The 126,880-nt window shown below is 40.2% G+C and overlaps 2 protein-coding genes across 5 annotated transcripts; both read left to right on the forward strand.

Annotated features, from left to right (window-relative positions):
* Window positions 1–2,811: 2,811 nt before the first annotated feature.
* Window positions 2,812–46,727, forward strand: HGFAC (HGF activator). Its single transcript, XM_009471148.2, has 14 exons — window positions 2,812–2,945; window positions 4,494–4,548; window positions 6,391–6,487; window positions 12,216–12,289; window positions 17,281–17,394; window positions 18,464–18,595; window positions 19,964–20,074; window positions 32,641–32,815; window positions 35,098–35,183; window positions 36,136–36,376; window positions 38,969–39,108; window positions 41,237–41,377; window positions 42,436–42,584; window positions 45,049–46,727. Exons 1-14 carry the CDS (start codon window positions 2,880–2,882, stop codon window positions 45,217–45,219), a joined length of 1,752 nt encoding a protein of 583 aa, XP_009469423.1. The 5' UTR covers window positions 2,812–2,879; the 3' UTR covers window positions 45,220–46,727.
* Window positions 46,728–48,762: 2,035 nt separating this feature from the next.
* Window positions 48,763–120,128, forward strand: DOK7 (docking protein 7). Of its 4 annotated transcripts, none has more exons than XM_087737750.1 (12): window positions 48,763–49,160; window positions 49,286–49,331; window positions 51,803–52,048; window positions 55,802–56,002; window positions 69,001–69,120; window positions 76,865–76,972; window positions 79,657–80,531; window positions 102,136–102,178; window positions 112,340–112,405; window positions 113,479–113,550; window positions 116,649–116,801; window positions 118,387–120,128. In XM_087737750.1, exons 1-12 carry the CDS (start codon window positions 49,107–49,109, stop codon window positions 118,521–118,523), a joined length of 2,121 nt encoding a protein of 706 aa, XP_087593876.1. In that variant the 5' UTR covers window positions 48,763–49,106; the 3' UTR covers window positions 118,524–120,128. The 4 variants fall into 4 exon arrangements, with proteins under 4 accessions (XP_087593876.1, XP_087593878.1, XP_087593879.1 ...); XM_087737752.1 differs by having other exon boundaries at window positions 51,818–52,048; XM_087737753.1 differs by lacking the exon at window positions 55,802–56,002.
* Window positions 120,129–126,880: the final 6,752 nt, after the last annotated feature.

Raw genomic sequence — 126,880 nt, forward strand, 5'->3', positions numbered from 1 at the left:
AAATAAAAAAGGTTATGCTTGCTGAAACTCCCTAAGCTCTGTGCTGCTTATTTTTCCCCCATTTTTATCATCTTCACATTGGAAGCTCTGTGAATCTGGATTCTTGATGGAGACGCTGTGGAGTCAGACGTGAACACGTGTTAGGGGAAGGGATGGCCTCCCTGCTTGCTGCCTCTCTGCCTTTGGGGTCATTCCCAGCTCACCCAGGACGGTGCTGCTGGACGGCTCTGTCTGGAATGGCATAAAACTGGACCGGTGTAAGGGATTCATGTGTCTCAGCTCTCTTTCCCCAGGTTTGCTCCCCAACTGTCCCTCCATAGACACTTCTTGTGCTGCTCATGGCTAAAAGCTTCACATGATGACACACAAATATCTGCGGCCAAGACCTTATTCTTCACCCTTATGAACTCCCAAGTGCCCAAAGCCCTGTGAGGTTTATAAGAATTCAGTATCAAAACCGAATCTTCAGTTTTCTGAGTAGTTTCTTGCCAATGAGATACACTGCTTCTCCAAAAAATATGTGGCATACTTATTTTTTACTGATTCTAAGAAAAGCCTGATGAAGACAGGCAGACTTTCTTCTGGTTATAAACAGCTGAAAGAGTCACAGATCATCTAACATAATTCACAAAAAAACACACGTTAAATTCTGCCTTTTCTCTATGGCCATAATACCTGTTCAGACACTTCTCGCCTGAATGAATGCAGGCAGCATACATGTAGTAGTTAGGGTTTTTTAATGATTCATATCTGTCTGAACTCTGAAATCACTGTTCAGTCGTTATTCAGACCTTACTCAGGGGTAATTCCCACTATATGGTGGTGCTTCTCTGGCAGCTGTTGCAGCTCCTGGCTTTGATGTCTTTTCCTTTTGTCTTGTGCCAGCGCTGTCCTGTCAGTTGAAGTGGCTCCTGGTGTTGGTGCTTCTTCCTTTTTCTTATGTTGAGGAATCAGTTTGAGCTGAGAGTTGTGACTCCCCAGACAGATACTCTGCAACTCTTGTAGTTCAATGCCTACGAACTACAGCAATGAGCAGCGGACACAAGGACTCAGAATGCATTCTTGCTTTTCTTCTTTCTTACTTTTAGGCATGGGAAAATGCTTTCCTACAACCTGCCTTGGTCACCACAGAAATATAATGTTTCTGGTGCTGGAAGTGGATGGTGTTTATTCTGGAAATGAATGGAAGAGGGTATTTCCGCAGCTTTAAAGAAGTATCTTCCTCCTCCCCTTGCTGTCCAGTCCTTGCTCCCTCACTCCTCTCTTTCCACAGAGCTTTTGGGAACTCTGGATGGAATAACAACTAATGGATTTTTTTTTTGCTTTCTTTGCACAATTTCAGTAGCCTGGATGGTAAGCAGATGTTTACAAGCCACTGTATAAGCATTATTAGTTTCAAGCCTGGTGGCCAAAGTCAAGAATGAGGGTAGGAAGTGGAAATCTGTGTTCCAGCTTTGCCAGGTGTCCCCAGGCAGATCAGACTGTCTGTACATCCTATTTCCATGTTTGAAATGAGTGAAAACAAGACAGATCTATTCCACAGGTCTATTCTGAAGCTTTACTTACTCCAAATCTTCAGGCAACAAACAACACATAGAGACAAAGAATTTTTTTCTGCTTGTTTGCTCTTTGCTGGACTTTGGGAAGAAAATTCCAAATTTGCCTGGCTCCTTCTGTTCCAAGCTTTGCTGACAGTAGGAAAGTTTTGTCCATAAACCTATATATGTGCAATTGTACTAACAAGAGCTATTACTGCGATGACAGAAACAGCAGCGCGATAGCACAGCCAGGGGAAATCCTATCCAACATTATAAACCATCATGGCAAAATGGTGCTGGGGTGGCTCCACTGCACCACTGGGCCCTAATGCCATGGTCTTGTTGGGTTAAAAATAAAAAATCACACCTCTTCCATAGCTGTGCTGGTGAAACTTCAAAGGGTAGAGCACTACTTAACCAAGGACTATGGTATTCTTTCTGTTGTTGTGGCTGTGGGGATTTTGGGTGTGAAGAGGCGTGGTCCCTGATTGACAGGACATGGCTGGCAAAAGCCTCAAGCATAGACACACTTGTACCAGCCAAACCTGTGGATTTTGATTGTGGGGCAAGGTGGGGCTGAAACAGACTCCACTGGTGAAATCTCAGTTTTAGCAATACCCTCTGCATCCCTATTAGAAATGCTTCTGCAGTGCAGCTATCTCAGCCAAGCACTTACAAGACAGAGATGGCTTTGCTCAGGTGGCTGCAGAAGGGAGCTTTTTGGTACACAAAATGTTTTGTCAGAGTAATGTCTATTTATTTTCTTCCTTTTTAATTTTCCCAGTCTGTTGCTGAAAGGCTGCTGTTGTAAGTCACGGCTGGGCAGGTAACCATCTGTTAATGAGTAATTCTTGTGTCTGATATCGGCATTGATCTGCTCTGTATTTTGCAATGTAATGTCATCTCCTGAGTGGGCTTGCTTGGAGCAGCTTGTTATTGCTATACCATGCTTTTAATTAGCTCCTGAAGGGAAAGAGATGAGAAACATCTGGATGGTAAATCGTCTCTGATTATGAGAAACATTGGATCAGCTCCTCCGGAGGTGCTCTTAAACACTTGCTGAGTATACCGGTGATCACCTCCGAGGGTCAGGCACTTTGTAAACTCTTCACTCCCTGTGGTTTAGGAAGAGTATCTCACTACATGGCATTCCCATCTACCCACAAAGGCATTAATGATTAACAACGATAACAGCTCTGCTTACTTAGAAAACTAAAATACCCTAAAGTCAAGTAAATCACAGTCACTTGTGAAAGCTCATTGCTGATTCACCCTCCTGCTTCAGCCCAGCCCTGGAAGTTTCCCTCTGCCAGGCAAAACCTTCGTGAGAGGAGAGCAAAGATGAAAGTCTGTGCTCCTTTCACTGTTGTCTTGGCTCTGACTCTGAGCAGTGACTGTGCAAGGATGGTAAGTCTGATTTTTCTGTTTTGGAGTGGTGGATCACCTATGTGCTGGCTGGCAGGGCAATGTTGCTTTGGGGTTAGATGAGTGAAGCTGCTGACCAAACCAAAAGGAAGAGTGCTTCAAATGAAAAACAGAAGGGATTTGCTAGATGAAGGGTCACAGCAATGCTGACTAAGTGGGGGGCCTGTAGGATAGCTGGTCCCATACATATCTGCATTTAAGGAAATTGCTTACATCCATACCCTGCTAGGGAGGTAGAATGGGAGGGGAGGAAGGACCACAAAAATTGAAATACTTTGAAAACGCATCTCAGAAATGTATTGGCACAAGCAGGTCCCTGCAGTAGCAGGGGAGGAGAGTGCTACCCCACCAGACTTTACTGCTACCTGGTAACTGAGCATGCCAGCTTAGGTAGCCATCTCCTTCTTTTCAAACCTTTCCCTGTTTTCATGCCATGCCCTTCAGTGTTTTCATCATGTGCTTTGTGTCTTTTTTTGGGGTATGTCTGCAAGGCAGCTGCAGCACTGCTAAGCATGGCCGTGACGGTTTGACTTTGCTAGTTTTCTTAAACCCCACCACGGCCTGGCATCCACCATGGACTAGCAGCGCAGCCAATAGGCTGGACCCCCAGCTGTGTGGCTTTATGATTAGCCTTATTTCACTAGCTAGTTTAAAACTAGCTCAGATATACTTAAATGATGCTATAATCCTAACTATCCCAGTGAAATACAGAAGTATCTCCTTAGACATTGCAAGCAGAGAGGAATATTCATGGTGCCTAGGAAAAGATCAGCCCTGGCTGAAGCCATTGGAGACTGCTCAGTGTTGGCAGTGTCAGTGTAGAGTGCAAAAGCTATTTCTTCCTCAGAACTGTTCAGGCCCTCCCTATATATCTTAGCAACAGCTTTGTCTTATCCCTTACTTACTTGTTATGCCCCCTATCCAGTTCTGCGTTCATGATGTGCTGCTTCCTTGACTGCTTTTGTGATATTTTTATCTTGCTATAGTTCAGCTGTCAGCACCTTTGGTGGCAGCAGCACTTTATGTGTATTACCATTTTTTATTATTTCCTGTGGCTTAAAATCAGCTCAGCCTAGTGCTTTTTGCTTGCTGATCAGCGAACCCAAATAAAGTAGAGGTTGCTTTTTTAACTAATGCCCTGGGGGATAAAGCTAAATGGCAGGAAAAGTCAAGTGCTGGGATATTATTTGTAACTATGAACTGGCCCCAGAATGCATACATGCTTCTTGCCGAGAGAAATAGGAGATGTGTCCCTTGGCAATAGAAAGATATACTGGAGCAGAGCTTTGGCCTTTTTTGTGCTGTGCTGGGTTTTCCTGGTTTAACAGAGACCTTTCACGAGCCAGTGTTTATTTACCCTCTTCCACCAGACTGTGCCCCAGCAAAAATCACATGCAAATAATGAGATCTTTGCAGAAGCACTGGGAGAAACACAATTTCAGGACACCCTGGAAAGCACGTTTGTCTCTGTAGGATGGTTCCCAGAGTGAATTTGTGTCTCCAATCCACATTCTTTTTTTCTCTTTGTAGCACTACAAATCTGGGGCAGGAAGAGGCTCAAAACATGAGTACACTCGCCCACAAGGTACAAAGTCAAATCCAATAGCTTTCATGATAGTAAGAACGATCTGCCTGTCTGTATCCATGCTGTGCAAGTCAGTAGTAAGCCTGTCTTTGTTTCAACATGAATAAGGATTATGGAACGGTTCTGCCAATATTAATTTCTGTGTGGAGGGGAATTTGGGATTAGCTCAGGAATCTCAGGTAATTTTCCTTTAGGTGCGGATTAATGGGAAGTTGCTGATGGGGTTTTAGTTTGTCTGAACTGGTGTGGCTTATATTCACTCATAATATAGTGTGGCCATAGATGTGCAACTCCCTTTATTTTAATCAGAGCTGCGTCTGCCCTGTGACTTCAAAGTACATAAGTTCTTTGTAAGTATAGGTCCAACTTCTGCCACAGCCCTTGATCTCTCTGTGGAAGAAGGGTTTGAGCCCCATGCAATTTGCCAGGTTGCATTTGCTTTGATGACACCTAAACAATCAGACGTCCTGCTCTGTGTGGGCATTGCAGACCTCCATTTTTAAAGCTTTTGTTGTCCTGTGCTTTTGCTGTTATGGATTACATCAATTGGGTCATTAGTGGTGCCTTTATAGCTTAGAACAGTTTTTTATGTCCTTTGGGGTGCAATATGTCTTCTGAATGGGGAGGTATTTTCACAGCTCTCCTAACTGCTTATAACGGGAGGTATCAGACAGAGAAGGTAAATATCTGGACATTTGCTTAATTAGTTCAAACAATGAAAGCCAGGCTTGAAAAAGGGATAGCAGAGGGGCAGGCAGTAGCTATTTCGCATTGACAGATAAGAAGACAGGGCAGGTTGACTGACCATAATTCCAACTGGTTAGGAAGGGTTTGGACCACAGGGAGGGGTTATTTTTTCCATAATGCTAATAACTGGCCTCAGGAGCTCTTTGAGATGATGAGTCTGGGCTTGTGAGGGTTAACAGATATCGCAAAGATGTGCAGGAGCCCCAGCCATGACTGAAGGGGTAAGCTCAGGACAAGGAGCCGTTGTACATCATCACCGAGAAATGGAAATGCGCTGTGCTGCCAGCTCGGTTGTATGCCCCATTTCTCTCCTACAGCAATGGTTGGCTTCCCATTCATGTTCTCGGTTCTCAAAACTGATTGCTTTTAGTTTAATGGTTAAATAAGCTCTGACAGTTTTTCATTGTCTTTTTTATCTTCAGTCTCTCTCATTCTCAAGACTCATCTTGAAGGTTTTTTTCTGCTAGACTCCCACTAGCCTTCCTTAGACTCCCACTGCCCTTCCTTAGACTGCCATCACTGATGTAGTGAACATAAAACTTGCCCTTCCGAGACATTGATCCCATCAATTTCTCCCCACTTGTAAGGAATCTGCTTATCCCAAAGGGAAGGTGGTATGATCAAAATTATCTGTCTTCCCCCAACATTGAAAACCTTCTTTCTCCTGACTGTTTCTATTTCAGTTTGTACTGCCTGCTGCCTTAATTGTTTTAAACAGATGTTACAATGTGATATGGAGCCTGAAAGGATACTACTTCAGAAATCAATTTAATATGCTATTACAATACTACATAATTAGAAATGATAATTGCAATTAATGAATATAATTGGCATTTGCTGTACCAGAAATTGCAATATATTTTCAGCTGAAACGATCCGAGATCTTTATTCTACCACAGAGCCCGTTAATCTTTATTGATTTGGTCATTACGTAAGATTTTAAGCCTCTTCTTACACACTAGAAGTTGCAGAGACACAGAGTCCAAAGTACAGCTGAAAAACTTGAAGATATCTATCTTCATAATTTCATATAATAACATATAACATATACCTCTGGGTTGGATGCATGATAAGGTTTTTATTCTTGTATTTCAGTGTTTACAGAGGATGGAAATTTATGCAAATTTCCTTTCCGGTATGGTGGAAGGTTTTATCACTCGTGTTTATCAAATCTATTTTCCCAAAAGAAATGGTAAGTTAACATTGCTCATAAATGTAGATAGTATTCAAATGAAAATGCCATCCTTTTAGTGCTTTAATCTTGGTTTTAGAATAATTAACTTGAGCTTGATGTCATGCCCAAGGAGAGTCATGCAGTTCTCCTGCTTATAGTCAGGGCCCTCAGGTTAAGACTCGTGCTCAGAGGGGAGGGAGCCCAGGCACGGGGTCTCCAGGGCCACAGAAATCTCAAGAACTGCAGAAATTTTTTTTTTCCTTGGCCTTCCTATTGGAATTGCAAACTTATATGAGTGGCAAGAGCTTGTACAGAAAGGGCAGGACCGATGAAACGACCTGCTGAGGGAGAAAGGAGAAACGCAGACACTTGTAAGAGATGACACTCAATTAAGGAATTGTTTGATTTGTGTGGGCCATACTTGTGCTGCAGCAGAGACCATTTGAGTTTTTGAGGAAATTTGTCCCCCCCTGTCTCTAACTTCTATCCAGATTGGCACCAGGCCACTTTTGGACAGTGCAGTACTAAGAGGTGAGGTATTACTCCTGCTTGTTGGGTAATGATTTATTCTACTAATGTGTTTAAGGCCAAGTCTCCTTATTTTGAGCAAAGGTTATTCTTTTACATATGCAGAAGTTGTTAAAAGTACTCATTAGTACTCATTAGGGGCAGTCAGGTGGGAACCCTACTGCAGCAATCACTGAATAAACAAGACCAGTTTTGCAGACAACCCTATCTAATGGGCATATATTAACAGAAATCAAAGGCAACAAAGCAGGGAATATATGGGTACCAGTAATGTGAAAATATATGCACAGATGAGCTATGTGAAAGGCACATACTTGCATGTTTTCAGGGTGGAGATAATATTTTATAGAGTTTATTTTACTCGCCCATGCAGGGCAGAACTCTCATTTTTTATACTGGACTGTCTAATTTTTTCATGATCTGTGTCATCCTTCTGATGGCACATCTGTTTTAAGTGTAAGTGCTGGTGTAATGTAAACAAGACAAAAATAGACATAGAGCTTCAAGCTAGGAGACCACTTCTGAATTTCCCCAACATCCATAGATACAATCCAGATAAGAAAAGCCTCAAGGAAACAAGAATTTGAGAATATCTTAAGTAAAGTAAGGGAACTGGAATAATTTTGCAGTTTGAACCCTGTCTTTGATGAACTGTAGCCGCAAAGAGTTTGACCTTTGGACCCACTTCATTTCATGCAATGCTTAAGATGGATCTTGTTAATACATGACACTCTGTGTATTTGTTTTTAGCCAGTTAGGCCACAGAAATGGAAAAAAAATGGAAAAACCCATGAATGCATGGGATCCAAGGTTAGAGCACGCTTTAGAGCTGACCTTGGACAACTTGCTCTTATGATTCTGATTTTTAAAAAGCCATTTACAAGCGGGGAGACAAGGAGGAGGACAGCTGGAGCTGTTTGGTTTTGACAGGCCATTTCACCCCATGGCTGACCTTCTGGCCAGTGTTTACTCTTCTTTCATAAGCTAAAAGCAACCTAACGTGTGACTTCAGGCACAGAGATGCCGGGAAAAGAGCCCTGGATAGCAGTTGGGAAACCTGCTCTGTGCACTTTTGTGTGACCTGGCACTAGCCCATGCTGGGCTGATGCTCAATAACTGATCCCAGGGGACGTGGCAGGCAGCAGGAGAGGGCAAGGCTTGTGCCCTTCCTGATCCTGCCTGCCTGCGAGCTGCTAGTAAGGATGGAGATGATGGGAGGCTGGATGCAACCTGCCTCTTTGGGGGCAAACGCGAGAAGACCAGACTGGGAGATTGCTGGATTATGCACTTAATGAGTCCCTGCCCTTAGTCCTCAAGTCATAGTTTAAGGCAGGATTACAGGCAGGACTCTACAGTGTGAGCCAATGCCTGCTGCAGTTGGCTTTAATTTTATTATATGTTTTCTCATACTACATATGACACAGGTATTGTGTGGTAGCCCATCATATTACGTTCAATGAAAAGATAAGCATTTAAGAGCAGTGTCTGTCTTAATACAAAGCTGGATATCTCATTTATGAAAGCTACTGTGTTGATTCAAAGGGCTAAATGTGGAAGGCAATCAGACATGACCTTGTCCATTTGTAACATTAAATGTTTCAACATAAATTAAGAGACCTGACCACAGAAACCTCTCCCTACTTACTCTGAGAGCAACAAGCAATCTTTATATCTTTATAAATATTTATTGAAAACACAGGAAAGGAGACAAAATAATTGCAATATTTGAATAACAGACTTCCTTTAACAGCATCCTCTATTGCATTTCCCTTTAATTTCAATCTGTTTTCACAGATAGATTCCTATTTAGTGGCCTCTTACCAGGTACTAAAGATGTCATGCAAATTTGCCTTCTGTGTTGAAGAGAAAAAACTAGCTGGAACTGTTGCTAAAGTTCATTGGTACCTCCAGAAAGACAAATCAGTGTAGGGACAGACAAAATTGGGGTGCAATGAACACCCGTGAGAGCAAATGGGAAGGGTGGTCTGAACTGCCACCAAGCTGTGGCTGCAGGGATGCTGCCAGCACCCTGCCCCTGTGTCCCGTGGTGGGATGGGTCCCCTCGAGATCCTTCTCAAGGGGAATGGCAGGGGCAGATTTTGGCTTAGATTTTGGCTGTGACTTGGAAGGTGTTGACTCATACCCTGGAGAAGCCTTATCCTTTGCTCGAGTGCTGGATGTGTCGGTCCCCGTTGTGCCAGGTTGCAAGGGTGGGCTTAGGTCTGTGTAGGAAGTGCATGAGCTTACCATCTTCTCTGGAAACAGGAAGATTTGATACTTTGGCCACAGACTGAAAACAGTGCAAAGGAGGGCTTTTTGGTCAGCTGGATTACAAGTTGGAGAGTTTACACCAGTCCTGGAAAGGAGAAGGACACGCAGGGTGAGCCAGGAAACACCAAGCATCAGGCTCTGGGTTTTGCTGGTGCTGGTGGTGGTTGCTCTGGCGTTGTCAGGCAAAGTATGGCCATCTCTTGTGGTCAGGACAACACCTAAAAAGGTCTGAGGGAACCTCCAGGCCTTGAACACAGTGACAGCACCAGGCGTGATGGCAGAGCTCTTTCCTTCCACCGGTCTGGCTCTGGCCCAAGGCTTTGCTTGCTCTCCAAAACATCCTATTATTAAGGCTCCCAATGCTCCTCCATTTATCCTGCCTACCAGTTAGGCCTCATCTGTGATACACCATTTTGTCTGTCCATTCCCATGTTGTTTACCACGCATGGGTTTAAAATGTTGTTTAAATCAATCCATAGTAGTGGACTTTTCTGGTGTAATTAATTCAGTACTCGTGTCTTTAAGTTTTCACTTTTTTTTATTAACAATTTTATGTGACAGGCTGATGTAAAGACATTTGTTATCTCATTAATTTAGAGAGTGGGCCTATTTACAGGCAGCACAAAGAAACAATAAGCCCGTTTGGTTAGTGTGGCTGCTGGAGGTAACGCCCCATGAGACCAAAATGTCATCACATTTTTGGTAAGCCTCCCAGCAAAGAAGAGATTTTAAAAAGAAAAGGAGAGACACTAGTGAACTAGCTTTGAAGATGCTCTGAGCTCCAAACAGTGAGAGATACGTGGCAGAAAATATAAAAGGATTATGTGAATGTGCAAGAAGCCTGCACTGAGGAGGCAGCCTGGCATCACAGGGGAGGACCAACCTCTTCGGAGTCACTGCGAAGCAATAGGGAAGGAGGGGACTCGTTGTGAAGAGCATTGGGTGGGAGGACCAGTGGGTTGTGGAAAGCTGGTGGAAGAAGCCACTGTCAGGGTCTCTGATGACAAAAAACATTTAAGTGGGGAAAAATTGAATTCTCCATTTGCTTGGAACTTGGCTGCTACTGGACAGACTCTAGAGAGTACTAATTTGCATATAAATTGTTCTTTCCTCCCTAATGATCAGAGTTTGAATTCTTTAGATGTATACGAGGCCTTTTCCATTTGCCTCTCCCATGCTGCTCAGTGTAACATTGCTCTGCTAAATCAATAAAGTCAGAAGAGTTTGGATTCTCCTTCCCCGTCATGGCTGGCACAGACTAAGTGTTCAGTCAGAGAGGGTTTTGCCAACGACACAAGCAGTGCACCGCCGAGAACCATTTTTAACTTACTCCTCACCTTAATCCTCGTGTGTAATAGACCACCCCTTAAAAAAGCACGATCCACTTCCCCCTGAAGGAGCACAGAGAAATTTCCATTAACTCCCAGCAGAGTCTCCCAGCCTGTGAGAAAACAGCCTCTTTAAGAACGTGTCAAGTTAATCTGCACTAGGCTACCAAGCACCTTTCTTTTTGTGCACCTTATATAATTGAGGTCACCAAACTTAGTATGTATAGCCTATTCAGATGCTCCATAGGAATTAAAGCATTTTAAATACCACATAGCATCTAATTAAGAAGCAAAGTAGGGCAGTTAAAATGGTAGACATGCTCTACAATAAAATTTCAATCACCTAGCTTGTGACAACCTAGGGTGAAAAAATATTTGATAACACAACTGTTCAATCTATGATAAAAACACACATACTAAAAATAGATTATCAGGCATGTTAAATAAAGCAAATTCCTATTTCTTCCAATGCCATGTAGCTACTTGCTTTCCTGTGTAGTGGCAGCTGATATTCATTATGCTGCATCAGAACTGGTTAGGGAGGATGTTTTGGTGGACGGTGCATTGGGACACAATGTGGACCTCCAAGGTTCAGCCTTGGTTCAGTCGCACACTCCCTGTGTGGCCTCGGGGAAGCCTATAAGTCTAGCTCTGCAAATGAAGAATAGCAGCTTAATGCTCCTCGGAGTGCTATGAGCGTTGGAGATAACAGACTGATGAGGCCAAGGAAAGTGCGTGGATAAACCGTTGTCAAAGTTTGCCTCGGTAGGATTCCCATGGGCAGTGTGGCGTACAGGATTCAGCCCGCTGCTCTGCAAAAAGAAGAGGTTTTATCCATGCATTTGGAAATCACCCTCATGTCGGTTATTTCCTCATTTTGTCTGGCAAGTTAAAAAATAGAAACACTTTAAAGGAACCGAGGGCAAAATACGTTTACCGCTGTAAGCCAGGAAAAAGTCCCTCTGTGGACAATCTCGTGCCTCTACAGATTATTAAAGTAACTGACAGGCATAAAAAATAGGTTGGGTCCTGTTTTGCTTGTTTTGTAATGAATAAAAGAGACATAAATTATTTGCTTTTGTTTTGGTTTTTATTTCTGTCTTTCGTTTTCTAATCTTAGAAATAGAAAGAAGGTTGGGGTTTTCTGGGGGATTCATTAGAAATCTCAGGTCCTGCTTCCACATCTCATTCTTACTCTGTATTTTGTTTGACAGAAATGGGACAGAGAACCTTTAACAAAAAAAAAAAAAAAAAAAAAAGCATATTTTTTCTCTGGTGTTAAGAGATTTTGAATGAAACAGATGCTAACAGGGTGGTGAGGCACTGGAACAGGTTGCCCACAGAAGCTGTGGATGCCCCCTCCCTGGAAGTGTTCAGGGCCAGGCTGATGGGGCTTTGAGCAACCTGGTGTAGTGGAAGGTGTCCCTGCCCATGGCAGGGGGTTGGAACTAGATGATCTTTAAGGTCCCTTCCAACCCAAACCATTCTATGATTCTATGATTCTAATTAGGAAAAAAGTATGAATTTCCAGGTTGCCAAAGAATGAAGGCCATATAGTTGCAGTGCAAACGTCCAGGCTGCTTAAAGCTGCACTAAACTGCACCTTTAATCCTTTTCAGGTGTTCAACAACACATAACTACGACCGGGACAGGAGATGGGGACACTGCGCTCCATTGCCCAAAGACCACTCGGGTAAGACGAGCCATTGCTGAGTTACTCCAGACACCTGGCTCCTACTTTGCCACCTGCAGGAAGGAGGGAAGGTGCCTTCAGTGCTACTTTTATTTGGTGTACACAGAACAAGCCTTCACATTAGCTATTTCCAGGATCTCTCTGACTCTGCATAACCATAGCATTGGGCTGTGAATATCGTAGAGTCTTTCATTCACTCTTTGTTGACTAACTTGAAGTCATGGAGAGAAATTATGGTAACGCCAACATGGAAATCCACACTCCTGCTAGAGCCGAGCAGAGAGGTGATCGTCTTCTCCTCCCTCACAGCTTGGATATGCCTTTTAGCTTTCCTCTCATTTAATCAGCTACATTTTCTGTCTCTTTGACCAGTTAATTTTTTAGAAGGTACAGAAACATTTCACACCCTGTACAACACACAGCCATGTCTTCCAGCTGTCCTTCCTTGAGATCTCAGGGTAAGGAGCAGACCTTCAAAACCAGACTTCCTTGGGCTTTGGGCCATGTCAGAGAAGACAACAGGACAGATGCATTCATTGCAGGAGTACTGAGGGACAACGAAAGGGTTACTTAGATGAGCAGTGCTACAGCTTCATGGGGTCACCACACTCCAGTGCTACAATTAGCTCATTGCGAAAGTCTGTCTAAAACGGGAAGCCAAGGTCTGCGGCGAACTCTCCTTTCTATACAAGTCCTTTTGATTGACACACTGAGTGAAAGCATCACGTCCCAAGCAGTTCGGTGGGGAACATGCATCCCTGACCTCAGCAGTACCTCGATGGCTGGCCCTTGCTTGTCTCTGTCTCCCCAACTTGATGTTTCATGAGGTGGATGCTGGGGAATCTCATTTTATGAGGAACATATATACCTAATTCTCAGTTTATACAGTGACAGACCCGCACTGAAAAATCAGGTGTTGCACTGATCAGACTTGATGCCCCTGAGGTTTTTGGTTTTTTTTTTTTTGATCTGTGTCTAAATGCTGATCATGTTTCTCTTTTCTCCTTCATACTACTTTCAAATGTGATCTGTCTTGTTTAGTCTGCAAGATATGACCAGACACCCTTAGATGTTTGCTTACAGCTTTCCAAGGAAGGGCATTTTCCACCATCCCCTTGTAGGGAGTTCTCCATCATGTCAGGAAACTCATTGCCAAGCTGATTACAATCTACGAGAGCGCTTGAAAAGCCAACGTTAGCTGAATCATGCTGAGAGTCTAAAATTAAGCAGTGCATAGCATCATCATTTTAAACTTAACAACTTCAAATTATTTTCCAGCCTGGCTTTAAAACAGATTAACAGTAGATCAGAGACAAATGACCTAACACCAAAAGAAGCAGCAATGCATGTGCCTTTGTAATGCAAGTATGTCAGACAAGAACGTAGACTTTGTAGACAGTTCATGCTTACAATAGTCAGGTTATGAGGGATGCACTTACTTATTCATGAGTGCCCTCCCAGAGCTTAAAACGTTGGAAGCGGTAACTCGTGACTGCTTTAATCCTCCATTGAAACACTGTCACGGTGGTAGCTGGGTGACTCAAGGAGGCTTTTCCAGTAGCTGAAGAAGGAGCTCTCCAAGCCTAGCATTGCATTTTTGGGGGGGCCTTGTGCCACCGTGTCCCTCCCTTAGCCCATTGCCATGGCCCTGCCAGCTCCACATGCAGCCACCTCCGCAGCGAGCTGTCTGCCCGCAGGCCTTTTTGGGCTTTCTGGCTCATTTTTGCCTGTTACCCACCGCAGCATTGGATAGGGTGGTTTGCAACAAGAAAGCCACCCTGTCTGCTTGCCCCTCGCTGAGGGGTATTGCTGTCAACATACACTAGCACCAGTGAGGGCTTGCCCCGGCTGCTGGCTTTTTCTCCAGAAAAAAAGGAATTATATGTGTGGAGAGGAAAGGAAACAGAAAAAAAGATGGGGTAGCTGGAAGAGATCACTGCTGGCTGTTGCAAAGAAGAGACTTTATTTCTGAAAGCATTTAAATTTTGTAAAATTAAATAAAAATGTCTTTAGCTGGTCATTTATTTACAAACATAAGTCTACTTATTTTTTCAAGCAGCAAGTACTGTGTTTGGACTTGGCAAAAGTTTAACAGATCACCAGCCATAGGTTAAAGAGAAAACGTTTATGGTGAGGTTGAAAGAAGGAACGGCATCATGGCTGAAGGGAATTTCAAGCAAACGGGAGGAAAGTGCACCTGCTGGGGAAGATAGCTAGGAAGAAAGAAGCAGTCAAACAGAATAATGCTGATCTTTAAAATGTGGCAAATATATGATTTTGTTGTGAAAAAAATCCACTAAAATATAATAAAAAAAATCCACTAAAATAAAATCAAATCCCCCACTTTGGGGGAATCTCAAGCACTTTATAGACACTTGAAAAACAAGAAAAAATGAAATTCTGGGGGGAGAGAGTATCCTTTGGCCATGAGAGATTGGTGAGGAGTGTGTGAACTGGGATGGAGAAGGAGCTGCTTGAAAGCAAAGGCTGAAGCATAAACTCTGTCCACGCCAAGAATATCATGCGTACATGGGGAGTCGACTTGAAACCATTGGAGCTGCTTACAAATTAGTGTTGTGCAAGTGTTGGAGGCATTGATCCAGAAAAATACATCTGCCAACTTCAAGAGAAAGTTTGACCAAGAAGTGTTTAGCTTCAGGATGAAGTGAAGCTCAGGTATGAAGGCTCTGCTGGAGGGAGATGTTAGTACCGCACTGTGCAGAGCCAGAGCTCACCATAACAACACCCAAGGCACTTGTTCAAACCCCCCCTGAAATCAGTGGGATTTTTATCACTGCCTTCAAGTTTCCAGAGGGTCCTCCACTCTTGCCTAGGAGATCTCTGTGGAGATCATGTGTAGTATCTGCCAGATGTGATCCCTTCATACACATGGGCCAACTGGGCTGTGAATGTGTAGTTTGTATATATGTACATATATAACGCATGAAAGTGCAATGCCTGTATCTGTGGGACTTCCAGATCTTGGGCAGTCTGTTAGGGTTACTGCTCTGAACGTCTGGAAATCTTGGGCAAATGGCCAAAACCCCAGGGAGGCCCAGACTTGGGAGAGAAGTGCCAGACAGTGAGTTTTTTTAAGAGACTTTTGGACTGATATGGAAAGAAGAAGTAGAGCGGTGTGGGCTGTGCAGGCAGGAGAAAGAGGCATCATCGCAGGAGGGGCTCTGGGGAAGGGCAGTCCCAGTTCTGGGAAAGGTGGGTGGCAGAAACAGAAAGTTTTTGTGGGAAGATATGGTTAGAAAGGCGAGACAAGGCTCCTGCTCGTTCAGCAGAACCTCAGAGAGGTGAAGCTGAAGTCAAGGTCATTGCTAGCAAGCACGGAGTGTTTTTCCCATGAGGGTGGGGAGATACTGCTGGGCGGCTTTAGACATCGGCTGAGCTTGCAGGGACTTGGCACTCCTCAGTTAATGGCTAGTTAATGGTGGGCACGGTTCCCTGCAGGGAACTGTGAGGTGTCCATGTGCTTATGAGTCAGAGTTGGTCCTGGACTCCATGGAAGGTGGGGAGAGATGCAGAATATCCCAGGGAAGTCAGGCTGGAGTGGTGGGTGGGATGCAGTGAGGGAGTCCGACCGGGAACAAAATGGAGGACTGGAAGTGCTCTTTGCAGATTTAACGAGGGTACAAAAAATGACTTCAGCAGCATTGTACCAGAAGATGGCCTGGAGATCAAGTCATGGTTTGGATGTGATGGGAATAGGAAATACAGGATTTTGCTTTGAGGAAACATGACCCCACTAAAAGTTTCATAACTGTCAAATGGCAGGAACAGCAGGAATGTCGCTGCCTTTACTTGCTTTACCCTGATGTTATCCTGGAGTGAAACTACCAGTGAATACACCCAGGCCTGCTATCTGATATCAATTACACCACTCTATTCTGAAGTAAATATTTTGATCTGTGCAGGGGAACCTTCATATTTACACCGCTGTAGCAAAGCTCAAGGTATGCCTTTTGTGCTTCGCTTCAGCCCTGTATGTGTGTGCCTGTGTTACTATATGTTGCACCCCATGCTTAGGACCACATTAGCTGAAGGAGCACCTGGACTGAGTAACTCTACAGTTGCCCTCGCAGAGTATGACTAGCATTAAAAAAGAGGATTTGAATGCAGACAAGCTGTTGGCCCAGCTCTGCAGCAGGTGTCAAACGTGATGTTGGTTGACTTCAGGGGAGATATACCCGTCAACACTGCCTGAAATCAGGAACGTCGGCTGGCTAGCAAGACTCCTACAACTTCTGCCTTGCACATTGCCAAATAAAGCTTCCATCACAGGAGTCAGACAGTTGTCCTGGCACACTCTCTCCTCTCCCACCCTATTTTCCCATGATTTAGAAAATTCCTTAAAAAACAGATACATGAGACTGGTCCAGTTTAATCTTGTTTGGCCTGATTTACTTGGATGTACCCTTGTTTTGCTTCAAAATTTTTTCCTTTGTTCCAGCTGTCCATTAGTTTTAGACATAATCCAAAAATCCGTAGCAAATTCTTCGGTCGAGGGTTGTCCTTTGTGTAATTTGAAAAAGAGATGCATAATCCTGGTCATTGATGTTGAAATGCGAAGCATGCAGGGCAGTAATCCAGGCAGAGGCAGAGCTGCAGCCTTCCCTCCCCAGTGTAAAGGCACAGCTCCATCTTGTGGGCATTTGTCCCATCGTCTTCCTCACCAGAGTGGCAGCTCTGGCAACTTCGTGAGTGTCTGGACCCACCACCTTCGGCCAAGTTACTCTGGGAGAGAAGGTTCAGCTCAGTGATTTACTATACGTTTTTTAAAACCTGGATAAATATAGCTGCTATACAGCTGGAAACAAAACCAATGTAAATTGGTTGGATAAACATTTTTTAGATTAATAGGTGTTATTGAAACCACCGTGCATTGAACCAAAATGGTTCATGTAACTAAGCTGACGCCTAACACAACAAAGCACGGCTTATCTGGCACCTATTAACAACAACTTCTTATGTGGCCTGTCTAGATCACTGTGCAAGCAACCCTTGCCAAAACGGAGGGACCTGTTCTCTCGCTCATGGCCATAGGATGTACCACTGTACCTGTCCTGAGGAATTCATGGGCGAGGACTGTCAGATGAGTAAGTATCTTCTTCCATGAGTGTTACAACATGAAATACGAGCAGTAAGTAGAGCTCGTTAACGTTTTCTTAATGAAAAGGTAGTGATGTTGTGATGGGAGAGACCACTGCAGCATGAATGTTTCTGTAGGTGGATTTCCAAATGGTTATGACAGAAATTCATTACTGACAGGACAGCAGAAAATAGCTCGATTATACTGTTATTAATTCGAGCATGCTCTGAGCCAGTGCGATATTAAGCTATGGGAAACACGAAGAGCTGCGTCCCCTCCCTTTGCTGTTTTTAAGATGTAAATATCCCTTACATGGTTGGAAATGAGTAATAATATCATTCAGTAGGTAGGGCAGGGAGACATGAAAAACCAACAAAATTTCAGGTGACGCCTTATCCCTTATGTATATGCACACATGGGTCTAGTATGACTTTTCCTGTGACGTCAGCTTTACACCTGGACAGCTACCCCACCTACAGGGTAGTCACTTCCAAAGGAGGAGAGTCAGGCCAAAAGGCTTTGCTTGGGTTATTTTTCCAGTTTTATGTTGTTGTCACTCCCAGTTTGCTGCACATCAAGCGAGAGATTAGGCTTTTACACTGAGGATTTTCAGTTGCATTTGCTGTTGTTTAATGAAGGCTTTTGCCTGCAGCTCTAGGCTTCTCTCTCGATGCAAGCAAAGAAGACTTTTTCAGTCCCAGTGCTCCACTGTCTCTAGCACAGCCCATCATCTGTGGATGATGCAGTAAAGTGGGACAGACACAAGTGTATAACACTGATTTGATTTTTTGTATTTGCTGAATGAACTTTTGGAAGAGCTTAAGTAATGGTGATGCTGTCATACTCACAGGGCTTTAGGAGAGAGCCACGTCTGCCTCGAGGTCCTTGGAACTGCTGCTATAGTGGCTTAGTGCCTCCACACTATGGAGGCTGGCTTGCTTGAGAAGGACCATCAACAAACATGTATCTGCTCAACAGGAAAAAAGGGCTGCACAGGGAATGATGGAGATTGTGGTGCCATTCCTTGCAAGAAATAACCACAGAAAGCTTGTGTTGTTTTTTAAACTGTGTTTCAGAGAAATGTTTTGACAACAGTCTCTATGAGTTCTTTGATGTGGGCATGAGCTGGTCAAGAGTCCAACAAGGAGCTGTGGAGCAGTGTGTCTGTGTGAACGGCCAGATTGAGTGTGAGAGTGTCGAACACAAAAGTAAGGCACTATTTTGTATTACAGCTGTTGGTCTGCAGGGAGTGGGGATAAAGGACAGTAAGGATATCAAAGCCTGAGCAGTGTTGTACACAGTAATACTGCTTTCGCAGCTCAAGTACCCTTCCCAAAAGAGAACATTTTCGTTGACCTTTCCATGTGTGAGCAGTAATGCTGACCCAGAAAATCACTTCAATGTGTCTATCCTTATGTGAGGAAGCAATTATATGTGTTGAGCTGAATTTTAGGGACGCCACTCAGTGCTTTCTTTACCAGGGATGCAATCCTGAACTGCAGCATGTAAAATATGCAACAGGTTATATAGTAGAAGTGGTAAAATTTCTGACCTCCTGAGCCCTCTTCCAAAGCTGTAACATGCCTGAGAGGCACACCCTCCTCTACTCTTCCCCTGCACACCTACGATTGCTTCATATTGCTGTTTCACCTCTGAGATTTTTTCCCAAGCCTATCCCACTCTTGAGTTGCCAGCATGTAAACTCTACCCACCTCCAGGATCCCATTTGCCCTGCATCAGCCCCAGGGTCCCATGATTTTTGGCCTGACATACCCATTCCTGGCTGGGGTGATGCTTATGTTTTGAAGCCTCCTCCTTGTTTTGAGGCGTCCAGGTGCCCAACACGGCTGGCCAGCCAGCTGTAGGGCATGTGCTTCGGGTTGTCACTGATCTGGTGAAGCAGCACAGCACCTCCCTTTTGGAAGGAGAGATGGTGGGAAACGAACTGGTATGCCTCACCAATGTATGTGCTCCGGTACGGTTATTCTGTTATTCAGTCTGGCTGACTTTTACCCTGCCCTTTGAAATAGGTAGGTGCTTTTATTCCCACCTAACACAACTGGAAACTAAAGCATGGAGCGAGTTGGTGGCTTTCTAGGACATTGGGAGTCCATGGGAGAGTTGGGAAATTTGATAGGACTTAAAACTTCCCAGTCACAGATCCTAAATAAATGAGCTCCCTGCTAGATACGCTATTATAAATTCTAATGCAGCTCAGGGGCAAACTTGGAATTGGCAGAACCCTCTGTACAGAAAGAAATGCTAATGCCACCACCATCACCACTGGTAATAATAATCACCACCCCCATTTTAGCTATTGTTCATTGGTAATATTTTTCAATAGCTCTGCTGACATTATCCAATAAAAGTAAAAACAATGAGACAGACCTCAGTAGGCAGAAATCAGCAGTTTCCTTTTCTTCAATTTATATCAAGTGTAGGTCTGAGAAGAGTAAAAAAGGAAAAACTTCCCCAAAATGTATATGCGCGGAGAAGGTTTACTAAAGTAAGTTAAAACGGACTGATTCTCTTGAATAGTTTGTGCCTTTGGTTTGATCTTTGGTTTCTGCTTGTAGGTTGTGTTCATGATCCTTGCATGAACGGCGGCGAATGTAAAATGGTTACCTTCAGTGAGAAAATAGTGTGTGATTGCAAAGGAAATTATGCAGGAAAGTATTGCAATATTGGTAAGTATAACAACCTACCGGTGGGCAGGGAATTTGGAGTTTTCATCTGGGTGTGAAGCTGGTGGGTTTTGCCTCTCTGTTGTATTCTGCCTTTGCAGACATTCCTTGTGCTAACTGAAGAGTCACACAGAACTTCACAAACAAGTGTTTAATGGATTCCGACAGTGTAAAACATAACACACTCTTCTTCACCGAGACCCTGATTCTAAAAATATTTGTTCATGCACTTAACTCTATGGAAAATTAAACACAGAAATTTTAATCCAATTACTCATGCCCGTAAAACTAAGCACATGCTTCCATTTTGCAGGATCAGTCGCAGAGCTGTACTCTAGTGCAAACTCTTCCCCACAGATCCATGCATATTACCCTGTCCCCTCATAAAGCAGGGATTTATGTTCTGACAAAATCTAGCAGCTGGCTGTATTTGGTAGCAGTAGATTGTTGTGGGAAGTAGATAAAAATAACATGCACACCCTTTGTTTAGGTTACTTTGTACATTAAATTACCAGCATGTTTAACCCAGTACAGCTTACCTAGAAATCCTTAGTTTCACCAGTGGGTCAGGGCAGAGAATCTGCCTTTTGATGCCTATGTGTTAGTTCTGTGTTGCTTCTTATTAGGTGCTACATAGTTTTTGATATAATTTTCCTCCAGAATATCTAACATTTCTCATTGCATGTGTTAAATCTGCTTGTAAAGCTTACCTGTATGCTAAATCCTCAAGTTGTATCGGTGGCTAGTCTTCAAATACAGCAGGTTTTAGGTATAAATTGTAATAGACCTTCAGTCATACCGGCCTGTGATCCCATCAACTCACTGGCTACATCTTTCTGAGTACATGGATCCCACGGCTCATCAAAATTGAAGACGACTCCTGGCAGCTACGGTGGGCAACTAGTTGTTCTGAATGGGTGGTGGGGTTAAAAACCATGGTAATGAACACTGGAACTGGTATCTGGTATTCTTTTTTGTTATTCTGATGGTTAACAAATCGTGTAGCCAGCTATTCAAGCTGGAACAAATAATCCATTTGTGAGACCAGCAGTACAGCTGAAATAACAAATAGCAGGAGTGAACTGGCAAATTGAATGGTGTATGAACTGCTTCTGAACCTTCACTCATGAGGCATGAATCGTGCAAAATGGGCTTGTGACTCTTTAGTCCCTCCTAAGGAGTGATAATGTAGCTCTGTTTTTTTTGTTCTTTAGCTGCCCTAGTGCGATTTGTCCCAGGCTTTGCGAATGCTGATGCAATGATTTGGGCGAGGGGCTGCATGTGCACAGCCCATGTGTGACCTGGCGTCCCAGGGAGGACTGCGCGCTGCTTGTCTTCAAATAAAACTGCTTTTCAAATTCCTATTTTGTTATCAGCTTCCCCTGCCCAAAGAGGCAACACTGTGCATAAACATCCACCCAGCATGGCCTGGATTATAAATAGCAGGATGACAGTGTTATAGCTGTAATACTGGTTTCTGTCTGACTAGCTTAAAACAAGAAATAAGCAGGTGCTCTTTGATTACTTGAAAATAATAAAGCAAACATTTGGTTTGCTAAACAAATGGCTTTAGATGCTTACAATCCATCTGCGTTCAGCTACCTAACACCCCCACGCAAAACGGGAACTGAAGGATTGTGTTTATGTGTCAGGGCCTTGCAAACAAGTTTAAAAATGAGAAAACCTCTTTGCCACGATTTAGTCATTCTGAATTAATACAAATAAATGAGTGCTGGTGTCTATAGACCTGGTAGTATCATCACATGAGGGCAATGGCATTCTGGGGAAAGAACTGGGAGCTCGTGTTCTCAGAGCACATAGGACTGTTGTTTAAATATATGTTGGATTAATTTTTTCTTCAACTCTTCAATTTGATGCTGTGCGCACAGCTGGCTTTTTTTCTTTGTTTTTCTTTTTACTGTCTTGTATAGTTTCCTTTGTCCAACAGGACTGAATTGTGAGGTTACCCTTTAGTCTGAATAGCTTATGGTTATAATGCTTGATTCAGAGAAAGTTACAGTGTTGCCAAAATGTACTTTATTCTAAATTATTTATTTGTAGATGCAACCTTAAACCCAAGGTGTTATGCAAAAATGTAATCTTTTTTTTTTAAAAAAAGAAAACAATCAATTTAATAAACAGTAAGTGCCCCAAAATGTTATTGGGCTGTGATGTGTTTGAGGTCTCTCTGATGTCCTCTGCCTTTGACTTCTACAAAGAATAACCAGTCTTCATGCAGTTCTAATGGAAAACCAGCTAATTTATCTTGACGTCAAACTCACAAATATTAATAAAAAAATTGCCATCCTGGGTCAGCTCACAAGTCTAAGTACTATTGTGAGTCAAGCACTGGCAAAGTAGAGGATGACTGAGGAGTAATGTAAGTAGCAGGAAATTACTAAGAAATACTTCTCCTGCTTGAGGATTCTCTTAACAGATGGCTGGACCATTGTATTTGATAGACCTTTACCTGTTTTCCATGAATTTGTCTAAACTCTTTAGAACTCCTTTATGCTTTTGCCTTTCACAGCATACTGTGTTGAGAAGTTCAAGAATTTAAATAGATGTGATGAGAAACAGTATTTTCTATTGTTAGCTTAAAACCTACTGCCTGGTAATTTCATTTCCCCCCTTTGAACAGTGAGTAACAGAGAATAATCGTAACTTTTGTGATTTTACAGATACCTATTTATCTGTCCATTAGATGTTTCTTTTTTTTTCAACTACGGGGTCCCTGTCAGTACTAGAAAAATCATCTTTTCATTGATCTTAAAATTCTCTTGCAAACAATCATTATATATGTATGTATATATATATTGCTCAGCATTATCATAATGGCCATGCAGATACTGGCAAGTTATGACCTGACTTAAAAAAAAAATATGGGAGGTGATAAACGTAACATAGGAGATATCTATAACAAAGGAGATTGATATACAAAAGACAGTTTCTAATATAGATTTCTATTCTTTGTGGTAATACATTATTTTCTAGCCCTTAAAGGAGAAACCTTCAGTACTAAAGAAAGAACTACCGTTTTAAAAAATGTTCTAACACAGTTTATATGCATAAGATTTCATTAAAGTTTAATTTTGAAGAAAACTAGATACGTCACCAACAAATCCCTCCCCAACAGATGCTGTTTAAAATTATTCACTGATCCATTTTTAATTAAGTTTAATTCATAATAATTATACCTAAATATGCACTTATTTTCAGAAATAAGGATTTTGTATTAAGAGAGTATCTGTATTCACTTTGGAGACAGAGTTCTTGCTGAGAGAGCTCTGAATCCAGGCTTTAAGTGAAAATTCAGAATTAATTATCGAACCATGAGAAGCAATAGTTGTCTTACTGTACAGAGAAAGTAAGCCACGCTGGCAGTGATAAATGCGAGGAAGCACTGAAACCTGAGAAGGACGCGAGTGTGTATTTTCTCTCTGGCCCAAGTTGATATAGGGAGTGGAAAGGGAATTTTGGGGGAGATGTTTAACTTACTTCTTAGAAATATTTAACTTCATTGGAGGTGATAACTTATGAAAAACAGATATAAACATATAATTGTAAAATTTGACATTCTGTGTTTCTTTGAACAGATAGGAGCCATGGCAGAGACGTTGGGTGAATATAGAGGGACACACAGCTAAAGAAAGAGGAGGAGCTATTTGGCCAGAGGACAGATAATTCAATATAATATGCATTTGTGCAGATGTTAAAGGGAGTTGGAGGGTGAAGGAAGGAGATGTGGATTTTTTTTAAGGGATTGGTGCCTTTAGGTTTCTGTGATTGAAAACCCACCATTGCATTCACACTATCGATCAGCCTTAGTTGACGTGCAAGTGGGAACCAATACATATTTTGCCCCATTTCCTGAGTAAAAGCATTTCCTTCTCCTTACCATTGCTTCGGTACTGCTTGTGGGTGTGGGTTGTTAGTAAATTTGGGAGTCTCATTTGTATTTTTAGGTTTATTCTTGATTTATTGGAGAGTATATTAGTGGGTTATCTTTATTCTTAGTTAGCTGCCAAGCCTTTGCCTGAAACATTTCGTCTGTATAGGTGGCTTTGTTGTGTTACTGTTGATCAGAGGAATAGCGGGTAGTCATATCTGGATAACAGATGTTGGGTTTAACACCACTTATTTCAATGGTTTTTCAGCTTTTAACTGGATTTTTAGGTTGTAGAATTACCTTAATCATGGGGTGGTACAATGTTCTTGATGGCTAGCTGGGGTTTATTTCTGGCCCGTTCATTGTACTGGGACTCAGCAACAGCTCAGGGTCTGTTCTTGTGGAACTATTTGTAAAAATAAGGTAGCTATGTAATAAAGTAAATAAGTGGGATGGATGAGTTGTGGCAGATTTTGGTGCTTTTCATGATTAAACTAATGAAGAGGCAGAAAGCAGGTAGAAAGCCTGTTTGGATTTCTCTCACTGTGGTTGTGGGTTACAGTAGATGGTAGGTTTAAGAGTATTGTGAGGACTGCACAGGGGATTATATGTTTGGGGGTTTCTTTGGATTAAGGTCTAGGTAGCAATAATATTTTTGCTACCTACCCATTCGGTCATGATGAATTATGAAGTTGTTGAAGGTATTTTTGAAAATTCTTTATGTTTTCTAGTGTTGTTGTTTTTTTTTTTTTTTTCCTAGTTAGGCTATGGGTTATGGAATTAGAGGGGTACCGTAGCTTTAAAGAAAGTATGAGTTGGAATGCTAATTGTGGAAGGTTTATGGTTATATAAGGAGATGTGTTGTTGTATGTCAGAAGTAGGTTGAAGATTTTTAGAAAAGGAAGATGACAGAATAGCTGAATATATAATTACATACAGGAAAAAAACTTCTTGGCCACATCTTTGGGGGTTACACTGGGGGAGTTTGAGGTAATAAAAGAAGTAAAAAAGACAGCAAACCCACCTTTTTAGTGGTTGTTTTACTGAAATAGGGTGTTTGCAGTTTTCTACTAAAAAAGGTACTTTAGTAAAGGAAATTCAGCTCTGGAGGCTGGAGGAAAAGTTTTAAATCTTTTTCTTCTGAAGAAGACAGTGAGAAGAAGATAATGAGTCTTAACTTTTTGGTTTATGTTTACCAATGTTATTCCATAATCCACTAGAATGCTTTTGGATTAGTGTTTAATTTTTTATTTTCTAGGATCCCAGGGGGAAAAAAAAGAAATAGGGTGAAGTATAATAACAAGGTCAGTTGGCTGACTGATAAGTGAGTATTCAACCAGTCAGTCCCCCACTGAGCTTAGATAAGTAGGTCTGCTACTAAGAGTTGAAGAGGATTTGTAAGTGGGGCTGAGATGCTGCTTGTTGTTTGCACGTATGGAGCATTGGAATTAGTAATAAGACTAGGATGGAAAAGAATAAGGTTAGTATTCCTCCATGGTTGTGGTAGAATGGATGGAAGAGCAGATACAAAAGCATCATTATGGTTTGATATGGCTTGGAGAGGTGACTACATGGTTTGCAGGGGTAAAGTTTTATGGGTCCCCTGTGAGCTTGCATGAGGGCAGGGCAAGTGTTAATAAGGCAAGGTTAATGAAAAGAAGGCCTAGGGCACTGTTGCAGAAATAGTAAGGGCAGGTTGGATTTTTATCAGATTTTGAATTATTTCCAAATAATTCAAATAATGCTGGAGTTCCATGGAGAAAAACTAGGTCTAGTAGACTACCACCTGCGATGGTAAATGGCAGGAGGAATTGGAAGATGAAGTGAGTGAGCATGGCATTATCAACTGAGAACCCACCTCTGATTCATTGCACTAAGATAGTGCCAATGTAGGGATGGTGGACAGGAGACTAGCGATAACTATGGCTTCACAGAACGATAACTATAAGGTGTCGTTTATGGAGGTGATAGATGTGAGCAATACTAGAGATGCCACCGTGATCTCCCAGGTTTCTTTATAGAGTTAGGAATTATAATAAAGATTTTGGCTGATATAGAGAAAAATGCAAACGAAGAAGGGAACACCGTATGCATGGAGTTTATGGATTAGTCCTTTACACATAACATCTTGGCAAATGTAGGCTAGAGAGGAGAAAGCTAATGAGCTATACTGTCAGCAGTATAGCATATAGCAAGGATTAGCTCAATAAGGATTGAGTGATAAGGCAAATCCCAAGGAATAGGCAAAAATTTCTCCAGTCAGAGATAGTAGGCTGGAGATCAACAGATGACTTTATTTTTATAAAAAAATGCTTTTTTTGAGGTGTCGGTGGGTACTAAGGTTTCTGTGGTGCATTCTGTGTTCCTACAGTGGTGCCTTTTTAGATGACGTCTTTGTTGTAATCCTAGTATAAACTAATATGATTAATATTAACAGCTGCTAATATGAAGCAGTTGCTTAGTCCTTACTCTTACGATACAGTGCGTGACTTGGCAGCAGTGTTAGTTATTGGGTGGTGGTTAATTCAAGACTATAAAGGTGTTTTTAATCCTATTTTTTATTTATTTGAGACATGACAGTTGTATCAGTTAATTATGTTCTATAGAGGGCACGTCTTGAAATGTGAAAGGACTGACATCTTTTAATCCATGCAATCTGTTTTGCCGTGTAATTGTTAGTTAGGAAGAAGGTTGAAGGGAAGATGCAGTAGACATGGTACAGCAGCTCACAGGCTTTCAGCTCACTCCTTGGATTACTGCAGAAATGTCCATTGCATTGTTTGTTTGTCTCTCCTATTGCCTGCCTTCTCCCACCAGCCCATGCTGGGTGCTTCAGGTGCTCCAGAGACCCCCTCTCATTGCTGGCTATCTACAGAGCAACTGCTCATCCACTGACCATCTGTAGTTGCTATACAGTCTGTTTCCTTTCCTGTCCAGAGCCTTATCTTGGGTCATACTGTTAGCACATAAAGACCTACAGGTATATTCAAAGGAATGAAAGCTTTCACTATGAATTAGGCACTCAGATGCTCTTGAAAATCCTGTAAGGTAGTCCATGAAACAGGTTGTTTCCCTGACAAAGTAATGTAGCACTGAGATTTGCTTGTTGCTGCTGGAATTTCTTTCCCCTACCTATCGACAACCTATTTTCTAAATGCATTGCTCCTTTTAGCTCTATATACTTACCTATTTGATTGCATGTATGACTCTGTAAATTGTAACTATTGAGCTAGAATTGAAGATAATCAATAGAAAAATGAAATGGAAAAAGAGCCAGTCCCTCCTCTTACCTGAGATATTACTTTTCTAAGCTATAAGAAAATCCTGGCAGAGTTTATAGATTTCTGGATTTAAACTTTATGTGAAAGAATTCAACTTACTCAGAAGGTACATTTGTACATTAGCTTTTATAACAAACAAATCTCTTCAATTTTAGCTCCGTTGATCTAAGAATTTGCAAGTATGAAGGTACAAAGATTCTTTGAAGAAGAAATATATTTAAAAATACATCTAGTTTCAGTGAATGGAATGTGCCATCTTTATGTTAGGATGCAACTTAAAGAGATCTTTTGTGCTATATAAATCATTTTTTTCCCGAGACTTAAATCCATCCTTGTTTTACATGGTAAGTTTCTATTAGATTTAATTAATTACAAAACGATGCCAATTTTTCCACATTTCTGCCTAGTTTTTGGCTCAGACAGATTGTTTGTGTGTTCCATAATCAGGCTAAGGTTTCAGTGAGGATTTATTTCAGTGTTAGGTGCTGTCAGTCCAGAGGTTTCATTGCTATTCAACAAACCAAAAAACACCACAACTATTTGAATCAATTATTTGTTATAAATTAGTTACATGCATTATCTGCTGTTGTATTAAATTGTAAACCCAAACAGAAATATTGAAATCTAGCTAAATATTATAAATGCATGATTGACTTATGTAGAAATACAGATATATAGCTTCCCTTATGCTTCAGTTGTGGTTTATGTTCATTAATTTGCAAACTCTGAAAGCTACAGTGGGTGCTGTTATTGTCACTTTCACAGACAGGTATTAGTGCATGAAAATGTGAAGCAATTTGCTTCAATCCAGGAACAGTCCAGTCCTGCGGCTGCTGCCATGCAGTCTCCTGCCCCTATGCATTAGACTTCACATTCTCATCATTAAAGAGTGAAAAGGGTGGCAACTGCTTTCTTCAGTGCAGTCTATGCCCACCTGGCCACCTTCCTAGATATTTACAGAGATTTTCAGGGAGTCACTGAAAGATAAACCAAATCGTCCTTTGGGAGCAGTGCTAGGTTAATGTAGATGTCTTTCAAAGCTCTCTGCGTGGTGTTTGTTTCATTTTGCACAGGAATATTTGCCGTATTGCTTTCAGAATACCTGGGAGGGTTTCAGTGCTTTATCCAACGAAGTGAGATGCCTGTAAGAGCAATCTCTATGAATACTGGAGACTCCTTTCTGTCACACGTTTATTGCCAGCTCAGACTAGTGGTTAGCTGCACTTGCAGCGGGGGAAGCACAGCTCCCTGAAATCAAAGACTTTCACACCTTTCATCTCCGAGGGCATCTCACGGCGACCCAGGAAGGGAGATCAGGGAACTTCTAGGTGAATCAAGAAAAGATGGACCTTTCTGCAGGCATCCAACAAGTCAGAGCTCATGTAGGAAGGAAACTTGACTTATACCCTTGTAAAGGATGCCTGGGAGAGCAATACATCCTGCAACACTGAGGCCATGTAAGCACTAAGCTTATGCAGAGGCATAACATTTTGTTGTTCATTGCTATTCATCTTCATTGCTAATAGATGAAAGAGGATCAGGTGGAAATATACATTGATAGATGTATTAGAAAGGCTTCAAAGAGATATGAATGCCCTGCCTTGCAAACCAACTGCTATCTAGTGAGTGCTGAAGTGCTCGCTCTGACCAGTGTCGGGGACGTAGGGCAGGCACTCAAGCCTGTGGCTCTGGAGCTTTCTGAGGCACTGCAACAGCAGTGGACATGTGGTCCAGGGAAGCTCTGGACGGATGATGTTCTCCTAATTCCACCAAGGTTTTGCTTTAGTTTATGATTTTCTAAAGAGCTCTTCCACCTGGATAACTGATAATCAAGACACTGGAGAAGACCTCTTGTAAAGGCAATTTTAAGCAGAGAGGGGACTTTTGTCCATCTCCTCTTCCCTCCTCTCCCTTCCTGCCATCAGCTGATATAGAAATTCATCTAACATTGTAGATAATAAAAGCATTACAGGTTGGGCAGGGATAAAGCAAAGTATGACTGAATGAAAGGGCTGGTTACTTAAAACTATCCTGTCCCAAGATTAGGACCATCAGGGGAAAAACGTATTTTTATTAACAGAAATGAAACCGGTTGTGCATATCTTGGAGGAAAATACAGTCAAAGCTCAAAAACGTTAGGAATATTGCTGATAAGATGTTGTGGGGAAAAGAAATTCTAAAAGATACATTGTTTTCTACAGAAAGACTTCCAAAAGAAACTCATAAACTGTTCATGTATGCAACTACAGAACCTGAAACAAGATCAGGTGACAAAAAGTCTTGTGAAATGTTTTCAGGCAGTTAGCAATTAGAACTGGTTGGATAACTGCCGTCTCGGGTTGCTTTTAATTTTAAGACCTAAAACCGCTTTTTACTGAAAAATTAAAAGGCAAAGAATTGGTGTGACATGCTGATAAAATATGCCATCTTAACACAGCTAGAATGTTTTATGTGAGCTATGTAAGCCTCTTGGATTTTAAACATAAATCATAACAGGAAATCATTTCTAGTTCTTAATTTTAATGTGTTGGGTTATTTTTTTTTTTTCTGAAAAGAAACGAACAGTGGTGACAGTGGCATAGGTCTGAAGAGTAACTTGAACCTGCATTTGCATCAAAACTTTCATCATCTGAAAGTTTAGGCCATTTCTACTCTTAACACAGTGATTGGCAGTACCTCGGGGAAGTGAATGACCGAGAAAAATACATATATTATGTCCTCCATTACTTTCTTCCACATAAGAAAATAAATATGTTTCAGAATTATGAGAAGTTGCAGAAGCTATAAAGAATTGAGAACGAGCAATTCCCAGTCAGAGCAATCCATTAAGAGCTGCTGAAAGCAGACCACCTACACACCGTTTCTGACAAAGAGGGAAAAAGAGATTTTTTTCAGTGCTGCAACAGTTCAAAAAAGAGTATTAGAAGCAAAAGATCTATACGACTGCAATAGTTTCAGAGACTTTTTAAAAAACTGTTTGTCTTGAATTATAGTGATAAAATGTATTAGGTTTTGCATATACTTCTTAACAACCTTAGGTACATAATGAAGTGCCCTTTAATGAGCTGTGATGTGGGTACTGTGGTGCTACTGCAAGCCAGTCAAATAAAGCTTGCTGGAGTGGAGAACAGACCGATGGAAAGCTACCAGTGAAACAACTGTGTTAACCTAGGTGCTTCTCCACAAGATATGAGATTAAGTCACTTTCCTCCTATGCCCAAAATGCTCCTTATAAAACCATAAAGAAACAAAAAACTGTCCGAGAGATATTACTGTTCCTCTCAACAAGTGCAATATGTAATCCAAACTTCTTAGTTACAGAAGGAGATCATGAGGGATGATTTAGAAAGGGGCCAAATTCTTCCAGTTAGAATCTTCTGGCAGCTTTAGCAATGACTGGCAGACCTGACGAGACAGAGATGCATTGGATTTTAAGCCTGACAAGGATGAGCACAACTTGTAAACACCATCTGCCAGGTGTCCAAACCATTGGTATTGCAGAATATGTCCCTGGTTCTGCACTGAAACAGACTCTCCTGTTTCATCCTCATAAAAGTAGTCTAAATTATTTCTGAATGTAATAAATAGAGTACAAATAAAAACAGCACCTGGCACTTCCCTGGATAAATCAAGGACTTCAGCATGCAGCACGATGGTGGTATTTTCATGACACTGTTTCATGCAAACAAAGCGGTGTAACTTGCAACTTGCCCAGAAAAATAAATGGCAGGGTTGCCAAGAAATGGTTACTATTGCTAGCAACACAAATGATAGACAAATTATTTTCTGTGAGCTCCTAGATTATGGTTGTTACAATATCAGTTTGATTTAATGTTATATTCATAGTTAATGAAATAACGGGAATTTGATTCAGGGGGTGGGTGGGAGAAAATGTTGCCTCACCATTTCGGAAGTGTCTGCCAGGCCAAGTAGAAAAATAATTTTGCTAAGTATTTGTATTCTAAACTCATACTGATGTTCTTGCACCAAACTTCTTGACCTCCAGCTCCCAAATTTATGCCATATGCTTGCTTGTGGTTTTGAGGTCTGCTACTACACTGATGACTTGGAAGGATAACTGACATGAGCAGTTCATTGCTGCGATTCACTATTTCAGTGCTGGTTATATTCCCCGGTTCATGTGTCACCTTATTCTGTCAAAACAAACAGATCTTTGGCAATAGATCTCCACACTGTGTGGTGTGATAGATCATCCTCACAGTGTGTTTTTCAACAGTAAAGGAATAACATGATGTTATATATTTAAGTACGTTTATATGTTTAGAAGAAGATTCCACTTGTCTTGCAGATGTCAAGGGTAAGTCACACTGACATGGCTGGGATAAGAAACCCTCTGAGGCTCGGTCACAATTAATCCTTTTTGTACATTAGATGGTTTTGTGTTTCCTTTGGGGTACTCTGAGCTGTGTTTTGAGGTGTAGACTTTCTGCTCAGTGTAGCTATTTGTATACAAATGCATCCCCATGTGTTTTTCAGCCATAATGCTGGTATGCACTGTTGATCGATCTTGGCAGCTGAGTATACAGGTCACAGAATATGTATGTGTCAGACCTATCTGAAGAAATAACCCATGTGCAGGTGATGAAGAAATAACCCATGTGCAGGTGACAAAGAAATGGGTTTTGAATAAGAAAATTCAACCTACTAGTTAGTTTTGTGCAAAATCGATATATTTGCAATATGTAGCTACATATATATAATGTACATGGGTATACTGTATATATATGGGTATGTATGAGGCCGTAAAAAGAAGTATTTTCCAAAATCAGGCGTTTTAAGCACTTGCTGGCAGGGCAGGATTGTTTTTACTACTTTACAATGCAGATATCTCTATCATCTGAGATGGTTGACTTAAGCTCCCTTTATGGTCAATGGAGATTTAGTCAATGTAGTCAAGAATGCATGGCAAGATTCATCTCATCTTAAAAAAGTCATCTCAAGAAGGCTGGATCAGTTTGGTGCTAGAAGTGCCTGTTTCTCTTAATTGACTAAAAAGGGAGTCTCCAGTGATGAGCTTAGTTGTGTCTAAAAGTAGACAGGAGAAATCCTAGCCATATTGCTGACTTTGCTGAAGATTGCTGACTAAAATCTTCCATACGCAGTACAAATTTTAGGTCTAATTTTCTGCCGTACTGCCTGTTGAATAGTTATTTGTGCATGTGTAAAACGAGGCTAACTAACTACTAATTTTAAACAGAATTTTTAACAGCCTGGCTTCTTTTATTAAAAAAAAAAAGCCTTATTTGATGCATTCAATTCCTGTGAAAGGCAAAAGGCACTATACAGAATTGGGCCCACTGGCTCTCATTTGGGACCTCAGCTGTGAAGTAAGTATTTAACATGTAATTAGCATCAATTCCTGATCAGTGTCTTGTCAGTTCCTAGCCATCGGTGCTATGTTGGCAATGGCACGGAGTACAGAGGTACAGCAAAGACAACCATTTCTGGACACAGATGCTTGCCTTGGGATTCAGACTTGCTTTACCAAGAGCTTCATGTTGACAGTGTGGAGAAAGCAGTACAGCTTGGCTTGGGGCCGTTCTCTTACTGCAGGTGAGAAAAGTTCTCGTTTGCCCTGTATTTGTATATCAGGAGATGGATGTATTGTTGAAGGGAGAAGGGCCAGGAATCTCAAAGCGGGTGTTATCCCTGCCGTGGAAAAGCTGGACTGACGTTAACAGCCCGACACGAGGCATGGAAGTGTGCAGAAGACAAGATCTGGTAGACAGGCTAGATCAATATCTGGGTCTGCCAAGAGAAGCTCAGACACTACATAATGTTGGAAATTCCAGGTCCTTTTTTTTCCTGGGATTTTTTTTTTCAAATGAAACCATAGTGCAAAACTTTCGAAATTGTTCATAAATGACTATCTAAAAGGAGAAAGAAATGCATTGGCTGAGTTCAAATGGTTAACTTTTGATTTCTAATTCTTAAATTCTGAAATATATAACATAAAGGAAAATATTTTCAAAAGTGAAAAGTTATTTGGAAATGAACAATCAAAGCAATATAGTTCAATAATGTTGAAATGGGATGTCAAATTTCTTTCCTGGATTTCTTGCAGAGCACAATTATTGCAAAATAAAATTTCACTCTTTCAATTTTGATTGAACCACACATACAATAAACTGTATTTCTGCTAAAGTTTTCTGTTCAACTATAATGAAAACGCTTGTGATATATAGGTTTGTGCTTTCTCCTCAGTCACTTTATGTTCCCCCTGCCTCTGAGGTCTTCATGAGATCAATGAATAGCCACAAATAAAGGAAATGTTTCCATTTAGAGAGAATCCTGGAGATGAGCAAGTGCTAGAAACAGCAAACTTTAGATGCTTCTCCATAAATTGCTGGTTGATGTCTCAGTTTTGGGTTGGTGGTTTGTTTTTTTTTTTTAATGGATATTAGACCGCTATTTCAGGAAGATCAGAATGTACTGCACTTCCTAATTTGTTTGGTGATAAAAAGCATGCATGCATGCTGGAAGTAGCTCTTTCTCCCTATCTAACACAGACTAATAAACAGTTCCTACCCCCTCCCTTAACCCAGACCGGCTTGCTTTCCACGGCTTGGTCCTGATTCAGGCACTTAAGTATGAGATTTATGGTGTCCCAGCACAACACGGCAATTTATTTGGCACATATTTTGTGCTTTGATAAAATTTGATCCCTTCGATTTGCATCATTTAAGCACAATATTCACTTGCAGATTTGAAATGCAAAGAATAAAATGGTGTAGGAGCTGATGTGTTCATGTTCTGTCGAGCTGAGAAAAAAGCTTTAACTTTTTTGTCAGCTTGTTACAATTTCTGGGGATATCTCTGCTACACTATATAATCCTGCAGATATCTTCTTCTTCAAATAGTCTAATTTAGAAACATTGTTGGCGGAAGATGACTCAACCTGTGTTGCTTCTTCAGTTCTGAGAATTTGAAAGTGCTTTAATCTTTTTCTGAAGAGCAGTCAGATTAAAAAGAAAAAAATATTGAAGAGCCTTACAATAATAGATAGTGCTTCTGATAAATCCAACTGAAATTAGAATTACTGTTTATCTGGAGCCCTGAATTATCTTGTCTGTTTTTCTTGGCCTACTGAAGATCTTTCTGGGTCTTCAAAGTTTCCCTACATTCTTGGAGGAGTAAACTGAGCAAATTTCTGGTTACTTATATGGCATTGATAAAGACAATTAGGCTGTACCATGGAGAAATCCTAATGGAGTCAAACTGAAGCCTGTTTAACACCAAGGTAACAAAGGGATAAACTGTTTCTGATATTCCTGGTTTTTTTTCCCTTTTGAGGAGTACAATATTTTCTCAAGGTAGTCTTTCATTTCCTCAGACTCTCCAGGGAATGTGAACCTGAGCTTCTCAAATTAATTTTTGCTAGCTATTCTTGTTATGGATTTTCTATGAATCTACCTGTGTTGGAATTTCCTTGCTGAAAAAAATCATCTAAAAAAGGAATCTCTCCCATGGGATTTAGTCCTGAAAATAGCTGAGCTGATATCTGTTAAAGCACTTCAGTGTGGGCGGTATTTAAACCATGTGAACATGCTCATGCATCCAAATACTTGTAGGCAAATTTTACAGGTGTTACAGATACAGTCATGTATCTGTATTTCAGATCCTAGAGAACCTTAGACTTGGTTAGCTTTAAGCATGAATAACGCTACTGAAAGGCTGCTTACCCATGTAGTGGCTAGCAGGTGCTTCAGCACTTTGTCAGATGGCTCGAAACCCAAGAGTCCTGTCAGTCCTCTGCACGGTGCAAAGGAAAAAGCAGAAAACATCTGGGAAGCTTTGTTAATGCTTTTAATTCACTCTCCCCCTGAATTAATTAGAAATCCAGATGATGATGAGAAGCCATGGTGTTACATCATGAAGGACAACAATTTGTCTTGGGAGTATTGTGACATTCCATCTTGTGGTATGTAAAGGCTCTCTTAAAATCCATCTTATGAATGAATGAAGAAAGATTTATTGATACTAGAACAAGCTTTCACTGTATAATTTTGAATGTTCTACTGTTCCCAGGAGTGTTGAATATTTTACTGTTTGCAGTAAATCAAATGACAACAAGCAGCTTCTTTTTTGCATTTTTTGGAGTTGTGATACGATCTGTGATTTTTGTCCTGAAACACTGTATAACAGCGGTGTCACACTACTGCTTTCAGTCAAAATCATCTCAATATCACCAATTTTTCTGCTAGAACATGCAAGATGTCAGAAATGATTGATGCTTTGGTACAAATTGTCATCACTCAGGGAATTATGGGCCCAGAGAAGTGAATGGGCCTCTGTGAGCAAATAGAGGATGGGATCCTGAAGGTGTATGAGACATAGTATTTAATTCAAAAAAATAAAGATTCTGATCTTCCCCTAAATTAGTATTAAACTGTTGTTAATGTTGAAGCTGACCTTTACAGAGTTGTAATCTGAAAAGTCAGCTTATAAAGTGGTCCTTTTATTTCCCTTTTATGGTTCTAATGCATTTGATAGATGATATTAACACAAGTGTCCTAGTCCTTGCTATTGCAATGGCAAAGCTCAGTCCAGAATCCAAAAACGAAAATGTGATGTGTCATGCATTCTGTTGTGCCTCCTCCAGTAGTGAAGATTATATTTGTACTGGTAAATGAAACCGTGTCTGGGAACGTTCCCAGATGCATTTAATTTACACTAGTACATGTGTAGCCAGTGCTGGGAATAGGCATAGCTTTCAGTCTTGCAAGTCTCCTGAGGAACTGAATGAGATTCAGTTGTATGTGAATGTTTAATGATAATTTGATGAACCTTTCTTTTAAAGACTCCTGTAAAAGTTCCAGTCCTTAGAAATAACAAGGATTTATACTCTGATGCCGTATCCCTTTATATCTCAGCAAGCAGGGAAAGGAGGCCACCAGTTCCAGACAATGTAGATAGTTTTGCAGTTACCAGAAGACCATGCGGAAGAAGACATAAAAAAAGAAGTTTTGTGAGACCTAGGATTATTGGAGGATCTTCGTCTCTGCCTGGATCTCATCCCTGGATAGCAGCTATCTATATTGGAGAGAGTTTCTGTGGTGGAAGCCTTATTCAGACTTGCTGGGTTGTGTCAGCAGCACACTGCTTTGCTAACAGGTAAACTCACCGTTAGTTTGGCAGTAGGTCCTCTCCTCCTCATAGTCACTGTCTGCTTGTGACTAACAACCAATTTGAACTGAAAGAAGTGAGAAAGAAGATGAGATTTTAAGAGGCCAATGTTTCAAAAGGAGTTTCTGGCAATTTGGGTGCGTTCATGGGGTAAAAATTAGCTTGGAATCCTGTGTCTCACAAGCCCTTATCTTGTTCCTTAAGGAGTCTCAAAGAAGATAAATGCCCCGACTGAAGGAATAAGGTAGCGCTGAGCAGGACATAGAATGGGACCTTGCATGTGCAGGCATCTGCAAGGGGATATAAGTATTCCTCTTCTTCTCAGTTACCTTTTTGAACATTTATGCCTGCTTTGAGGTGTAACAGAGGTGACTACCCTCATTGTTTTGTTCAAAAAAGCTGAGACCGCCAAGCAATGACTTATTAGAGACAATAAATTACTGTTGGTTGACGCAAATAGAGTGGGCTGAGCTTTACAAAAAGCCAAAGGGAAAAACTGAACTGTTAAATTTTTGAGGCTGATTTCCTAAGAGGTGTTTTTGGTTTTTTGGAGATTTTTGTCCTCCAGCTGTGGGACACTGGAGAGAATATTGACTATAGGATGATCTTACTTCATTCTAAATATTTCATTTTCCACAAATGCTGAACACTTTCCCTGATTTCAGTTTGATCACATTGATGGGAAAAATATTACATCATTTCATACCCATTGTTCCTTTGCATAGTAAAGAAGCCAAGAGAAACAGAAAACCTTGTGCCAGAATACATACGCTGATAGCTTGTAGACCTAATAATACCATTGTGAATGCTGTACTGAAGCATTTGGAGCTCGAGCCACAACGCATTTGTTTTTCAAATGTTGTGAAATAGCTACTAACTTTGGCAGCTATTCAGGACATCGCCACCCACTTCCAGCTGGTGGTTTGGTACATACAGAGTTTCCATAATTGCTGCATTGTAATTTGCACTCTTCCGTACTTCAGTACCTCTGAGCTAGCCACAATTTCAACTGTTTTCCGCTAGGCGACAATAGATACCTGTGCAGCTAACTTGTTCTTTTTTTTCTCTCCTTTTCTGTAAGCCCTCCTGTTTTATTTCTTTTCCTGAATGAACCACCTGTAAGTCATAGTAGAACCATTCAGTGCCTTCAAAATCTATTATAAATACTATCCCAGGAAGCAAACTTCCACTCTGTTTTACAGGCCCAAAATCTAATTTTCTAGAGGATTGGTTTACCACTGCAAGAACAATGAGAAAATCCTGCCCTTAAATATTGATCAAACAATATTTTATTGTCTTCTTGTTTTCCAGTCACAAAAAAAAAACCCTTTGCACTTTCCTCTGTTAATTATAAGCATAGTTGTTGTTGCAGGGTAGCTGCCAGATCTGTGCACTGCAATTAGTCAGAACCTCTTTCCTCTAAGTACATTACTGTTGATCATTGCTTCGTGCTCAGTATCGGAGGAGACTCTCCAGTGCTTTCATATCTGATGGGTGCTACTGATGCACAGGAACACAACTAGGGAAACTGCAATGATGTTGACCACTCTGCATCTGTGCATGATGCGTGACAGCAGGTATTTTCTGCTCCTGCACTGGATAACAAAATATATGAGTGCTTTGATGTTGAAGACACCTGCTAACTAAATTCATTGTAGACTTATGCACATGCAGATTGCATTGGTTTTAAAGCAAGAGTGAAATTTGAATTCCATTGCTTTCAAAGCTAGAAATATACTGTCTTTCCAAACACCTCCTGATTATTCCCAAATGTCCCTTGCTTCCCAGCTGTTGTACTGGTTCTTATTAGTTGTCTGTCGTAGAACACTGGATATGAGAGGACTGTGGTCTTTTTAAAGTAAACATACAATGGCTGTAAAAGATGGTGTGAATTACAAAAACTGTGTTCTCTGAGTATGGTTTTTCCCAGTAGATCAGCTCTGTTGGGACCTTCCTCCACCAAGTCGCTTCTGATTCTAGACAACAGATTTAACATAGATCAACCTTATCAAAGAGCAGAAGTGGTGACATCTCATAGGTGGAAGCTGCCCAGATGTTCCTGAGTTATCAGTTTGCCAGCACCCTTAAAATCTTGACCCACACCTGTAATATTTTTAAGAGCCTCATTTCCCAGAGAAATGAGATATCTACCACTGACTCATCTTTTGGTCCCTCATTTCTTCCTCAGTAATTTTTGTGCTCATTGGCAAAGTCTGGTCGAAGTTGACTCAGGTTTCTAGAACAAGAAGTGCTTGCAGCCCCTGAAGATGCTTGTTAGCCAGCCAGCAGCTGGGCAGCAGTGCATGTGTTTGCCTTTTACTTCTGTCAAGGAGCAGCAGCCTTTAATTAGGCTAATCAGGACCCACAGAGCCTGGGACTTGCTGTAACATTAGTCATATTTTTCCTGGCCCACAGTAGGTAGGAAGCCTGGGAAACAGGTCAAGGCATTATGAGAGGGTAAATAATGGACATGGTGGGGAGCTGAGGTTGTTACAGTTCATGGGACGCACAGCTATGGGAAATTAGGTTTCGGTTGACCTGCTAATTACAGAATTGCTTGTTCTCTCTTTTGTGTTACAGTCCACTAAAATCCACTATTAAGGTAGTTCTGGGTCAGCATATATTTAATAGAACAACGGATGTAACACAAACATTTGAAATAGAAAAATACATTTTGCATCCTCAGTATTCTGTGTTCAACCCTACTGAACATGACATTGGTGAGTATTTTTGTTCTTACAGTTTTATTTGCTGTTTGCTCAACTTAGTTTCAAGTTTAGTTGACACATCAAAAACTGCCTTCCTAGTGGAAAAATCATAGGCATTAAGAGAGGCTTTTGAGCGCAGAGGGTTTTTCGTTCTACCAGAGTTATAACAACACCTGAAAGCTAGACAAATTCATATGAGAAATAAATTGCAAATTGTAAATAGTTATGATAATTAGCCTCCAGAGCAATTTACCTAGATGTACGGCAGATTCATCATCTCTTCAAATCTTTGTGGGATTAGGTATTTTTTCAACTGAACCAGAAACTGTGGGCTTGATGCAGGAATTACTTGGTAAAATTCTATTGTCTGTATTGTATAGAGGATCTGACTAGATGAATATAACAGCCCCATCTGCTCCAAAATTTTGTGTTACTAAGAATCATTTTTTACACTGAGATAGATTTAAAAATCAGCTGCCTTATCAGCCAGAAGTTAAATGCCCTTCTGATTGACCTTATAATGAGTCAGAATGACAATGGAACAGCAACAGAAAATAAGTTTCTGATCTGCTCTTGTGGAAGGTGGCACGTCACCCCGGGCTATCAAGCTGTGTGAGCACCTTTTCTACGAGACTATTTAATAGCCTGGCATTGGGGATATTTTAGGTCAGGCATGTACTGGCTTTTTTGCTCCCAGATGGTGAATATTTTCCACTATGTAGCAAAAAGCATTCGGATGCTGTGTTGGTGAGAGCTCTGTTACAGCGTATCAGGAGACAAACTGGAACTGGGGTATTACTCTGCTCTGAAATATCCTGGTGTAAACCACCATTGGCACTTTAAGATCTCCTAACTTTATGAATGACTCTGAAATTTGGCATGCCTCACTGATGCGTAATGTCCAAATCTGGGGTCAGCTGAACATGGAGTTCCTAGGACGTGCCCCACTGCAAACAAACAAACAGGCAGAAAACAGGGGGAAAAGATGTGGGGGCACATTCTGCCCTGTCAGTGATTTCTACTGATGCAGCAGAAGAGTTATTTCCTGCTGAAAATGCTTTTCTAAAGGAAAGAAACTACCACTTGAGTGTTTGCCGGGAAGTTCGGGGGATTCAGAAACAGGCTGAGTTGGTGGGGAAGAGGAGGAGGGTGAGGAAGAGCAAGCTGCTGAGTGTTGGAGCACAGTTTGTGTGGGCTTCTCAACCTGCGAGATACTCTTTACATGTTCCACAAAGGCCAAAAAATGTAGTCAGTAGAGAAACAAGACTATACAGTGCCATCTCTTGCTTTCCACACAGCTGTGCTCAGAAAACCTGGGGTTTCCAAAAGGTGCAATGTGTCCACGTTACGTCAGCTCTGTCCTCTTTGAGCAGTGTGCCCAAACCCAACGTGCTGCCCTCGTCACACCGAGCACAAAGCCCCCTCTGTTTCTCTACAGCCAAACACAGGGGGGTTGCTACAGGGGAACCAACGTTTCTGCTACTTTTGGCATTTTCTTTCAGTATCAAGCTCATGGTGCTGCACAGCTCCATATTTACACTGTTTTCAGCCCCATGACGGGATAGTAAATGTTGTGTAGGTTGTGTAATTCTCTGTAGCTTTCAGAAGCCTGGTTTTGAAATATCCTGATTTTTTTATTCCTTAATTTTCAAGATCTTGCATTTTGCTGAAATCAGTGATAACACAGAGCACAAAATACACTAACTCTTGCAGTAATTAATTTTTTAAAATCAAATTAGAATTAGGCAGGTGGCCAGACTTTCAGAAGCAGTGAGCACTTGCACATCCCACTTATTTCAGCTGAAAGTTGTGGATATGTCACTGTTATTTAACTTTAAGGTGGGAGGAGACATATGCATTTTCTATCTTCCCCCTTCTCTACAAAGGCAGTGAAGCAAAATCTGCTCAGTGAGCGCAGCATAAAATAAATATTCCCACAAGGGGAGTAGCTGAATGTTTCAGCCTTCAATTTGCTGTGAAATCAGGTGCTGTTGAGATGAGTCTGTCTGTCTTTGATTGAAATATCTTAATTAAGAGAGGCTTAGGGGATAATTAAAGTTGTATTTGAGACTCATTGCTGCCAATCCCATTAAAGAAAGGGAACAGTCACTTTATTCCTTCTATATTTTCTGTTCTGCAGCTTTGATTAAGCTGAAGAAGAATGGCCAACGTTGTGCCATCAAGTCCCAGTTTGTTCAGCCTATCTGCTTGCCAGAAAGTAACACCGTTTTCCCTGATCAGTTCAAATGTCAGATTTCTGGATGGGGACACAGGCATGAGAGTGAGTAAAATGAGAGCTGGTGTCTATAGAAAAAAATTTTAATTAAAACATAATGCTCAAGTATATATTATACAACTGATAGTTTGGTAAAATGTTTTCCAAGGGACTTCTGATTGGATTATTTTTACTTACCTTTAGATGTTTACAACATTTACATCTGAAATAGTCATCCTGAACTTCCTTTATAGTCCTTGGAATTTGGAGGGTGGTTCCCTTGACCAAATGTTTGCGTCTATTTTAGGATGAGATGAGCTGTGAGCTAGCTAGATCTCCGTGGACTGGGAGGAGAGCAAGTAGCTTAGTTGTAGGTGCCAACAACTTGACACCTTAGTCGAGTGAATCCTACCCCTGGTTTCTCAAGGTAGATATCAAAGGCTGCAAACCAAACATAATCAGCTTACTAGTCTGTGATGGAGGAGAGCTTTACCTTCACCAGCAAGAGACTTTGGAACCATCTACAGGAGAGGGCCAGATATACTTTGGGCTAAGAGGTGCTTACATCCAGCTTGAGAAAGGTGGAAAAATTCATCCCATCCTTTCAGATGAGGAATTTCAGGATTATGAGGCTAGGCCATGCTGCTTTGATGTGGAGACAGGAGAGACCTATGTAGATAGATGAGAAGGATGGAGGAGCTGGCTGCCTCATTTTGGTAAGAGATTTAGTATGAGCAAATGTTGTCCTGGTCTAAATGTGTAGTCTAAAGGTAAAAAGAGGTAATGGAGCCTTTGATAAATTGATGATTTAATATCACATCTGGAAAGAGGAGAGTGCTGGGGGAGTGTTCTTGAGTCTCTAGGAAATGAGGGAACCTGAGGTGGATTAATGTCTGGACATGGCATACTGTAATTTTAAAGGGCATGGAGTCTGACTGGAGGAGCAGAAAGTGATCTGATCACTAGAAAAGTTATTATCTTTTAGAAAGAGCCACGACACAAATATGACTGAGATGTGTTTGTTAAGTGTGTTTATATGTTGTATTGTGCATTGTGTTTCCATGTTATGCTCTTCACGTTCTATAAAAATGACTTTCTTTTCCTCTCCTGGAATTTTTTTTAAGATATATCTGGTTATTCAAATGTCCTGCAAGAAACACTGATTCCGATTATTCCTGAGGAGAAGTGCAGAAGTCCTGAAATTTATGGAACAGAAATCACTGAAAATATGTTCTGTGCTGGCTACTTCGACAGCAAATCTGATGCTTGTCAGGTAATGTTGTGAGTCATCTCTGGGCAGAGAATATAAATGTATATTATTGCCAGAAACGTTGCAGTGTTACAGTGCTTACTTTTGACATTACAGTGTTCCTAAAGAAAAGAAATGTTCCTAAAGAAAAGAAACTTATGTGACTGCACTGTTTGCTTCCACCTTCATTTTTTAACCTGTTCAATATCAAATAAGTTCTACAGAAAGGCAAAAAACCCTCCAGGGTACTATATTCCTCCTACCTTCACAAAAGGCAGTGGCTATGCACTGGAGGGTGAGTTGCTTGAGCTCCCGGCTGAGCTTGTAGCGTGATGGCAACATTTTGCTGGCCAGCTGGCAGGGATGCGCTGGCAGGCAACCAGCACGTACCTGTGCGGAGCCAAATCCCCGAGCTGCTGCCTCTTGCCTGAATGGAAATAAGGATACCTGGCTAGCAGGTGGGGGAGCAGTGGTGAGGTTTGGAGGAGGAAGGAGCTGAGGTTACTATAGTGGATGGGATTTAATGGTGTAGAATATCAGTCAATCAGAAACCGTGTTTCATGACTTCAGTCCTTCACAGAATGACCTCATGTTCTTACTACTTTGCATGTCTTTTTGAGTTATGTCACACCCTGGCTCTGAATAAGGATGCAGAATTGTTGTGGTGGTAGATGACACTATTTTTTAAATGAGAGATCAGATTATTCCTTGCATAAACCTTCAGATTTTATCTTGAGCTCATTTTGAAGGAGGAGGGTTATGCTCTATTAGCATAAATTTGGGAACAGGCAGCACATAGCTAATAGTTGGCCGTGAGATTAAGTAAAGCAAAGAATATCGTGTACACTGTGTGCTGGAACCCTTATAGTGATCATAAAGTGTCCAAAGAAAGATGTCAAGAGTGAAATGGCAGCAGCCAGCGGTGGCTTGAAGTTTCCAGGCCAAGGCTGAGAACGGATTGCAGTTATTGGCTGCAAGCATTCGTACTAGGCAGAGAACTAGAAACTATCTTGCTTGCTCGGCTTTCCTTGCCTTACCCAGGAAGCGCAAACACAAGACATCATAGCATTACAGCTGATTCTCGCTCCCTGCCCTGGAAAAACAGAGTTGATCAAGAATGAGAGGGAGAACGAAGAAAGCGGAGGGAAGGAGAGAGGAGCTGCACAAAGACAAGTGATCTGGAGAGAGTTGCAAAGTCTGAGAAACAGCAATTTAGAGTCAAAGATGTTGCTGAAGAACAGTGCTCGTGACATGAAATCATTATTAGTGATCAAAAATTCATTATTTTTCCTGTTGGCAGACTTGTAGTGTGCTCTAAGGAGAAATAGTGTAGACCTCAATGTCAGAACAAATGTAGCTGACCTCTGAGTTTTCTTAATATATGCTTAGGAAATTAAACTATACACCATCTGTTCTGTATAAAAATATTCCAAGACCAAGAAATGTCAAGTAGATAATGTGTTCTGCTTGACTATTTTGTAAAGATTTTCTTAGAAACACTTTTTTTTTTTTTTGATCAATGCACTGATACCAAAGGTCTGAGAAATAAATTGATCTCAGGTATAAGACTTCATTTGGTGTCCCTCATTTATCACAGAAATCTCCTAGTATAAAGGCAACACAATCTTCCTACCTACTTTGCTCTCAATGGATTTTCTTTCTAAGTAGGAAAAAATATGTTTCTCCTTAGTATCAAATAACTAGAGGGGTGGCTCCTTTCACCAGTACTGTTTATTAATTTATGTTTTTTTTAATTTCTAGTATTTTCCATTTCTGTAGAAAGTCAATCTAAGAGTAGTAGTAATAATAATAATAATAAACAACCCATTTCCTGAATGCTTGCCAGCTTTTAAGTAAGTGGAAGTGTTCCAAATTAATCCTTGCTGTAGTGTGTCATCAAACATGAGTTTGGTCTTATTTTTGGTTTATGGTTTTAATGACAAGGTAAGTGTGCAGGAACATCAAATTCAACAGATGCAAAAAACCCATATGCCACATAAAATTATAGCATCCCACAGTCACATGGAAAAGCGTGTATGTATGCAACACCTTTTTTGAAAACTTTCATAATCTCTGATATTTGCAATAAAATGCATCGAGAAACTCTCCGAGTATTCATCCATGCAGAGCCCATATTACAACGCAGTATAAGCCTCAAAATCTTGCTTACTCCTGTTGAAAGTGACCCAAATCATCCGTGCTCCTCAGTAGGTGTCTGCATCTAAAATAATTTCAATTCTTTTAAACAAAATGTGATATTTTGATACTCTGTTCAATGTGGAATTAAAAAAAAAAAGACATCATATTAGAGGTGAGTATGATTAAAAAAAGGTTTCTACAATGAAACTTCAGCAGATCACTGCTTCCATGTCATTTTTTTTAGTTTAAATCTCACATGTAAACATTCTTAATTTGGGACTTTCCCAAACGGATCTTTTTCCGACTGCTTTCTATCAAATTAGATAATTTTTCCTTACTTTTAACACAGGGAGATTCTGGTGGACCTCTGGCCTGTGAGAAAAATGAAATCTCTTACCTCTATGGAGTTATCAGCTGGGGAGATGGCTGTGGCAGAGTCAACAAACCTGGAGTGTATACACGAATAACAAACTATGTAAACTGGATTAATGAGAAAATAGCCCCCGCTAAAAGTAGTTGAACAGTTAAGTATGCTAACATTTGAAGCAGAGTGCTGGAGTCTTTCGGTTTCAGTAAAGTGGCATAAATATTTTATTATAAGCTAGTATGAAAACTGTCATGGTAATTCTTAGCAATTCCAAACCAGACTACCAAAAGTAGGCCTACTCCATCTGATGTCGGCATCCTTGATCTGGAATTTTAGGGCTGTGGTTTGCTCAATATATGAGACTGTCTTTATTTGGCTCAATAAAACAAATATGTTGGGACAGTGCACCAAACTCTACAAATGTTTGTCTGGTTGGTGGAAAGTTATTGGAATATGTTTGTGCAGTTTCTGGTGCAGCGGTCATCCCCCAAACCAACCTGTAACGACATTGTCCTCGTGTTCTCAGATGAGATTAAAAAGATAAACAGGAGGAGCACCAAAAAATGAAATTCCCTTCCCCTCAAAGTGATCTCTTGAAGTTCAGGTTGAGAAGCACCAGTAGAGCAAGGTGGGTGAAGCTGCTCCGCAGCTAACTGCAACAAACCAGTTCTGGGGAAAAAAACAGAGGGTTTAGGTTTTGATTCAACCAAACATGTAAGCACATTTGATATTCCCCTGACATAAAATTAGGAACATCCTTCAGAGCTCTGCTGAATCTGATGTGCAATTTTCCAGCAAGGTTAATGCAAAACTTCTTCAAAGCACAGTTTTTTTGCTGAAAAATGTTGGCAGTCAGTGCATCTGACTTCAGGCCGATGCAGTTAGGACCTTTTGCAGACTGTGAGCTGCTCCTCACCCTGAGGATAGCAGTGGAAATACTTCACCTTGATGACAAATGACGAAACGTTTCTTAAATTTGACAGTGTTTTGAAGATGTCTTAGACTTTGTACTAACAAGTTGTTCAACTGTTTAGATAATTCAGAAAGAAGGTTTCTGTTAAAAGATTTTTAAACTGGATGGCTTGGGGAGCAGCTTGACATTTTCCTTGGGAGTTTGGTGATATTGTAAACCACAGGCTTTGCTGTCATGGTCTACGGAATTGTTATGGGAACAATCAAAGAAATTATTACAATATATACATAGCTGTTTAGAGGCTGTGGACTCAGCTGTGTAACCAAAAAAGGCAGAAAATGATTCAACAAAAAAAAATCTAGTCTGATAAATAAGAATGGAAAATGACAACTTTTTTTTTTTTTTAATACAGGGAACCTTTAGCCATGTGTACATTTGGAAGTGTTGATGTGAACTGTATTTCTTCTCTGATAGTGAACATTTTTGAATTCTCTTAAGTGTTTCAAGCAAAGCTATGGTTTAAGACATAGGATTTTAAAGTAGTGCCTGGATACTCAGATATGTGTTTTGTTTTATAGTACTGGCAGCATCTTCCTGGGTTTGTTAGTTGTGGTGAATGACTTCGGCAGTTAAAAGAAACTTTGTAAGGAATAATAACCAAAATGTGAATTGGTGGAAGTACAAATATATAACAATGCTAATCTAGATAAATGATGTAAACTGTTTAATAAAGATGTTTACCGTCCATTTCTTGGACGTAGTCTGTTATGTATGAAGTTACAATTAAATCTTTGAATCCCTCTGTAGGTTCTTCAACAGGTCGAGAGCTGGTAGGAAAATGAAATAACACTTCTCTGTGCTGGAAGGCATCTGAAAAACCTTGCATAAGGATCAGTTTCAGCTGGTAGTGCTCCCAGTTTTATACGTGTTGCACAAAATTTCCAGTAGACAGATACAATTTTCAGCTATGAACACTGTGAATACTAAGACCAAAGTCTTCAGTTCGTTTTTCTGAAGCACTAAACACGAGCTTGAAAAATTGAGATCCACCTCTGGGGTGTCGATTCCAAAACAAGCTGAAGACTCTGGTTGCCTGGGTTTGCCTTCCTGGCCGTTTGCAGTATGAGCCTGGCTTGCTTAACCCCATGAAATGAATGCGACTGTGTAACAAGACTAACTGTACCTGCTGCTGAAAGACAAGTACTAAATCAGCATGAAGGAACTATTTACTCTTCTTTGGAAGGGATTCATTTGGAACCGGTTTCCACACAAAGCTTATGCCATTCTGAACATCCATATCTGTTCTGTGACTTCAGTTTCACTTTGAAATTAATATCCATCCACACTGTGCATGCTTTTAATCATCTGGTGACTTTGTGTAAATATATATATTCTCTCAGTCTTCTCCTGCTGTAAAGAAGGTGGCTGTTTGATAGGAAAGGCATTAGACCGGTGTTTCTGACAATTTGTGTAAAGATTTTTAGCTATGCTGTTTTCAAAATCTGTGCTGCTTATTATCAGTATATAGCAACACCAACACAATCAAGAAAACATTTTTTTTTTAGATATATTGAATGTTCACAAGTGAAACAGTCTATTTTCTGCCCTCAGAGGTCTAAATGACAAATCTTCAGTTGATACTGTCATACTTTGAATGCATTAGAATTAATTTGTGGCTTGCAAAGCAGCCTGTTTGCCCACTGTTACTGCACTGATTTGGTGGAACTAAACTTCACCACTTGAGCATCTGATGTATGGCGACTAGCTCTGTATTAAATCCACAAACCCAGGCGAGGGGTGGCAAGGACATGCCCAGGTTAAGCGAGAGGTCCTTGCCTGACCTCTCACACCCCCGACATTGGTCATGATCCTATGGGGCACTCCAGCACATTCTGCCTCCTGCCCATCTGTTGAGCGTTACGCCGTGGAAACTCATCCTCCGTGTTTTTCTCCTCCTTTCAGTGCTTATCACTTTGGTTAAAATGCAAATCCAACTTAAATTTACTAGTGAAATTTTATCTGATATTTTTCCTTAAAATTTTTGTTGAAATTGAATTAGAATGCAAAGCCACTTGAACAAACACGTCCCTAATTCATTATGAAACGCACTGAAAGATGGCTTTATTAAATTATATGTTATTCCATACAAACTGACCGATTCAAAGGGAAGAAATAAATGCAAACATCTAAACCACCCTTCTATTATGCTATTGAAAGAAAAATGTGCTGTGGTGCTGTTTAAAAAAAGCTGAAGAACTAATTACCATCAAATAAGATGCAGTAGGATTATTTTTAGAACAATGGACTCTAATTAGTCCATTGCTCGTTGAAATAAATCTGAGGACATCATTAACGCATCTTATTCTAGTAATTGTAGCTGCTCCGGGTTTGGTGTAAGTGGGCTGTTACCTCGTGACAGTTGCATTGCAAAGAAGGAAAAAAAACACAAAAAGGGTATTTTTATCTGGGGTGGTTGGCTGTACGTCTTCTGGGAGCCAAGTAATTACAGTTTCTGAAAGAGAAATCTGGGCGTTATGAGGCAGCCGCCGCTGCTGGGGCGCGGGGGTGGTTCGGCCCGCCGGCGCCAGGCCCCGCTCCGCGGAGGCGGGGGGCGAAGGGAGTCCGGTCCGGGGTTTCCCGCCGCCCCGGCCGCAGGGCTGCCCCGGCGGTCAGCTGCAAAGCCCGGAGCCGGAGCGGGGCGGGGGGCGGCGCTCGGCGCCTCCCCGGGGTCGCGCCCGGAGGAGATCCGCTGAGGCGGCCCGCGCGGGGCTGTCGCCCTCCCGGTGCCCCGGCTGGCGCCTCCCGCTACCGAAACTCTGGGGAAAAAATAATAATAATAGTAAAAAAGCCCAACACCACAATAAAATACGTGAATAAAGAACCAGTGGAAAGCTTCCCGGGGCCCCCTCTCCCCTCAGCCGGAGCCGGAGCCGCCCCGGCCCCTGCCTGTCCCCCTGCCCGCTGGGGCGGGGGGCGCCGGGGAGGGCCGGCCGCGCTGGCCGCCGGCCCGCGTCGCTCCCTGTGCCTGTGCGGGGACCTAATAAAGCTATTTTGAAAGTGACCCCTCGGCCGGAGCGCGGGGAGGGAGCAGCGAGCCGGGCGCAGCTGTCCGGAATCATGACTGAAGATGACGGATTCCGTGGTGGTGGAGGGTCACGTCAAGTTGAGAGATGGAAAAAAGGTCCCCGCTCCCAGCGCCCCTTCGGCCCGGGGTCCCCGACCGACGCCCCCTCCCCAGGAGGGGAGAGAGCCCGCTCTTCCCTCCTCCGGCCCTGGCTAACCCTCTCCTTTTGCCTCTCGTTGCAGTGGAAGAGTAGGTGGCTGGTGCTGCGCAAGCCCTCCCCGGTGGCAGGTAAGAGGGGGCCCGTTCTCTGGGGGGGGCGGCAGGCGCCGGGGCGTCCCTCCCTCCTCCGCCCGGCGGTGGGGGACAGGGTTTGGGGCCCCGGGGCAGGGAGCTCACAGGGCTCCCCTCGAGGTTCGCTGCCGCTGGAGATCCCCCTCGGTGGGGCTCTCCCCAAGCCGCCGCTGCTCTTCCCTCTTTGTTTTTTTCTTTTTTTCTTTTCTTTCTTTTTTTTTTTTTTTAAATCAGGGAAGGGGGGAATAAATTATCTGGCAACGGACCGGGCTGCCAAAAATAGGAGGCGGCGATTGCCGGAGTTCCCCCCCGAAGTGTAAAGAGCGCGGAGGCGAGGGGAGAGCGCGGAGAGGAGCTGCCGGGCTTCGCCTCTCCCCACGGCCCCGGGCTGGCGGCCCGTCCCGCCTCGGGACCGCCGCTTCCTCGGGGCAGGCGGCCGCGGCAGGGCCGTGGCAGCCCGGGCTGGACCTCCGAGACCCTCAGGCCGGTGCCCGGGCCTTGTTTCGGAGCGAGGGTTTTAGGTAGCTCAATATCAGGCGCTGACTAAAGCCATGGGGAAAGGTGACTTTTCAAGGCACAGCTATTTGCTTTTGGTTCCCGTTTAAAATGCATTTTTTTTTTTTTTTAAATTATTATTATTTCTTCAGGGTGGTTGGTGGCTGTAAAAAAAGCTGGCATTGTAAGCTCGGTAGTAATTCTTGATCAGTGTTTTGACACAAAATATCACTTCAATTTAAAAATAAAATGACATTTTGAATTAAAAAAAAAAAAAATCATTTCCATGCTTCTGAAGGGGAAATTGAAAGCGTTGTTCAGAGTTGATATTTTACTGCTGGAGAAGGAAAAGTAAGTTTCAGGTTTCCCCATCGTTTCCTAACAGGGAAAACATTTGGGCCCAAAAGCGTATCTTTCCAGGGCTAAATGTTGCCTACACTTAGAAAATGTGAATCTGCATTGCTGCAGAACGGATTATGGCATCTTTTCTAGGTTGTTGCTGGTGGACTGAAGGTTTCTTAGTAATTGAAGCTCTTCGGACCTAACTCTTTGTTACTTGAGTTGTTACAGTTATGCGTTAGTGTCTTAAATGCCTGTATCTTGGCTGTAACGGGCATCTGTTGATCCTAGAGCTAGTATCTAGACATGTGAATGCAGGCCTGGATTTCTAACATGAGTAAGCCAAGTTTGAAGGGGAAAATGAAGGAGCTAGCTTTGAAAACTTACTGACTGATAATGTAGCTTATTCCTCAAAAATAGTATTTTTATTCTAGCAAAATTAGCCAGGTTTACCAGAAAAAGTCCCCAGTGATTTGCTTTTCTTGGTCTGTAAACCATAGTTGTTCTTTCCGCAGTCACACAACTGTATTGCAGAATGCTTAAATATCATAGTTGCAGCTGTTTTTGCTAACAGGTGCACAAAAACAATTGGGAATCCATGCAAAGCACCGGTTTAGTTAGCAGACGGTTCAGTCTTTCAGTCATTTTTCACCTCTTTGGAGATTTGCCAGTCCTTTGCCCAGCTGAGAGCCACAGGGCACCTCGCCAGGGCTCAGCACCACACCCCAACATTCATAAAATGGTGCATAGGGGGCTTTCTCCTTTGTGGTATGTAGGTCAGCTTAAGCTGTGGATGTTGCAGCTTTGATATTGACCATTAATTTCATTTACAACCGAGTGCTATGTGATAGGAAGGGAACCTGGGGGAAGAGGAGTGCTCTTGTTATAAATGGAGAAGGTGGGAGAGGTCTCTCTCCTTGTCTTTTGGGTTTGCTTGTGAAATGTGCTTTTTCCATGGGACCGTGGCACTTGAATTACTCTCTTCCATTGCATAGTTACTGTGTAATAAACACCTCTAGGAAGGGGTTAAAAACAAATGGTGACACAAGCAAATATTTAAGAAAAAAAAAAAAAGGTGTGGCACATAATGATTATTTAGCAATGGCTACTGTGTAACATTTAACTAGGAAACCTGAGCTGACACTAACAATCTGGCAGTGCAGCCTGCTCGCCATTTAGTAGTTGAGTAATCTGTGAACTACTGTAAGAATTTCATTTGTGGTTCAGTATGTTCTAATGGAAATATAGATGACAATAGCCTCTCGGTCTTTAGTGTTTGTAATGTGAACAGCTATCACAGTGTAACTCCTAATGTTCAGAATTAATGAGTCAGTCTCTTCCAGACTTGGGAGAGTATCTGAAAAACCACTGGATTTTTGAAAAGTAAAATAGGGAAGGCTTTTTACTTGCCTCCTTATTTCTGAGCCTGCAGATTACCCTTGAAACATGCCTTCAATGTTTGTTCCCTGAAAACAAGGAATGAAAACTAGCTGGGGGTGGGCTGGGAAAAGGAAACTGAGTTCTTACATTGACTTCATTGGACTGACCCTGCTGTTGTCTCAAGCCCCTTTATATTGAAGCAGAGTACTGAGAAATGTGTTATGTTCTATGTTCTGCCTCATCATCTCTGACAGTTTTGCTTCTTTTAGACTGTTTGCTCATGCTGGTGTACAAGGATAAATCTGAACGAGCAAAAGGGCATAAGGAGAGGAGCAGCATGACCTTAGAAGACATCTGTGGCTTGGATCCTGGGCTCTCCTATGAGGGCTTGAATCACACGCTTGCAATCATCTGTCTCTCTCAAGTTGTGATGCTGGGATTTGAGAACAAGGAAACAATGCATGCGTGGGATGTACGAATCCGCTACAGTTTGGGGGAAGGTAACCTTTGTCTTCTCACACTTTTTTTTTTTTTTTTCCCCAGGGGAAAAAAAGCAAAGCATAGCTAAAAAGCAAATAACAAAGTACAGTTAAGGAAAAGATTGTCACTCATTTGAGAGTGAAGAGACTGGTCTTCCCCTTATGTCTTAAAGCAGGTGTCCCTTATGATAGGTTTTGATTACGATACTGCCCAGTGATGGCTAACTATGAGAGCTCTTAGTTTTTGATTTTGGCACTGAAAGTGTGTAGCTTTGAAGGAAAGTGATCGGACTTCTACTTCTGGTCTTGCAATTTGCTTGGGGATTTTGACAACAGGATTCAGAGGGAGCCTGAATTAAGAGAAGCAGAGTCCTGAGTAGAGCTTGGCTAGTTCAATCCCTGTCTTCTGAGCTGCCTACTAAATGTTGCATTGATAATGCTTACTGCTGCTATTGTCCCCTTTCAGGAAGAGATATCTTGCAATAAGGAGTGTCAACAGACTCAGTCTTTCCAGCTAACTTCACTCTTACACATCCTTTTATTTTATTTTCTTGGTTAGCAGCTCTAAAATGTACAGTGGTGAACAAGGAGTAATAATATTGGTAATCCATAGTATCTGTCTTATGTTTGTTTAGTCATAACTAGGGAAGGAGGGTAGGTGTGTGGGAGGCACACATTAGCCATCTTAATCATTTGTTACATATGCTTTGCCATCTGTTGCATTTGTGGACTCGTTCCTTTGCAGTACATACATAGAAAGATGGCCTGGGAATTTTACAGTAATCAAATGTAGAAGTATCAGAAGAGAGATTTATGGATATACCACTTGGAGCTGTCAAGCTATGAAGCCTTGCATAAGGGGAAAGGTTAGAGGGGGTTTCTGAACAATACAGGCATGAGTAGCTGGAGTAGTTGGTACACTTCTGTGTAGCTGTATCGTGTTCCGGTTCTGTTTCTTTACTAGATTTGGAATCTATGCACAGCATAGGCTTGTCCTAAAACCTGAAGGAGAATTTCAATTTGGCAGGGTAGGTCTGGTTTTCGTGATCTTGCGTTAGTGCAATGCTGGGATGGAGAGAGTATTTAATCTCAGTCTGGGTGTGAGGGTTATGGTTGTGAAAGGAGGAAATCTAGAAGCAGCAAAGAGTTTTTTACAAGAAAGCTGTGAGTGACGTAGGAATAGAGCCTATTGGATGAAGATGTGTGCAGCTGTGGAGTAAAGATGGAGTGAGAGAGAGTGTGTGTGGAGGTGAAGAAATGAAGAAGTAAGAGAACAAGTATAATTGGTTGAACTGGCAATAATTTGTTTAATGTTAATTGCAAAAAAGCTAAGGGGAAGGTGGATAGACCAGAGTATAGAAAACTTGTTCAGGATTTTATCTTTCAGTGCAGGTTCAGTTAGGAGAAAGAAGCCAAATTAAAGTGAATCTAGTTTGACTAGACAGAAATAGAAAAGAGTGGAGACATATGAAGAGAGTATGGAGACTGGTGTGTTTTTCTTAAAGAGTAGTAAGGATGCCTTTGTGTGCCTTGGTAGTAAGGTGGCTGGATGATAAAAATAGACTAAGGACAGATGATCTCAGAGTCTCGGAAGGGGCGTTGTGGAAAAGTGAAAGGAGTTTAAGCTGCTCTTGAATGAGGACCACAGAATGGAGGTGTTTGCACTGGAGTTCCCAGTGATTTCTCTCTGTTTTTAGCAGATGACGTGGATGTGATTCCTGGAATAAAAGAACCAGGATTAGAGAAAACAGTGGAATTAAGTGAGTTGAGGTGTAAGTCTGGTGTGAGAAGAGTGCTTGAGCCCACAGCTCATTCTGAGGAAGTTACCGTACTGCAGGTCAGTGAATGGCTGTCAAGAGGAAAAGATTAGCTAATGGAAATGAGGAACTTAAATAGCACATTTTGTTCATGAGTGTATTCAGCTATGTATCTTTTTTTTTTTTTTTTTAGAGTAGAAGTAGATGGCTTGGGAGGCATTTGGAAAAAAAAAAAATTAACAAGAAAGCAGCATATGGCAAAAGCTTCATGTCCAGATCTGTTTTTTTTCCCTCTACATTGGGTTTGTTCAGATTTGGATATGCTGTGGGTTGTTTTTTGTTTTTTGTTTTTTGGTTTTTTTTAATGGTGGTCTAGAATCTGAGCTGTAGCTCTTTGTTTTCAGCAGCTGTTGTAACTTGCAACTGATTGTGTGAAGAGTGTGCTCTGTTCCTCATTTATGAGGCAGAAAGAACCCTGATGCTTCTGCTCCTATGGTTTAATTGCCAGCAAAGTGAGTTAACTGGGCAGAGGGGTCCCAATGATATTAAAGATTCCATACTGTACATTATTTGTCAAGATGGTTTTGGTATCTCTTTCATAGTTTATGTTTAAGCAGGTTGTGTAACAACTGCGTGCCCAAAAGGGGACATCGAGTGACTATTGATTTGCTCCCTAGCAGTACTACTGGCAAAGCTGTAAGTAGAGCTGTGGTTAGTTAGATCTATCTCTGTCTCCTTGCACATTTCACTCGAATGACTTTGTGGCTAATTCTGCTGGAGCCTTAGGGAACTTACCAAATGCACGTCATAGATGAGGAGTTCACTTACAGCTAAGATGGTAACTAAGAATATAGCAAGTATTTAGATGAGAAGCAAGACTCAGACCTAGCTGAAATTCATGATGCTTTGAGGAAGCATAGGTAAGAAACAGGCAAAACTGGTTGTAAGAAGTGAGACTACCTGGAAGTTACCCTGTAGATTTCATAGGCAGGTAGCTGTTCGTATACTCTTTGATAGATAACCAAAGCTAAATCTATGTGCTTCTTGATAAATGCTCCACTGAAAACCTCAGACTGGAAATGTAACAGTCCTGATGCTTCTCTGTGCTGAGACAGATTTTTTTTTTTTCTTTTTTTGTCTAATCACAAGATGAAAGAAACTAGATGAGTAGTGGAGGTCAAAACAGCTGTTTGAGAATTAGGTGCTTGCTCACTTAAATTGCTCCCTTTGAAACACTGTGAGATCTGAGCCCTTGAAGTGCTCCCAGTCAGTTATTATTCAGAATGCAACAGCTCTGGAGGAGAAGATGGGAGACCAGCCCAGAACAGCTGCTACTTTAAGTAAGGACCCTTGCAATATAGGGGATACTGGAGTTGGGATTTGCACCTGAATTTTGTAAACTTGAATGAGACAGGTGTTTCCTTTTCCCCCCACTCTTTTGAAGTTTAGGCTGTGAAATATGAAGAATTAACTGACATCTAAGAGTGTTTATTACCTATGAATGACTTAATTTTCTAGTCATTTTAAATGTCTGGGCATCTACCATCACCAACTCCCAAAAGATTTGCAAAGGTGGGAAAATGTAATTTTCCCAATTTACTGCTAGGGAAGGAGTGAAGCAGTTTATTAAAGGTTGCAAATGAGTCAGTGACAGGGCTCTGGTTAGAACTTAACTCCTTCTTAACTGAAATGTGGGCTGGATAACCGACTAATTTGAGATAGGGAGTAGCCTGGAAGACTTAGGATAAATTAATGTAGCGTTGCAACTTAATCATTTGTAGCATTAAGCCAAGATACGTTTTTTTTTCAATTCTAAACTGACATAATAGAGTAATGAGCTTATAGCTACTCACATGGGGCTGTCCAGGCTCTACTTAAAACCTTTCTGCTAGAGCCTTGTGGTGTGGGCAGGGGTTGGTCCACATACCACAGCTGAACAGAATGACTTATGTAACATAAGTCATGGTACCTTACTTCTATTTTCTACAGTAATTTTTTTTTCTTCCTTATCTGATAGTTCATAGATTTCAAGTTTTTGTAGCACCTGGCACTAAACTAGAGAGCGGGCCTGCTACCCTGCATTTCTGCAATGACATACTCGTCCTTGCAAAAGACCTTCCTCCTAGTGTCATGGGGCAATGGAAGCTCTCAGATCTGCGTCGGTATGGAGCTGTCCCAAATGGATTCATCTTTGAAGGGGGTACCAGGTGCGGCTTCTGTAAGTACAAATGGAACCTGTCTTCTAAATGTTGTTTGAAACCTTTTGTAGAAATGTAAATGCAAGGCTCATTCAAAGTGGAGTTTGCAGAACCAGCTGTGATGCTTTGTTGTACAGGCAGCCTTGTATCAGAGAGTCTGTTCTACTGAGTAGATTTCTGCAGGCTTCAACCCTGGTGTTCAGTAAAAATGTGAGTATGTGGAGTCCTGACTGAACATTGCCCTGTGGCTCTCCAGAAGATGTTTAGTCAACTGTTGCTATTGGACACAGAGCAAAAATAAGGTAATGAAATTTCATGGCTTGTGTCATGCAACAGATAAGGCAAAATGGTTTAATGTTCAGATTATTAAATTATGATTAAATATTTTGTTGTTTGCAGAGGGAAAATGGTACGGAGCTTTGAGGTTACAGGTGGCATCAAGGCTCTCATTGTGTAAATGCTAATGTCTAACTCCTGTAGAGGACTTCTAGCTCCTAAAAATTAGGAACTTCTGTCTATTCCCTTCCCTGTTAGTAGCTTTGTCGCTTTATGGGACCATGAGATATGTGGGGTCAAAATGAAAGCAAGCAAGCTGAAGCTAGTTTCTGTAGGCTAGTAGCTAAGATACCCCTTTAGATGGGGAGAAATCTCTTGTTCCAATGTCCAGTTTAGGACTTCTCACACTCTCACTTCAGATAAAATGCAAAGCTCCTATGCAAGAGCTGAAAAGGAAAGATAATTAATGCACTGTTATAATATCATATACATCATTAGAAAACATGAGGTTTTAACTTCAAAAGCAGAGTTTGAAGCCATGCTGAATTGATGGTCTGTGAGTTCAAGTGGGTGTGCAGATCGCCAGTTTGGATGTGAAGTTTTTTGACTTGCATGCTGAAATGTGAAAATAATGGATTTCTTCAATTACCAAACTGAAAAAAATAGAAGGTTTCAGAGTTAATCGAAATCCAGAGATATTCTTCCTTGGGACTTTCAGCAAAATTTGGGGAGGAAGGGGAAATAAATTATTTTGACTGTTTTAATCTAGTGATGGGTTTTTATTTTGTCTATTGAAAAGTACAGAGCTGAGTTACAAAGATGGTAAGTATGGACTCAACTGTACTAATTCCTGATTTAAGACACTTGTTTTCAATGTGGAGATTCTGGTTCAAATCTTTCCCTGCCTAATTCAGAGGTTGGGGTTAAAGACGGGTTTCCACCATCTGAAGGAATTGGTTGTAGGTATAGCCTGTGAGGAAACAAATATGGTTTCTTTTAAGGTTATTGTGTTTCAGTTAAAAACTGGTATGGGAACTGCAACATAAGTGTCTTGTTTCCTAGTGGTGTGGTTTAGACTGTGAGATAGATAATAATTGGTTGTGGAGTATACAGGAGGAGTCAGCACAGTCACCTTTTCCCCCTCTTTTGTAGACAGTGCAATTGACCCAGGCTAAACTTGGATCTACAGCTTAATGTAGGTCTGCCAACACCTGCAGTTTTGGTTTGAACGTTTTTTTTTTTTCCACGCAGAATAAGGCAATTTTTCATTCCTGTCTATATGCAAGTACCGCTTTAAATGCAAACTGGACTTCTAATAAATGTGTGCGCTACTATGCTGACATAATTGTGGTCTACTTTTTGAATTATTAACTGAAAATAGAAAACTTAATTTTAAACTAAACAGTTCTGAATGGGAAATTTTCTCCCTGTAAGCAAAGTTGAACCACAATGTGTTTTTTCTCTTTTAAAAAGCTGCTGCTCTTTCTGGAAAGCTCATGTAGAGTACTAGTTTTTGAACTAATGAAATCCAAAATAATTGAACTATGGAAAACTTATATTGAAAAAAAAATAGGGAGCTGAAATAGAAATGCTAAGCAATCTTTAAGATTAGCAGCAATTAGGTAGATAGATTACACAGATTATGTAAATTAGCAATGTAGTTCCTCAAATGTGAGAATATAAGACTTAACTCTTTGGGTAATTGGTAGCCCTGAGGCTCTCTAGGGAAGCAGAGCCTCTATAATTTTCATTGAGTAAGAGGTGCAGCAGCACTGTGATATGTTGGATTTGGTTTTTCCTTTGAATCTTAATGCAGGCGCCTCAAAGGATGAAGACAGTAACTTCTTACTAATAAGGGCTTCAAATAATGGCTTGATTTTTGGAGTATATAGCTGATTGCAAATGGAGTACCTGTGAATTCCAAGCATGTGTTTTATGCAGACTTTCATTAGAATATGGAAGGAGACAAAATAATATTCTGAGGGCTATCCAAATGTGGAAATGACTAGCAGAAAATAATGATGGATGCCAGGACTTATGTTCCCCTTTAAAAAACAAAACAAAAACCCCAATTGTTTTTTTTCTTTCATGCTTTTTCCAGAAGGACTGTTCAGTACTGACTGACGAAGCATTTGCAACACACATTGTCCAAAGAGTCCATTTCTTAGATATACTGCAGTTTTGAGAGGGATATTGTGATAGGGTATGCAGAACAGACAGTTAGGACTCCTTACTAAATGTGATTTTTATGATAATGTTGATGAATGGATATGACTTCAGTTCTGGTTTTCATTCTTGAAAGCATAAAAGTAAGTGGTATTTGCAGATCAAAATGAAATGTACTGACTTATTTATCACCCATTCTGTGTGGAAGGATCTTTCTTTAGTGGCTGCCTGAACCAAAGAATTTAGAAAATGCCTGGTTCACTACTAGAACTGAGTACTTTGCCTGCTTATTTGTGCTGATTGTCTTCATAGAATTGTTAAGGTTGGAAAAGACCCTTAAGATCATTGAGTCCAACTGTTAACCTAACACTACCAAGTCCACCAGTAAAGCATGTCCCTAAGTGCCACATCTGCACATCTTTAAAATACCTCCGGGGATGGGGACTCCACCATTTACCTGGGAAGCCTATTCCAATGCTTGATAACCCTTTCAGTGGAGAATTTTTTCCTAATATCCAATCTAAACCTCCCCTGGCACAACTTGAGGCTGTTTCCTCCTGTCCTGTCACTTGTTACTTGGGAAAAGAGACCGACCCCCACCTTGCTACAGCCTCCTTTCAGGTAGTTGTAGACAACTTGCAACTAGCCAGTAAATTTCTGTTGTGGTGGTTATTGTTACAGTCAAACCACCTCAATGCGTAACGTGGCTGCAAGGAGGTGCACAGGATGAGGCTGGATTTCTAAACAGAGTGCTGTCAGGAATGATGGATGAATGACGAAGTAAGTGTCTCTAGTGTTTAGTACAAGACCTTGCTCCCTGGAAAGATTCCCCAAGGATGTAGGGACCACTGATATTGCTCTAGTAATCTGCATGGCCTTATGAGCTCTGCAGATGAGCAAAGACAAGGGTCTGCAGGAGGTAAGTAGCAAGAAATCTGATGGCTGAGCCAGTCTCCTTCCTGATGGATTCTTGTCCGTTTGAAGGCATCTCCACCACAGCTTCCTCGGAGGCCCTGTAGAGCCTTGCTTTGAGGCATGCAATATATGCTCCTCAGTTGTATGGCTTGCCTAAATCTTGTGTTCATCCATTTAGTATTTGCTGTTAGAGGATTGCCTGTATCCAGAAACCTGAATATAGCATCTCCACAGGCACTGTTTTGAGGTCACCTAACTTCCAAGTATTCAGCAACAAGGCAGTTAAGATATAAGCGTAAAGAATGAAGGTACATTTCAGTAGGATCTAGCTAACATACTCAATCCTGAATTGTTATGTTTAATAAAACCTATCTGTTCTCTTCATTTACTTTTGTAATGAAATGGTTCTATTTTATTGACTATGTACTGTTATGATTGGAATGGAATATATTAGATTACTAGTGTATCACCCTACAGTTCTGTGTATTGCTCATGTTATGTTAAAGATGTGTATTTCCCCAAATAAAATCAGACCAGTAAGTAATATGAAATGTTTTTATGTGACATAAAAAAAATGTTCAGTAGCCCATATGGTGAATATAGATACCTCAGTTTGTGCATTACACTTTCATTACAGTGTTTAGGGAATCACAGTTTCAGTCTTTTCATTCTTAATTGGCTTTTGTAGTAAATGCTAACATATGTTATAGCATTACTAATATGCTAGGAACCTTCATTTACTGTTAATTGATTTGAAAGAAAATTTTATGCTTTAATACATAGAATATCACCAGTTCACACTAATGCTCTAATTTTGAAAGCTAGCAAGTAAATGAACAAAAATATTAATCTGAAATAACTTTCTGGCAATTTTTGCTTAGTTGTTTGGTGGTACAAATGAATGCTGTAATTTACTTTGAAAGATTAGTAGTGCTTTAGTACAGAGAATTTGCCGTAGCAGTTGTGTTATTAAAGTGTTGATGAGAAACTGCTGATCTGGTTATGCAGCAGTGTTACAGAATGCTAATTATTAAGTTTCTACGATATAGTAAGAAGCTTTTTTTTTTTTTTTTTTTTTTTTTTTTTAGAATGAGATCAGAAAGAAACTTGCAGTTTGGATGTCACACATGCCTAAATATCACAGAATACTTGAGGTTGGGAGGGACTTCTGGATGTTACCTTCTCCAACTCCCCTGCTCAAAGCAGGGTCAGCTAGAGCAGTTTGCCCAGGACCATATCCAGTCAGGTTTGAATATCTCCAAGAATGGGCACTGTACAACTTCTGTAAACAATTTCTTCCCATGTTCTGGTGTATCAGCTGGTCCTCCCAGTTTTGTATCTTCTGCAAACTTGCTGAGGGTGCACTCTGTCCCATCATTCAGGTCATTAATGAAGATGTTAAACAGCATTAGCCCCAGTGTTGATGCCTTGCATACACCAGTTGGTGACTGGCCTTCAGCTGGACTTCGCGCTGCTGAGCCTGGCAGTTTAGCCAGTTTTCATTCCACTTCACTGTTTACTCATCCATTCTGTACTTGATCAGTTTGTCAATGAATATGTTATAGGAGATGGTGCTGAAATCCTTGCTGAAGTCAAAGCAAACAATATCTTCTGCCTCATTCACCAAGCTAGTCATTTTATCAAAGACTATCAGACTGGTTAGGCATTATTTCCCTTCTGTAAATCCATACTGACTACTCCCGGTCAGGATCTTGGGAATGGCATCTAAGATTATTTGCACCACCACCTACCTTGGTCTGTGGTTCCCTGAATCCTCCTGCTTGAAGACAGAAGTCACATCTGCTTTTTTTTCCCCCTGCAGACCTCAGGCACACCATTCCACCCCCAAGTCTCCACAACCTTCCAAAGATAATAGAGTGTCCTTGCACTGACACTAACCAACTCCCTCAGCACCTGTGAATGCATCCCATAAGGCCTCATGGGCTTGAATATGTTCAATTTGTTTAAATGTTCCTTAACCTGGTCTTCTTCCACCAAGGGAAAGTTGTAGTTTTTCTAGATTTTCCCACAAGTCTCAAGGCCCTGGGATTCCTGATGAAGGAATTGAATCTTGTCAGTAAAGACCGAGGTGAAGATGACCTTGAGTACCTCAGCCTTTTTCATGTCCTTTGTCAACAGGCCCACCATCCCATTCAGCAGTAGGTTGAAGTTTTCCCTAGTTTTCCTTTTGCTGCTGATATACTTGCAGAAGCCCTTCTTGTTCCCTTTCACATCCCTCCCCAAATTCAATTCCAGGTAGAGCTGGGCTTTCCTAACCCCATTCTTGTGTGCTTGTACAGTGTGTCTGTATTCCTCCTGCATCATCTTGGTCACTCTACTTCTACCCTACCTATGCTTTCTTTTTATGTTTGAGTTTTGTATGGAGTTCCATGTTTACCCATACAGGCTTTCCTGCCACATTTTCTTGATTTGAACTTGCAGGAGGTGATCCTTGAAAATCAGCCAGCTCTCCTGGATCCCACTTCTCACCAAGACTGTATCACATGGGATTCTTCCAAATAAATTCCTGAACAGGCCAAAGTCTGCTCCTGCAGACTAATTCTAGGAAGTGGGAGTGAAGACCCTAGATTCTGTTCACTGCTCCTAAGCTTAAATGCTTAGTTCCCAAACTTAAATCTTAGTTGTATAAGAAAGCCCAGAAATAATGGAGTATATAAATAGCCCTTCATTTATGTTCTTTAGTTAAATTGTGGCATTTCTTCTGTAACTTGGTCTAGATTTGATGTAATTGCTGTGCTCCAAGAATTTAAACTGATTTGGGCTTATTGAGTGTTGCTGTATCTTATCTCCACATTGCAGAAAACCTAAATGGTTCAGTCCATAGGCCAGGGTGCCAGATGCATAAGGAACATGTAGTATGAAATGAGGATGGATGATACAAATGTGAAACTGTAGTGATTGAGCTTGAAGCACCTGAATTACCTATGTTAGGCTTTTTTTTTTTTCTTCCCTTAAGCTTACACTAATTTCTGATGCAAAATGTTAGGGGTGTAAAAATGAACAAATATGATCCCTTATCTTTCAAGGGGAACTTTTCTGGTTCCAGGAATATATTCTGCATTTCTTGATATATCATTAATTAAAATGGTCTTTGAAGTTGTGGTGAGGCACACGCAAAGAATCTGCCTTCTGAATGACTGTCAACTGTGTCTGAAGGTCCAACACTGTTTTGAACACGTGTTGTCATGACTCTCTAATCCTTTAAGAAGAATCAAAGTGTGAATTAGGCTTAAAATGTGGTCTTGAGTTTTGCAGATCCTTTTATATCTACGATCTTTTAAATCCTTTTAAAATTTCCAACCTAAATTTATGTGTTCATTTATCCTAGATTGTTGTTGTACCAACGTTGTCCTTTACTGTAATGTTCTCTTTCTCTCTGTGATGCTTACCTCCCTAAATATCGAGCATTTATTTATGCTCTCTGTCACTTTTGCTATGTTAAACATACTCAGCTGTTTATCTTCCCTGTAAGATACAAGAGCTCATCAGTAGCTCTCCTGTGTACCTGTGTTTTAAGTATGAATTAATCTCTTTTTTTTTTTTTTTTTTTTTTTGGTTACAGGAGACCATAATTACAGAAAAGTACTTTGGAAAGGGTCCCACTACATTGTTGAGCATTGTATTGATGTTTCTTTTTTATTAAGAAATGTCTGTCTTGATAGCTGAGAACCTTCAGTTGCCATGGAAGGGTGTTTTTACCTCTTGCCCTGCACGTGTGCATTCAAAGGGAGGAACAGCATATTCATTTTGGTACAAAATAGCCTGCCATGGTTGAAAACTCTTTACATATTGAGTTCAAGCTTATCTTGTTAAAAGAGCTGATGCCCTTAACTGAGCACTTAGACCCATCTGCAAGCATAACAACAGTTAAATGTGTTTAGTCTAAATATTTGATTTAATACTGCCACTAGAAAAAAATTGTTTTTATAAATAGGACCTGACTAAAAATATGACTGGTTATTCTTAACAGAAAAGTATTGGTAAAGGGAAAGACCATCTTTCTTCGGGCATCTGACTCTTTTATCTCATTCCTCTGAAATTCTTGAGGAATAGGACAAACAAGTAGTGTTCAGGTAAAAAACCTTATATGTTATTACAGAAGTTGTTTTAATTCCCAAACGAAAGCACTCTCCATTACCCTGTCATAGAAACATCATATAATATTATGCAGACTCTCTTATTAATGTTACTTTCTTATAGGTTAAAGTATATCTGTGCTCCCGTTCTTCCTGTGAAGCTCTGAATGCAGAGGATTAGTGAATTTAAGTTTTAAATACCACTGTAATAAATACCTTACTAAAAGGAACTTGTGATTTTGTAGTTAGATTGCCTTTCCTCTCCACAAAAAAACCCATGAAGCCCCAAACAGAAGCAGAGCTTATTTTTGGATATTTCTGTGGTAGAACTGGGGTCTAAAAGGATCTGAATCTGTCTTAGCTTTCTGTTCCTTGCTTCCTCACAAAATTTTTCATAAATATAAAATACTTAATTATGTTTTTGAATTAGTTACTCAGTACAGGTTTTGTTCAACTCCGAAGGCTTTGGTGCTCAATTCAGATAGAGGGAAACCATCTGAAATAATGCTGAGATTTCAAAAATTAAATCTAGGTGCATTTTCAAGACGGATAACATCAGTTTATTCTTAAATAGGAAAAAGAGTATTTACATTCTGAACTTCTCTTGTTCTTAATATCACAATTGTACTGCTAGAGATTAGAAAATCCTTTCGTCTCCTTCTGACATCCACAAATAAGTTAATCTCTATGGCTTCCCCTGCCCCAGACTCTCTGTAGCTGAAACTCAATCACACATACCATTTGTGAAGAGAGGAGAAGGAAAAAAAAAAAAAAAAAAAAAGGCATCTGGGCCTAGGAGTCAATTGAGAGGTTTACTTAGAATCATTTAGGTTGGAATAGACCTTTAAGATCATTGAGTCCAACCACAAACCTAATACTGCCAAGTCCACCACTAAACCATGTCCCCAAGTGCCACATCTACCTGTCTTTTAAATACCTCTGGGGATGGGGACTCCACCACTTCCCTGGGCAGCCTGTGCCAGTGCTTGACAAACATTTTAGTGAAGAAATTTTACCTAATATCCAACCTAAACCTCCCCTGGCACAACTTGAGGCTGTTTCCTCTTGTCCTATCACTTGTTACTTGGGAAAAGAGACCGACCCCCACCTCGCTACAGCCTCCTTTCAGGTAGTTGTAGAGAGCAATAAGGGCTCCCCTGAGTCTTCTTTTCTCCAGACTAAACAACCCCAGTTCCCTCAGCCGCTCCTCACAGGACTTGTGCTCTAGACTCTTCAGCAGCTTCATTGCCCTTCTCTGAGCACGCTCCAGCACCTCAATGTCCTTCTTGTAGCGAGGGGCCCAAAACTGAACACATTAGTGAAACAGGCTGGAAAAAAGGAGCCTCTTACTTTCCTAAGTTGCTAGCTCAATTAGTGTGCACTGATTAAAATGACCAGTTGCCAGGAGAACCTTGACTTGGAGGGTAGGGTATTAAAAGGCCATGTCAGTGCTGTGAGAATTCAGGCTCTCCAATGGTCAAGTACTTCAGGATTAGTTTCCAGAGCCTAGTTTGAAGCTGCCTCATGTTTTCTGACAGCATGTCCTAGAAAAGAGGAATTTGTAGGACCCTTGGTGCCCTTTGAAAGGACAAATGATACTGCTGCTGCTAGTTGCAGGATAAGCAGTATTTCTGTGATCTTTTTGATGTTTTGATGAAATTAGGTGCTCCTTCCCTTCTTACTTTCTAAGACTTCTGCAAGTGGCTCTTAAAAATCATTCTGAAATAGTGGAAGTGGCTACCAGCATATCTGGAAGGGTCAAAGGAGAAGAGGAGGGGGGAATTTATTTGAAAATTAGAAGCAATAGAGGTGGTTGAACTGGGGCAACATCTGGAATTTCTTTAAATATTCTGGGTTGCGTAGATTAAAACTTCTTTTTATGTGCAGATATTGTTCTGTTGCTGTCTCCTACTTAGGCCTACTGCAGACAACAAACATTCTTATCTTCTTTTTAGTAGTCATGCCCGTGCCTTAGTTGGCGATAATAGGAACACCTGTTGTCATTTTCACCAGAGAGAAGAGAAGCCTGAGCCATGCATGCAGCCTGAGATACCTTCTAAAGGGGGTTGCTCAAGGCCAGGATTGAGACATGCTGGTTGGACAACATGATGATTGCCATGAACTGAACTACCATGGTTCATACCTGTCGGGTAGCTAAAAGACTTCTGGCTCTAGCATTGACTGGCACCTGCTAGGAGTAATAATTCATGGGAAGGGACTGACTCTTCCTCCCTGCTTTCACACACAGTACTGAGATTTAAGTAATTTTTGGTTATTGTGCATTTTCAGGGCGCGTTTGCCCATGGGTTTGCTTTTTCAATGTGATGAATTAAAATCAAACATTAGCAAGATTTAATAATACCTGGAAGTTTTATGAAATTGGCAACTTCTCTTGAACGTTTGGGAGACTGTACAATGCTTTACTGATAACTGCCACAGAGCACTGGCTTAGTGTTTCAGCCTTGTGCAAGTGGTTGCAGGCTGCTTTTCACAGTCTCCTACCCCATGGAGAGAGAGAGAGTGAGTGAGTGAGTGAGCTCTTCAGTCTAGTAAACAGCTGCACGGTATTACAGTGATGCATACCACATATTCCTCGGCTTCCAAATGCTTGTGCACCAAGTCTGTTCCAACACATGACTGAGATGTGTAATTTCTAGTAGGGAATTTCTCAGCTTTCTCAAGAAAGCAGGAAAGAAATTAATTGCTGGTTTTTACGTATGCTTTTAAAACATATCTTGGTTAAGCCTTACCTATTCATTCGTCTCACCTGATGTGTTTTGCAAGGACCCCCAGACTTCTTGTCTTTCAATCTAGTTCTACCTAGCAAAACAAGAAAGAAAACGTTTCCTGTGAGAGTCGATCAGTGATTATGGTGATCATGTGAATAATAGAATCTACAAAGAAGTACTTTACACATGTGTATATGTGGATTTGTATCCACATGCACACGTGCGTACGCTGTTTGCACTAGTTATATAAAGGCCACCACGTTTGGTTTTGAGATTTCCAAATGCGTGATAGCTCTTTGCAGAAATCATCCTTTGAGTTAAGCAGCTAACTCACGTGCACACATTTACTTTTTTATTTCCATTAAAGTCAAAGGCTTGTTGAGCCTCTTAGGAGTTTAAGTAAGATTCTTGACAATAGAGATAAAAGAACAAAGTGTCCAGATGTACTCTTTATGTACAGAAATATTTGAGAAATCTTGTTTTCCTCAATGGCAACATGGATGCGTAGGATTCTGCCAAATTATCAAGCCGCGGAGTATATCCCTGTGCTTGAGATATGAAAGTCCTCTGTTATGTTGTCTCTACGTCCTGCTTACTTATTGTGCATGGGATGGGAAGGTCATGTGTTCAGAGTCCAGCAAAGCCTTGTGCTGCCCTGCTCCCTCCAAAAAGGCATGTCTTCTGGCATCAGTGTGGTTCACGGGGGAAGAGTCAAACCATCTAAGATCAGGCAAACTGATTTCCCTAGGCTCCTTCTACTCCGCGGGGGGAGGAGAAGGCAGCTGAAAGGAAGAGGTGAATTTCAAATCATTCCTGAATAAGTACTTCACCCAGCTCTTTAATACAGAGTTCTCTCACTCTTTGGCATCTCTTGGGGAGGGGAAATGGGAGAAGACTGTCAGTGAGTCACCACCAGAAACTTTCATACCTGTCAGACTGCATGATTAGTGTTGTAATCGCCTAGATGGTCTTTGATACTGAAGCCAGGGTGTGTGTGTGCCATGAGGAAACATGGGACAAACTTGTTTTTAAAAACAATAATAAAGAACCGTACCACAGAAGTGCAGAGTTAAGTAGGCTTTACTCTGATTTACATTTCATGAGCTATTGTGTATTCATCTTTTCAGTTGCTTAAACATAGCTTAGTGTTTTAAAATTTGTCTGTCCTCAGTTTCAAGTAATATGTTTGAGACCTCGTCTCTAGAAATGATTGGCAAGCCAGCCCTTAAATATAAATGTAACTTCTACCAGCAAGTGAATTCTAATTCCAGTTGAATTTATAGCAGTTCATCAAATGAAATAAACTCTACCAGGAACAGGATTTCTGTTTCTTTGGCTGGAGAAGTTTTGGTCAGTAAGATCTGAAGAGGAACAAATGTGGTGGAGCGACAAATCAAGTTGCAGAGATGCTGTTAACGATGTTGTCTTTAATAGATTTAAGCAGAGCAGGCAGAGACTCAGACGTGACATAAACTGAGAATGACAAGAGTGTGGACCAGAATATGCTTTTCCTAGAGTGGTCAGTTTACTTCTTGCTGGCTACAGCTAATTTACTAAAATAGTTAATTTGGTTTGTGGTCCACTCTTTATTATCCCCTTTGTTTGAATCCTATAGCCCTTTGTCAAGCAGTCAAAAGTGTATCCATTGCTTAAGTGAAATGTGAATATCCTGTTGGACAGGACATGGCATATGTGTGGAATGTGATGGGGATGCAGGCATTCTGGTCAAGACTAGCTCTGCTGCTTTAAGTAAAATTGGCAAAAATATGTATGCGACTCAGAATTGGCTAGAGACATGCAGAAGTCAAACTTATGTCCAGATTAGGGGCCCAAGTCCCTAGGAAAGTAATATGCAAAACCCTACTGCAGGTCTAGGATTTGGTATTGTGGTTTTCTAGTGTGCATGGCTCTGGTGAACTGGCAGAACTTCTTCAAGGCCTGTGTACTAATTTAATTTCCTTTTGTATCTGGTTATTGTGGGTTTTTTTCCTGAATCACTGGTTACTGGGGTGGTCTTTTGCCTGATGTTTTAAGATCATCAAAAAGGTCAACTAGACTTTTTTTTTTTTTTTTCCTGATGTGAGTAATATTTGGACTGACAATTCTCAAATAAAATGTTCTGTGGAGCACTTCCAGTCTTGTGTGTTGTCCATGTAGCTACATATCATGCAACTCAGAACTTGTTTGTTTACTTAGTGATTCTCATTCTAATTTTGCTTGGGGCTATTCTTAATGAATGGAAAGCAAAATATCAGAATAGAGCAAAGGGTAAAGATCTGATGACAACCTGTGGAGTCATGTTACATTCTGTTAATAGTAGACACACAGGACTTAGTCTAGGAAAATGTATGATATAATCTAGCAATATAACCAAATCCTAACTCATTGGGATATAAAAAGCTGCTCTTGCTTAAAATTGCGTAAAAGTAGAATTAACTTGATTCATTTTGATGAAGACATTTTAAGTATCCCTGACGCTTGCATAGCTAAGATTTGATCTACAAAATTTTAGGGCTAAGTAAGAATAAAAGACCCAGACAGCTGTTGAGCGTATGGCTTGTATGTTGGCATCGCTCTAATTGCCTGAATCTCAGAAAATTAGCATAAGTGATTAGGTAGCTATTGAATTTATGTGTATGTTTGTGATGTAGTGCGTGTGCGCTGACCTGAATTTTTTCTTTTTATTTCTTTTCTCTGAAGAACATGTCTTGTTGATTTCTTTTCATGGCTTGCACTTAATACTCTTTTGATTGCTATATTATAAATAGCTTCAGTTAAATTTATTTCTAATGTATCTAGGTGAAAAACACATATTTATATTGTGCTTTCTTGCAGGGGCTGGAGTTTTTTTCCTTTCTTGTGCTGAAGGAGAGCAGATCAGCTTTCTATTCGACTGTATCGTCCGTGGCATCTCCCCGACGAAAGGCCCTTTTGGTTTGCGTCCAGTCCTACCAGGTTAATATAGGAAGTATAGAGTAACCAAGCAAAGTAGGAACTTGCTATGTCTAGCACTTATTGCTGTGATTGTAAGAACAGCTTGCAAACACTAAGGGTGTAGAAAGTGCAAAGTGTTTTTCATTCTGAAATGTCACAGTACAGATTTATCAGTTGAATGTACCCAGTTTCCCCTGCTGCTCTGGCTCATTCATATTTCTAGTGGTATTGCTAACTTCAGCCTTCTCTTATTTAACAGTACTGAAATATGGCAATTTGAATTGAAACGAACCCTAACCTTTAGTTTTAAACTTACACAGTTCAACCTGGATCCATGTCTGCATTACTATTTTGATAGTTTAATGGAAAACTAACTTCTAGAGCATTTTGAGTTCACTCAAACCACTTAAAACTAAGTCTTGCCAGCCTTAGAAAACTTTGTCAGGCCTCCACATCACTTTTCAGTTTTGCTGCTTGAGTTTTTCTGATGTGCAAGGATTAAATTCCTTTTCCTGTCTTATGGTAAATGCTGCATGTGCTGTAACGTTCAGAGAGGAAATTAGGTGGCATCATACTAAGCCCTGTTGCCTTTTGACTTTAGCAGATGAAGAAATGTAATATTGAGCTGGAATGACTATGTCAAACAGGGCAAGAGTGTGGAAATGAGACTGCAGAAAAATATCTGTGAATTGGCAGTGGGATATAGTGGGAATAGGCTGCAAGAATGGTGAAGGATGAGGTGGGATTTGTGGGAAATACTTAGAGATTCTGTTTAAGTGTTAGGCAGTTAATAGGTGTTTGTTGGTTTTATTGCTGTTTTATGATTAAGATAATTGCAGGAAGGAAATGTGATGGAAAAGTTTGGAACTGGATGTGAAACTTGTGAAAACAAATTATGAAAAGTTAGTTAAAGTAAATGCAGTAGACACAAGGCTCAGTTCATCTCTTCTTTCCCGTAGTTGTAACACTGAAGTAAATAAAATAATCAAGCAGAATAGTGGGCAATAAAACCTCATTCTTCTTGTATGATGATCTGTGTTTGCATTCAACTAAGTGGAGTGTTAAAAAAAGCAAACAACAAAAAAACAACAACAGAAACCTAAAAACCAGTCCTGATACTTAAAGCTTTACTATTGAATTCATATTTTTCTGCATATCTAAAACTGTATTACACATATACAACTCCTAAGTCTTTCATCTAACAAAAATTTATGTCCAGAAAAATTAAGCCGACAAGCAACTATTCTGTTGTCTTTTTTTTAATTATTGTTTTTTTAATTTTAATTTTAGATGGCACATTTTTTGAAAAATCTTTTTTTAGAGGCATGTAGAAGTAAATCTGCCTTTGCATCTTAGTGATCAACTCTAGCATTTGTGGGTTGTTATACATAGTCACATAACACGTTCCCTTCCCTCCTTCAAGAGATCTGACCTCACTGAAGTGCAAAAAGTGGATGTGGAGTATCCTCGGGATGACTTGGAGGTTTTTGTAGGGGAAGACCTCTTTTCTGAGGTCTTTTTCATTTGCCTTCTATGCTTGCTGGACTTGCTGCTAAAATGAGGTGAAGATGTACTCAGCCACTCGATTTCACCTTGTTTTCCTGGACAGGAGCAGTGTTCTGTAGGGAACTGTGCTTATGTTCTTGCAGACTCCTCTGCAGCCCTTTTCCAAGCTACTTTGACCCCTCTACCTTACATTTCCCTGTATCTTTACCCTTGTCTCTTCCAGTTTGTTGTCACCCCCTACGTACACATCCCTTCATAGAAGATTTTTATTTTTTATGTTCTCCGTCATTTATTATCCCATGCAGAAGCTTGCACAGAGCTGTTTAAGGCATATGCACATGTACAATACTAGTGATTCATCCATAAACTAATTTTCCTTGTTAAGTATGCTGTTACACAGAATGTACTGTATTGCTTGAAAAGGTCAAGTCTCTGCCAGCTGCATGCTGTATCTGGCAAGAGCATTGAAATTCACCCAACCTTTTCAAAGGGTTAGATAGGAAATAGATTAATCATCTGCATACCTTAGGTAACTAGATCAAAACTTCGAGATTGGGGATTCTACCAAGAAACATCTAGTCAATATTATTCATATTTACTGCAGTGCAGAATGCTACACGGCCTCAGCTGTGCTTTTATATGTTCAATGTTCTGTTTTTGTGTAATTTAAAAGCTTTTCTAGGAAGCAGCCTTCTCTCCACAGTTTGCTGTTTGAATTTGGCTTCTTGCTGTCACCTGTACTTCTCAAACTTAAACATGAAATATGCTTGAATAGCTCTTAGGTATTTTCAAGAAAGGAAAACACACAAAGGGCAGCTGTACAGAGACAAGAATGTAATGTGGTGAAAAAAATATAACATTGACAGTGTTCTTGGACACCAATGCCCTCGGAACAAACATAATCTATAGACGTGATGCAGTCAACATCTGCTTAGTCTGTCTTTGGAAAAAGGGTAATGAATGAAGCCAGTGGCTTCATGTACAAACAGCTCAACTATATGTTTAAATGGAATGCTAAAATATTTAAATGTTAGCATGAAATTAATAAGAAATGATAGAGACTGGTTTGAAGAGGACTGGAAAATGACCAGTTTTCTTACTTTTACTTCCCATAGTGATTCTTTAAACAAATGTAAACTGCCCGGTATCCAAAAGGAGTTTGTAAACTGCATGTGCAAGGGACATTTGCTCAAGTACAATATTCACATCTTCTTTACAGGACTCTAGTTTTAAAAAATATACCTTACTTTCTTAAAAGCTTGGTGATCTTATAACATAGATATGTGATTACTGTATGTATTTTATTATGTCATCTATAAAATATGTAATGAAAAAGCTGTGCAGTGGAACTCGTAAACTTGACTGACCATTGCAAAGTATCAAAATCTGGTCTAATGTCTCATAGCTGACCTGCTTTGAGCAGCAGGTCAGACTAGAGAACTCTCGAGATCCCTTCCAACCTGAATTATTCTGTGACTTTTTGGAAATGGGTATCGAATGAATGTGAATAATCTCATGATAAAAATAATTCTATTATGTGTACATCCAAAATAAATTGGAAAAGAACATTAGATGTTTTACAGTTTACTACTATGTGGTACTTATTTTGGGAGTCCGTTAATTTTGCAAAATTGAACCAAAATACCCCTATTGGTAGCTCCATTAGCAGACTGGAGGTTTTGATTTGTTAAAGGCTGCATGATCAGGTCTCAAATTTAAAATATATGGCATTGAGTGGGAACACAAAGGTAGTGTAGGTATCTGTCGATGTTTTTAGGCAGTGTAGTGTTTTAAATAAAGGACTCAAATGAGTGACAGAATGTCTTTGGGTGGCTTGTTTTCCCCAGCTACAAGTTGGAAGATAATTGCTGTAATTGGCTACTTGCAACTTGCAACTTTTTTTCTTGAGAAGATATTTAGAAAACAGACCAGAGGATTTTATGTTCTTGTCTTGACAGAAGTCTAGGTATTGACAGAGTAATGAATCACTGATTGCATGGTTTATAATCTATACTGAATTTGCATGCATATTATTTGAGAAATGTTTGTTTATCAGGTGTGACTTGAATTCCTTCTTTTCACTAGCAAATTCATCCTGAATGCCAACCATGAACACAGCAAAGGCCCAACAGCCGATCAGTGATATCTTTGACCAGTGGGCAGATCAGTACTCTCTAAATCTGGCTAAGGCTACTGGACAGTCTAGTCCTGCAGGCTGGAAAGACCCCAAGTGTAATGTTGATAGTCTTGATGCTCTCTCTTAATTTTGGAAGCTTTTTCAGGCTGCTTTGTGACTGACTGGAGAGTGTGCAGTGCTGCTTGCTGAGGATCTATCTGATGCTCTTTCTTTTTGTTGAAGCTTGATACACCTTTGGCCATTGCAAGACAGCTCTGTGACTGCCTTCTGCAGTATCTGTACCAAGTGGATCCTCCTCAAACTTTTAGGACATCTTTTCATTCCTCCAGACATCTTACAAGGTGTGGAGATGTTAGCATGAAGGTGAGGGTCCAGGCCTGATTTGCAAATGTGCCTACAGTTACAAAGGAAGAAAGAAAGGAGAGATGTTCAGCCTAACTTACCTAACTTTGTTTAATGAAGTAATTAACCAATGTTGCATTTTAAAGATGCATACAATCAAGCATATATTAGGTAGCTGCTGACTTAACTTGATACAATACATTTTTTCCTGACAGGTGCTTACTGAACAACCCTGGAGCTTTGAATTACTGTAACACTTCATTCGTATGTTACCAAAGCATTCAAAATCTCCCACGATGAGCAGCTGATGTGGCTTTAAGGAATATCCACCAACGTAATATAAAAATAAAATCTCCATCAGAGGCGTTTTTAGTCCAGCCAAATTTGATGTAATCCTTTCCCTTTGCCCGAAAGCAGTGTTTAAGAAAATTTCAATGATTGCCTCACACAAAGTATTTTTCTTCATAGCAAGGGATCCATTTTTGTTTGGAAAATGGTAAAACACTTCCTTAATTGTAGGACCTGAGTGAATCTAACTGCCTAGATTCCATGGCAGTAAATCACGTTATAGGACACATTTGTTTAGAGTTTGGGAAATGAAGGTACTAATTGCTCTTAGAGTTGTTGGAGCTACTGTAGGATGTTGTATGGGTAGAAGCTGTGTGAACTTCCTTGGACAGCTGTCTCAGTACCGGTCATGCTGCTTCTGTCCTCCTAAGTTAGTAAAATGGCAAATTACTACACAGTTATTTAGAGGCTTTGTATTGTGCATGCACAAGGCATAGGATGATGCCAACAAATCCAACAGTAAAGTTGGAAAAAACCCTTGTTTTTACCATTTTTTAGGCCATATTTCTACACTCATATGACAGGAGGTCATAGGTTATGCCCTCCAGTAAGGACTGGTCTCTAAAAGTTGGCTGCCAGTGACTTCAGTCCTTAGTCTAATCTTGTAGCAAAACCTCCTGATTAGTGCTTGGTAGACTGTAACCAAAAATACTGGTATAAGAATCTACTGCTCCTGGAGAATAGTATTGTGTGTGTTTGCCATAGAAGTCTTGCTTATTAGCAGAGAAGATTAAAGGCAAATCAAAGACTTCAGTAAGACTGATGGACAATTATTGTTTAATAACTGCCTAAGACTTTAAGTCTATATATGTTTGGCAGGTTTTGAAGTTGTTTGTCTAGATATTTCCTAGTACTTACTGAGAAAGGATTCTTCTAATCAATCTTCCACAAAACTGGGCACAGCACATAACTATGAACCCAATTTTATATACACCCCTTTTATATATAGACAATCCTTAAGGGGAAGTTTAACCAAAAAATTATCAGTCTTGTTGGACAGACAGTATGCCTAGAGATTTCATGTTGTTGGGTGAAACCTGTTGTGTTCTGTAGCTGTGTAGCTGATACGGAATTTGGCTTCTAGAAGCAATTGAACATGTGAAATGCAAACTTACTGATTTGCTTCAACTTCCCTCCTACTTCCCCATCTTGTATTATAGGCTATTTTTGCAAGATCAGTTGCTTGACCAGTTTTTTTAATATCTTTTGCTGTCTGTAAGAGGGATATCAGTCACTAAAAAACTAATAGTTGTGTATTTGCCCTAGTAACATTCTGAAAATCTATATTTATCCAGTAATCTTATTCTGAGGAAAGTAGAATGATCTTTCCTACTGGCAGTTCTTTGCTGTGGGAAGGGTTAGTGTCTGTTGCATCTTGGTTTGACTAATCTGTTGATCTGTTATGCCAACTTTATACTCAAAGTGCTCGTGGAACATCTTTGTTGAACCTTTTTGGACATAAGGGCATTTAACTAGATACAGCAGAGTAACTGGAGCAGAGGACATTCAAAAATAGATTCAAGCAGCAGCATGTAACACTGTATGCCATTGCGCAGATCCTTGCATAGACCTGTCTGGGTTGCACCATAGGTGCTGGTGGCCAAAGCTTGTATTTTCCTTTGGCAGAGGTCCATATGGGAGCATTGGGGGTTTCGTTTGAGTAAGCAGTTACACAGGTTTGACTAGTCAATGCTTAATATGTGTTGTATTGCAGGGGAAATTGGAATGGAAACCTAGTGAAATAATCTATATCAAACAGTCCTCTTTTCTGTTCTTAAAGTTAAATTTGGAAGGTGTCAGGCACTGACATCAAGCACTGTTTGAGCTGGGAGACACAGAGGTCACAGACCCTGTTTGTCACAGGCATTGTTGCCTTATTCCTGTTAGAACATCTTTGATTTCCAACATATGCTGTTACAGAAGGACTCTGTGTGTGTCTGGCTTTTCCTGCTAATCTCATCCAGACTGCAGACTGCTAAAGGTGGAAACCCCCTCTACGTGGGAAAGAAAGTTCAGCATTGTCACTTCTGCTCCTGTGACACACTTGGATCTATCTAGGGCAGGTCAGAAAGTGAATGCAGTTAGGGAGGAGAAATATGGCAGCTTATTTCTCAGGTGTAGGGACTCCCATGGAGCTTCAGCTCACCTGGAAATGCTCCTTCCCCTGATTGTGAGCTTGCTTTGACTGTTGTGTTGCCAAAATCAAACCCAAGTCTTTTAAAACGGAAAGACCTGGAATGAAAAAGATATTTTTCTTTCATCATTTCAACCATTTTTTACCTTACTAACTCAACCACAGCAATGTGTAGCCCTTTTCATCCTTTTTTCCCCCTTATTAAATGATTCAGTGATTAAATGTTTTTGTGGTGTGCTACTACTACCCAGTTGATCAGATATACAAAAGCAGCAGTTGTGGCAAAGTTAATCTGTTTTATCTGTCATTAATTCCTTTCCCCATATAATTAGTAAGAACTACTGAAATTTCTGATGATGAACAAGTTAGCAGACCATATCTTTTGCAGCTGCTGAATATGACACACTCCTCAGTGCTGTTTGAAGAAATCTGTACTATTTCTCTTGGGATAATGGTTATGATTATTTCCAGCACCTGGCTGTATTGTTGTGCCTGGTTGGAAACAAAATGGTTCAGAGGAAACTGGTCTATTTTTCTGACGAAAGTTCTTCCACATTCTGTATAACTTTTGGTCTTTCTATTGGAATGGAAGGAGCCTTCTTCAGTGAAGTAATTTCAGCTGGAATGGAAAACTCATAAAATCCCCTATAGTATATTTTAGTAGTGGTTTTTACCATTTTGACTCATCTTGTATTAAACATAGAGAGCCAGCAGGTTGCTTATTTCATCTCTGACTTCTGAACTTAATGACCTTTTGAACATCAAGCTTGAGAGTGATGTCTTTGTAAACAGGTGATCTGGATTGGAAGGTATCAGATAGTTTAATCACTGTGAGTCTATGATGTAGATTTGTAAATTTGTAGGGTGAAAAATTTGGTCTTTCTCGATGATAAAATTCCCAATGAGTTCAGTGAAGTCAGGAGACATTTTAGAGGTCACATATTAGTTTTCAACTCTTCTAGACCTGCTGGATGCTAATTATCTTTGTAGGTATTGCCTTTGGTGCTGTGCTGTTCTGCATTCTGTCCCTGTTGGTAACTCTTACAGATATTGGGTATAATCTCTGAAAGTTTTTGACACTTAAAATTATAACTTATTATGTAGCATTTCTCCAGGATGTGCTTGAAGGTAGATTGTCCCATACATTTTCTGATCAGCTTTTTTCTTCTCCTGTAGTAGAAGCTCAATCATAAGAACAAAGTATCTAACATAAGACTATGTCTTTTTTTTCCCCTTCTTTTTATATATTTTCCATGTTTCTTCTTATTTATTTATTTATTTTCTGTTCCTTTTTAAAGATCCAAGTACAAATCCAGCCTACTCAGAAGAAAGATTGGCTCATGAAGCTTTGCAATTAGAAAAGCGCTTGAGCTTGCTGTCCCATACAAGTCGCCAGGGCAGTGCAGGTAAGAAAAATCTTTAATTAAAAAAAAAAAAAAATGGTATTCCTTCTTTCCCAGGTTTTAGAAATGTACATGTATATAATTATGAGACGCTGAGGTTAAAAGAAAAATAATAGAGAAACGGTCAAGGTATTTGATTTGGCTGCTGTTGCTTGTGAGGCAGTTCTTTAACAGCATTGTCTGAAGTCCATTGATGTGGATTGGAGTTTTTTAGCTGAGCAGAGCGAGTTTTGGATCAAATACTATTAACACAGAAAAATTCTTTAGTATGCTGAATCCTACTGACTTTGTGCATGTGCAATGTCAAAAGAACAGTCTGCGTCAAGTTTGACATCTGCTTAAGTACTTGACTCACTCCAACCTGCAAGGTGAACTGACTTGTGTAGTTCACATATCAGGCTTACAGCAGATTTTTGTAGTAAAACCTAGGACTCCTGTGCTTTGGTTCCAAGTGTTATTATTCTTGCTCTTTGTGATGGTATCTGTGCACGTCCCTTCTGGAGTTGTTTATGTGTCAAAGTAGAATTGGTGTCTAGCACTGGATTTGTAAAAGGGCCTATGCCCTGAACTGCCATTTGAATTGTTTAATAACAGAAGTTAGATCTTCAAAACATCTGCTTTGCTCTTGACTCTAAAGCCTACAAGCCTAAAAATGGCCCTGTGAAGATCCTCAGGAGCTTAATTATGTGCTTCCATACATGTCCATGGCTACTTTAATCTTGACAGTGCTGAGTAATGTGGTTTGTGACAAAATTCCACTGAGACTTCTTGAGGTTTTTCTTAGTTAGCATATAACTACTAGACTTGACTAGGTTGATGGAAAACAAATGAGACTTGATAGAGAAGCATGCCTTTTTTTTTTTTTTTTTTTTAATCAGTCACTCTGGTTAGAAAACATGTAGCCCAACTTTGTATATATTCTCTGCTTGAGATTACTTGAATTTATAACGTGATTCTCCTAAGAATGTTATAATCCTCAGAGAATGAGGAATCCTAGAGTAAGATTTTCGTATTCTGTTATTTGAGTTTTGCATTGGAAAATTAAATATTTGTGTTCATGGGAAATATTACAACAAGACGACTGTTCCTGGAGGTTTAGTGGGAGGACGTTTGCCTGAATCTGGACATCTAGGTTCTGTCACTGCCTGGGAGAACATGTAGCTAGCTCTACATACTTAAAGCATTTTCTTCAAGACTGTGGGAGGGATCCCCTAAAATAATTGCCTAAAATATTTGTCTAAGAGAAGTGGTTTCAAATAAATTCAATGATCTTATTTTTTCAATAAAAATGTATGGTTTTGTAAACAGAATAACTCTTATTTAACAAATGTATTTCTTCTTCTGGACATGTTGCTGAGAACTACACTAATATTTTTGTAGTTCATGCCTTCCATCTAGACAGCTGTATAATTTAATCTCAGGAGTTACACTTACGCAGGGGTCACAGGCCAGCATCATGCAGTGGGCACTGGGGGAAAAGAAAGGATTAGATTTCACGGGATAAACATTGCTATTTTGTGATAGTATATATCAAGAATTATTCCGCAAAGAGCAAGAGAATTGTTCTAAACTTTTCCCTCAACACCTGAGAATAGAAATAGCCTAGTAATACCAGAAGCTCAGGTCACAATTTGCAGTGGACCCTTCCTCTTTCTACCCCATCTGTCAACTTATTGCCCAAGGTTTAAAATTAATAAAGTTAATTAAAATTAATACCTACAAAATGACCCTGCTGTCAGCCTTTGTTTTCACATTGGTTTTATTAAGAAGGAAGGAAATAACATTGTGGACTGTGTGTGCCGCTACAAGAAAGTGGGGTTTCTTTGCTTGTTTGGTTGGTTTTGTGTATGTGTTTGTGTGATGTTTGTGTGTTGTTCTTATGCCCTTTCATGCCAATGCTTAATCTTTTTCTTCCATCTTCTGTCTTGGATAGCAGTAGTTACCTGTAAAAGTGTCCTTCTTCCAAGTATCAGTGAGAAAAAAAATTCTTGCAATATGTGCATAAATGAATCACGTAAGATCTTTTTGTATATAGATATGTAAACATTTTTATAATACTAGTATTCTCATTTTTGTTTGTTACAGTGATGTATGGTTGGATTTTGGTATGGATATTATGAAGAAGTACAGTGTAGGAGAGCTCAGGAGAGAACAGGACGGTCTTAAGTATTATTTTATTTTTGCAGTCTCTTTAACATTCATTTTGATGTCATTCAGATAAGATTTAAATAGAGAAAAAAGTACAAACAAGATAATAATTTGGTTAATTCAGATCACATAGAAACACGGAAATGTCTTGTATGGCTTTGGGTTCCAGTAACAAGGTTTTCTTCAGAGCATCCTCAGGTATTCTGAGCATGGGATTTTATGACTGTTCCTTGTGATATGAGATAGGAATATCTAAAATAAAACCAATTAACTGTACGGAAGTAAAATATGGTTGAAAAGGGGAGAACTTGGTGCATAAACTCTAAAAATTTAGCCCTGAATGCATTAGGTTCCATAATGTGGTAGGGTTATGGCAAGGTAACATACTATTTGCATTTAATTTTTCCTGTGGGGATAGGAATTATTGCAGGAATTCTGGCTTCCTGACAGAGGTTCCCCTTACAAAAAAGATATGGAATGTCAGGGTCCTTTCTGTCAATTGTGTTTTAAACAGGTTGATGTGTTTTCTTCTTTTCTAGGAGACGATAGAAGTCTTTCAAGCTCATCTTCAGATACCAGCCACTCGGATGTTAGTGTTGGGAGCAGGTTGACAATTTGGCCTGAACAATCTTCAGCCAGCACTTCTCAAGAGAGTCATGGACTGGCAGCTGCAAAGGGCATTCATCTTGGGGAAGAAAAGACCCTTCCAGAAGGGGCACGTGGCACCACAAAACCGCCTCCAAAGCCCCTCCGATCCAGACAGCTACAGGAAATAGGTCGTCAGAGCTCTTCTGACAGTGGAATAGCTACTGGTAGTCACTCTTCTTACTCTGGAAGCTTCTCTTCCTATGCTGGGAGCTTGGACATTTGCCACGGTGATGAGTTTGGATCATTGCTAAGCTTGCCATTGAACTTTCCTTCGGATCAGAGTTTATGTACTTGTCCTCACAGTGAGCCCCAGAGAGGTGTGGGATCAGAGTATCAGGTTCCCAGCTCTCTCAGACATATTTATGATATACCCAGGAGTTTGTTACAGGCAGCTTCTAAAGATGTGCAGCCGAAGAGTGCAGATTCCATGCTACCCAAGGACCAGGCCCTGTCACCTCAAGGTGCTAGTGACCCAAAACTGCTACTACCACACCTGGAAGCACGCAGGGTACCTGAGCACAGCCAGGACAGAGGGAGGCCTTCATCCGTACTCACAGAAAGCATCAAGGACTCGAGTGATGGGACATATGTGGATTTTGTTTCAAGGTGGTCAGACACAAAACCACAAGGACAGGTGTCAGACTCCAAAAGTAGTGAGTTGTCACCACCTAGTGGGGCCTCAGCTGACCCCTATGACACATGTAGCCCCCACCTTGGGATGACCAGAGCTCTTTTTTCAGCCTGTCCAATCTGTGGTGGACTAAAGGTAAATACCTAACACTGAGCAGATGCTAACAAGCCTTACTTAATATAGCATGATTAATTTAAAATGACTTAAGTTGCAAGTCATAAATACTATTATTTCCTTTATAATTTGAATTGGTAATAACTTTTGTGTTGCTTATGCTCAAGTTGAGAGGCTTAGCACCCAGTTTCCTCAAAATCTGTGCCTGATCAAGAAAACACTGAAAAATATAAGCTATCAATCATTACTTTTAAATTGGCCAATTTTGGTTTTGGGTGTATGTTAGTGGCTGACAGTGACAGACAGAAGCTTTACAAGCAGGCACATGAGAGGGCTGAATTTGTCATATAGTAATTTACCATGAAGGACATTGATCTGTCTTACTGCTGGTATTTCAAGAGAAGAAAGAAGGGAGGCCAAATAGTATGTGCTGCTCTTTAGGTGACCACAATACATATTTTTTATTTTATTGATGTTTTTCTTTTCTGTATCATTGTAGTTTGAGCCAGTCTTGCACAAGAAGCCAGATTAGTGAAGCTTCTCACGGGGGGAAGAGAAGATAGTCAAGTTAGCATGGCAATCCATAGCAGATCAACTAAGCCAGTATCATATTTATAACTGGCTAGTGACAGATACTTTAGAGGAGGTGTACAAAAACTGATTAGTGGTGTACTACCAGGACAGTGTATTTGCAGGAAAAAATATTTTTGATCACCAGTCACATAAAGACTGAAAACTGGAAGCATGGAGATTCATATGCCTTTCTAAACACATTTGCCAGTATCTGTTACTATGACTGATATTCCTATAAGTTCTTTTCGAGCACTGCTAAATTCTTGGCTTTTTATGGCAGTAGGCTTTATACATTAGTTGTACATTGCATGGAGAAAATATTTCTGGTTTTACCTATTCTGGAGAAGACCTTTTTGGTGAATGTGTTTGCTGAACTAGAAGAAGGTAAAGCTGTTTGTGTTGGTGAGCTGTTGAAAGGCTGGAAAGGTTAGATGGAGTGGTCAAAGGAATGTGTGAAGTAGGGATTCATCAAGAGAGACTTTTGTTTGAGGAATTAAGTATTGTCACTGAAGTGTGTACATTTTCATTGAGCATGTGGGATTACATAAATCACTATGAAAAGGGCTTGAGTGTATAGTAAGTTATGAAAGAAAAATTAAAAAATCATAAACTTGAGGGATTATTTTCTTCTCACGAGCTATTTCATGCATTTGCATCATTGACTGTCTTCACGTGTCTGAAAACTAGAAAATGCTGTCTGCCTAAGGTGCTTGTATAGCCTCTGTAACAGCATCTTGGACGTTACTTTGTCATGTACTTGCAGCATTTGGGAGGCAGGGAGGCACCGGTGTGACAGGCCAAAGTTGTGTCTACACTGATCACTAGGATCAGTGTTCTTCCGAGACCATCCTTGCCAGCCATCAGCACCAAAGGCCCTCACTAGCCCTCTAGCCTAATTCTGAAAGCTTGGTTGGATGCAAGAGCCTGAGGTTCAGCCTCCCACTTCTTTCTTCAGTGCAGGCAGCGAGGTGCACAGCAGTGTATCTGCTGCTGGCTTCCTCTGTCTGCTGCCTGTAGTTAGAGAGAAGTTGGGAAAAATGCACAAGACTGATCCCTAGGAGGGCTCTGGTCTGGGATCAGAAAGCTCCAAGATGGCTTCATTATAAGCAGCAAGGAAAGAATTAGTTAAGGTACAGTTAGCTCACATGGTCTAGTGATCTGAATTGTCAGTTTAGGCATGAATTTATCAAAGTTTACCCTGGACGTCTGTGGCAGACAGGAAGCTGAAAGTGAGTATTCCATTGTATATCTTCAAAGCCATTAAAGGCTAAATTATGCCACTCCTTCTTTAACTGCCTGTTGACCCCAACAACATACACACCCACATCTTTTATTGCAAAGTGCTGTCAAGTTTCATGGTGTTTCTAGTTGCCCTAATAATATCAGTTGGCAAGAATTTCAGGAACTGTCAATATTTAAACAAATTTGGTGAGCGAAACACTGGTGCAACACTCTTACTAACTCCTGTTTTAGCATGAGATATGCACATCTGCTTCTTATCCTTTTTTTTTCCCTACCCATTTGTAAGCATTTGTGAAAGAAATCTCATTAAATGGAATGATTCATGGGTTTGTTTTTACTTTTGAAAGAAAAAATAACCTTTTGATACATTGTCCTGAACTGTCAAGATGAGTTACTTCAGCAGTATTTAATGGACACCGTCTTTGGCTTTTCTCATGATGAATTCAGTGAAAGCACAAATCCACATGCTGTAACTAAAAAATAATTCTTATTCCTTATGCTCTGAACAGAATATGTTTAAGATGCAGTTAGGGCCAGAAGGAGTTGATTTATGGATTAATGAAGACACCAGGTTTTCACGTTTATTCAAATTCATGTTCAAAAGGCTTTAGTGTGCCAGTGTTTGGATTTCCTTTGCAATTTCAAGTTAAGCTGTTAATTAAATTGTGTTGATGGCTTTTAAATGCCTACTAATTAAAGTGAGTGAGTGACCTGAGTAAAGGAAAGTCTATGGCAGTAATAAAGGATATAAGCGTTGGTTTGTTTTCTGCTCTGTATGTAAACTTTGGCAAATTGAGGTTAGATTTGAGCATGTTGCCTGTGTGTGCTGGAGTTCAGCATGGGAAGAGTTGGAGAGAGGTTGCAGGATGAAGACATGCATATGTGGAAGGCATGGTGGCGTTCGTGACTGGGATTGACTTGGTTGAGAACCACCTGCCCCACTAATAACAAGGATGATGATGAACATAGGGAGAACATACCCTGGGAAAGTGCCAAGGTTCAAACAGAAAATAGGGCAAGGAAGCCTTTCTGTTTCACTCTGGATGAAGAATAGAACCAGCATGAAGAAAGTCACTAAATACTGCTTCTATTATTTCTATATTGTATTTCATATTAGACATTGGGGATTAATAAGCAAGCATGCAGGGTGTTTTGCTTTCTGTTGTATGTTATTGTAGTGTGCTCAAGATGTCCTTCTTTACAAACTTCACAAGGTATGCCTTTGCTATGTAATTTTTGCCTAGGTGGTTTCAGTGCTATAGATGATTGCAGAGATGAATTCTTTGTGTATTTTAAGTATATTTTAAGCTCAGAATGTTGGATTGTTATGGGGTTTCTGAGTAAGCTGTAGAGAGTTATTATTGGACTTATTACATTTTCAACTACTTAGCTAATACTAATTTGATGAATAGAATTTGACTGTACGCTTGTTGCTCTGTAACTTTATTTGATGCTATAGTTTGAGAAATAATGTCAACCTTTTTTATAGGGTTTCTTCTTTTTTACACTATCATTGTTTGTAAATTTTCTTAGAAGTCTGAAAAATAAAATTATTTTCCAACTGTTTTTGTCCTTTTCCATCTGACAAGTACTGGTTTTGGTTTTGCTTTGCTTTTTGTCCCCTGACCTTCATCTTCTTGTGAGTTGAATTAATATGGAATGATTATGGCTGTCTCTTCACACTACTTAGTGTTATGCTCAAATCACTGTTGACAGCTCAAAATGTGCCTATTAGTAGGAATGACTTTTATGTATGTCTAGCTCACCCTAAACTCATATTTATGTCAGTGGGAGTTCTTATGTATGTAGAAATATAGGCTTGATTACTGCTTTGGTAGTTAACTTGCCATGATAGAGGAGAAAAGAAAATGTCAGTTTGTGCGTGGTTGTTATCATCAATCCTGTATTGGTATTCAGCTACCTACTGTAGCTGATTACTTAAAAATACCAAAACCTCCTTGGAGACACTGGTCCCAAATTAGCAGCCGGTCTACCCAAATCCTCTGTGAGGTATTTGTATAGTTCCTGCTACCACAGTAACGGTATGCCTCGAACTTTGAATCTCCCGGTATATCTGTAGTAAGTGGAAGTATGGGAATGCTGTGGTCACGATGCACAAAAGAGTTGAAGGGTTTTGTCAGGTAGCAGGATCCACAGCGCTGAGTGGCTGAGAACCCTTCCCTACACAATATAGGGAGATCTGGTACCTGCCTTGGGGGGATGTGGATCTCGGTTTAAGTGGGGAGTTGCTTTGATTAGCTGAAAGGCAATTTACCTCTTGTAGTGTGTTTTGTAGAAACTACTTTCTTTTGCATTACAACTTTAAGGGAAGGCATGTGCAAGTCTGTACTGTGATCCCTGAGCAGGCGCTTTATTCAGTATATTTAATCATGTAGCACCATGTCCCTGCAGGGCTTGTTAATCACATGCAGCCTTTTGGGAGTGCAGAGTCTCTGGGTAGATCTAGAGCTACTATGAATATCTGTGTTTCCATTGTGCATTGTAGACCAGGGAGAGACTAAGCCTAGAGAGAAGCAAGGCTGATGTGTCCTCAGGCAGAGAAGGGGCTTGAACTCTAAAGAACATCTTGCACTGAGGTCTGTTTTGTGGTCTTGCATGGACTGATTTAACCAAGGTGATGAACAGCCTGTAACTGGTTGGGACTATAGCCTTGATCTTCCAAATCCTGTACAGAACCCTTAACCCTGGATTTAGCTGATGTGTCTCCTTTGATTGTAGACGCTGCTTTTGAAAGGGGTAAAAGAGAAGGCCTATAAGGTGTAAACTTGTGTAGTGAGATTTGAGAAATAGTGGCTGCAGACTGCATTGCCACATCCATGTAACTGAGAACGTTTTCATTTTTTTTTGGCTTTTAATCAGGTACTTTTCTAATGTAGTATTAAAACAGATACTAAAGAAATCATAACATATTGTTATATACAACTTTAATGTAGCTATTTTTTTTTTCTGTTGGAGCCATTACCTCTTTCCCCATGAGACTGAACACCTTATGTGTTTATCTTGCAGTGTGTTTATTTCCCTGCTTTCTGTGAAAGTATAGGAACATGATTATTTGTAATTATACACCTTTTACATCTCTTTGCAAAGTTGTGTTTTGGTGGTTTTTTTTTTTTTACATTATTAATGTAACATTTTATGCTTCCTCCCACCTTCGAAAAAGCTGCAGGCTGTCTAAATTCTCAGTTGAGAAGGATGCATTTGTCATCTTCCACAGCATTGTTTCTACTTGTATGTCTGCTCTAATCCCAGAGCTCTGGGCAGTTAGGCAACACACACACCGTCAAAACTGCAACAGGAACAGTTTGCACCTCAGAGGAATCTGGAAGTCAGTCGTCGGTATTACTGACCTGAGTGACAGTGTGGTTGTGAGGCTCTCATATGCTTTGATGACCATTGATTCTGGGTATTACTGGCTTTTGGCATGAATTAGAAAACTTGTATTTGTGCTCTCTTCTTTTAAGATTTAATTCCAATTGTTTTTCTTTAAGTCCTGACTGTGATACATTAACCTGCAGTGAGGTGCATCTTCCATAACATGTATCACCACTAAATGAGGTGACTGCACTGGACAATGATTTCATAATCTGGCATTTTACTTACATTGCAGTTATTGTAAAAGGCTCTGAAATTTTTACAATAAAGTAGTGTTGCTTTTTGGCCTTTTCACAGATTCAAAGGCATCTTTAAAAACACCAATTTCCCCACAACATCTTTCCGAAATAGAAGAAATCCATGATCATTGCTGTCCTTGACTATGAAATGCAGTCATTTCTGGAGCTGGTTGTGCTGACAAAAGCACACAGCACTGTACAAATCAAAGATTGGAGCAAAAGTATGTTCTCTGGTTGGAACTGGCAGAGGAAAGGGGCTTAAAAGAGGTGGGTGTAGTGTTGATCACAGAGCTTGATTTGTTTTGTTTTCCTTTTTGTAGTTTTGGCCAGGACCCTGAGTCTATCACAGTGTTAACTCTCATCCTCTTAGGAAGGTGCTGTTGGATCTTCTTATGCACTGTGTTGAGATGTTGCTTATCAGCAGTTCACAGGGGAAGGAAGATTTTTTTTTTTTTTTTTTCTTCTCAGTTTACCACTGTTATTCTGTACAATATTATGCTTCTTGGCAACAGGCTTCACTCCCAAATAATCAAGAGGAGACCCAGCTTCCTTTTACTTTGCTGTTGCTGGTAAGGGCTCATATAAGTTACCCGGCTCTTCCAAAGCTTTGCTTGGAGGAGGTCACTTAATGGGTATGACTTTGGATTTGAGACTTCACAGTAAACTACAAGACAGGGCAATCCCACCAGAACTGTGCAGATCCAACTTGCTTTCGGCACTGTAGGAGGCTGCCTTACTTCTTATCTAAAAAATAATACTGAAGATACTCTCCATCTATCATGAAAGAATCCCCACAGTGTTTGTGCTAAGACTAGAGGTTCTAATCTGAGTTCAGAATAATAAGAATTAAGCTCTCGGCACTTCTTGGGATCAGGCACTAAGTGGAAAAGATAGCCTGTGGTCTGTAATGGGAAAAGAAGTGCCTGCCGCAGAAGCACTGGTAAGTGAAATGATATTAATAATGTCAAGAGAAGAGAGCACTTTCCTGCACGAGGGAATGTAGACAACCTAGCTCAGCAGAATTAATTCTTGTGTACTAAATAGAAATGTTGCTGGATTACTTTTCTGTCAGAGAGTCGGTGAAGATCTTGATAACCCGCAGTATTGACCTTTTATACACATAAGCATGAACAAATGGGAAAATCTACTTCCTCCCCTAAATATAATCGAGCTGGATAACAACTTTTATTATTACTACAACTGATGGCTACTTCTTCCTCTGTTGGGAACGACAGCTTTTCTGAAGAGAGAGAAAGAAATGTTTTGAAAGAGGAGTCGTCTGACAATAAAAGATGGAAAAAAATTACTTCCTTTGGAATGTAGGGTTTGTGGGGTTTTTGTTTTTGATCCAGTTGTAAAGAGACTCATCAGATTGCTTGGAACGTGGCCAATGGAAAATGGAAGGCTTTTTTTCTGTCGTCTTTTTTTCTAAATAACAATCCATTTATTTCTGGAAAAAATCTACAGAATTCTATAAAGTGTTAGCAGACACATTCTATCTTCATTTTCTAAAAGGGAGAAAGTAGAATTCACCTGCAGAGTGAACCACAAAAGAGATTAGGAAAGCATGGATTACATTGAGCTGAACTCAGAGGGAAGCAAATAACTCCAGCGGCAGCCCTGGATTAAGACCCCTAGGTTTGATTCCCATGTGGTTCCTCTCCTTCTGCAAGATCATAAAAAAAGTTACTTTAAAAGAACCTCAATTCCTTGACTTGCATTTCTGCAAAATGTTTGTAATGTCTACCAACACTATACTTTTAAGATCATGGATTAAAGAAAGCTATGCAGAAAATATTCTGTTTTGATTAACAGTCACTGATATCAAAGTAATTGCGTGGCTCAGAAGGAATCGGCGAGTGTCAGTAGGATAGCAATCATTTGGATGAGATGTCTGGAGGGTTGACAGCAGCTCACTGTGAGTAGAGGAGAGGACTGAAAGTAGATGCTCAGTAGGGGTGCGACCTTTCCTACCAACCCTTTTTGACAGAGCCACTTAAAACTGGAAGTATGCAAATTAGAAGGATGAAATGTGTTCCAACAAAATTACACAAACTGTGCTTAAATTTGTCCACAACCCATGACAAGACACATGAGTGGAATTAGTTGTGGTAATTCAAGATGCCCAATATACTTATTACTTCAAGATACCTATGGAAATGCTGTCAGTCTGGCTGATAATATCCCATACGGACTTGTAATCAGATTAGATCCTTAAGATATCAGTCGTGCAGAGGTTGTGACATAGGCAAATCTAATAATCTAATCTGTTTCTAATATAACTGTGCAACCTTATGCCAAGTTGTATTACTTGGTTTATAAAGAGCAAATAAGGTTTTCTTATATTGGCTTAGTAAAGTTTAATAATAGGGTAACAACATCTTCCTATGGGTAATGAGATTTTGACATTTGTTAGCAAGAAAATGGCAGGTGTGGCAACAAATCCACTGAAGAGAAAATTGTTTATTACCTGCTCCACAAAAAAATACACTGAAATCAATTTGAGGAATGAATCACTGAAGAATATTTATATGTTCGGAACAGAATGAATACTTCCCATAGGCAGGAGGGTTAGAAAACATGGGTAAGCCATTCTGGTATAGCAAAGCCTGCCAAACAGTGTTCAGGATGGACTGTTTTAAAGTTGCCTGGCGATTTTACGTATTGCTTTATTATACATAGTTATGAATGCTTCTGCTGAAATGCTAGGGAACATGTCTAGAGAAGAAAAGAAAGGCAATTCTGCAAAAGTCCACATAGCAGAGACTGGAAGAGCGGGGTTGGTTGCTCTGGACCTCAGGAAATACAGAAGAAATCCATACTAAACTTTGGTGTTCTTGCCCTGCCTGGTTTAGTGTTGGATGCATCTTACAAACCTGCATGCTGTGCTAGAAAGCCAGTTGCCTAATGCAGACTCCTGGCAGAATTTGTGGTGGCAAAGTTTTGGGCAATGTCTCACTTTAAATCGGAGGGGAATGCCAGGGTGTGCAAGAGAGGTAAGAAGCTTGAGATTTAGACTGATCTAGGAATTTTGTGTTATGGTTTTATTATTGTGGCTCTGACCAGCTTACCTCGGTCTACCTAGTTGTATAATATCTGTAACTGGATAATGTTTACTTCCCAAGGCTATTGTCAGGATTGATGGGATGGTGTTTCTATAGTACTTTGGATATGGACAATTCTACCCAAGTGCTAAAGATTATATTAAATGTGATGTTTTCCAGGCTGCAGTGAGAGAGACAGAAAGTTGTTTGCCTTTCAAGTGAACTGTGGACAGAAAAGGAACTCATTAATAAGAGTTACTAAAGAAGAAAATCAACCTGCCAGGATGGAGCAACTGCTCTACGATTATTTTTTTTTTAAATGCTGGGAAGTCTATTGCTAATTTTTATACCTTCAACAAACAGTTCAAAGCCATTTTCTATTTAATGAAAGATCACAGAGCAGTGGCACCAAATACATTATTTCAACAGAATTTTTTTTCTGTGAAATTGAGCTTGAAGAATGGTGTCTTTCAAGAACTGCAGAGTTACTGGAAAGAAGTTATTAATGCAGGAACCTTTACACTCAGTGGATTCAGAAAGTCTACAACTGAGGACATGGCAGTTGAAAATCAGTTCTTTCTAACCATGGGATTAGCCAGAGGGTGGAGCAATTTTTTAGCATTTACAAAGGACCAAGATATCAAGAACATGCTTAAGGATATGACCGAGATTCAAGCCAAGTTGTAACAACAGAGGAAGAAAAGAAAAAAAATTGTATTATGTTTTCTTCATGTATTGTTTTCTTAAATTCTTTTGGAGAGGCATATTGTATCAAATCTACTTTTCCAAATTTTTTTGATGCAATGATTCTTTTCTTTGATTTTTTTTTTTTTTTTGAGGTCAAAAGCCATTTTGCCTGAATAGGGATTAGGTAAAACTCTGAGCTCTTCCACAATAAGAGGTGTGAGAGCAGATGACCACAGGGAACTTCTGGAGCAGTTCAAGCTGTCTGACGATCTGCAGTTAAGTATTTCAGCTAGTCAATTGTCCCATCTTAAGTAAGTAGATACTTACTGTTGGGTTTCTTTGGTGCTGGCTAACTCAGCTCAAAGTGTAGGAACTCTGGGTCAGAACCACAGTATCACAATGAAACCTTAAAGTAACTGTGCCTGAGCAACTGAGCAAATCTTTTTTATGGTGTAAAAAATGTTCTTTACCCAGCTTTTTACTAGTTGCAAACAGCCTTTTCTGTTCCATTCCTAAATTAGGGAGGGAAGGATCTTCTTGCATACTGGCCATCCTTGCTAGAGCAGTAACATATTGACTGTGGAAGGGTCCCTTGAAAAACTCTAACTTGCTTCAGGGAGTAATTGAATCCATAAGTGTAGGACAGATGTGTGGGGAAAAATGTTACGTGGAGCTACTGTTGCTTTTCCATCCCCTCTGCTTCAGCTCCAATGAAGTTTGATGCTTCAATGTGTCTGTGACAACGTGTAATTTGTGTGTGTGTGTAAAAGTTAGAGTGAGCTTCCTTGGGCAGGATGGGGATAAGATCAAAACAAGTGACTGTTAATGCGATCCATATGATAAATGACAGCCAGGACAGGGTGAGTGCATACCAGTCTTACACACAGATTCTAGGCTGCGGTAAAGTGCCTTTACTGCATGCAGGCTCTGCTTGTATGTCTTCCCTGGCGTTATCTTTTGTGTATGTCCATGTTTTCTTTCCTAAAGCAGGGTAGATGAAAGAAAGCAGTCCTCGAGGCCTTCTCTGAAGCAGTTCAATCCCACACAAGTCCAAAGACTAGATGGAAAAGGGACTTTAAAGTTGACTTTGTGCTCCTAAGTCTTGTCACATGAGGATACTGGGCTATTCGCAGTATAAACTGCAGCAGCCAGCTGTCAATCAACCAAAATGACTGTTTCAACAGCTGGGAATCAGTAGGACATGAACTCTGGCTGTATTCCCTCTCCCCTAGCCACATCCTCTGCAGCAGTCTGGATTCTGTGGAATCCTCTGCTAATTCAATGCTGATTGGAAGCAATTTTGAATGTACAAGAAATTTGAGCCCGGAAAATATTAAGGAAATATAAACCTTTTCCAGATCTGGTTTATTACAAGGACAGAGAAGTGTTAAGTGGGCTATATCAGGGCTAGTAACTGTACACTTGAACCCTCTGTAGCACTAGGAAAACATTTCCAGATGAAGTTTGCCAATTCATCTCATTCCTTGAGACACAAAGTCAAGCAGAACGCACGTGCTATGGAGATAACTGCTCTAGAAAGCTTTGGAAAACTACAGAAATAATTATACCTAATAATTTATGGCAGTGCTCTCCAATATAGGAGAAGCCTGTGAGCAGCCCCCATGCATAGTTAAGTATCTGTATCCTTTGAAGCTGTGCAGCTTAATTATAGTTTCATTACCTTTGACAAACCATAATTTCAGTGATGGGTTGGGGATAAAGGAAAACACTTGTCTTAATCTTACTATTTTGAGCTTTCTCTCCCTTATTTGTCCTTCTAGTTCCACCCATTTCTTTCTAATGATGATCATTGATTATCTTGTTAATAATTTTTTTCTTGGAGAAGCTGACTAACTTTAGCTGTAAATGTGAGGTTGAAAAAGAAGGAAAATGAATGTGAAGATGATATTGCAAGGCTTTCATTTTTATTCTTCATAGGCTCATAATTAAGCCCACTCTAGTTCTCTCTTTGTGTGGAGCAGGATGTACAGGTTATAACAAGGATTCTTTTCTTCATGTCTTTATGTGGAATGGGCTGGAAGGAAGGAATCAAATAACTAGTCTAATGTAAATTGGCATAGCTCCATTGGCTACAAAACAGGCCCAAGTGTATTTTTAGTGCAAGCACAAGCTAAGCTCTCACTGTGGAACAACACTCTTTGGGGGAAGTAGAAGAAGGAACAGACTTTTCTTAGGGCAGTCCCTAGGTGAATGTTTCAAAATGGTAATTACAACTTAACATAAACTTTCTCCATCTCTAAGAATTTGTGGAGGTAGGTTTAATTTGTCTCTAACATCTGAGATTTCACTTTGCCAGCTTTTGAAATATTTTCACATTTCAGCCCTTCTCTATTTACTGTTTGTCACTGTAGCTGTAGAGTCATAGTTAAACTCTTTATTTGCAAAAAAAAAATATCCTTTTTCTTCATGAATAGATGTCTTGGATTTAAAGTCTTGTTGCAAGCAGAAAACTTGAGTAAAAGGGATACTTTATGCAATTTTGTATAATTGGTGGAATTAATTTTCTGTTAGAAACTTTTTGACAAGAGTAGTTGTAATAAGTTAGGATACTTCTCAGTACAGTGGCATAAGAGCTGTTTTTCACTGAAAAGTGTATAATATCTCTTATGCATGTTGGTTGAAGCTCATTCCCTTTCCTCATCAGAGAAGGAATGTCTCAGTGTCAAGAAATGAATGGATTATTGGACCTTTTGTCTTATGTGTCTCTTCTGGTGTAAATTTGCCATAAATCACTCCTTTGCTAATCAAGAGAGCAAGGATATCTGAATCCCTTTGTGAGTACATGTGTGCATATGTGTATATGTTAATCATTGTCCTTTTTGTTTATTTTCAATCTCTCCAAGCTTCCTGCTAAATGGGTACTTTTGTATGGACTTTAAAATCTTGAAATGGGCTAACGCTCCTACTGCAGCAGAACTATGTTGTTTCTACCTGTATGTGCTGTTCTAAGAAAATGTAGAACAGCACTTGCCATTTGTCAAGCCCTCCTAATTTTGCAGGTGTTTCTGCAGTACTGAGATGCTCAGTGGTGGCACAGTCTTGTGAACTTTAAAATTCAAAAAAAGTTAATCATGCCACATGTTGCATCCAGTCTGTGCACCTTGCCTCTTCTGTTTCTTTAACATGCTGAGCAAGAAGAATGAGATGAGAACACCAAACTGCTTATTATCGGCACAGCAGAGTCAAGTCTGCTGTTATTCATAGCCGTTTGGGGCCCCATCTGAGCCTTATTTTCAGTGGTACGGTAGTTTTGCTGGAGTCTCTGCCTTCAGTGGTTTTCATCTGGTGCAGAATGAGTGGAAATTAACAGATCTGTTGTACAAGGAAGCTCAGAGTAGCAAATGTGAGGAAACTGAGTGTGTTTTAAATATCAAATGTTCTTGGAGTAGTGTAATGCTACCCCCTGTTGGAAATTCGAATATATGGAATATAAGCGAGAATACATGAAATTGAAGCCTCTTTGACTTTGTGCACATTACTTTGTTTCCATTGCACTTGACAGGACTTCAGAAATGCCAGTGTCTATTTAAAAAAAAAAGAAAAAGATTTTTTTGAGTAAACAGGAAAGTTATTTTTCCCCCAGTTATCAGAACTGAATTCAGTTTAAAATAATCTTCTTTTCATGCTAAATTACAGCTGTAGGCACAGATGCCTGCAATTTTACTGTCTTTCTATAAGAATACAAATATATAACCTATTATAGTTAATGTTGATTTTTATTGTTCATAAACACCTGTCTATTCATAAAGGCCTTACCACTTCTAAAAGAGAAACACATCCTGTCTTTTTGCATGGCTAAAGCTACTGTATACGCTATTATTCAGCTGCATGCTGAATAACAGCAGTCGTGTTCACCTGTGAAAATGTGAATGGTTAAAGGAATGCTGTGGGTGTGCTGCGGAACCTTCAACAGTCAGGACCAATTTGTGTTTGAACTCTCTTGCTTAAGCATTTATAGCTGGAGTTTCTGTATGTACCTTAGGAGAGGTGGTTTAACTAACAGGAGCCTAGATGAACAAGGCTCTGAAAAGGGGAAAAGGGAATGTAATGTTGCTATGAAAACATCCCTAAAAAATTGACAACACTAGCTTGAATTAGAAAATCTGCTGGGTGTCTTAAATTAAAAATTGTTCCTTCTCATAAAATTTCAGAACAGCTCTTCTGCTCCTGTAAATCGTGACAGCTCAACTGAGGAGTCAGGGGGAACAACGTAGGTGATTCTTATTACCTGGAGGAATTGGCCGTCTTTATTTTGGCCCTAAGAATATATGATATGCTGAACTTCAGGTTACATCAGGGGTATCTGCCTTGGATCTTAGACCTGAATATCTCCAAAGAGGAATCTCACAGTTGGAGAAAAAGCAGTTATTGTTTCTGAGCTGAGTATATTTGATGGTTTATTTTAATGGCAATAGTGTAAGGAGTCTTTCATGTCCTGAATGGCAGAATGATTGTTATGAGATACATCTAGTGAAAGATAGGCAGTGAAGGCTGATGTTAATAAGTTTTATTATGCATCTGGCATCAATTCACAGGTGTATTTGTTCAGGGTTCTGTGCTCTGAAATGAGGAGATGCTATGCCCCAGTTGTCATGTTTGATGACTATACCCTTTGACATTTGCATATGGTGTTTTTATTTTCTGTGAACAATTGTTTTTAGTTCCTTCCTTCTAATTTCTGCACCAATTCTGCCCATGTTTATCAAATACATTGAATTAAAATTGGTCTCAGAGGCAATTTGCGATGTCTGGCCTAGTTATTTCTTCTGGCTGGCTGAATTCTTCAGCCCAGTCGTGGCTCCTGCTGTGAAAGTCCTCCTGTATCATGAACTGGGAGGGAAAAATGTTCTGATCATACTCCAATGTCTTTGTGTTGTGAGGTCTGTCAGGAAGCTTAGATGAGTTCATCTGTTCAGTAATACTCATAACCATCAGTGTCTACGTTTTCATTTGAGATGTTTATATAGATGTACCTAGAGGGTTTGTTACTGCAGTATCTCTCTCTGCAGCTTGTCACTCTATCTGCCCTTACAAAACCTCCATGAAATAATGAAGTGCTTCTACCTGTATAGAAACTAGTGATTCTGATTTTCACCTGTGCTTGAGGAGGACAGGCTCTCAAATTCACAAAAGTATTTAGTAATTTTGTTTGATCTGGAACCATTATACCAATTTTTTTGAAGAACCATGAGAAACTCAAACCTCATGAAATTAGTCCAAAAAATTGTAACCAAAATCTGTATTCGAGCAAGGTGGCAGAGTATCTTTATTTTATTTATGTTTCTTAAGTTATTGTGGTTTTGGGCATTTATCTGTAACCATAAGCTGTCTAGCTGATATTGGTGTTAGGACAGTTTATGATGGTTTGGTGTTGTGTGCCTTCAGACTTTGCTACGTACTTGGGGAGAGTGTTATTGCATTGGGGCAGCTGTACGTGCTCTTGACTTTGTTTTTTGTCTAGCCTAGAAGTATGCAAGATTGACTTGTAATAGTGCCTGGAAACAGACACAAACTTCACTGATGTGTTTACACCAGTTGTTTTACATGTATTGGATGGAATTGCAGAGCTGTTTCCTCTAGAATTCTGTTTGAATACTTTTGTACATGATGAGATATGTGTGTGATGTTAAAAGGATGTTATTTAGGTTGAAAAGTTAAGCTCCTCACTGTTAAGGAATTGACAGATTTACAGTTTGCTCATGCCATCATGATTTTACCCACACATGTGTCCCTCTCGTGCAGTGAATGAGACAGATGTCCTGTGGAAAAAATGATATGTGACCACATAATTGCATTACAGTCCAGTTGTTCAATACGCTCCTAGTGTGACTCTTCGGTATGTTGAAATTCTAGGTCTGTTTTTGAAAAGCAAAAGACAAGAGCAAATCGTGTTCCTTGTTGCTGTGTCAGCTCACCGATGCCCATATATTATCAGTAGCAGAGCTTGAAATTTGACCCTTCAGCATTGCAACCACGACTCTTACCGTCTGAATCTCAGGGCTGTTTCTGCTAGCTGGCAGCTGGCGATAGCTCTGTCTCAGGGTGGAGGCTGGGCAGCTGGGTCCAGGTACTGGCTTTTATGGTAGCTGTGGCAGAGGATTCAGCCCAGCTTTTCTTTCTCTCCCTTTGGTGGACAGTTTCAGAGTATGCTAAAGGAAGGCATGTCATTTTCGGAGCTAATGGTCATATTCTGATGCCGATGGTCGTATTCTGGATTGGGTGAGAGACGGTTCGTGGCTGCGGGTGGCTGGGAAGCCCACAGCAAGAAGCAGAAGGCCCCTCTCAACAGAAGCATATGAAAATCACAACCGAAGTGTTCCTCTGTGAAAACATGAGAGATAGAAGCTGGGTACACAAATCTGGACTAGAACGAAATAATACTTTTCATTCTTTCTTGTCTCTTGTTTAAACAACACCTGTAACTTGTAGATGAGTGGAGCTGTGATTATCCCACAGGTTCCAGGAGGCGTATTTTAATGTGACACAGAGCACGGCTTGCCAGTGCCACTGAAATCACCAGCTTCAGGCTTCAGAAAATAGCTGCTGTTTGGGCTTGGCTGAGAAACCGAGATGTTTCTGAACTGACTTCAGCAATCTTTCTGTAAGCTGACAGTTGGCTTGCAACAGATGAAGCTGAGTAATCAGAAGTTTGTGGCTGAAATCGGAGCCCTGCACCTGAAGCATGCCATGGACAGGAGTTTGTTTCATTTGGAGTTGTTACAAAGAATCATAACATTTGATAATTTTGTATCTTTTGTTCAGAACCTGATCAGCTGCTGGGCATTGTGAAACAGCCCATCAAAGCAGATGACCTCTGAAGGTTGCTCCATGTGTCTGTATTTATTCACCTTTCCTGGGAACATTTTTTTTTCCTGTGGCAGCCTAAGCATTCCAACTTCAAGGTTTTCTGGTGATTTGCTCCAAGAATAAGTCATAGTCTTTTAATCCTCATGAGGAAAGTACCTTAACTATCAGTTTCATTAGGGACTGGTTTCTTTTTGCTGAAATATCTGAGCTTTGCAGAACTTCGGACATGTTCAAGAATTTTTCTTTTCCATTTTCTAAAAGCAATTGGCACTTTCCTCTTTGTGTGATGCTAGTTTCAAAATCTTCATCCAGAATTTCTCATTGTGTCCTTTGCTCCTTTGTGAAGTTGCTGACAGTTCAAGATACTACTGTCATAAACTATATAATGTACCTGTAATCTGCTGCCTCCCTCTACATACAAACTACGTGAAGCAGTTGGGGGACTGTGATGAAGGGCCACCAGCTATATACAGCAGGCATGGAAGTGTTTGTTCACTGTTAGAGAAGTGTGCTTCACCGTTCCTGCTTTTGAGGGACCATCTTCTGGATTTTGAGTCATGATTTTCATGGTTTTCTCTTGAAAAACTGGATGTTTTGTATGGTCTTGATACTGCACAATAGCTTTAAAATAAATGGAGAGGAGAAAAAATCTAGATCATATTCTCCGTGAAAATTAATCAGCTGACCAAAGTCGCAATCCATTCTCTCTGTTTCTGAGTGCATTTTTGTTATGTGCTGAATAAAAATCTCACAGTGCAAATAGTTGCTTCTGTTACTGTTGAGTATGAATTCATCTTTCACAACAAGAATAATCTGGGAGCTGTTGTTTATGTTGAGCCTTTCTTCTTCCAGCCTGAGGACCTGGACTGGGGCAAAACTTCATACATGTCCTTAGATAAAGCAAATGACACCTAAAAATCATAGAATCATAGAATAGTTTGGGTTGGAAGGGACCTTTAAAGGTCATCTAGTCCACCCCTCCTGCAATGAGCAGGGACATCTTCAACTACATCAGGTTGCTCAGAGCCCAGTTCAGCCTGACCTTGAGTGTTTCCAGGGATGAGGCATCTACCACCTCTCTGGGCAACCTGTGCCAGCGTTTCACCACCCTCACTGTAAAAAAATTTCTTCCTTGTATCTAGTCTGAATCTACCCTCTTTTAGTTTAAAACCGTTACCCCTTGTCCTATCGTAACAGGCCCTGCTAAAAAGTCTGTCCCCATCTTTCTTATAAGCCCCCTTTAAGTATTGAAAGGCCGCAATAAGGTCTCCCCAGAGCCTTCTCTTCTCCAGGCTGAACAACCCCAACTCTCAGCCTTTCCTCATAGCAGAGGTGCTCCAGCCCTCTGATCATTTTTGCGGCCTCCTCTGGACCCGCTCCAACAGGGCCATGTCCTTCCTGTGCTGAGAACTCTAACCCTTACTAGGTTCAGAATAATGGAGCTATAAAAAGGTGCCAAACTGAGATGAGCTGAAAGAAAAGCTTTATTTCTGAAGATACACAAAGGGAATGACATAAGCTGTGACTGATGAGGTGTGTCTGAAATGTTGACAGTTATCAGGCAAATGGCATTTCATTCCTCTTGCCAGTGATGATGGAGCCCAGCTCAGCATTACAACCTACAGAAGCTGATCCACTTTTTCTTGGAAGTGTGGTTTCCTCCTTTTTAGGATTAAAAATATGAAACAAAAATATTTTGGTTCTTTGAAAATACATGTTTTATATGGAACAACTATCTGTCAGTTCCTGCCCTTAGAGTCAGTAATGGGAGGGATTTGTCTTAAGACAATATTTTCCTTCATTTTTTTCTGTCTATCTGACTCATAAGATCCTGGCTCCTTTTTTACACCACAGAGATGAGCTTACAAAGCAGTTATGATCCCTCTTGTCACTATGAATCTGGCAAACTTCTTCCAACAACAGGAAATTGGATAGTACAGTAATCTTTGCTCCTTGCTTTGGAGATTGTACTGGAAGATCTGGACTTTGGGGCTGATCTTGTGTCCAGAGACTAAAGCTCCCGTTAGCAGCAGCGGAGCAGGGTTGGATATGTAGTCCATGGACAGTGATTTGAGTACATAGAGAAAGGTAGGCATGCTGCTCCTTATATGGAACAGTATTTGTGCCTGGTAATTTTTTTAAATGAGAACTGGTCTGGTAAATCATATATTTCAGGAAAGTTCAAGTGAATGAAACTTTGAATGAAATCAAATGAAACTTTAAAAGAAAAAAAAAAAAGGGGAGAGAAAGACAAAGATATACCAAATATACATGGGGTGGGGAGTGGGAAATAATTCCATTTTGATTGTAAAAAGGATTATGTACTATGATGGTTATTTGCACACACAGAAATAAATGCCAAGCCTTAGGTTCTTTTTAGCTGTTTAGGGCAACAGAGCTAATCTATGAATAATGATCCAGCATATCAAACTAGTGGGTTCTCCTAACATCTATCATTGAACCCTACCCAAGATATTTGGAAGCAGAACATCAAAAATGAATGTCATCTGACAGCAGCCAGATCACTACCAGAGTTAAAATAGCCCTGGACATGTAGCTCATGATGCGTGATATACAAGTGGTACATATCCATTTACTGGGGGTGTTGTAGTGGTGAGGTTGTTTGAACTAACAACCATGCGTCGCATACTTCAGCACTCAGCTCTTGGGTCACAGATAAAAGAATCTACATTAGAAAGATATTTAACTGATATTTATGAGCAATATTATGAGACGTGGGATTTAGATACTCGTTTTGTTAGTTATTGTCTGAATATTCTAGCAGGCATAACAAAAGCATATTATTTGAGTGAGATCACTTACCCCTTTTCTTCTTTGGTGTAATCGTGTGATAGGTTGAGATATGTATTATAGTTTGCATTTGAAAACCATGCATTTGCGTTTGTACATTATGCCATAATAATTTAAAAAGTTTCTCCTACAGACAAAAGCATGTTTTGCCTGAGTTTTGTAGAGTTTAAAAAGGGCTTTTAAATCTTTGATACCATTCTTTCTACTGAGTTGCCTTAGCAGTAGCCACTGTAAGTTAGTGAAGTCTCTCTCTTACAAAGGATTGCAGCAGGAGGCCTCAGTTGCAGAAATAATAGAATATGATATATTGAAATGGAAATGAAGACTACAACCTTATAGTCTGGAAAAATCACTTGATAACACAAGACTGGTTTTATTTTTGTTATTATCTCAGACTTTTTTTATCTAATCACATCTGATTCTTTTAGTTATTTGTTGTCTTTCATCCATTCACTATAATGTCAATATTTTATGTGTCCCACATCTGATGTAATTTCACACATCTAACTTCTATTTGCCTTTTTGCATCTTTCTTTGTCAAGTATAATCTAATCTAATATGCTGTTTTTAAAAGCAAAAAAAGTTGCCAGAAAGCTGTGAGATCCTTTCTCATTAGCAAGATTTGATTTTTATGCGTTTCAATGCTGCAGTCTGCCACTTTCTGTTCCATTAAGTAAGCTAGTAGATGCTACTTTCAGAGGCAGCATAATCTGCTTTACATCCACAGACATAACCAAAGTCAGGAAAATTATTTTTTGACGTTCTGTATTAGTAAACCCCTAATAAATTACTGGGGGCAGGAAAAAAGCATTTTTCAAGTCTGCTGTAAATAATAGTGACAAAAAATTCATAGAAATTCTATTGTAATGGAAAATATTTTTACCTAAATATGCAGAATATTGCTTATAATGGACTCTAAAGTTGTCTGTCCTTTATCTGTGCAGATACTTCTGCATATTCCCTAAATGAAAGCAGCAACTTCTGTGGTGGCACACAGTAACTATAGAAACAAATAACATCCACTATGCTTAAATTAATAAAATCCTCTTTTTCTGAAATGTTGTGGGATGTTTTTTCCGTTTCAGAAATGAAATCTTGGCCATGTTTCTGATTTCCTCCCCCTCCGTTCTACTTCTACTCTAAACAGTTGCTCAAATTCAGTGTCTCTTATATTAAAATATTCAGCTAGCATAAAAGCTCAAGTAAATACTGAAGCTGTAGATTCCATGCTTGCAATAGGATCAGGCAGAAACATCCCCTATGTTGTGTGTTATTTCCCTATGTTGAAAGTTGTTCTGTGTTGCAGATTAAAACTGTGTTTAAAAAAAAAAAAATCTTATACCACTCCCCTACCCCAATTTTTCCAATTAAGCTCTTCTATTGTATATTTTATTGGCTGAAACAGAATCGGTATAATCTTTCCTAATCTTTTTCTGGTTCATTGCAAGGTCCATCAAAGCCAAAAAAAGCCTTTCCACCCACTTTAACTGAAGTTGGATCTATTTGACAGCTCTGACAGATTTTCGTGATCGTCACATGTAATGAGCTTTACGTCTTAATATGTTCGCCTTAAGAAAATGTTGTGCAGGAATTAGTATGACTTGAACTTCTACATGGATAATAAGTAAATAATCTATTTTGTTTTCTGTTGAGAAGTTTTGGGAAGTCAACACAGTGCCTGCATAGGGGGAAGATACATGTAAAGTATATGTAAAGTCCTGAGTGTGTCCGAAAAGCCACCACTTTATAAGAAAGTACAGGAAATGAAGAGTTATCAGAGGTCACCAGTCTGTGTATTTAGGTGAAGAAAATTACTATCAGGTGTTATATAAAATGGAATTTTATTGCTTTGGAATTAAGCAGTGTTATTGCTCAGCTCTAATAGGTATATAGCGTTTTTCTCCTTCAAAGTCCAGAAGACACATTTATTTATCAAAAGGAATGGATCATGATGATGAATTCTTGTTCTCACCAAGGTCACAGAAATAAGAGAGATCTCTTTGGCAGTATGGTGGTCAGTAGCAGAGACCAGACTGACTTCACAGCCTACCTTGATGTTGCAGTGCAGGAGCAGCCTTGATACCATCTGGAGATGGAAGTGCCAGAGTGTCCTCCAGATCAGCTTTGAATGACATAAAGAGTATAGCTGGGGAGAAACCTGGCCTGCAAGCATGTTTTGGAACACGCTTACTCTTAAGTGTGAATAGGCACTGGTACTCTATGCCTGACTGCTTTGATGTGCTCTAGCTGCCGTTGTATCAACATGGTATGGGCAATGTGAAGCATCTGAGATGGCACAAAGCTTTTCTTGAAAGACTCTCATGTCACAGGTGGGATTTGTAGGCAGTTTGAATTCAAGGCTAAAATATGTTGGGTTTATGGAGCTGAGTCAGAAGCACACCAGGTTTGGTCTGTTCGCAGCACCTACCATTTTAAGCAAATATATGCACAGCCTTAATTGACATACATTACTCCAACTTGGTCTCATCTGCCTCTGAATATCAAATTTTTTTGCTTTTTGCTGTTTAATTCAAGACTGATTTAATAGTGCTAAGCTTCACTGTGCCTCTTACAGTTGTTGCAAAGCACCCAAGTCAAGTGAGTTAGCCTTTACTAAGAAAGGTTTTGCAACTTATGCATGTTCTGAACACATTTAGGTCTGAACACCTTTGTTTCTGTTCTGGATTTTAAAACTACATGTTAAGCGCTTGTGATGGTGAACTGATTTCTCTGCCATTCTTCCTATATTTTGTAAATTTTCTATTTCTTGTAAAGATTTTTCATTCTAAAATTTTCTGTTTTCTTTAGGGAACAGCAATATTACAGTCTGGAGTCTTACCAGCTATACCAGGTAGGAGCCATTTAGTTATTTGCTTTGTTAAAGAATAATGCTTAAGTCCCAAATTGTGATGACAGAAAGAGATCTATGGAAGCAGAACTAAGGACTACATTGAGAGGTATCCTGTTTGCGGCTGGTTTTGCTGCTGCAATTCATGACTGTCAATTATGAAATACATTGTAATCTGTAGTATCTTTGCTTGCAAAGATTAATATATTTATTTTTACCTTCCTTCTGTAATCCAAAGAGGTGCAAAGTTGTCGATTTCCATACAAAGTTGTTTAGTGCTTTTTCTACTTACATAGTTGAAGAACATCAAGAAATTGTTCTTTTTAAGCTATATTAACACCAAGGGGAAACTTGATTTACATGTTCAGTGTGTATACCCAGTTTTCTAAACAACACAAAACACAGGAATGCTTCCTTACCAGAGGCAACAGGGAGATGCTTCTCTCATGTCAGTGGAACTACTGACCGACCGACCAAATCAGTAAAGGGAGGAAGCTGAGTATCTGGCCTGGAAAGATTATTTAGGCAAAGGTAACATGCTGACTTTTGTATCATCATTTTACTTCAAAGATAACATTTCGTAAACCTGTGGTTGTGTGTGTTGTCTCCACCTTGTTCTTTTGAGAGATCTGTGCGAAGAAGTCGTTTAGTATCCTAAACATCTTTATATTCCTTAAACCGTTTACCTGGTAATTCAGTAGATCCATTGAATTATCAGGTTGCCTGCTTCCAATAGATATAGAATAGAAACTTTTGTGCTTGAGTTTCTTAATTACTTTTAAAAAGCTTGGCAAATATGTAAAGAAGTATAGCTGATTGATACTTGTGTGAACAAATCCAGTAAGATATCTAGGATCAGGAGGTGTCTCTGGAGAAGGTCATCAGTAACTCTATTCCTTTGTCTGTCTTAGCGGGAGAAAATCCAGAAGCATTTAGCAGATCTTGTTCCTAGTTATTCTGCTCGAGTCAGTGGAATTACTCTTGATTTATAGATGTGTAAGTAGAAGGACAAATTGGATCATTAACTCTAATTTTTTCTTTCCTTCTGGTACTCAGGTTTCCAGTCCTCTAATCAACACAAGGAAACCAGAGCACTTATGATTAAAGTGTGTGTAAATACAAGGGAACTTGGGTCTATAGCTGTGTGTGGTGGGCACAATATTATTTCTGCATTAATTTCAGTGGCAAATTAATTGTGGATGCAAGCAATATCTGACAAAAACTTAATCTCAGACTATTCCCGCAGATGAAGGAGTTAGCTGTTTTGATAAAACCTCTCATTAAGCAAATTGGAAATGTAGAAATACAGGACAGATTTTTGGCTCAACAGAAAGGGAAGATACAAAACTGAAGAAATTTGAGTGGGTGGGTTTTCATGTCTGGTACACTGGGAAAATATTGTTTAAGAAAAGAACGGAACACTGGTTGGAGTAAGTATGAATGCTTCAGGCAAATACAGCATCTAAAGCCAGTGACTAAAGATTTTGTGGGGTTTCATCTCTCAAATGCTTTCATCATATACCTGTATAACTTTATTCTTCAATACATTATTTTTCAGAATACAAAAGAAACGCATGGTTTCTCTGTCTCGTCACATTTTTATTATCCTCAGATATTTCATTTTAAAGTATTGTCTTCTATATGTGTGAACATTTCAAGTATAATTCAACTTGATCTTGCAAAGCTTTCAAAACAGTACTGTAGCCTTTGAATGTGTTGCTTCCACCATCTTTGATCCAAGCCATTAACTGAAGGCCCCTGGGTGCTGAGCAGTCATTCAAACAGGTCTGTTGGACTAAAGGAACAGCATTAGAACCTTTCTATGTTTCTCTATTATGATTTTTTAATCCATTGTTGAGGATAACATAAGGGCACATTAATTTGAGGTAACTACTTTCAAAACCTGTCTTGCACGTGTATGTGGCAAGATACCTCTACTAGCATGAATGACTGTACAATGACTCAATACACAGTTATAATGTTTGCTACTGTGCCAGTCCACTTTGTCATAAGCGTATTTCTTTTTTATCACAGAAAGGATTGTGTTGTATTTTCATTCAAATACACTTGTACGAATGCAAACCCACTTCTTCCAGTGCTACAGATGCCCACATATTCTGTACAATATTTTTGCTCTTGAATGCCTCAGTTCTGTAGCAAGAAATGGAGTTAAAGTGCCAGTATCCATTGTTTAAATATTTTTCAGTTTATTGGTAGTGAATGTGGGTAATGATATTCTCTTTCTACTGTTAGTTATATATGCTGAGCAATAGGCTCAGCAACTTCAGAGAAATGTGTCTAATTGTAATGGCAAGCTGAAAAGTGTTCATAAAAGTGGCAACAATTCCGAATTGTATTACTAGATGGAAAAAACAAAGATGGGGTGAATAATTTAATCCTGGTTTAAATAATTTAGTTGCCTTTGTTATAAATAACTTCGTAAAGATTGATTAGAAAGAGAGACTAAATTAGATCGCTTGCATTTGTAGGAGGGAAGTGTTCCCATTGTTATCATAGCTTTGTACTAGAGAGCAAGGTAAGGGATTCTTTGTAGTTGTATGATGTGGGCATGCCAGCTCTTAAGTATAATAGACTGCATTTATGGTTACTATGGACCTTAAAATACCATGACAGGATAGAGGTTCAAAAATGTGATTCAGATTTCCTAATTTCTGAGACTGCTGGATTCTGGAGGCACCTAGGTTTAGTACAGTTCATCTAAGAAGTTCTCATGGGACCTATACAGAGTTTCTCATGAATGCTTAAGAAGTTTTGTAGCATGATCTAGTGGATGCAATTTCGGAGATATGTATGTAGGTCCTTTTCTCAGGAGCTGCTTATGTGTTTTGAATTAAGGGATCATGAAGGAGATGCACATTCAGTGTTGAGAGGTGGAACCAAAAGACAGCACATTTCACAGAATGGTGAGCTGAAGAGCTTGTCATGATCTTTATTATCTTTCTGGTACTATGAATCAAAGTATGGTACTTCATGCTCTCCTCCAAAATATTTGGATTTTCTCAGTTGAGTACAACTCAGTCACAGCTCTCTTGTTTTATCAATGATGTTCAAACCATGAGGTTGTTTTGTGGGGGGCGTGGGAAATGCCACTATTTCTGTCCTTGGTTGCCAAACCTTCCAAGTAATCCGAGCAGTTTGAATCCCAAGACTCCTATTTAGAGAAGCTAAATTGAGAGCCAGTTTGCAGAAGTGTTCAGGGTCCCTCTGCAATGCCTGCCAAAGGCATTTCAGGCAAGCTGTATGCACCATATTTCAGAAACTTTTGACCCTTCCCATCAGCTACAGGGAAGCTGATTGCCTAGGCATTCCCAGGAGCCAGACCCAACCTTGGGCATTTCAACGCCCAAATTAAACATCTATAGTGGGAGATCTGATCTCCCTGTTCTTCTGTGCTGCAGGCTCTGGCATTACAAAAATTAATAGCTGAATGGGAAAATAAATTAACAAATATCCTTCCATGGAAGCAACATGCTTTAATATTGCTAAGTTTTGTAACCTTTAAATTCTCTTTTATTTTTGTCTGTGCAGTTCTATTTTTTCCATATTCCATAGGAGCAAATTCATCAGCACTGCAACAGACACTTTTGCTATTTGACAGCCTCTTTGCTTGTAATACCAGACCTACACAGTGCTTGATGGGAAATGTTCTGAGAGGATGAATTAAGGAATAAACATAAAACAATGCTGTGGATTGGAATTCAGCTGAAATGTCAGCTAAATGCTGATTATGAACATTGTATCTCTATTAAATTGTTCTTAGGTAGACAGGGAGTCAAGGAAGGGAGATAAAAAGAAAGAATAAAATTAAGTATATAACAGGTGATGAGTGCTGAAAATGAACTCAGCTGTCTGACAACTTAGCTTTTATGATGGACAAATAGGCTTTCTTTCATGCGTTTTTAAAGATTTTATTGCAAACCTATGCAGCCTGATACTTCTATTCCAAGCTTAGGAGTAAGCTTTCAAGGAATTAATTGAAAGCAGTGAGAAAGAAGAATCTGGGTCATACTGTGTTGGTTGCTGTTGCTTAGGTTGAAAATAATTTATAATTCACAAATTTTTTTTCAGGAAATGTGTTGTCAGCCCTTCAGATGTAGGAAGACAAAGTACGCTATAATTTTATTGAGCCAGTAAAGGACTGTGTGAACAATGTCCACCATAAACATGTCATACCTCATAGGGCTAAACACTATAACAGAAGAGCATTATTGTAATGAGAAACTGATTAATAAAACCAGTTGTTCTCAGGGTACCCAGCCCCGTGAGCTAGAAGACAGGGACAGGGAGCAGAATGAAGCCCCCATAATCCAAGTGGAAATGGTTAGCGACCTGCTACACCGCTTAGACACGCACCAGTCTATAGGGCCAGATGGGATCCACCCAAGGGTACTGAGGGAGCTGGTGGAAGTGCTCCCTAAGCCACTTTCCATCATCTATCAGCAGTCCTGGCTAACCGGGGAGGTCCCAGTTGACTGGAGGTTAGCAAACATGACGCCCATCTACAAGGCGGAAGGAGGATCCGGGGAACTACAGGCCTGTCAGCCTGACCTTGGTGCTGGGGAGGGTCATGGAGCAGATCATCCTGAGTGCCATCACGCAGCACGTGCGGGACAGCCACGGGATCAGGCACAGTCAGTATGGGTTTATGAAAGGCAGGTCCTGCTTGGCTAACCTGATCTCCTTCTATGACAAGGTGACCCACTTAGTGGATGAGGGAAAGGCTGTGGATGTTGTCTACCTGGACTTTAGTAAGGCCTTTGACACCGTTTCCCACAGCATTCTCCTGGAGAAACTGGCTGCTTGTGGCTTGAACGGGAGTACTCTTCGCTGGGTAAAAAACTGGCTGGATGGCTGGGCCCAAAGAGTTGAGGCAAATGGAGTTAAATCCAGTTTGTGGCCAGTCACGAGTGGTGTTCCCCAGGGCTCAGTACTGGGGCCAGTTCTGTTTAATATCTTTATCAACGATCTGGACGAGGGGATCAAGTGCACCCTCAGTAAGTTTGCAGATGACACCAAGTTGGGTGGAAGTGTCGATCTGCTGGAGGGTAGAAAGGCCCTACAGAGGGACCTGGCCAGGCTGGATTGATGGGCCAAGGCCAACTGCATGAGATTCAACAAGGCTGAGTGCTGGGTCCTGCGCTTTGGTCACAACAACCCCATGCAACGCTACAGGCTTGGGGAAGAGTGGCCGGAGAGCTGCCTGGCGGAAAAGGACCTGGGGGTGCTGGTCAACAGCCGGCTGAACATGAGCCAGCAGTGTGCTCAGGTGGCCAATAAGGCCAATGGCATCCTGGCTTGCATCAGAAATAGTGTGGCCAGCAGGACTAGGGGAGTGATCGTCCCCTTGTACTCGGCACTGGTGAGGCCGCACCTCGAATCTCCTGTGTTCAGTTTTGGGCCCCTCACTGCAAGAAGGACATTGAGGTGCTGGAGCGTGTCCAAAGAAGGGCAACGAAGCTGGTGAAGGGTCTGGAGCACAAGTCTTATGAGGAGCGGCTGAGGGAGCTGGGTTTGTTTAGTCTGGAGAAGAGGAGGCTGAGGGGTGACCTTATTGCTCTCTACAACTACCTGAAAGGAGGCTGTAGCGAGGTGGGGGTTGATCTCTTCTCCCAAGTAACAAGGGATAGGATGAGAGAAAATGGGCTCAAGTTGCACCAGGGCAGGTTTAGGTTGGATATTAGGAAAAATTTCTTCCCTGAAAGGGTAGTCAGGCACTGGCACAGGCTGCCCAGGGAAGTGGCTGAGTCTGCATCCCTGGAGATGTTTAGAAGGTGTGTGGATGTGGTGCTTGAGGACATGGTTTACTGGTGGACTTGGCAATGCTAGGTTAACTGTTGGACTTGATGATCTTAGAGGTCTTTTCCAACCTAAACAATTCTATGATTCTGTGATGCTGTGAAAACCCTACCATAATATGACATGCTCTTTCTCGATCGTGCTTTATTTTATAAGTGCACTCAAAATAATTTTGTAGGGGAAGAAAAATAGGAGCTCAGAAAAAGTTGTTTAAGTAAGTTGATTAAAATATGTATTGCATTTACAAGCTAAACCTTGGCCTTAGTGACCCTCTGAATTACTAGGGGCCTGACAGGAGGGAAAAAAAAGTCACTGCAGTGAAACCATGTGCTAGCGAATGATCCAAATGCTGCTGCTTCATCCTCTGGGCTGAGTAGATCCAGCAGGGTCCTGCTCCTTGTTTTGGGGGTAACAGAAGGTGGTAAGTCCATGCCACAGTGACCCTCTAGTCCTGCCTTCTCTGTATTCCTGACTTGCTTCCCCATGCCTCCTCTGACAACTGAAATCTGGGGAAATTAAATATCCCAGCCTTATAGAACACAAAGGTAAGGAACCTTATTTGCAAACATAGTGATTATTTCAGTTTGGTTTTTTTTCTATTAAGGAAACTCATTATGTGACATTCATTCTTGGCCAGTGTAGATCCCGAGCTTCAGATGCATCGAGATTTTTGGAGCAAATGTAAGTAAAGCATTTTTGAAGGTATAGTTTTCAAACAACAGACACTGAGTTTCCTGGTACAGGCAAATGGTAATGATTCCAGCTTAACACTTTTGCATTTTTAAGGAGGGGATGCTGGGCTGGAGTGGCCCTACAGCATGGGAAGATGAATAATAGCCAGAGGTAGATAGATCCTCTATGATTCTTTTGGACACACTAAACAGGCATCTTTGTGGAGCCATATTTGGACAGTCACTGTGCCTGAATGCATTCCTAGTTTTGAGTGATTTCGCTGCTTCTGAAGTTGACGGTTAGAGAGAGAGGAGGCATTTCCAAATACGGCAAAATCTGTAGAGCAAGTAAGCATTTTTAAACATCCCCTTCAGCTTTTATGTATTGCAGGTAACACCATTTGTATAGCAGAAAATATATGAAATCACTTTCAAAACTGAAAAGTAACAAACTTAGGGAAGTTTTATAAGGCAATTATACATCACCAGGAAGTCTTTCATTACATTGAAATGAAAAAAACTCCTGGTGTACTTGCAGTATTTCTCCTGTCAGGCAGTGGCTCTAGGTTTTGGATGCTCTTTTAAGCAAGGTATTTGTTTTCAAAGGAGAAGATGGAAATGTTGCTTGGCTGAGTGGATCAAAGTACTTCGTAACAAAGGTAGTTTTAATTCAATAAGAAGGAAGAATTTATCATAGAGCATAGTGTTTTCTTCTCTCCTGACTCCTTGTCAGCAAATTTAATAGCCCAGACCTGTAGAGTTTGTGAACTACTGCATAAAAGCAAAGTAGAGGCTGGGCAGTAAGAAGTGATCACTTGGTAAATGCAGTGTAGTATTGCATGTGTCTACTCACTGGCCATGTAATGATAGGTGACAGGATTTGAAAATGTAAACTGCCTGGGCTCAGTTTATAGCAGGTATTCCAGCTTCCCTCTCATTTGTTAATTTTTTTTTCATGGCTTTTTCTTGTAGCACACATGCTGTAAACTGTGCTTGTTTTTGAAGAGTGGGCATAAAGAAATGACTATGAAGTTAGAAAAATGTTTCAAAAAGTGGTTGTCTTCATTGAGCTATATCAGACATTTGAGTCTAGTCATATGTAGGAATGAAAAATGTTCTGCAGCATATTTTCATTTTGTCACATTTTGAATATCTTCTTCCTCTTACACATTGAGGAAAGTAGAACAGAAATAACTCTCTTGATGAGCTACTCAGTTTTAACAAAGACTTGAGCGAGCCAGCCACACAGAACTGGATGGCAGGGGAAACTGAGAAAATTATTCTTAACAATCCCTTGTAAGATGAAAAGAGTGATGGAAGGGAATGTCTGTCTCCTGCTGGATGCTTTGTATGTTCAGAAATTTATCATCCTAACTTTCTTTTTCCATTCCTGCAAGTGTTATCCTAGGATTCATAAATGAGAAACGAACCAGTTTATATGGTAGCTGTAAAGAAGGAAGAAAATATCTAGGTCGATCTCTGTTGACACGTGTTTATACGATGCAGTTCAAAGTTTCAAAAAAATTCCATGAAAGATTTGACTGTGTAAATATTTGTTAGTTGCCAGATTTGAAAATGAGGAAAATGCAACAGGTCAAATCCTGAAGCATTAACATAGTTCTTTTAAACAAGCTCCAAATGGGAAAACTTCAACTTGACCATAAATGGATTGGAATATCTTATTGTTTTAAACCTCCTTTCCTGTCCTGCGTGCTTTTCACAAATCCTAAAAATGTTGCTTAAAAATCCATGTTTCCTCTGGAATGATTTCTGTTGAATTATATTAAGTTTTTGAGGGAAAGACCCCCCCTCCAGTTTTGTGATGAAGCTGCAATTAGCATAAAGCTGTAGTCTTTCTTCAAAGTAAGGTAAGGCTTTCAGCTGCATAAAGCATGTTCTGATATTCTTAATAATGCAGAGACAGGATGCTCTGAGGTGAGAAAAAGGAAAACCAGTTACAATAAAAATATAAGTAAATCAGCTAGTCCAGGGCTGTCGTATTTTTGCATTTATTTTTCTCAGCAGTCTTGTTAAAAACAAAATTTCAAATAATGCTTTTAGTGGTTAAGTCCTTACCACAGTATGTAAAGGTTCTACAATCTGATCTCATTTGTTAAAATACAAGATCAGTTTCTCAGTATGGTAAGCTTGAAATTTTTTTTTGTAGCCTTGGATTACTCCATATATGCGTTTTTGTATACAAAGGCTACAGATCTAAAGGTTTTAGTTCAGTTGTGCACTTTTGAAATAGGTGTTCATTATTTTTTAATCCATTTTCCTCATTAAGTGAAATAATTTGTGGGTTTTATTTAGATTTATTTTATAAAAGTGTAGGAATAATTTTATAAGCTTGTAAATTATTAGATTTAGAAAAAAATTGTATGAATATATACTGTATACAGGGGAAAAAATAAGAAATTGTCATTTTCTTTAGGTTCCTAGGTCATGCAGATTTCTTAGGTCTTTGAGACTGCTATTTATTTTATAGAATTTCTTCATGTTGTGTAAGAATTATGGTAATTTTTTAAGGCCATTTTAAAAATAATTTGCAGAGAAGTGGCTCACATGCTCAGAGACTATTCATAAGTGTAGAAGAGAGCGTTAATTTTATACGTGATCCCCAACACCCAGCAGCACATGGCACAGCTGCCCTGTCACCAGTGGCAGGGTTACTCATAAACACAGCCTCCTACCTTATTTCTGTTAAGTACCATTTACTTGCATAACAAGTTCCCTCAAAATTATTCATGTGAGGAAGTCAATGCCACTCATCTTGATTAAGGTGCCCACAGTGACGACAGTAGAGACAAGACGTTCGCAGCTAGATAGGGATAACGCTAACCGAACAGGTAGGTATAATGCTGATTAGTTTGTTGGATAAATAAAGAAGGGATATGTGTATGTAGACAAACCACACTACATGCGTGCCACCCTAGGTTTCCGAGCTGCTAGCTCTTGTTTCCTCAAACTTCCGTACCCAGTACTGTACTGGGACAGCTTCTTGCTGATCTGAATAGGGCTGGGGACAGACTGACTGTGCCTTCTGACGTGCCCTCGGTAAAGCTTTCCTGGCTGAAACACTTGGAACAATATTTCACAAGAACCAGCCATGACCTGGACTCAAACCCCACAGAAGTTAGATCCTTCGCCTACCCTTCACTCTGCCCCAGTTTATGCATGTCCTAAACTGGACGGTGGTCTACTGAAGTGTGATACAGTCCTTCCTATTCATTTTAATGGGTTTTGGATCCAGTCTGATAAGATTTTAATGAATGCTTTAAACTTTGTGGTTGCCAAAGCTACGTTATGGATTGCAAAGACAACTCCCCACTCAGTTTTCATTGCCGTTTTACTTCTCAGTTCAAGACGACTATCTCTCTGAGTAAGGTAGTACTCACCACAAACAGGGAGGCCAGTATCCTGAAGTTTTAAGGAAAGCATCCTTTATTTCTAAAGAAAGAAGACAACAAAATTAGATTATAGTGCCGCAATCTCAGGATAAAGAATTTAGCAAAAAAAAGGAATATTGCTTAAATGAAGAACAATGACTTGTAATTCTTATTGAAACTTTTCTTGATGTTTCAGAATCATTTACCAAAAATGCTGATGCACAGAAGATATCTAATAATAGCAACAGGTATTTAGATTAAATGTGAATATCTGTCTTTGAAAACAGGTGGTGCTTCTGTCATGGCAGCTTCTGGGTCTTTGAAAGTACATAGAGGGCACAGTTTCCAAGCTGGTAAGTGTAAGGGGTTACAAGGTACGTGTGTGCATGTAAATTTAAATTAATTTGAACTTAAATTATTTTAAACTTCAGAAAATGTTAAAGGTAATGTACGACTTGATTCTCTGTTGTAAGACTTATGTATTTCTTTGGGTTTTTTTGCTTTGCAGGGTTTTTGTTAGAAAGGCATTGACAGATGGGATAAGTTTAGAAGAAGCAGTGACAAATGAGATAAGTGTCAGAGCATAGGCAGTAATCTTATTCACAGCAGTAAAATGTTGCCAGCACTTTAACAAAGGGCACCCACCAAAAAAAACCCCACCTTGGGCCATGAGAAATCCTGTACCCTAACAATGATGTGGTGGGAAAAAAACCCCACCACATTTAAAGATACTTCTTCATGATAATAGAGAAAGAAACAACAGCAGCAGATAAGATTATGAGTGTTTGTCATTCAAAATTATTGCCAATATGTTTATTCTATGGGCACAGCTTTTTATCTTGCCTTGTTTGAACTTGGGTGGAGTCTGAGATCATGAGAGAACCTGGGCATTTTTTTTCAGCTTAGTGCTCTGGAAGCACCGGTGATGTTGTGCGACCTGGCTTCTTGCAAAGATGACGATTTGCACTTGGAAAGCAAAGTTATCTTTGGAAGGGCTAGTTTAAGCATTTTCTACAGAGCTTTGTCAGAAATCAAGAAGTTATCCATCAAGCTGGAGGTGGAATTTTAACAAGAGTCTTCCAGATGCTCCCAAGATCACCCACGCACTTCTCCCTGATTCATGCATTCAAGACAGTTTTGCTCCCACATTGATGTACAGCAAAACGCACTGTTGACTTCAGTGGCCTTCAGTGTGAATACTTGTAAAAAGTCCGAATTTTTATTTCCTTGGTGTTACACTCATTAGAAAATGCTGGCATCACCACTACAGAAAAGTCAACACTAACCACTGTTTATACTTTCTGAGATTATTCAGTATGATTATTCAGATTACAAGGTCACAAGACAAAACCAGAAAATCACATGCTTTGTTTTCATTGTGCAAATTCCTAAATCCCAAGCCATTGATGGTGCTCCTGTATTCTAGGTCCTAAAGGTGGTTATGAGATGCTAACACTTCCTGCAGAACCTGGAACTCCTACTAGCCCTGAGGAACCTGGTGAGTAAAGATCTTTGGAGCCAGTTGCATTAGAGGACACTAACATCTCCTGTTTCTTTTTCCATTTCCTTTTTTGTTGTGGTCTCTTCTAAATGTTTATTTTTGAGGTAGTGCCCTTTGAACATGCCAGCTTTACATGCACGCACACACACACACACACATTTAGCTCAGGGCTGTGTTTATGGTGTTGGTTTTCTTTCTGCATTATTTATTGCACATTTCTGAGAATGGTGCCTACATAGGGTAGAAAATATGGATAACTAACACTTGCTGAAAGAAAGGCTAAAACACCAGTTTCAAATATAATTTTCTTCTTCCCTTCTGAATTATACTATCTTTTCCTTTCTTTTCCCCCTCATTTCAGTACCACTGCATTTTCTCTTTTACTCTTCTCCTGTTATTTTCTTAGCTATCTTTTTTTCTTCCTGCATTTTCCCCCTTTCCCTTCAAGCAATCATGATTCTTTCAGAGCGTTGTAATCATGCACTTTGGTCTGTTTTTCTCCCAAATTCTCCGTCCATAATGATCTCAAATACTGGTCCTCTGACCCCTCTTGTAAGCATCTTCTACCTCTGTCCACCCAGAATGGGCTGCTGAAAGCACCGTCTTTGTTCATGGCTCCCTGTGTGTGCCTTGTTTTCTTTCTTTCTTCTTTTGACTGCCTTGTGCTTTTCAAATAAACCTTTCTCTTCAAACAAATACAAGCCAGTTTTTAGTATCTAATGAGTTTTTTTTTATTTGCAGGAAAAATGAAAAGCCAAGTATTTCTGTGTTTACAAAGAAAGCACAGTTTCTGTTAAGACAGCACAGGCTAAAAAACAGAAGGCTTGCTTTCCTTCCATTCCAGTTTGCCCAACTTTTTTCTTCTTTTTTTTTTTTTTTTTTTCCTTTGAGTCAAGTTATAGCAAGAATATTTGATTGTTGCCAGGGGTTTCTTTCTTCTTTGTGCTTCTTTTGCTTTTCTTGCACAAAGCCCCACCAATTAATATATCTGTGTTTTTTTAGTTCTCAGGAAAATCTCTTGGCTTGTCTGCATCAGATATGACATTCAGCTTCCTGAAACCTTTCAGCTATTTAGCTCTACAGAGAAGTTTGCTGGTTTTCACGTTAGCTAGCCTTGAGGAGACTTCACTTAAACTCCTGCTACATCACTTCAACAGTGTATAGAAAGACTTTAAAAATTATCTTTTCCTTCATGACTATCTGTGACTCCGTATCAGTCCTTAAGACAGTCATTTGCTTAAAAGTTTAACTATTTGGGATGCAGGTTTTCAATGCCATGGTTCTGCTGAATCCCTTTTGGCACAGTCAGGCCAAATTCCTTTGATATACTTTAGACACAATAATTGAGAATAATTTCTGAGAATGCTGTTTGATGAAGATATAGAAATTTCTTCTTTTTGTTTTTTTTTTTTTTTTCCTTTTCATTTTGTTCCTAACACCTGGCTTTGGAACAACAACTTGAAGTCTGATGGTGAGAAAAATATTTGGTTACTTCGTGGATGTTCCTATGTTTTCTTTATGAAAATCTGTCAGAAACTTTCCAGGCTTTTAAAATTTTGGACTGCATAGTAGACTCCTTTGTTTTAAATAGCTTAAGCCTGGAGAAATTCTGTTATCCTGGAACCTGCTGTAACCTCTGACAACTCTTGCTGTTGCCCAACTTTGTATGAATTATCTCTGCTATTCATAATACAGTCCAAGAAGAAGAAAAATTCCCCTAAATGGTTATTCACAGCTGCTGTTGGTTGGATAGCAGAAGTCATTCTCTCCTGTGCTACAAAAGCCTTGATCACCTTCTGCCTCTCCATTCACATCTCATCAGTGTCTGAACGGGCAGAAAAGCAAAGCAGTGATTTGGACAAATAAAGTTTTGATACAAGTTTTATGTGGGGACAAGGAAGGGCTTAATGGGAGAACTTTAGGGAAAGGGAGAACCTGACAGTGATACCATTTTTCCTCTGCACTCCTCTCTCCCAAATCGACTTAACAGCAGAAAGTGTTTAAGGGTAAGAACTTCAACTGGACGGGACAGACAGGTGATTCCTAGCCTGCTGAGTAGGGCAATGAAACTGTGCCTCAAAGCCTTGCCTGAGCACAGAGAGAATACAGGTTTGTATTTGGGTCTCCTGTAGCCCAGGTAATTCTGGGAAGTCCCTTGGTATTCATGGATTGAAAAACTAGGTGTTAGGCGCCTGATGTCAGGAAGGGGATGAAGGCTGAAATGCCTGGTTGGCCCAGTGAAAGGAACCTTCTACCTTCTCTCTTCATTTCATTTCTGACAAGATTAGAACAATTGAAAGTAGTGCTAGAAGAGGTCTTGAGAATTCAACCAGTAGACAAAAAAGTTGTCTTTAAGTCAGAGTCACTTTATAGAAAACTGTTTCCTAGTAGGTGTTAGTCTATTTCTTTTTTAGAAATTTCTAGATGCAGAAATTCTTCAGTCTCTGTGGGGTTTCCTCTAGTGTTTTTGCAATCTTTACTATTAGAAAGATTTTCCCACTGTCTAATCTTCTACTTTTTCCCTGCAATTGAAGTATTTTATTACTTGGTCTGTCCCCACTCAGCATCATTCCTGTCTTTTTCAACTCTGTACAGAGAAGCTGTCGATGTCTTGAAGCTTGTCTTCCCCTTGCTTCAGTCCCTGTTTTCAGGACTTACTTTCTGAACCTCTAGTGATTTTGGTTGCTCTCTTGTGGATGATATAAGGGTCCACATCTTCCTAGAACAGATTGCTTTGTATAAGGCTTTACTAACCTGAGTTAGAGCTGAAAGCCTTGTGCGGTAGTGTTGCACACATTGCTTCTGTTGGAAAATTTCGGCATAGTGTTTGCTTTCTGTCACAAGCCACTGAGATCACTGGCTGTCGTCTGTGGTCTTCTGCATAGATCCTGGCTTGATCAGTCTCTGAGGATCTTTTCTGTAGAAACTTTAGTCTTCTCATGTCCTGTCTACGACTGAGGAATGTGCTGTTTGGTAAGCTGAGTTGCTGCTCCTGAATGTTTGCTTTCAGAATATTTGATGGGACAGTGTGTTTTTATGAAATGGATCATTGGTCATTGCAAACAGTGTCTATAATAACATGTTACTTATTTTAGAAGGGGCAGTAGGTTATTCAGCTGATGTTCCTGCATCAGATCGTCCCCACAGCGAGACAGCCACCTATGTTAATATTCCTGTCAGCCCTACTTCCAAAAAACAGCTTCATTACATGGAATTGGAACTTCAAGAACCTAGCACAAGCATAAGAGGTAAGGAAGTCTACAATAGTATTTAAACAGCAAAGGATGCAGTAATGCAGAATGCATGCGGTATGGGGAATCTTAACTTCTCATCCTCCCATAGGCTCTTTCTAACAGAGAGTTGAACCCTGGTACATTTGTGAGAGAGTTCTTGTAATTGCCAACTCTTTTGGAAAAGATTTTTAAGTAATGAGGTTCTATAAGATGTTGCATCCTTCTGACAGGTGCATTGTATATGCACTCCTTCTAAAATGAACATTTCTGTGTCTGTGGAGTTTGACAGACAGTAATTTGCTTCGTGTTCTCAAGATTTTCATCGCACATATTAGGACTACATTTACTTAATTTTTCTTGCTTGGCTTCAGAAACAGGGCTGTGGGTGTAGGTGTACAGGGCTTGCTCCTGAAGATACTGACTCTGGAGCCATGCAGCAAATGCTTAAGAATAGAACACAGTGTTCTTCTACCTGCTCGCCGTGAGGATGTGTGAGAGTGCTACAGAGAGAAAGCCAGCCCAAGTATTTGATTTTTTTTTTTTTTAATATTTTATTCTTTTATCTGGATCTGGGTATTTTATTTCTAATGGTTAACCAGGACAATTAGCACATAAACATGCATTATAGCTACCATGTATTGTCATTTAGAGATGCATTCCTCCTTACAGAATTAATGTGTTTTCCAAGTATAGTTTTCAGCTATTGAGATTTTAATTTTTATACTTTTAATTTCAGCAGGTTTATTAACTTTGAAATGGTAGCACTTTTGCCATTGTGGTTTTTTTTTTTTTGGATGTTTATATGGCTGTAGTTAAGTAATTCTAAGCGTCTCCCAGACTTTAATGTAGTTCTCTGTACAACACCCTGTTGAGATGTAAAAGTGATGTTTTACCTTCATTTTAAAGGCAGTGAACCAAGACATTAAGAATGAAGAGCCTAATTCCATAAAGACATAAACTTTCCTAAATGTCAACTACCCTCCCAAGCTCAACTTGCATAACTTTGAAGGTGCCTTTAATGACCATAAATATTTTTTTTTTTCATACTAAAGTTTTCCCAGCCTCTGGAGTTGTATGTCTGCATCCATACAGAATTATTCTGCTCCTGAGCAGAATCTTGTCATTCTGTCTGAGGCTGAAGGTGGTTGATCTGGTAAATGTTCACAATGTCTAATCCAGACAAAGAAGAATCCCTGCCAACTGCCCTACCGATGGTGTTTTCTTTTCAAATACCAGGTGTTATTCATTTACTTACTAGTAGCCTGTTGATGAAGCCTCCCAAAAGTGGGAGAGCTGAGTTCAATGTTGTCTTCTACTGGGAGGAGTAGGGGTGGAGATTCAAACCTGGGGCAGAAATACAAGTGGTTCATTTGCTTATTTGAAGAAAACCAGATAGCTAAAATATGTGGATAACAAAGCTTTCAAAATTTTTTAGTTGTGGTTATCATCTTACTCCCTTTATAGAGCTTGCTTTAAGACCAGATCAAAATCATCTAGGAAATCTGTGGAAGAAGTGTCTCAATAGCTTAACCCTAGGTCAGTTTTGCTCAGGAATATATGAAGGATATAGTCTTTTACATTATTTCATTTGATATTTCAGGGAGTGGATCATCCCGATATGCCCAAATTGACATTGCAGCCACCGAGACAGCCCACAAAGTGGGAACGCAGCATGCTCAGTGCCGGGAGGAACGCCTGCAAGAGCTAGAGCAGAAGAGGAAAGGGGCTCAGCAATGACCTGTCTAAGAAAGAACTTTTTGCTCACCATAAATTGGTACTAATTTATCTTCCAAAAGATCACATATTGTAAAAACTACTCATACAAAAAGCTGCCATTGCTTATTGTATTTATACCAGATTCATTCCAATATCTTGATTCCTAATTGGAAAGCTGGTAGCATGAGGGGTGTGTGTGGTCTTTCTTTTTATTTTAATTTGGTTTTAAAGTCCTGATTTTTTTTTCATATGCAATGACAAATGTAAGTTACCTTTTTCTATAATTCTAAAATCCTGGAGAACCTGGAACCAATTCCAGTGTTTATTAAATGGTGGCATTTTCTTTAAAAACGAAGAACTTGAATGTGTGCAGGTAAGGGAATGTGAGCGTGTGTGTGATAAGTGTACACATATGTTTGCATGTGTGCACATGTATGTATGTAAGCACACATTACTGATAAAATATATGTATATATCTGAGTGTATAAAATATGTAAAACCTCTATTAATATATTAATGGACTCTTACAAAAGCAAGAAAATTCAGTGCCTGATTTTTTGCAGGCACAGTTTTGTTAAATTTATATGCTTATTTATGGACATGCTTAACTTTACCTGTGGGTAATTCAGTTTTATACCTCACTAAGAGTTCCAGAGCTTTGGCTAAAGTTGCTCAGATTTAAAAGCTGCAGTGTCAGGGATGCATATGTGTATGCATACAGACAAGAGCACACACAAACAAGTTATTTAATTTAATTATGTCTATAAAGCAAAGTAATGTGAAGGGACATTTTGGGTGTTTCTGCTCTTAAAAACCCTGTGTCAAACCATAGGCTCTGATTTCATAGCTGCTGAGTACCTGTAATTCTTAGCAGTTTTCCTGGAGTCGAACGTATGTATCACTTTGAAAATCAGGTCTCAGGTTTCTCATACAGAATATCTTAAAATCGAGGTACTCAATAGAAACATTCACTTTTGAAAATTGAGTCCTTTATTCATATCTCCAAAACTATTCCTAATGTAAACCAGCATCAAAAGTGGATCATCCACCTTGAATCTAAAACTTTCATTGAATAATTCTCTGCTGTCCCTAAACAGCACAAAACCAGTTCTGTGTAAGGGGAGGATGTTTTCAGAGATGCTACAGAATTGAGGCACAACAGGACATTATGTTGTAATATAGGTTTATCCACAAGTCTTTGACATCTTGCTTTTGTACAGCGAGATTGCGATTCAAAACTTGACTTAGTTTTTTGTGTTGCATTGTCTGTGTAATTCTTGTATTCCGTGTGTTTGTCCCGATAGAAAATGTTATTTAAATAAAATGTTATGGCAGTAACACTAGACTAACAAGGCAGCGTACTTATGAAGAAAACAAAATTTTGGCCTGCGATAACATGTCAGCTTTGGCTTCCAGAAGTTATCAGGAGTGATATCTAGGGTATTATGATTTTTTGACTGCATCCTCTTAAGATGCAATTCACAGCCCAATCCTGTTTTTCAGATATGCATTATAATTTATATCGGTGAGTGGAAGTTTTGTGCCAGTGAGGGTTTCACTAAGTGCCTCAGAAGGAGAGGTGGGTGTTTGTTTTTGAGGCAGAATTTAACCTATAAATTGATTTGAATGTAGCCTCAATATTAATGTAAAATATCAGAAATCTCTCAAATAAATAAAAATGTGCTTGAGAGTTGACAATTGCCATTGTCATCTGTCCTGTGCTAAGATGTACTTTTCTGTTTATCAGCCTAGCATGTTTCTGAAGGGAAAAGAAGTATTTCTTACAAGATTCCCAGTTTAAAAGATTTTTCTTATTTGATGGACAGTGGTGATCTGCTTTGTAAGCACATATTCAGTACAACTGGAATGGCCTGGCCTTAGAGCTCCTTGGGACCAGGTTTATCTAACTGAACTGCTATTCAATTAAGGATCCTCCACTGGCGGGCTTGCAGGGTTAAATCTCTTGCTATGTGCCTATTTGTATTTAATATTTAAAATGAGCATAGCTTGCCTGGTGCACTGAAATGCAGTGTTTTCCATCATGATATATAATGAAGATGCAATATTTCTATAATAAAAATCTATTGGCCAGGAAAATATATTACCCAGGTTCGCTACAAAGGCTGCCTTTCTGTGCGTTGCTGAAAATTGCTTGCATTGAATCCTGGACTTGCAGCATGGGTCAAGATTTGACAGAATAGTAAAGGTCATCAGGTTGCTGCTGGCCTTACAGGAGGAGTCACAAGTTTAAAAATATGGTTTTCAGGTTGAGCAGGGCTGTGAATCTGTGCCTGTGCGTGGTTCTCTGTGCACAGGGATTTGTGTACGCCATAGTAACTTCAGCTAGGATTAGCCAGATGGCTGGATACAAATTTGTACTTATAGCCTTTGTTAATGTCAACGTAATTATCCTATAAGGCTTTCCACAAATGAAGTATTTTACTTTTTAGGCTTCTGTTTCTCTTTTTTTACTTCAGTTGAATAGGACAAATAGAAGAGATGACTTTCACTTATTTTTTAAATTCACTTAATATTCTCATGCACTAAATTATGTTTAGGATGCTGAAGCAGGAGGCCAAACCTTACTGTTGCATCTGTTAAAAACTGGTTGGTTGTTGTTTTTGTAGTACCTTGCAGGCCTCCCTGTCAAGTTAAAGGCTTGAAGCTTCTGTTGAAGAAACCAAAGTTTTCTCACTTGAACAACAGGAGCTCACAGAAATGGAAAACCTTTTTCCTAAATAAATAAAATAATGTGCCTTCAACTTCCAGTAGCAAACTGGGGAAAATGGAAGTCAAACCATAATCCTATGAGCAGACCTGTCCTCACCATGTAGCTTCCATGGGTTACCTCTAGTACTGCTGTTAATGTATAGTTAGGGGTTTATTCACGTGCCTTGTGTAAAACTTGTCCAAAAAAGTGATCTAAAATACAGTTTGTGATTGCTATAGGATGGTTCCAGATTCCGAACTCTTTGCAAAAAAAACAAAAGATCTGCCATGCTTTTGGAGATAAATGTGACTTGTAACTTCTAGTGGTAAAAAGAAAGGCTTTGCTTATTTTTAATTTAGCTCTCTGCCACAGTCAGAGCCCCTCCTGCCCTTACCAGGAGTATGGGGACTTAATTACCAGAAGAACAAAACAAAGTGATGTGGCTGATACTTCTGTAAGATGTTCTTGAAGCACTTCAACATGGCAGAAGTCCTCTCAGTGATGAGAAAACATGCTGCCAGCAAGTTCAGCGTTTGGGCAGAACCGTTAGTGTGTTGGGTACCTACCTCTTTCTTTCTCATAGTCCTACTCAGTAGCTTACTGCCAAATGTAACTGCTACTTCAGTGGGTTTTATGGTGTTGCTCATAAGCTGTTATGGAACATTTTTATATGCAAATATTTGGGTGATGGAAGTTCTCCAAGTTACCATGTGCTGCAGGATGGAGGGCTGGAGTTTGGAGGCATTTAATTGCCCAACAGTGCAAATAGTTGTCTGGGTTTTAATAGCACGCTGGCACCTAATCCTGGAAAATGCCAGTAGGTCTTTAGGCATCTAAATGTGTGTGAAAATCTGCCCCAAAAGTTGTTTTTAGCAAATAGCTTGGAAAAATTCCTTGTTTTCCTCTCTGCTATAAACAAAACAGTTTTAATTACTGCAGCTTGGAAAACTATACTCGAATTTGAATTATGAGTGATTACATTTTTTTATGAGATGATGAAACATGCAGCCTTTGGTAAGCAGCTTTTCTAGTTTGTCTGGGATAACACACATACTATTGCTAAAATGACCACAGGAAGATGACACAGAATTTTAGCTGCTCATTTCTGTTAAAATTATGCTTTTGTTCACATGAAAGTGCTGTTATATTTTTATGTCACCTTTTATCTGGGAAGATGCTCAGCTCTCATTCGGCCAGTCATACAAACACTATTTTGCAGTCTAGGTTGAAAGGAAACATTCATTTAACGTCATACAGCAATAAGAACAAACCAAACAGAGGAAGGATCAAAGAATTAGAAGTTATTCAATGGATTTGTAAGGAGTAGCTCTGTAAACGTGTCTTTTCAGCGCAGGTGAGTAGAATTAAGGAAAAGTGCCAGATTTTTTTAAAATTTGGATGGGTTCTGACGAGGTCAGTTTTATGCTTTCCCTGAAAGATGACAGGCTTCAGGGTAGCCTCACCCTGAGGCTTAGGGCGGCGATGATCAGGCGGTCAGAGACCAAACCCAGCTCTCCTGCGGGCTTTTCTCTGAAAGGCTGGAACAGAAGTGACAGGAAAATACATGCAATTCACATCCTGCATGCTGATACAATAAATAGCTTTGTAAGGCAGCGGGCAGGTTTGGGAAAGTGCAGCTGCCAAGTAAACTTTGAGTTTGGTAAAAAGTTTAGGGTACGTGAAAGTTAACTTTAAAACTTACTTGCTTTCAAACATTTGTCTGCATCAGAGCATCTAGAAATAATTCAGATTTATTATCCCACTGTGTACACAGAGGCGTATGTAACATCACCGTTTTACTGAAATAATAAGCATCAACTTATTTGAGGAATCTGCAGTGGGGAGGTGGGATCAGAAAGCAGATTTAGCATGACAGTAATTTGTCTCTACAGTAGATTATACTGTTGTGAAATCCCTAAAAAAAAAAAATTAAAAAAGCTCTAGCATCTGCTATTGTATAAGTTAAATTTTACTCATCTGTGGGCTGAGCTGGCAATTTATGGATAGTTCACATACAGAAAATAGAGCAGATTGCATGCTCGGAAGGGAATCTGGCCTTTGGATACCAAAGTTTTATTATGTAATGAATTGTTCAGATTCATCATACGTCGGTGTCTCTGCTACAGCTGGCAGATGGACCCCGCGCCTGCCTTTGGCTGCTCTAACACGCTGTCCTTTTACCACCGACAGTCAGCAGGACTGGGCAGAAACTGGGAAGCACAGGAAAAATTAATATTGGGAGTTTGATGGAGAAGTAGGTAGGTGTCAGCAGAGAGCTGGAAAGCAACAGTTGTCCTTTGCCAGCTACTGTAGTGACAGAAGGGCAGTGACAGGGTGGCAGGAGAGTATTTGGGTCTGTAAAATGTGGTGTTTGGGTCAGTGCTGGAGGGTGCCGGCTGGATCGTTGCTTCTTTTACAAAGTGTGGCTGTAGCAAGGAGGTGGAGTTTCCTGGAACAGGCCGAGGTTGCTGTTGTATTGTATCCGCAGTCAAACAGAAGGTGTGCTGGCACCGTCTCTGCCAGGAACGGGGTGGAAACTGTGGGATGGTTAATGCCGGTGTCCACTCTAAAGAGCCAGACTGTCACGCTGTACATACAACAGCCTGTGTCTCCTTGTCCTTGCATCAAGTCATGCAAATGGTACTGTATATGCGGTCTAGACCTTGGAGGGAATTATCCCGTGTCTGGTTTTTCTCCTCTGTGGAAAGCATACGAAAGCTTCGTATGTACGTTGGGTGAGGGATGGTGGGAGCTGGGCCCTGCTATGACACAAAGGGCACCCTGACTTGACATAAAGGTGCACCTAATTCTGTGTTCAGCGATACCAGTGTTATTTCCGATAGCTGGAAGATTTGCTAGAGATGGCCCAGGTCCATTGAAAGCCCAGGAACTGGTCTTAGAGGAATTTTTTGCCATCTCTGTGCCTTTTACGGTGAACGCATGAAGCTGGTGACCAGCAGTGATCGCTGTGAGAATGCATTTCCTGCGGCGGCGGGACTTGAAGTCCCAGGCGGGCTGCTGTCGAGATTTGCCGGCACTAGGTACTCCTTCCAGCCTGTGTGCCTCTGGCCAAGCCCTCCTTTACACTGAGAACACTGAACGTGTTTAGACCCTCTGATTGCTGTCCACCTGGCTGGGGCACTGTCAAGGTGCAAGTTACAGCCTGCAGCTGGCCACGTCTTCGGTTTGGACCGCGACGGGACCCCTATCTCTCTGTATATCAGCATGGTGCTTGCCCTGAGCAGTGTAGGAAGAGCCAGAAGCAACCCGATAAAACAAATCCTGGCGGCCAAGCAGCAAGGTCACCAACGTGAAAACGCCGAACTACCTAACCCTGCACTCAGTCTCCTCTGTGTCGCTGGAAAGCTGTAAGTGGTGAAAGCAGAACAGGGTGAGCTGCTCTGTTCCTTGGTTTGAAGGAGGTAAAGAGAATTCACGTTTATTCTCACCGTAGCCTTGTGGCCAAATATGCTTGCTCCTGGTTATTCTGTAATCCTAGATATGTACTGCAGCAGTCCTTTGATTTGGGCTTCTGGTTGCCCTGTTTGGGTACACTGGCTGGTTTTTTCTTTCAAAAATTCTAGCATAGCTGTTCATACAGATGGCAATAAAATGAGTATGAAAACAATTCCTAAGAATATCTCTGGAAAATCATATTTTTGCACAAGACCTGAAACAATCGATCAGTGGTAAGGGTTTAGTGACACCAGCAAACTGAGGCTAATGCAAACATTGTCTAAGACATATGCATGCCATATAGACCATGGTCATTAGCTGCTTGAAGAAGGGCTTGGAGAAGGGTAACTCAAGTGTTCCAGGCTGCATTTACCTGCGCGGAAGGTGTTCAGACTGTTGGAATGTATTTTTCATGTATCTGTGTCAGTTTGGTACAGATTAGGAACAAGGTATAACCTGAAAACTTCCTTACAAAAAAAAATTGGGAGAAAATGACTGCAAGCTGCTATGGAACTGAAATGAGCAGCAACCCTGACTGATTCCTGAGCTCTTGCTATGGAAGTCTCTTCTTTTGGAGATGTCGCTTTTTGCACAGAGGAGTTCTCCCCTTTTGTTTTCTTGAACTTCAAAATGGAGCAAATAATACTAGATCATCAGTGGCCCCAGGAACTGGTACGAATGAAGACTCTCTACGCTGTGACTGGGCATATTTGGATTTGTAAACGGGAGTCTCAGAACTTGGATCTGAACTGAGGCTGGAGAATGGACTCTTTCCCCATTGAAGGACTGTTTGGTTAATGGTTCTGGTTCAGATGTCGCCTTGAATTAGAAACTGAGATTTGAATTTTGAGGTTAGACTCCCAGATCTGATGCCAAGCATTGCAAATTATTGGGTTTCATATGCAGGTTTCAAGTTCTCAGTGTGTTTCTTCTTAAAATAGTGTAGCTCCCTTCCCCCTTTAAAGTAAGTTGCCTGGAAAATTATAACTGCAGAACATTAAATAGCATTTTATTTTATTAACAGGCTTATTTCAAAGTGACTCAACACTCACTTGCCCTCTAGAAATCACCAGGTTTAAGTTACAGTAGGCCAATTCTTGACAGGCAACCTTTGAGACTGAAAATGATTAGTTTTGTTAAAATGGATGTGTACAGCTTTCTGATAAACACATCAATGAAGGAACAAAACATCTACATGCTATATCAATGTATCCATTGTTTTTGCGTTCACATGTTAAGTATTAATATCTATGTGCTATTTTGTTTTTGATCGAGGAGAGTGCTCTTCTGTTGAGTGGTGGGATAATATACATGATTTGGATATGTAAGTGCATTAAGAGCTACTGATAAAAGCATTTGGGTTATGATCATCGCTGTACCAAATATGGCTCAACTTGAAATATTTACTGTGGGTGAGAGTTTATAAACTTATTTTGGTGCAAGTGGACAGACTTTATGAACACTTCCATTTTATGACTATGGATACTAGTAAAAGAAATCCGTACAGTCGTTTTTTTCTGTAGATTAACAACCTGCTTCCCACCAGGTGCTAAGTGAATGGCCTGAAATACCTGTTACCTGTGTGTTGTATTTGGAAATGTTGATGCTGGTATTGAGAAGCTGTTTGTTAGGTAACACGGCGTATATGGAACATGCAGTCTTTGTCTTTCATAGCACCCTGTTCTCTGTTACAAGGGCAGGTCTGTTTGTACTGAAAGCAACGGTCTATTCTGCTTATTGACTTATATTTCATGACTTTTTTATTTATTTCTTCCATTCTAATTAAATGCTATAGAAAGAAAAATTAGATTTAAAAATTATTTTAGAACTGCCTGGGTACTGCTTGCTGGTAAATTTTTGTATGTGAAATGGCACCTTTTTGTACGTGAAATGGCACCTTTCCGTATGTGAAATGGCACCTTTTTAAACAAGCAAGCCTGAAACCCAAATGCCTCTCTGAAGCAGTGCCAGACAATGACAGGGGAGGTCTGTGGATGATGACTGTTGTGAACCGAGCATGTGAACCATGCGTTACCTCTGGCTGCCTTAGTCCTGAGCTGAACGCTGTACTTGGGCTTTTGACACGTGATCCTGGGTTGGGGCCTGCGGAGCTGCTCTCGGCAGCCTGGCGCCCAGTGCAGCGCTCCGGTTTCTGGGCACTGCAGCACGCTGGATCCCGGCTGGCAACCTGCATTCGTTCATGGAGTGTAAC

The sequence above is a fragment of the Nipponia nippon genome, unplaced genomic scaffold, assembly GCF_047370975.1.
Source record: "Nipponia nippon isolate SJK-2023a ecotype South Korea unplaced genomic scaffold, ASM4737097v1 scaffold_6, whole genome shotgun sequence".
Classification (NCBI taxonomy): Eukaryota; Metazoa; Chordata; class Aves; order Pelecaniformes; family Threskiornithidae; genus Nipponia; species Nipponia nippon.

What these genes read in the sequence shown, in the direction of transcription:
- HGFAC (XM_009471148.2), top strand. Translation starts at nt 2,880, where the DNA reads ATGAAAGTCTGTGCTCCTTTCACTGTTGTCTTGGCTCTGACTCTGAGC. An exon ending in CTATTTTCCCAAAAGAAATG is followed by an intron (nt 6,488 to 12,215) that starts GTAAGTTAACAT and finishes AATCCTTTTCAG; the next exon opens with GTGTTCAACAACACATAACT. An exon ending in GCAAATCTGATGCTTGTCAG is followed by an intron (nt 42,585 to 45,048) that starts GTAATGTTGTGA and finishes CTTTTAACACAG; the next exon opens with GGAGATTCTGGTGGACCTCT.
- DOK7 (XM_087737750.1), top strand. Translation starts at nt 49,107, where the DNA reads ATGACGGATTCCGTGGTGGTGGAGGGTCACGTCAAGTTGAGAGATGGA. An exon ending in CAAGCCCTCCCCGGTGGCAG is followed by an intron (nt 49,332 to 51,802) that starts GTAAGAGGGGGC and finishes CATCTCTGACAG; the next exon opens with TTTTGCTTCTTTTAGACTGT. An exon ending in TACTAGCCCTGAGGAACCTG is followed by an intron (nt 113,551 to 116,648) that starts GTGAGTAAAGAT and finishes TACTTATTTTAG; the next exon opens with AAGGGGCAGTAGGTTATTCA.